This window comes from Phytophthora cinnamomi (assembly GCF_018691715.1).
Source record: "Phytophthora cinnamomi strain GKB4 chromosome Unknown Contig117, whole genome shotgun sequence".
Classification (NCBI taxonomy): Eukaryota; Oomycota; class Peronosporomycetes; order Peronosporales; family Peronosporaceae; genus Phytophthora; species Phytophthora cinnamomi.
Genome location: NW_027151050.1, coordinates 1 through 108,822, shown reverse-complemented (window position 1 = coordinate 108,822; position 108,822 = coordinate 1). Strand labels below are relative to the sequence as shown.

The window sequence follows — 108,822 nt, the reverse complement described above, 5'->3', positions numbered from 1 at the left end:
TTATTTAATACTGAATTACTACTGCTAGCCTAACATGCATGCCTCGCTGTGCTCCTACGCGAGCACAGGGCTCTCTTTGCGTATTTCTGGGGTTTTCCTTGACTATGTGCTACCCTGCGTCTTTTTGTTTTCTTTTCATTTCTTTTCTACTAAATGCATGTTCCATGTTTCTTTTTCATGTTTTCCTACAAAATGCATGTTCACTGTGACGGCTGACCCTCTCGGGTAGCTGCCACAGGAACTTCAAGCCTCTGGCCGCGAGCAAGCAAGCCAGAGCCTTTGCGCCGCATCGCTCTGGCTTGCTTGCTCAGCAGGCCAGAGGTGGGCCTGACACTTGGTAGGACGGACGTTTTGAGTAACTTGAACAGGCATCCCATCGATAAGGTCAATAAACGGAGCCATGCGGCCAAAACGGGTCTCCGGCAATCCCATGAGGTGTTCAATATCTTGACGACTGAGATGAGACAAGGACCCCTTGAAATTAGCTACTATACGTAGAGGATGCTCTCCTGGAGGTAGATGGCGACCTGCCTCTTTGATAAACTCGTTGTTGATAGCAGTGCAAGTAATATTGTTGGGTCAGCATGCGAAGATGGAATTTTCCTCGGACTATATGGACAACGGGTTTCTCCTTACAGTCGGGGTGATACATTTTCTACCCAGTGCTCAGTGGCACCTCGAAATTATGCTCGCTGTAGGTGTTCACGGGCTCGTCGATGAGCCAGACGAAGATATCGGCTGGGTGGCCGTAGTGAGCGGGCGGCGCAGCCGGTGCGGCGGCGGCATCATGAAGGCGCGCTCTCCCTACAGCGACGAGAACAGCATGTCCCTCATGGCCCACGCGTTGTCGAATGTTGAAGTAGTCCTAGATCTCAGGACGACTGCAGGCGCTGTTGATGTTTACCGGTATTATAACACTGCCCTGTATTCCAGAGATGGCTGGTGTTGCACCTATGTTACTCGATGACAACCCTGAAGTAGGAGAATGTTGCACCAATGTTACTTGGTGACATCCGAAAAACAGCAATTCGTCGAACTGCGAATTGTAGTGAGATTTCCTACATGTTAAGGTTTTGGATCGGACATGTTAGAGGAAGGAATAACAGAGGAATATAACAGCGGAGGACAGCGTGAAGGTGCCGAAGGAAGAGGTCTTGGAGGAGGAAGGATGCCCGGAGGTACTTGTGTATTAGCAGTCAAAAGACGGAGTGAGGACTGGTGGTCCCTGGCGGGGGAGATAATCCCCCTTATTCTGCAACTAAATCAGTGGTCTACATTGTACGGGACAGCTCTATGAGCGAATCCCATGTTCTCCTGCAAAGCATCAGCACGTCGGAGATGCTCAACTTTAACAGCCTCCCACATTGAGGAACGTGCGTTGCTTGCTGGGTTGCAGCTTGCATAAGTTTAGGCATAATTATTATGACCTTAGCACTCGGCGTGGACAATTTGTGCCTTCACCGGTGGTGATCTTCTACCCCGTGTGGCTTATTTCGCCTGTAGGGTGATATGCCAAAAGTTGTCGTGCTAAATGTTTGGTCATTTAGTTTGAGCTATGGTGGGCTAATCAGGAAACCTTTCTTATGAAGGAGAAAACCTGTTCACCGATTATGTATGCTCTAAAGTGTTGTACGTATTGCTCGTGATCGCAGATATTTGCTTTGCGACTGTACGTGGCTAGTCAGGAAAACCTTCTTGTGAAGGAGAAACCTGTTCACCGATAGTTTGCATGTACTAGATTTTGTAGGTGTGTTTTGCACGTATTCACATTTTTATTTGTATCTTTGCGGTTTTGAGTGGCTACTCAGGAAAACCCTTTTTTTCTGGTTGGGATAAAACTTGTTCGCCGAGCGTACTTTACTCGAGCTTCTTGCTCGTGGATATTGAATGTTTTGCTCTTAGTTTTGTTTGTGTCTCCTTTCGGAAGTCTCGGTAACTTATTTTACTCCCGATTCTCTCCTTTTACATGAGTTGTTGAGAGGACGTAGCCATCTCAACAGGTAGGCTTATGAGCCTCCCAGTTTCCTCAATCTGGCCAAAGTATTACATTTTCAAGGCTTTGAGCCTCCCAGTCGCTTTAGACTGACAATTGCAACATAATATTGTTGACAATGGGGGGTTCCCACCGGCAAATTTTTAGTAGGCTACTCAAGATTGGCGACTCAATAAATCCAGCGAAATCATGAGTTGTGTTTCCACCGGCATATTTTGAGTAGGTGCGGCCTTTCGTCCATTCCAAAGAGCTGCTTGACGATGGAAGAGCTGGCAAACAGAACGCTAGTAGTTCTGCATAGGTTTCTGTCTCGAGGCTACGCATCATCTAGCGGCGGCGAGGACAGTGACGACACTGATGAAGCAGTGCAGTACGTGCTCAGTGGCAATGCCTGTACCAGTGGATTGTCTCCACCACTGTACGAAGATTGCGCTGCATCCGTGTTTTGGTTGTTGTCAGCGAAGTCCGCAAAATATGTCTGACGAGGAGCACTACTATCCTCTCTCTCAAAGATAGGCGTAGAGGAAACTAAAGCGGAAGGCTCGACAGAGTCATCACCGCCTAAGATGTTCTTCAAAGCATTGAATACGACTATGTCCATGTCGGCATTGCGAGCGTCCGTCTTGTTAGCAGCCTTGATGGTTTTCTTTTGCTCACGTGACAGTTCAAACCAACAAGGCTGGCCGGTTGATCCGACCACACGGTTGTTGTTAAATGCGACTATGAACTTGTACGCAACAGGCAAGTTGTTCTTCTTGTCGATGACTGCTTTCTCACTGCGAGACGTGGTGCCACCACACAGCGTCTTGAATTGCTCGAATACTCGCGTGTTAAGAAGGGCCGTCGACTCCCCCTTCTCTGCTGGGGTATCCAGCTCAACTCGCCATGCCTCGATGAGCTTCAGGATCTCCGTTGTAGTCCAGTTAGGCCCTCGAGCACGAGATTCGCCCTGCTGCTTCTGCTGCTTCTTCTTCGCCATGAGACCTTCTCCCCCGCCCCCTACTCAAGATTTTTTGCAGTAGCAGAAATCCTACTGCAAAAATCCGCACCTTCTGACGGGTTATTGAGTAGGAAAGTAATGAATCAGGTTAGGTTCTCAAAACCGCCTACTCAAGAGTTACCGGTGGGAACCCCCCCAATGTGATTTTATTTTAAAGCTTGTAGATTTTTCCTTACAGCTCAGCGACTTATAGTTCGCTTAGAGTAAATTTCTTTGCCATTTGTAGGAGCATGTAGCTCTAGAAGCATGGACTGCATCAACTTAATATCTTCCGTAACAACACAACTGTCCGCTTTAAATGTGCGGGGATCACATCTTTGGGAGGTATTTTATTTGTCTCTCCCTAGTGTCCTTATCGAGATGTTTCTCGTTTGTGAATAATTATGCTTATAGCATGCACTAGCGGAAGTATGTGTGCGACTGAATCCATTGAGAGATGGTCTATTTAGAACCTGACATTTTGTATATGTCTCATGTTTAGGAGTTTAATCCACCGGCAGAGCCTTTGTGGCATTTAATGTGGTGACTCTCGACAGCGATTTTTTTGCTTCAATGCTTTGGCTGTTCATGGTTCATGCCTTACATGCCATTGAGATCGGCGCTTTTTGCTTTTGGTTTTTGTGTCGTGGGTATTACAATAGTGGAGACATAGGACAGAGGCTTTGTGTGCTTGTCGTTGAGAGCAATGATTATTTGCCCTTTATTGTGATGTACATCGAAGTATTTCATTTCATGTTATCTCTTTTTTTTTCAGTATCTGACATTGACAGAGGCTTTGTGTGCTTGTCGTGTATGTTATTGAAATCGTACGCTATCGACAGAGGCTGTGTGTTGCTTGTCGCTCATTGCAAGGGGGTAGATTTTAGTTTTAGTTCATGGACAGAGGCTTCATGATTTTGATTTTGTATTTGGTTTGCTTGTTGTTCATATTCATGTGATATGTTATTTTGACAGAGGCATTGTGTAGCATGTCATGTAGGCAATTCAATTTATTGACAGAGGCTTCGTGTATATGAGCTTGTCGTTCATTTCCAGGTAGCAGCAGTATAGATGGACAGGGGCATTGAGTAGCATGTCCACTACTATATTCGTGCTGAAGGACTGTGACTTTGCGATGTCGTGCAAGTCTCTCATGGGCGTATTTACATGGAAGCTCTCTAAGGTAGCTTTCGCATGAAAAAGTGGAAGCAGCGGTATAGTATCTCGCTTTAAAGTACTACTACATGAGTACGAAAGGCTTGCCTGCCTTGTCAGGCGGTCTTACAGCTCATAGGGGCTCAGCCTGTGGCCGGCACAGCATGTAGCGCGTTTGGCGCGGAGTCCAGCGAATTTCTACTGGCTCTTATGCATAGCGTGGCAGACGTCCTGCTCAACGCAGCGCAGCAGCACGGTGGCTGGCGCAGTGGGCAACGTGGCCTCACAGCTCGGCAGTAGCCGGCTAGCACGGTATGTGTGTGACTCGTGCGGCGCTGCAGCTCAGTGGCTGGCGCAAGGGGGGCAGCATGGCCAAGTAGAGCAGCATGGCTCATGGGGGCAGCATGTCCTCATAGGGACAGCATGGCCTCGTAGGGGCAGCATGGCCTCGTAGCGGAAGTGGCTTGACACGTGGCAGCCGTCGAGCAGACGTGGTCCGCCGGGCTTGCTTGACACGTGGCAGCTTCGCGCGGGTCCTCTTGTTAGCGTTGGGCGCATGACCTGTTAAGGTTTTGGATCGGACATGTTAGAGGAAGGAATAGCAGAGGAATATAACAGCGGAGGACAGCGTGAAGGTGCCGAAGGAAGAGGTCTTGGAGGAGGAAGGATGCCCGGAGGTACTTGTGTATTAGCAGTCAAAAGACGGAGTGAGGACTGGTGGTCCCTGGCGGGGGAGATAATCCCCTTATTCTGCAACTAAATCAGTGGTCTACATTGTACAGGACAGCTTTTTGAGCGAATCCCATGTTCTCCTGCAAAGCATCAGCACGTCGGAGATGCTCAACTTTAACATGGTACACATACATTACTATCCGGATATAATAACACCGCTATCTAGCCAGGTTCGAGTAGCCCTCTGGCGTTCAGGAATGTTTTGTTTTTCAGATGTCCAACCCGTACGGCGTTCAGGAATGAACTCTCCGTATCATATTCTGAATTTGAATCTTTGCGGTTATGTCTCCGTCTCATATTCTAGTACCATGCTACATGGTACATGCACAGCGTGACAGGCTGTCACTGACAGCGCAATGGGGCGCTGCCCCAGTCCGCTTTCCGCTGGGACTTACATAACGGTATTTGTCGTGATCCAAATCGGCAGCATATGCTGACAAGGAACCAGCACTACAATGAACCGTTCATTGAACGGGTCGCCGCTTGACCGCCTGGTTGACGGCCCACCAGAAGTTCGCCCAGCTGGGGGCTCCATGAACTTGCTGCACGAGTTTACGAGCGCCAGGAGGCTCCGATGATTCCTTCGCTGTGCTGTTCGAACGAAATAGAATGCGTTGGGCTCCGACGACTTCATTTGTCAATTGGCCTTCGACAGCCACAGTCTCCTCAATTTTAAGCGTGACCAGAAACCAAGTCACCATGCGTCTGTATCACGCTCTACTTGTCGCTGGTGTCGCGCTGCTGGCCAGCAACGTTCAGGCTGAGTGCGATAAAATCATGCCTGTCCCTGCGGACCCAAGTGAATTCAAGCCGCCCAGCAGTTGGTCGGCGGGCACCCCGGTGACCCAGGACTCCACCCCGCCCCGGATGTTGGCGCCAGTCACGCTAGCCAGGGCTCCTATCCGTCGGACCACCCCGTGCAGCAGGACTCGACGGCTAACTCGAATGCCTCTGGTTCGAATGTTGGCGCCAGCCAGGCTAACCAGGGATCCTCGGACCACCCCGTCCAGCAAGACTCGACGGCTAACTCGAACGCCTCTGGTTCGGATACTCCTTCCAGCGACGACGATACTCCGCAGGGCAGTGTTGTCCCCGCCACGCCCGCTCCAGAAGTTGACGCCAGCCAGGCTAACCAGGGCTCCGGTTCGGATGCTCCGACCAGCCAGGACCAGGGTGCTGCTACCCCCACGCCGGTCAAGGATGGTGTCGCTACTCCTGATCCGATCTCTCAGTCCCACGATGGCGCCTCGAAGAAGACGGACGTTGCGTCGACGACGACCACCAAGGCCCCACGATCGTCTCGACCCCCACCCCTGCCAGCAACTCCAGTACGCCCGCCACGGTTTCGGGTGCCAACTCGAAGCTGTGCGCCAAGCCGCGCGTGGTCGTCACGGAGGTTGACGTCGGCGCCTCCGTCGAGAACAACGAGGACGAGGCTGCGCTCAAGGTTATCGCCATCGCTGCTCTGCCCTCGGGGGTTCTCGCATCGCCTTCCAGAGCGGTGACAACGTCATCGTGCGTGAGCTCGACGCCAACGACAAGCTCGTGAGCAGCAGCGCCGCCGTGAAGGTGCCGCTGCACGACTTCGGTGACATCTACGCCGACAAGAACGGCTTCGTCCTCGTCGGCACGAGGGACGCCGAGGGCGGCGGCACCCTCAACTGCGGCAACCCGAGCAACCTGTGTGGTACGGCTCCCAACCCGGCTGTGCCTTGCTACGACATGTACATGGTGCGCTACGATGGTTCAAAGGAGTCGTGGGCCACGAAGCTGACGTCGTCCAGCGCGTCGCTGCCACCGTACTCGTCGGGCAAGAGTGGCCCCAACGTCTACATGATCTGGTGGTACGCTCACCACGGCCGCATCGCGTTCGACGGCACCAACTGGGCCGCGTACTTCGGTGCTGCCATCTCGACGTCGGAGGGCGGCTGCATCAACATCCACCAGGGTGACCGCATGAAGGTGGTGAGCCCGTCGGGTGCCATCACGGACAGCAAGGACTCGTTCGACTGGGGCTGCTCGCACTCGGGCTACGAGCGCATCACATACGACGAGCGCTCCAAGAGCTTCGCGACGATCTGTAAGACGGACAGCAACAACCGCCTCATGCCGCCCAACAACTGGGACGCCACGATCTACCCGGTGAACCTGGCTGCCGCCGACCTTGGTGACATCGTGCCGGACTCGGTTGCGTCGAGCAACAAGTACTGGTCGGCGGTGAGCAACGGCGACGGCGACAACGCCAAGGTGCACCTGATCCACTACGACCTCAAGTCGAAGGCCAGCGAGGACATCGTTCTGGGCGGCACCGACGCGAACGAGCGTGCTCCCCACCTTGCCCCCATTGGCAAGGACGGCATGCTCGCTATGTGGGAGGGCAGCTCGTCGGGCGGCGACCTCCAGGAGGGCGGTGACCGCACGATCTACGCCCAGGTGCTTGACCGCGCGACGGGCAAGACGATCAGCGAGAAGATCACGGTGGACAAGTCGGTGGTGGGCAACCGCTACCAGGCTCTGAAGAGCTACCCGGACGGCAGTGTGGCGTACCTGTCGAAGGGTAAGACGGACACGTCGGTGCAGGTCGTGCGCTTCTTCGGATGTTAGAAGGGAAGGACAGTCCTCGCTTGTGGGAAACAAACGTGTGTGTTAGAGTGAAATTAATGGAAGTAGACATGTACTACTACAATTGGTGTGGAAAATGCGTTGGATGATTGTGTCGATCCCGCTAGTGAGCACATTGTGTACGCGAAGAGGTTAAAAAGTTTGTATAGTCCGCGCAGTGCTGGAAACTCGAAGTGAAAAAAACAACAACTATAGTGCATCGAAACGGCCATGCTCGTACCGGTACAGATAACACCACTGTCAGCGGAGGGGAACGTATGCACGGTGAGAGCACTGGTGCCCTATTGTATTAAGTTAACCCCCTGTATCAGACACGATTTGCGAAAATGCTTATCCTGTATTAGACACGTTAAGGAATTTACACGTCGTTTTAGTATGGGCCTATACAAAGCCGAAGTAAAGGGGGGATAGGTGTAGATCCCATCATTCCTGGAGCATTCCACTTGATTTTGTATTTTCAGAAAATAAGTTCGCAAAGGTTTTCTACAAATCAATGTTGTGTATTGTAGATGCGTTCACACACCACTCATTCGAAGATCATTCAGAAATCCCCCCGACAGCGCGCGGATCTCTTGCTGCCGGTCCTATCCGCGTACAACCGCGCACAAGCACCACTTCCAGATGCTACGATGGCATTCCGAGCACGCTGGAAGAAGTTAACGAAGGCCGGCTGGACGTCGAAGAGACCCGCAGGATTGTCCGATGACCACACGTACATGAAGCCTGGTAAAACAAAGAATGACGTCGAAAACGAGGACGTTTTCGTCGGTGCTGAGGCTCTGATGAAATATCTGGACCATTGTGACCGCGGTACGTTTATGTTGCTATCTAAATTCTGTCGCAGTGATGCATCTAATGTACACAAGTGACAATAGTCACTTGTGCATGACAACGGTCACAAGTGACAACTGTCACTTGTGCGTGACAATAGTCACTAGTGGTTCTAACAGACAGATATCTGTTAGAAGATAGCTACTTCCTCACAATGGTGTAAGTTACACCAATGGATACATTGAAGTGGGTCACCACAATGAGTGGTCCACACCTACCTAAAAGATCCTATTGGTAGAAAGCAGCATCTTTCTACCAATTAGAGACGTGCATATTGGCGGGGCTCTGGCAGCCAGCCGCTGTCAACCCCTATCATAGATGATAAACAGTTTTAGCAGATTTAGGAGGAAGATCAATTTACAAACAATACAGTTCTCATTTTACCTTAAACTAGCTACTTGGTGTTTTATTTGATTTACATTATACTTGTGGACTCAAGTATAATTCATTCAAATCATTAATAAACTCTTACGCTTCCTCATACACGTGGCGCGACGTGTAAGCTAAAGTAGTGAGCCAAAGTAGGTCCACTACACCTGGTAGCACTTTGTAGTCCGTCCAACGACCGACTACGTGACGTTCGTACAGGGTGTACGAACGCGGAGCCGAGAACCCCGTGAGCACGGAGGTGCCCATGGAGAGCTCCAATACGCCTGCAACGCATGTTGCACGCGCGGACTGCCCCCACCTGTCAGATCCAGAGTGGGAGGCCCTCCAACGACTGTCAACAGTCATCGGAGAGGCGGCGATGGCTACGATGCTGCGTACGATATCGCCGACAGAGCAACATGGTGTTGCTCTGGGGTTCATCATGATGGAGCAGCGCGATGCTGCTTCCTCAGCGACGGCGTCGTCAGGGACGACACCGCGTGCTCAACCATTAAAGTTGAACGTGAACAATTACGTGGGAAGAGAGGGCGAGCCTCTCCTCCGATGGCTTGTCGAACTCGACACAGCCATAGCGGCTCGACGCATCGTCGACCCGCTGTCGAAGGTCGCGTTCGCCATGTCCTGCCTTGGCGGACGCGCAAGGAGTTGGGCGTATGGACGCCGACTCTCTGATCCAACTTGCTTCAGCACGTACGAAGTGTTCAAAGAGGAGCTCAAACAAGCGTTTGAGCCCCCGCAAAACGAGTTCCGGTCGAGGGCGGAGTTCCTCGACCTACAGCAGGGTAAGCATGACGTCCGTGCTTACGCGCAGCGTGCACGGTACTTGGTCTCGAACATCGTGACCAACCCGATAGACGTGGCGACTAAAGTCGTCACGTTCATGAAAGGACTTAGAGATGGGCCTGTGAAGACCTATCTCTTCCGAGAGTACCCGAGTACTCTCGAAGCTGCGATTACTCTCGCAATACAAGAAGAGTTTAGCCTGCGACAGGCTAAACTGCATGCGAACGTGCCGAGGTCGCAACCGCGCCCGGTAGTCAGCACGGGAGGTCCGGAACCAATGGACCTCTCGAATGCAACGGCTGCTGGTCACCAGCAGCACGGAAGTAATGTGCGATGCTTCCGTTGCGGAGGGATCGGTCACTTTGCCAGAGAGTGCACGGCTCCCGTGCACTACAATGGTGGCCGTCGTGGCGATACCGGGCATCGCCGCGAACAAACAAAAAACGTGAACATCCAGTAGGCGCGGGGCGCCCTACTGGTAATGCAGTTACGCGTGCCGACATTGGGCACGCGACACTGAGGACTGCAGCCCCCAGTGAGATCAGATCTCACTGCAAGAAGCAAGATGACAGGCCGAACCTGGTCACCTTGAAGGTAACGTCGAAGAGAGCGAGTGACTCTTTTCGAGCTTTGGTAGATTCAGGCGCGTCGAACAACTTTGTTCGACTGCGGAGTTTACCTAGTCTTGACTTCGAGGAGGTAAAGATACCTCGAAGTCTTCTGGAAGTTCGATTGGCAACAGGTGCCATCGTGAAGACCGAGAAGCGCGTCGTGAACGTGCGCTTCTCGTACAAACAACGAACATTTGTCGAACACTTTATCGTCCTGGACCTGGACGATAAGTTCGACGTTGTTATGGGCATGCCATGGCTAGCACGGCATGATCCGGTAATTGATTGGAAGAAGCGCACGCTCGTGCGCTTCGGTCGCGACTGCGAAACAGAGAGCGATGGCCCTATTACCGCAGTGCACGCACCAGCAGGTGCGCGCGGCTCACCAGCAGGTGCGCGCGGCTCACCAGCAGGTGCGCGCGGCTCACCAGTCGAGACAGCGCTTAATGCCGCTGTCCCGGAGTGCCCAAGGGGTGCGCGAGGATGCGCACAAGTGGGATCCACGTCGGCAATGCTGCCGACGTCGGAAGGAAAAGATGTGTCGGTTCCGGGAACCAACACTCGCGTTCAAGTACGCATGGGGCAGTCCCTGACCCGAAGAGGTCAGGTCGACGACGACGCGTCAACTCCCGGAGTCGACGCACCCTCGGTCATGAGGGGCTCCGCCAATAACTGGCGTCGAGGTGACAAAGGCGTGTCAACTCCGGGAATTGACGCTGCAAACAGTACGGACGGTTGCAAACGTCCCGTACTGACGCAATTTGCATGCTGTCGTGCAGCCGGGCTGCACGAAGAAACATGCGGTCAAGCCGGGCTTGATACCGCGCGCCCGCGGACAGGGTCCGCCGGCAAACAACCGTCCATGGCCGGGCCTGGACCAGAAGAACCACCGTGCGGAGCCGGGCTCCGCACAACAAGAAGACGGCGCATGCGAAAAACGCTGCGCAAGTCTCGGTCCGGGACCGAGACGCTACAAGAACCGTCTGCCGGGCAAACCGAGGCGGTGACGCCGAGCGTCGAGACGCTACAAGAACTGTCTGCCGGGCAAACCGAGGCGGTGACGCCGGGCGTCGAGACGCTGAACGTCTTGACGCGTACCGATACTGGATTCCAGTATCAGGAAATGGAACTCGCTAATCCTCCGACGAGGGCGTCGGAGTTGACTTCGCTTCCAGTCATGAGCTGGAAGCGCTTCACGCGCGACTTGCACGATGGACGCATCGAGCAAGTCTGCGTTCTTTCGAACAGCGAAAGAACGGAGAGCGAAGAGCTGCGACAGCTCTTCATGGGAAGTACCGCTGAGAGTGAAGACACTCTCAGTGCGAAGACGAAGCGAGAGCGCTTCGAGGAACAAGGTTGGGACTCGCTGAAGTCGAGCCCCTATTACGAATTATTGAGGGAGTACAAAGATGTACTCCCGGAAGAAATTCCTGCGGAGCTTCTGCAGGATAAGGGAATTCAGCACGAGATTGATCTCGTGCGAGCACGAAGTATTGTGTCAGGCGGCAGTGGCCACTGCCGCGAGAGTAAGTAAAAGCGATCGACGACTTCTTTGAAAGTCGTCGCAAAGCTGGACAAGTGCGGGAATCGAAGTCCCCGCACAGTGCTCCGACGTTCTGTGTAAAAAAGCCACAGGGCGGATGGCGCATCGTTCATGCGTAGAACAAGCTGAACGATGCGACGGTACCGGCGCAGACGCCGATACCACGAAAAGATGTCATCATCGATTCGATGGCTGGGATCACCGTTTACAGTGCTCTCGACTTGCGAGATGGATTCTATCATATCCTAATGCGTGAGAGCGACATCCCTCTTACGGCAGTGAGCACACCAAGTGGTATGATCTGGGAGTGGCTAGTAATGCCGCAGGGGCTCAAGAACGCCCTTGCGACCTTCAACAGGTGCGTGACGCACTTGTTGCGCTCGGTGCGCGACTTCGCACCGAGCTACTTCGATGATGTGTTCATCCACAGCCGGGCTGTGGACGGAAAGACCGACGTAGAGATGCACCGGGTGCATCTCCGGAACCTACTTGAGCTTATGCGAAAGCATAAGCTCTGCGCGAACATGAAGAAGTGTATCTTCGGGGCAAGCGAGATACCCGTCCTCAGGTGTCTCGTAGGGAAGAATGGTGTTCGCCCTGACCCGGAAAAGGTCAGAGTGATTAATGAATGGCCAACGCCTTCAAGTGTCAAGGAACTGAGGCAGTTCCTTGGCTTGGCCACGTACTTGTGCAAGTACGTGGAGGATTACGCGGGCAAGATCCGTCCGCTGTCACAACTTCTGAAGAAAGAAGTTGTGTGGAATTGGACACCCGATTGCCAAAAGGCATTCGATACAGTCAAGCGGGGCTTGACTGAGGCACCGATCTTGGCTGTGGCTGACCAAGACCGTCCATTCCACGTCGTATGTAACGCATCCGACTTCGCGATCGGATGTGCGTTGATGCAGCACGATCACGAGGGCCGTGATCGTGTCGTCTACTACCAATCGCGTCAGCTGAAGCCAGCTGAGCGCAACTATCCGGTGCATGACAAGGAACTCCTTGCCATGAAATACGCACTCGCAAAGTTTCGAGTGTATTTGCTTGGAAGTAGACCGTTTGTGGTCTACACCGACCATGCATCACTGTGTACTGCACTGAAGTCGCCACACATATCACAAAGAATGGCGAGATGGCTCTCATTCTTTGCGGAGTATAACTCCGGGTCGAATACAAACCCGGAAGATTGAATGTGGTGGCCGACGCGTTATCACGTCGGCGAGACTACGCGTTATCACGTCGGCCAGACTACGCAGAAGTTGCTGACGTCAATGCCATTGACGTCACGCGATCGAGCAAACCCACATCGTCTCTGTTGGACGACGTGAAGGCCGCGTACGCGCACGACGCGGACGCGAAACTCTTGCTGGCCTATGGCACAACACCTTCTGACAAGGCTCGTCAGAAGCTGCCCAAGCACCTTCGTTGCGCGTGCACACCGCTATCGGGTGCACGACGGATTACTGCTTTACAGTGCAGTCGACGACAACGCGGATCGCGTTGTCGTGCCGAATGACCATGACCTGCGACTCAGGATCATGTACGAGTACCACGATGTCCCGACTGCGAGACATCTCGGACGTGACAAGACATACGTCCTTCTCACGCGTGACTTCTACTGGTACCACCAGTATAAGTGGGTGCGCAAGTACATCCGTGCTTGCGAGGCGTGCCAACGCGTAAAGCCTGCGCCGTTTGCGCAGGCTCCATTGCAATCACTACCGACTCCGTCGGAGTGTTGGAAGTCCATGTCATTGGACTTCATCTTTGGTCTCCCCCCGGACAGCGGAGGGAATACCGGTGTTGGACCGCTTCAGCAAGATGGTACATATTGCAGCGGTGCCGGCAGAAGTGACTGCGAAGCAGACGGCCCGTCTGTTCGTCGACATGGTGTTCAAACACCATGGCATGCCGTCCGACATAGTGTCGGACCGAGACCCACGCTTCACAGCGAACCTGTGGCAAGAAGTGTTTACACTTCTTGGGAGCCAGCTTTCAATGTCGACTGCGGATCATCCGCAGACGGACGGTCAAACCGAGCGCGTGAATCGCGTGCTCGTCGATATTTTGAAGAGCTACGCTCACTCGTTCCAATACTGGAGCGAGTGCTTATCGATGGCAGAGTTTGCCATCAACAACTCAGTGCATGCCTCGACAGGGCATACACCGTTCTTCGTGAATGCCATGCGGCATCCCCGTCTGCCGAGTTTACTCGGAGTGGTGGCTCCCACTTTAAGTGGGGGAGGATCTACGACTGCAATACAGCAGCCGCAGAAAACCGCTGACACTTGCAAAGTGTCAGCTGCAACAATGAACAAACCACATGAGTCTGCGCACTGTAGAATGGACCCATTGGAATTACGTTATTGAGCAGTTTTATGTGCGCAATTTATCAAGGCAGGCTGCAACCATCAGATTCGTTGATAGGACTATTATGAGGATGAAAGCTTGACTTCGACGACGACGATGAAGATATGGAGGGCGAGGAGGACTCGCCCTCAAAGCGCAAAGACTCAGTGTCGAGCGAATCGCTCGACCCTCATGCCAACAACATTCGCCCGCGTGAAGGGGACGAATCGGACGCTTCGAGTTCGAAGCGTTCGCGTACTGAGAGCGATACCCCACTCGCTTCCGCTGGAACTCTCAGTACTCCGCGCGCTGCTGCTGCAGCGCGTGATGTCAAAGCTCAAGGCTCTCCGCGCGCGATCCGTGGATGCCGTCCGCGTCCGAGATCCCGGACCGGTATGGGAACTCGGTACCTCCGAATGAGGTGCCGCTGTACGTGTGCAGCGCCATCAAAGATGACGCCGTGGCTGCCGAGCTGCACTGTGATGGGGAAACGCATCAAAGGCGCGATTACTACATCGGACTCTTTCATGAGCTCCGATGGTTTCAAAGCAAGAATACATCTTCTCGCAGCAAAGTGCCCGAGTGGCAGGCACTTTGTCAAAGTTGGAATGCTTTTGTTGAGAACTTCAACAAGAAGCCGAGTGCTTACCGTGATCGGATTAAGCAAGCGCGTGATCGCTTCGAGACATACTCGATGCGTGGAAAGTTGGAGCAACTCCACGTTGTTGCGGAGGAGGCTCGGGTGCCGTGCGCTGTGCCCGAGGGCTTTCAGTGCGCGAAGTGCTTCCATGGCGCGGTCCGCTTGAGCGACCGCGATCTGAACGGGTACACGTCGTTCCGTGTGCCCGAGAGTCTCAAAGAGCTCCGTGCTAAGTTCTTAGCACGTGAGGGTTCGGGCGCTGGCGATGATCGCAGCGCTCGTATTACTTCCGCTGCACCAGCGCGTACTGCTCCTCGTACGCCCTCACCATTTCCGGAACGTCCTCCAGCAAGACGTTCCGCGGCTCCCATATATCTCGATGGGGAGGAAATCCCCTCCAACGAATACGAAAACGAGCCCCTTGAGGGTTCGTTTTCGGGATACTATGGTCAACAATCCGATCAACAATCCAGCGGGTTGAGCCGCGGGCGTCACGGATCGGCGGTGGCGGGGGTGGGAACACGCCCCGGGTATGATCAGCCCCGGGCTGATCAGTATGCGCCTCTCCACGACCGGGTGACCGCCGTGGAGCGTTTGCAGGGCGCCGAGTTCGCCGCCCTGAAACAGGAGCTGGCGAACCAGAAGGCCCAAGTCGCGGTGGTCTCGCAGACCGCCTCGAATATCCAGGTCGAGCTGGGGACCCAGATGAAGGGGTTGCTCCAGCGCGTCCGCGCGCTGGAGGAGAGGCTGCTCGTCGCCGAGGCCAAGTCCTCCGCTTCTGCCTCGGCTCCTGCCGAGGCTTCGGGTCAGCCGAGCTAGATGGCTCGTGCTGCAGGTATGGCTTCAGCCGTCCGACGTAAAAGGTCGGATGGAGGCGCATGCTAGACGGTATGTCTAGCGTGTAAGCGTTGCCGTGCCGTGCCAACACAGTGAACGGCCCGATGAAGCGCGGAGCAAGCAAGCTTGCTCGCAATCCGAAACTGCATGTTTAGGCAGGTTTTGAGTAGCTAACAAAACCAATGAACTAACTTTGAATTCATTTGTGTTGCATCTGCCCACATTGTCTGCGTTCAGCATCTGTTGATCCACAGAAGCTGCTATTGCGTCTTGGACAAACCGAATTACGACTTGTCTTTTGGTAATGAAGTTGATTGCATCCGAGCTGAAGTCATTCAGCTCGCTCTCCGCTAGAGGCCCGGCCTCTGCGTGGTTCTTCGCGGTGTCTGCGCCCTACGCAGACCCGTGGTCTTTGTCCTTGTTGTTGGAGGAGTCTGCACCCTGCGCGCCAAATCAATAGTACCCCCAAATTTGAAGTACGTTTTTGGCAGTTGCTCAGCCTCCAGAACGAGTTGAGCGCTGCTATTTAGATATGTAGTCCCTACTGTGGGTACTATTAGGGGTGTTGTGCTAACAATCGGGATATCGGACTCCTTAACAGGGCTCCCATACAAAAAACACTTTTGGCTACTGCGACACGAAATAGTACCAGGCACTTTTTTGGTCAACCATACAAACTTCTATATTAAAATAGAGCTGGTTAATAGGTTGTCAGTCCACCCCTCGCCTTAACTACGACAAGGCACCGGCGGGGCGTCGACTCAACTAAGTGTTGCAAGTACTCCTTCTCAATCGACTCCCAGGCTAATAGAATAGCCTTTTCGAGCTCTGCAACTGCGTTGTACTGTCGTCCATGCGCGTAGACACGTGAAGCCATCTTGCCCCAGACGTTCTCGATCGGGTTACAGTCGGGGGATCGCGCGGGCCACTCCATGCGCTTGACGTCCATCTCATCCATGAACTCCTTCGTCTCTCTGGAGACGTGGATCGACGCATTATCCTGTTGAAACAGGAAATCCGTGCCGCGATGCTTGTGGGCAAACAGGAGTGGCCAGAGTTCTGGCGACCGCGCAGCTGGCTCTTCCCCTCGGCGCTGACCCCCCCCCCCCCAGACCATCACACAGCCACCCCCATTCTGGCGCCGGATGTACGACTGGGCCGGACGGCGCAGGTCCCTCCAGTAGTACTTGTAGCCGTCCGGCCCATCCAGATTAAACTTTTTTCGTCTGAAAAAATAGTGTAATCCCATGTGGCTACAGTAAAAACAATTAGCAATATTTCTTGCAAGAAATAAGTCAAAAAGGGTAATTGCCTGGGGTCAGGATGTGCGTCTCAGCCCACAGCATCCTTGCCTGCTTGTGCGCGGCCGTAAGAGGCAATGTCTGGTCCATCTTAGTGTAGACAAGAAAGTCCACGTCGTGCAGCAGCCTCTGCACCGTGCAGACAGAGGCCTTGCAGCCGTACGTCGACTTGACCTCTGCCGCCGTGTGTGCTCCTGTAGCTGCAGCCCTCACCAGCAGCCTGGTTTCCCTCTCGCTGAGAGACGCCTGCCGTCCTGCCTTGCCTGCCTTGGTCGTGTCGGTGTCGGTCTGTGGCCCTCTCTCCTCGGCAACGACCCTCCTCAAGCTGGTCCGTGCGCGGCCGGTTCGGCGCTCAATCTCGTGCAGCGACAGCCCCGCGTCGGCCGGTCCGACGATCCACCAGTGCTCTTCCTTGCTCAAGGCCTTGGCGCGGCCCATTTAATAATGAGAGCGAGGAGGGAGGCCCCGGGCGCGCACGACCGCTGATCACAATGCACTCTGTGCCATCCGTTTACTAGCTACTGACCTTCACAATTTTAATATAGAGGTTTGTATGGTTGACGAAAAAAAGTGCCTGGTACTATTTCGTGTCGCAGTAGCCAAAAGTGTTTTTTGTATGGGAGCCCTGTTAAGGAGTCCGATATCCCGATTGTTAGCACAACACCCCTAATAGTACTCACAGTAGGGACTACATATCTAAATAGCAGCGCTCAACTCGTTCTGGAGGCTGAGCAACTGCCAAAAACGTACTTCAAATTTGGGGGTACTATTGATTTGGCGCTCACTGTACATCTGCATGTTTAAGATACGATAAAGCGGCCAACAGATTGAGATTGGGTGTACAGTAGATTATCCGGGGGTTCGTTCCACGCATCACCTCAACGTCCAACAACGATTTCATAAAGTCACATCACTATACAGTATACAGTATACCTACTGGTACCGACTTCCTTGGCTTGTAGTGGTCAACTGCATATAAGAGCGACCAATGAGATTGCAGTATTTTGAGCCAGCTGTCGCCTCGGCATATAAGTTCCGCTATAGTCATTTAGATACAAAGTTACCGGTTTGGCACAAGTATTGTGATTGTGATTGTGATTGCCACTCGTTCGGCAAGCAGAGATGCCGGAGCGTCCCCACGGACACGGACTCGTCGCAGCTCTCCACCTTCTCGCGCCTGATGAACGGCCGGAGGCGCGCACGGAGGAGCCGTCGCCGTCCGCCAAGGCGCAGCGTTAGGGAGCGAGAGACGCAGGTGGTGTAGAGAGAAAGTCAGACGGAGGGCGCGCTCGCCTCGCCGCAAGAAGCGACGCACGTCCTTCTCAGCAAGCGAGAAGCTTATTGTTGCCCGAGCTGTAGAGAAGTTCAAAGACGTTCGCAAGGTTATTCGTGAGTACTATCCTGACCTTAGCAAGTTTGCTTAGGAGTTTAGATGTAAACTAGTGCCGAAGTGGGTATGAATCAAGATCACACTGCAAAAACGGTATGCTGCCAAGAATAGCAGCAGCAAGAAGAAAGCTTGCCCCACCGGAATCGGCACGAAGCTACCACTGTTGGCAGACTGGAGCTCGTAAAGTAGGTAATGCCATGTTTCGAGTCTAATGCTGACGCTAGAGGCCAAGACAGTACATGTAGTAGCAGGGGGGTATGGTGTGGAGGTTTTGAAGGGTCGTGACGCTGGTTGCACGCCTTCAAAGCCCGACACATAGTGCCCATGAGAGCTAAAACCCGTGCTAGATCGACTCGGACGACGAAATTGGAGACGTCGAGTAGGCAAGATGCTAATAATATTTCAATCGAACCTCATTCGGTATGCATACCGGTAACCGAAAAAGCAAAGGCTTTTTTGCCTGGTACACTGTGCCGGTAAGTGGGGTGTCCACTACAAGCACTTCAACCCTTCTCTGATTGGTCAATTCCCTCCTCAATTTTCACCAATCCTCATTCTCTATTCTCGTTCCATACATTGCTGCCATCACATCCAAGTATTATACTAATGGAGAGCCACTTCGAGCGCGTGCTGGCTGCTGACGCCGATGCCGACGCCGCGCCCAAGCGCGCGGCCGCGTCTCCCCCCGCGGCCCCCGCGGCAAAGCGCTTGCGAGTGAGCGGCGCCGACATCTCGGCGCTCGTGGACGGCGCCGAGGCGCAGGAGGGCGACGCGCTGGACGCCCGCGCGCTCAAGTCCATGGCCAACGCGCTGCAGAAGCGCGTGCGCCGCAACGCGCTGGCGCGCGAGAAGCACGCGGCCGAGCCCAGCAAGTTCCTGGAGTCGGAGCTGGCGCTGGACGCTGAGGTCGCGCGCTGGCGGCAGCTGGCCGCCAAGCCCGAGCTGTTCGCCGCCATGACGGAGCTGCAGGTGCCCCGCGCGCTGCTGGGGTTGCTGGGCCACGCCAACCTGGACGTCCGCCTGGCCGTGCTGGGGCTGCTGGCCGAGCTCACGGACGTGGACGACGCCGCCGAGTCGCTGGAGCCGGCGGCGCAGCTCGCCGCGCACCTGGTGGACGAGAAGCTGCTGCCGCTGCTGGTGGCCAACCTGTACGAGCTGGCCGCGGCCGCGGACGCCAGCGAAGCGGCGGACGAGGAAGCCGCGGGCATCTACCACTCGCTGCAGATCCTGGAGAACCTGGCGGACCTGCGGCCGCCCGTGGGCGCCGAAGTGGCGGAGCACACGGCCGTCCTGCCCTTCCTGCTGCAGCAGCTGGGCCCGCGCAAGGGCTTCAGCCAGAACAAGCTCTACGCGAGCGAGATCCTGTCCATCCTCCTGTAGGCCGGCAAGGAGCCGAGGGACAAGTTCGTGGCCTGGAGGGGGCAGGAGCGCCCCAAGGAGGAGAAGAGGGAGGGCAAGGACAAGGACAAGAAGGTGGATCTGATGGACGACTTGTTACAGGCGCTGGCGCCCTACAGGAAGAGAGACCCCGCCACAGATGAAGAAGAGGAGCTCGTGGGGAATCTGGTGAACGCGCTGTGCAGTGTCCTGCTGGTGCCCGAGGCGCAGAAGCAGTTCCGCAGGCTGGAAGGCCTGGAGCTGCTGCTGCGCTTTGTGAAGGACCGCCAGCGATTCGTGTTTGGAGGGGCATTGCGTGTAATGGACCATGCGCTTATGGGCAATGCGCGGAACTGCGAACGGTTGATTGAGATCGGCGGTCTACGAAGCGTGTTCTCGGTGTTCATGGGTCGTCTTGGCAAGTACAAGTTAGCTAGCGCTACGAAGGCGAGCAAGGCTAGTGACCGCGCAAAGGAAGAGGAGAACGCGGTCAGCTTGGTGACGTCGATGTGTGCGTGGGTGGGAGAAAAGGCTCCGGCTGATGGCTATGACCGGCTGCACGCTAAGTTTGTGGAAAACGAATTGGAAAAAGTTGATAGATTAGTGGATTTGTTTGCGAAGTATCACGAGCGTGTGGGTCACAGCAATACGGACGACGACGAAGACGAAGATGAAGACAGTAGGTATCTGCGCCGCCTTGATGCTGGTTTGTTTGTTCTGGAGAGAATTGCATTTGTGGTTGCACATCTGTGCCGCTTTTCGAAGAAGTTGAAAGCCTACGTGATGATTAAGTTCCACGAGCGGAGTATCGAAAGCAATAGTTTGACCACTATCTTGCGCGAGCAATTAGACCTCTTTAAATCAGAAGAGAAGGATGATGATGAGGTGGATGAAGCTAGACAGTCCCAGAAGGCACAGCTTCGCGCGTTGCTTGAAACACTCCGAGCCGAGGCTGCCCCTTGTGAAGATGCCGATGAATCGAAAAGGGAGAATGGTGACAAGACAGGGAATGCGGAGCCTGAAAGCTCGTCGTGCTAAATCGAAATAGACTGATGAAACTAACCAATGCCTCCATTGGGCTCGCGCGATCTTGCGTGTTGAAATTCCCGATATTGAAGAGCTGAACAAGCCGGTACCGATGAGGAAAGTCCACAATCAAAACGCGTTTGGCCCAAATCAAAATCTCAAAGTGGCCAAGATCGACAATTCAATAGCACACAATAATACTGTAAAAACTGTAATACCGAATTTGAGATTTCCTACAGCAGACATATCTCCTAAAGCACACCCCTCACTAGCCAACCATGTTCAGCGGTGCGTCCAGCTCCTATTATAGATGACAGCACGTAATGCAGTAAAACCCAAAATCACCAACCATTTCACAAAGAGCGAGCAGAATGCCGAGGTCCCCAGAAAAAGCGGCAGATTTACTCGTGGTTCATACAGCGTGACTTGATAGCAAAGCAATGTGGGTCGAGGGAAGCCGCTCACTTTAATGCTCCTTCGATGGGGATGGGAGGTAATTGCTACCGGAGGTTGAGGAACGGCTCGTTCGCTGGACCAACTCGCTACGCAGCGAAGTGAGTGACAGTGCTTGCGACCGTATCGGTTAATCGTTCTTGCGATATCGATACACTGACAACCGACAAGGAAGAAGCCTAACTACTGTACATGAGTACACGTACATCATTGCATTTGCATGTATCAGAGGACTGTTCTTGTGGATTTCACCTGTACAACTCGTGTACAAACAATTTCAAGGTTCCTGGGGTATCATGTAGGAATTCTCAAATTTGGTACTTACTCATGATGCCGCGAGAGGGAAATGTTATAGCCGGCTCAATAAAAAGATCGACCAATTTAATTTGTGATACCCTTAATCCCCTCCCATGTTTCGCAGTGGGGTGGAAGTGCTTGTTTCCAGCCTTTTGGAATCGTTAAACGCACCTTGTTGGGTATCGCGAACGTTGCAGCACTTCTGGTTGCCATTCCTGTTAGGAAGGATCGCGCCGCCTGACGCGGTGCAGGCATTCTGAGTGAAGTTGGCGGTCAAGAAGCCAGAGGGCTCGTATCTCCTACTCTGTGTTCCCGCACACTGTCAGGGACCACCGTGACTGAAGGCAGAGGTCAGTAAAGCTGGCTTGTACGCCCAGACGTCTCTCGACTAGTACTTACGTGGGCACCAGCAGGGCAGCGAGGACAACAAGGACGAGCTGGACCTTCATCGTGAGGGGCGTGTAGGAGTCGCGACTTGAGGCTGGTGAAGTAGTTTTCGAAATGAGCAGCAGTCCCGAGCTCTATTGAGCTATTATAGTATCCCCCGCACATCCCGCAAATCATCCCATATGTCAAGTTGTCAACAGTTGTATGTCCACCGTACAGTAGATGGCTCAACTACATATTATGTAGTATTATGTATTAATAGTTGAACCATCTACTATGTAGTATTATGTAGTTGAGCCATCTAGGAATACAACTGTTGACAACTTGACATATGGGATGATTTCTTGCATATTATGCAACACATCTACAGTGTTGATGAAGCAATCATGCATATGCAGACCAGTACCCGTAGACATGCCGCAGATACGCATACTACTGTACATCGTAAGACTGGGTTTCTTATGTCATCCGGCAACCTGCCGGATCAAGTCCACAGGCCTCGAGTTCGTCCAGCAGCGCTTTTCGCAGACCGACGTATTTTAATAGGGATGATACGCCCACCGACCACCCTTGCCCTTGCAGAGGGAGAGTGACATTAGGCATTCGGGGAACCATGTCTGAGCAGGAACAAGAAGACCCGATCCTTGCTGTGCTCCAAGGCGACGACCTGGAAAAGAGGGAGGAAGACCTACGCGCGTTCCTCGGCACGTTCAAAGCAAAGGAGCTTCGCTCGGCGTGCACTAAGCTGCACCTTGGGGCTCAAAGGTGTGCTTCGGGGCAGGACAACAAGATCGGCTACGTCAATCTTCTTTGGGAGTACTACAAGGCCAAATGTGATGGAGTGCTGGCGGCGCTGGAGGAGCCTAGCGTGATGGCACCCACCGCTCGACGAGACGTAGCGACCAAGCATTGTCGATTCCGCTTGCTTATAGGGAAAGCAATACGCAAACTAGGCGAAGCTGTTATTGCTTCCATAACAGCGATAGCAATCTTGTACGCGTAGGAATGGCTTGAACCGATGACACCGCGGATGTCGTCGATAGAGCCTCCTGCCAGGAATCGAATCGCGAGATGTACCTTGCACTCGAGTGATTTGCCTTGACGCCCCAACCAAGCATGCTGAGGATGACTCAATGCCGGGGCGACATTACCGCACAGACGCTTGTAAGAGGCGGGGCTCATTCGATTCACGCGCTCAAACTCGCCTTCTAGAAGGAGGCGCTCGACCTCGCGGTTCCAGTCCAGGCGTGGCCGAACGTGCTGCTCGTAGGGATCGCGGCACAACGAGGGGGCCAAGAGCACCAGCCTCCAGCGACGGCGAAAGCGGTGTTGCCTCCGCTCCTCCATTGTTCCGCGTGTTTGTCCGTTTTTGAAAATTTACGCTGCTCGGTGAATATCACAATACCGGGCGATGATGTCGCCCATCCCTGTCGAGTCGAAATCGCCTGATCGGAAACGCGCACGCGCAGGACTCTCGCCCAACGCTGGATCTTGCGCGTCTTGGCTAGGATCATACAGTACCTTGTACCTGCTGATTGCATAGATAAAAATCCTACGGAACAACCTCGTGTGCTACACAAGTCTTGGCCAGCACGACAGAAACAGATGAAAGACGATAGTCGATCGTCGATCTACAGATCCCGTCTGGTCAATCCAGCTACGCAATCACGGGGGCCTCAGTCAGTGGTGCGATCGTCTCTACAGTATCCTATTAATAGGGACCCTACATACGTATGCGAACGTAGAACTAGGTAGAGTATTGAATGCTGTACACTGTATTAATACTAAACGCAGGCGATCGTTGCCGACACGAATCGCGATTTGTGATTCACGAACACAAGACCAGCGTGTCACAGCAACGTGGTATCAATGCTCATCGGCTGTCACGTATGGTCACAGCATTTTCTGTGTGAGCCAAACATATACTAGTCATGCATGTAGAGTTCACACGAACACCATCTGTACAGCAAACGCTGGCATTTGCAAACTGTATGGTACTGTGTAGCAAAAACACGGGAAAATCTATGGAGCTCGAGGTTACGGAGCTCGAGGTTACGGAGCTCGAGGTACCAAACATAGTCATTATTATAAATGGGTAGCACAAATTAAGGTCCCATCAAAATTTGGTCCATGAGAATATTGTTGCCTCTGGATCACTGACACTCAATGACTGGGGCGAAGACTGATAGCGCGGCGCAAGCGCGCTGCTCTAAGTGCAAGAAGGTGATCACTACACCGTATTGGCCCCAGCCTCCTCGAATGATTCAAATTATTGTTCAGGTAGCGGCAGTATCTCGAAGTGTGGTTCATGTTCCGAGGTCATTTTGAACAACGAGGAGAGTACTGAACGCCCTCTAGCTAAATACGATGAAGCTTTCGCGCAAATTCGGATGTGTACTACTGATTTAGGCGCTTTCTTTTCGATTTATTTGTAGTCAACGCATGTACACACTGGTCCTTGGAGGCCAGCTTGCTGGTTTACCAGCCTCACGAACTTTAATGAGAATAACGCCGTGCAATGGTGTAGTGGTTTTGCCGCATGCGCTTTTATCTAGCACAGCATTCGCGTTAATAAACACGAATACATGATTGTAAGTACGGGCATCTAATGCAACTACTTTCAGCCGCAATTTCTGCCCAGTTATTCGCAATTAAATTTGAATCAACAACTTCAATTTCATCCCATACCCTCACATTCACTCACACTGACTATACCCCTTCCAGCTCCACCATCATCGTGAGCAACAGTAGCAATGTGCAACCATAGCGAAGTCGTATTAAGTAATTTGGTGTTTGTTGCCGATCTCTATACTGCAATTGACGCTGTGAAATCTCTAAATCAAGCTGCGCTCCGACATTTCCACGATCCTGTTCTCGAACCCCTGCTGCTAGAGCGATGTGATGTAGTCGAAGCTTGGGCTCGTAGAAGGCAAAAAGAACAGTGATATTGTAACTTGAAGTCCGTACTCTCTTGTACTCTAGACTAGCTACTCACTTCATGACCACTCCTCGTTGAATGCAATTGTTAGTTGACGGGTCGCCCCGTAAACTTCGTCCCGTAAGCCGTCCCGTAAGCTGTCCCGTAATACGTACCGCAACAAATATAAATTACGTGCTCCGTAATAAATTACGAAACCAGTAATATATAACGCAGTGCGTTACAAGCGACAACTCGGCGGTATTTTTGTATTAGCATTGAGGTGCTGCATCAGAGTTTGAAACAGGACAATCTATGGAGCTCGAGGTTACGGAGCTCGAGGTACCTTTTTTTTAAAGGTATTTTGTATAGCTCTAGCCTGCTCTACAACCTGCACAATGAAAGTCTCCCACACCATAGCATCGCCTCTAGTTTTAATAACACGACAGGTTCGCGACATCACGAGAGAAAAACATGGTCTCCCAGCCAAGGTGCAGCAACTTTGTTTAATGTCTATAGGCTACGTTTTTATCATGTTGCTGCTAAGAAACAGCAATATGTAGCGGCAACTCTTTTACTGTTTATAGCCTACACAGCATTGACCAAATTTTGGTGGGACCTTAATTTGTGCTACACATGTACATTAATGACTATTTTTGGTACCTTGAGCTCCGTAACCTCGAGCTCCATAGATTTTCCCCCAAAACACTGTGAAGGTAGACACATTCACCCGGAAGGATACGATAACTGGTTTGGTGGTATCTAAAGTCTTATTTGTTTCAATTTCGCTGCGCTTGATACGATGACTGCCTGCAGCGTTCCCCATACGAACGGATCTCAATCGAGTAACTAGCGTTCTCGGACTACGAATTCGTATCTACATAGAAGGTACAAACAGATAAGCATGTGCCAGACACCATTTACAGACTGGAAGTTACAGTAAGTTAATTACCGTAATAATCGGGTCCAGTGCGACAAACGGTTTGAGTGCGACACCGGCAGACGTATGGGTGACAACCCCTCCCCTCCTAAAAAATATTAAGTAAAAAAAGACTTGAAAAAAAATTGTTTAATGTCTATTGATCGTTATCTTCCTCCTCTCCAGTGATGGTCATCTCTGGCAGTGGTTTTAGAGGCCTCAGCACCCTGTACACGAGCATCATCAGCAAAATGTAAAAAAACGAGTATCGAGCATGACTTCCGAGAGACCGCACCTTCAGCTTCGTCTTGTTATTGTTCTTCGGCCTCTTCTTCATTTTCTTTTGTGACTGCGATGGCGCGAGGGAGGTACCGCAACCAACCGTGCGGGACGGACGTCGTCCGAGCGAACTCTTTGAAAAACCTTACGAGGTTTTTTGCTTCACTTGATTGTGACTGGGAAATTGTGTCGCACTGGGCCCGATTATTACGGTAGTGTACCATGTTCTACTGTACCGTTGCGACTACAACAAGCAATCCCATCCTAGATCGCATCCTATATGGGCAAGAACGTCTATGCAGACCAAGAACATGCGTGGTACATATCGATGTACCATCACGCACGTGCAGCAAGAACGATGCATACACATGATCATACAGTATGATGTATCACAGTATTCGGAGTACATATGTACGGTGTTCGTATGTCATATGGAACATATTATCTACTGTGTTTGGAGGTGACATAGTGTGCGAATACATTTTAATATATTGGCACCTTTATAGAGTATGATCACAATAATTACATCATAAACATTTTCGGATTTGTCATAAAAGACATTGGCTTTGCAGTTGAAGTTTTGAAAATGCGCGAAAAACGCGCCCTCTCGTCGCGAAAGCGTTATGTATGATTCTAACTCACCACATCACAAGCCGACAAAAAAACATTATTGAAGTACTTAAACTTAGGGCCCCCACTGTGGGCAAAACCCGCTACAGACTCAGTCTAGCTTCGGGACTGCTGCTCATTTCGAAAACTACTTCACCAGCCTCAAGTCGCGACTCCTACACGCCCCTCACGATGAAGGTCCAGCTCGTCCTTGTTGTCCTCGCTGCCCTGCTGGTGCCCACGTAAGTACTAGTCGAGAGACGTCTGGGCGTACAAGCCAGCTTTACTGACCTCTGCCTTCAGTCACGGTGGTCTCCGACAGTGTGCGGGAACAAAGAATAGGAGATACGAGCCCTCTGGCTTCTTGACCGCCAACTTCACCCAGAATGCCTGCACCGCGTCAGGCGGTGCGATTCTTCCTAACAGGAGGGGCAACCAGAAATGCTGCAGTGTGCCCGATACCAACCACGGCCTGTTTAACGACTCTTGCGGGAAACAACAGGCTGGAGACAAATTTCCGTCCTGCTACCCCACTGCCCAGGCGTGCTAGATGGAGACGTGGAAGAGGATTTACATACCAGTGGACGACTCCTTTTGGGGGTATAGCTTTGAGGTTTTGAGATGTGGGTAAAACGTCTATCACGTAGCGGGTAATGTAATGGATTAAATCACAGCAGACTACGTCCAGCGTTGCTAGGGGGGGGGGGTACCCGCATACGACGAGTATCAATTGGCAGCGGTCGGCAAATGGTGCACTCGGAAAGCCATAATCTCTGTCCACGATCTCTCGACTTGGGCCCTCACGCGCTTACGGGACGAGTAATTAGCACGGCCCTAAATCATCTCCTCTAGGGCTGCCAGCCACAGAGGAAACGTCTGCACGTCTGCTGCACAACCAAAGTACACGTACCGTATCGTTGTAGTCCTAGGCGTCACTTCAATAGCACAAGCTTGCGCAGGCAAATCTTGATTTTACTGAGGGGTGAACATGAATTATTGTCGTCTTCACTATCACTGCTATCCCCACGATAAATGGTGCCAACTTATGCCCCTCCCAGTTGGAACACTTAACCTATACGGTTTTAACACCGCGTATTGATATTGTCTGTTCTCTGGATTTTATCGAGAGTAGTTGGGACGATACAAGTGCGCGTACTAGTCCCTATATAAATATAGATCCCTGAATCTCTTATAAGATGACAAAAGAATAATGTATCGGGACGAACCTGCTAGGTGTTATACATGGGCGGATATTATATTATCCAGTGTGTGTTGCTTGAGTCTTTTACGGGCGACATTCGCGTGACAAGATAATCTGGATGTTGCTTGTAGCGCATTACATGAGGGGGGGGGGGGGGGCAGGCAGTAGATGTAGATATCCGCCCGGCTACATGTACACCTTTTCCAGCCCAAGTTTGTCAACAGTAACTTACATTCAGCAAGAGCAAATTGAATGCGATAAAGAGCAAGGCCAAGTTCGGCAAAAACCTTTCAGCTCTAATAACTGACCTCGAAGGGTCGCCTATCAGATCGTATAGGGATTGCGTTCGTCAATCTTCAACCCGCCAAGGACTTCGCGCGCTTGTTCCGCGCGCTTACTTGGCTCTTGCCGACTTGCTTCGCGCCTACTTGGGAATCGAGTGCTGCCAAAGCTCACGTAGCGCCATGAGAGATGGCTGCATAGCAGGTGGCTCGCGTATACGTCTTGTGCAGCGCGTGCTGCAGCCCTGACCAGCGCTCAGTTTTTATTTTCCCATCTTCCACGCAGCAGTCCAAGGCAAGCTGCCAGCCATCTACAACCACTACTCGCTGAAGGTCAAGATGCGGGTCGTAGAGACCCATCGCTGAGGCGGTATGTGGGAGGCGGTTGCGGAGAAGATCGGCGCGAAGTTCAACACCGCAAGAAGTTGGGTGCGCCGTCTGAACGTTGCCAGGCGTTTGACCGCCACACTCTCCGTTTTTACACCATGGTGATCGACCTACAAGACATGCCCGTGGGAACCTAAGTCGTCGCTAACTGCCACTGTTATCTGCATATTTCTTTTCAAGTTGAACAAATTTAGGCAGTTATGTATTTTCAGCGACAAATATGAACCCGTTCTTGCGCTTTATCGCATAGAATTTACTCTTGCGGAATGTAAGTTACTCTTGGCTACTGTTGGTAAGATGCACTGCATCCTAGTGACCCCGGAATATGATGCATGCATCTTAGTCAACTAGGACTCAATGTATCTCATTGCAAACTCAAAATATTAGAATGAAATAGGCTTAAATGAGGATTTCAAAACGTTACTCGCGCACTACTAGCGCTAGCAACCACACACACACCGAGAACCACCACTAAAATGACGAACTTCTGAAACCCGCTGACGTAAATGTCTGAAAGATGAACTCCGTTGAAGATTGTGTGGACAGACTTGGAAAATCGTTCTCGTCGCCCCAGTGAGCTCCGTTAAACGCACGTCCATTGCTTAGAAAATCCGAGTGGTTCAACGGCGGCGAGTCGTTCAACACAGATAATTCATAGTGAACCCCGAAGAGCTCTTCCATCTCGTGAATACTGACCCTCATTTCGTCGGCCACTGAATCAAGTGGGTTTCGTTGCTCGGATGAGGTTTCGCCTGCACTCTGAAATCAATCACAGTATCAAATTCAACAGGTGATGTCGCCTCTTTTGGTCCGTAGTTTGAGTAAATGAACGCTAACTTGATCACGGTGTCGTTTTTTTCAAACAATTCCGGCGTGCAGAATGTATAAATTTGAAAATACTCCACGATCTCTCCGACGCCGCAGATGAGGTCTGTATAGCAAATATTATTTCTGCTACGGGAGCTAGCAGCGGATATTTGTCGCGGCCTTCCCACATCCACCATTGTGCTGGGTGTGAAAGGTAATACATAGCTCGACTTTCGTCACTCCAATTGAGTTTGTCACTCAAAAATGCCGTCACCTCCAGTTGAAGGTTTCGTTGCTTCTCTGTATAGTACCCCAGTAAAGCAGCGAGGTTTATAATTTCCTTGATCGTATCAAGCTTTTCTGCAGCAATAAAAATACTGGTTGGTTTTGTGTGGTCGAGCAAGACGGACACACTCATGGCAACTTTGTGAATGAACCGCCAACGATATTCTATCCGTTCTTTAAAATGCCTTTGCAGCGAGTTTTCAACTCCAGGAACGGAAGTGTTGTACACTGAATGCCGACCCAACTCCACAAATTGTTGATAAATAACTGAAAGACACAGGTTGTCCCTCTCAAAATTCGCCAAACACTTGTGTATGGGTTCCGGTAATTGAAGGGTCACGCCCCCCTTCGCCCAAAACACCTCGGTAAGCACGAACTTGGACAACCGAGCTACCGTACTACTGTCATACTTGACAAGTAAAGCCTGGTCGGTAAACAAATCTCGGATGCCATTCTCGTTCTCAATGACCAATTGGATACACTCGTACGCCGAGTACCACCGCGTCGCTACCAGGAGCTTCAAACCGCGCTGGGAGCCATCTCGATTTGATTCTTGAATATTTTTGAACCGAGCGCTCGTCGACGTGTGAGATTGAATAAATAACGCGATATCCTTGGCTTCATTTAAAATATTCTGCAGGGTTTCATTCGCCAAAACGTCTTTCATGAGTAAGCTAAGTGTGTGAGCCGCACAGCCAGTAGCCAAAAATCCGGGATGCGTTCCTTCCAAAATTGCCCACGCACTTTTCATGCTAGCCGCGTTGTCAGTGGTGATAGAGACCACTTTTTCCGCTCCTATTTCTTTCTCGATCTCATCAACAACCTCACCAATCATCTGAGCCATGTATGCACCGTCCTTAGTAGCTTCTCCAGTTACACGACAGGTCCGTAACAGCGGTCGTATATCAGGAGCAACGATTATAAAATTAATGAGACTCTCGCGACGTGGATTGGAACAACCATATGAAACGAGAGCAATAAAAGGTATATCTTTCAGCGTCGCAATCACACTCTTTCGCTCTTCCATACAGGCAAAATCGAGGAGGCCTCCTGCTAAGTCGTGTCGGTTCGGCATTATCACCGCAGGACAAATGCAAGCAAACATTTGACGGAATCCGGGGAGCTCAACTACTCAGAATGCCATCGATCATGGCAATAGCCACCTGGAAGCGAAATCTCGTGGTGGTGGCTGACACTGCTTGCTCTGGCGTTGAAATTGTGTTGGGTTCACGTCGATCAATCAGCACCGGGCTAATACCATCGACAGCAGGACGGGAGCGTTATCTTCTATTCAGCATCGCTTCCTTGTATTGACTTCTAATAAAAGCTGGTATGTTGGGACAGCGTGAAGCATGATTTCAGTATCCCTCGTGAGGGTTGCACCCAGGTCAAGGTCGTGCCACAGTGATTGCAGGTCACATTCTTGTACTTGAGCGTATCTGTCCCCTCAACGACGGTGTACTCGTCCCAAATTGATGCGTTTGGCTTCCCTCGTCGTGCCATGAAGCACGACGAGGTTGCCAGGATTAATAGCAGCAGCAGCAGCAGCCCCGCAAGTAGTGAATACGGTTTGGCGGGAAATTTGAAGTATCACACAAAGTTGGAATGGCTACACTTTAGTTTGGGCTACACCACAAGGGCAGGTAATAAGATGCAATAGGATGCAATAAGATGCAGTGCATCTTACCAACAGTACTCTTGACAAACTTGGGCTGGAAAAGGTGTACATGTAATACAAACGCACTACAAGTAGATCCATGTCATTCTCGGTTGGTACAATCCTTCGACTCTATCATCCCTAACCGATGCTGCATTGTTCGATCATAATATGTTCTGTAGTGGGTCTAAGTTGACTCACTACTTTAGCTTACACGTTGCGCTACGTGTAGGAGGAAGCGAAAGAACTTACTAATTACTTGAATTAATTATATTTGAATATACAAATATAATTTAAATCAGATAAGACTCCAAGTGACTTAGATTAGGTAAAATGAGAACTGTATTGTTTGTAAATTGATCTTCCTCCTAAGTCTGCTAAAACTGTTTATCATCTATGAAAGGGATTGACAGCGGCTGGCTGTCAGAGCCTCGCTAATATGCACGTCCCTAATTGGTAGAAAGTAGCATCTTTCTACCAATAGGATCTTTGGGTAGGTGTGGACCACTCATTGTGGTGGCCCACTTCAATGTATCCATTGGTGTGACTTACGCCAAGGTGAGGAAGTATCTAAAACTTTTAACAGATATCCTATCTGTTAAATTCACAAGTGGCTTGTTGCCACTTGTACGTGTAACCCCGTTACCCCTCCCCCCCCTTAAGGTTAGACGCGCGGGGTCCCCGCACGTCAATTTCTGAATTGACCATTCGTCAATTCTCCGCATTTGGAGAAGAAACCCGCGCTCATTCAACGATGAGCGCGCCTCAAGAAAAGAAGACTCCGAAGTCGGTGGAGAGTCATCTCTCCATCGATGACTACTTCGAACGCCAGAAGGCGAAGTATGGCGACGTCGTCGACTTCGACGACGATGATGACGACATAGAGGACGAGGAGGACTCGTCTTCAAAGCGCAAGGACTCAGTGTCGAGCGAATCGCTCGACCCTCATGCTAAGAACATTCGCCCGCGTGAAGGAGACGAATCGGACGCTTCGAGTTCGAAGCGTTCGCGAACTGAGAGTGATACCCCACTCGCTTCCGCTGGAACTCTCAGTTCTCCGCGCGCTGCAGCTGCAGCGCGTGATTCCAAAGCTCAAGGCTCTCCGCGCGCGATCCGTGGATGCCGTCCGCGTCCGAGATCCCGGACCGGTATGGGAACTCGGTACCTCCGAATGAGGTGCCGCTGTACGTGTGCAGCGCCATCAAAGATGACGCCGTGGCTGCCGAGCTGCACTGTGATGGGGAAACGCATCAAAGGCGCGATTACTACATCGGACTCTTTCATGAGCTCCGATGGTTTCAAAGCAAGAATACATCTTCTCGCAGCAAAGTGCCCGAGTGGCAGGCACTTTGTCAAAGTTGGAATGCTTTTGTTGAGAACTTCAACAAGAAGCCGAGTGCTTACCGTGATCGGATTAAGCAAGCGCGTGATCGCTTCGAGACATACTCGAAGCGTGGAAAGTTGGAGCAACTCCACGTTGTTGCGGAGGAGGCTCGGGTGCCGTGCGCTGTGCCCGAGGGCTTTCAGTGCGCGAAGTGCTTCCCAGGCGCGGTCCGCTTGAGCGACCGCGACATGAACGGGTACACGTCGTTTCGTGTGCTCGAGAGTCTCAAAGAGCTCCGTGCTAAGTTCTTAGCACGTGAAGGTTCGGGCGCTGGCGATGATCGCAGCGCTCGTATTACTTCCGCTGCACCAGCGCGTACTGCTCCTCGTACGCCCTCACCATTTCCGGAACGTCCTCCAGCAAGACGTTCCGCGGCTCCCATATATCTCGATGGGGAGGAAATCCCCTCCAACGATTACGAAAACGAGCCCCTTGAGGGTTCGTTTTCGGGATACTATGGTCAACAATCCGATCAACAATCCAGCGGGTTGAGCCGCGGGCGTCACGGATCGGCGGTGGCGGGGGTGGGAACACGCCCCGGGTATGATCGGCCCCGGGCTGATCAGTACACGTCTCTCCACGACCGGGTGACCGCCGTGGAGCGTCTACAGGGCGCCGAGTTCGCCGCCCTGAAGCAGGAGCTGGCGAACCCGAAGGCCCAAGTCGCGGCGGTCTCGCAGACCGCCTCGAATATCCAGATCTAGTTGGAGACCCGGATGAAGGAGTTGCTCCAGCGCGCGGACGCGCTGGAGGAGAGGCTCCTCGTCGCCGAGGCCAAGGCTTCCGCTTCTGCCTCGGCTCCTGCCGAGGCTTCGGGTCAGCCGAGCTAGATGGCTCGTGCTGCAGGTATGGCTTCAGCCGTCCAACGTAAAAGGTCGGATGGAGGCGCATGCTTGACGGTATGTCTAGTGTGTAAGTGTTGCCGTGCCGTGCCAACACAGTGAACTCCCGGATGAAGCGCGGAGCAGGCTTACTTGCTCCGAAATCCGAAACTGTATGTTTAGGTAGGTTTTGAGTAGCTAACAAAACCAATGAACTAACTTTGAATTCATTTGTGTTGCATCTGCCCACATTGTCTGCGTTCAGCATCTGTTGATCCACAGAAGCTGCTATTGCGTCTTGGACAAACCGAATTACGACTTGTCTTTTGGTAATGAAGTTGATTGCATCCGAGCTGAAGTCATTCAGCTCGCTCTCCGCTAGAGGCCCGGCCTCTGCGTGGTTCTTCGCGGTGTCTGCGCCCTGCGCAGACCCGTGGTCTTTGTCCTTGTTGTTGGAGGAGTCTGCGCCCTGCGCAGACCCATGCGTTTTGTTCGTTGTTGCAGTTGACACTGTGCAAGTGTCAGCGGTTTTTTGTGGCTGCTGTATTGCAGTCGTAGATCCTCCCCCCACTTAAGTGGGAGCCATCACTCTGAGTAAACTCGGTAGACGTGGATGCCGCATGGCATTCACGTAGAACGGTGTATGCCCGGTCGAGGCATGCACTGAGTTATTGATGGCAAACTCTGCCATCGATAGGCACTCGCTCCAGTATTGGAACGAGTGAGCGTAGCTCTTCAAGATGTCGACGAGCACGCGATTCACGCGCTCGGTTTGGCCGTCCGTCTGCGGATGGTCCGCAGTCGACATTGTAAGCTGGCTCCCAAGAAGTGTAAACACTTCTTGCCACAGGTTCGCTGTGAAACGCGGGTCTCGGTCCGACACGATGTCGGTCGGCATGCCATGGTGTTTGAACACCATGTCGACGAACAGACGGGTCGTCTGTTTCGCGGTCACCTCTGCCGGCACCGCAGCAATATGTACCATCTTGCTGAAGCGGTCGACGAAGACCACAACACCTGTATTCCCTCCGCTGTCCGGGGGAAGACCAAAGATGAAGTCCAATGACATGGACTTCCAACACTCCAACGGAGTCGGTAGTGATTGCAATGGAGCCTGCGCGAATGGCGCAGGCTTTACGCGTTGGCATACCTCGCAAGCACGGATGTACTTGCGCACCCACTTATACTGGTGGTGCCAGTAGAAGTCGCGCGTGAGAAGGACGTATGTCTTCTCACGTCCGAGATGTCCCGCGGTCGGGGCATCGTGGTACTCGTACATGATCCTGAGTCGCAGGTCATGGTCATTCGGTACGACGACGCGGTCTGTGTTGTCGTCGACAGCATTATAAAGCGGTATGCCGTCGTGCACTCGAAAGCGGTGTGCACGCGCACGAAGGTGCTTGGGCAGCTTCTGACGAGCCTTGTCAGAAGGTGTTGTGCCATAGGCCAGCAAGAGTTTCGTGTCCGCGTCGTGCGCGTACGCGGCCTTCACATCGTCCAGCAGAGACGATGTGGGTTTGCTCGATCGCGTGGCGTCAATGGCATTGACGTCAGCAGCTTCTGCATAATCCGGCCGACGTGATAACGCGTCGGCCATCACATTCAATCTTCCGGGTTTGTATTCGACCCGGAAGTTGTACTCTGCAAAGAATGAGAGCCATCTCGCCATTCTTTGTGATATGTGTGGCGACTTCAGTGCAGTACACAGTGATGCATGGTCGGTGTAGACCACAAACGGTCTACTTCCAAGCAAATACACTCGAAACTTTGCGAGTGCGTATTTCATGGCAAGGAGTTCCTTGTCATGCACCGGATAGTTGCGCTCAGCTGGCTTCAGCTGACGCGATTGGTAGTAGACGACACGATCACGGCCCTCGTGATCGTGCTGCATCAGCGCGCATCCGAACGTGAAATCGGATGTGTCACATACGACGTGGAATGGACGATCTTGGTCAGCCACTGCCAAGATCGGCGCCTCAGTCAAGCCCTGCTTGACCGCATCGAATGCCTTTTGGCAATCGGTTGTCCAATTCCACACAGCTTCTTTCTTAAGAAGTTGTGACAGCGGGCGGATCTTGCCCGCGTAATCCTCCACATACTTGCACAAGTACGTGGCTAAGCCAAGGAACTGCATCAGTTCCTTGACGCTTGAAGGCGTTGGCCATCCATTAATCACTCTGACCTTTTCCGGGTCAGGGCGAACACCATTCTTCCCTACGAGGCACCCGAGGACGGGTATCTCGCTTGCCCCGAAGATACACTTCTTCGGGTTCGCGTAGATCTTATGCTTTCGCATAAGCTCAAGTAGGTTCCGGAGATGCACCCGGTGCATCTCTACGTCGGTCTTCCCGTCCACAGCCCGGTTGTGGATGAACACATCGTCGAAGTAGCTCGGCGCGAAGTCGCGCACCGAGCGCAACAAGTGCGTCACGCACCTGTTGAAAGTCGTAGGGGCGTTCTTGCGTTCCTGCGGCATTACTAGCCACTCCCAGATCATACCACTTGGTGTGCTCACTGCCGTAAGAGGGATGTCGCTCTCACGCATTAGGATATGATAGAATCCATCTCGCAAGTCGAGAGCACTGTAAACGGTGATCCCAGCCATCGAATCGATGATGACATCTTTTCGTGGTATCGGCGTCTGCGCCGGTACCGTCGCATCGTTCAGCTTGTTGTAGGCATGAACGATGCGCCATCCACCCTGTGGCGTTTTGACACAGAACGTGGGAGCACTGTGCGGGGGCTTTGATTTCCGCACTTGTCCAGCTTTGCGACGACTTTCAAAGAAGTCGTCGATCGCCTTCACTTGATCTCGCGGCAGTGGCCACTGCCGCGTAACACAGTACTTCGTGCCCGGCACGAGATCAATCTCGTGCTGAATTCCCTTATCCTGCAGAAGCTCCGCAGGAATCTCTTCCGGGAGTACGTCTTTGTACTCCCTCAACAATTCGTAATAGGGTCTCGACTTCAGCGATTCCCAGCCTTGTTCCTCGAAGCGCTCTCGCTTCGTCTTCGCACTGAGAGTGTCTTCACTCTCAGTGGTACTTCCCATGAAGAGCTACCTCAGCTGTTCGCTCTCGCTCTTCGCTCTTTCGCTGTCCGAAAGAACGCAGACTTGCTCGATGCGTCCATCGTGCAAGTCGCGCGTGAAGCGCTTCCAGCTCATGACTGGAAGCGAAGTCAACTCCGACGGCCTCGTCGGAGGATTAGCGAGTTCCATTTCCTGATACTGGAATCCAGTATCGGTACGCGTCAAGACGTTCAGCGTCTCGACGCCCGGCGTCACCGCCTCGGTTTGCCCGGCAGACCGTTCTCGTGGCGCCTCGGTCCCGGACCGAGACTTGCGCAGCGTTCTCCGCATCCGCCGTCGTCTTGTTGTGCGGAGCCGGGCTCCGCACAGTTGTTCTTCTGGTCCAGGCCCGGCCGTGGACAGTTGTTCGCCTGCGGACGCTGTCCGCGGGCGCGCGGTATCAAGCGGGGGGGGGGGGCGTTCAGCGCCGAGGGGAAGAGCCAGCTGTGCGGTCGCCAGAACTCTGGCCACTATGTCCATACTCTTTCGGAGTATTTACTCCCGTTTGCCCACAAGCATCGCGGCACGGATTTCCTGTTTCAACAGGATAATGCGTCGATCCACGTCTCCAGAGAGACGAAGGGGTTCATGGATGAGATGGACGTCAAGCGCATGGAGTGGCCCGCGCGATCCCCCGACTGTAACCCGATCGAGAACGTCTGGGGCAAGATGGCTTCACGTGTCTACGCGCATGGACGACAGTACAACGCAGTTGCAGAGCTCGAAAAGGCTATTCTATTAGCCTGGGAGTCGATTGAGAAGGAGTACTTGCAACGCTTAGTTGAGTCGACGCCCGCCGGTGCCTTGTCGTAGTTAAGGCGAGGGGTGGGCTGACAACCTATTAACCAGCTCTATTTTAATATAGAAGTTTGTATGTTTGACCAAAAAAGTGCCTGGTACTATTTCGTGTCGCAGAAGCCAAAAGTGGCTTTTTGTATGGGAGCCCTGTTAAGGAGTCCGATATCCGATTGCTAGCACAACACCCCTAATAGTACTCACAGTAGGGACTACATATCTAAATAGCAGCGCTCAACTCGTTCTGGAGGCTGAGCAACTGCCAAAAACGTACTTCAAATTTGGGGGTACTATTGATTTGGCGCTCACTGTACATCTGCATGTTTAAGATACGATAAAGCGGCCAACAGATTGAGATTGGGTGTACAGTAGATTATCCGGGGGTTCGTTCCACGCATCACCTCAACGTCCAACAACGATTTCATAAAGTCACATCACTATACAGTATACAGTATACCTACTGGTACCGACTTCCTTGGCTTGTAGTGGTCAACTGCATATAAGAGCGACCAATGAGATTGCAGTATTTTGAGCCAGCTGTCGCCTCGGCATATAAGTTCCGCTATAGTCATTTAGATACAAAGTTACCGGTTTGGCACAAGTATTGTGATTGTGATTGTGATTGCCACTCGTTCGGCAAGCAGAGATGCCGGAGCGTCCCCACGGACACGGACTCGTCGCAGCTCTCCACCTTCTCGCGCCTGATGAACGGCCGGAGGCGCGCACGGAGTCGTCGCCGTCCGCCAAGGCGCAGCGTTAGGGAGCGAGAGACGCAGGTGGTGTAGAGAGAAAGTCAGACGGAGGGCGCGCTCGCCTCGCCGCAAGAAGCGACGCACGTCCTTCTCAGCAAGCGAGAAGCTTATTGTTGCCCGAGCTGTAGAGAAGTTCAAAGACGTTCGCAAGGTTATTCGTGAGTACTATCCTGACCTTAGCGAGTTTGCTTAGGAGTTTAGATGTAAACTAGTGCCGAAGTGGGTATGAATCAAGATCACACTGCAAAAACGGTATGCTGCCAAGAATAGCAGCAGCAAGAAGAAAGCTTGCCCCACCGGAATCGGCACGAAGCTACCACTGTTGGCAGACTGGAGCTCGTAAAGTAGGTAATGCCATGTTTCGAGTCTAATGCTGACGCTAGAGGCCAAGACAGTACATGTAGTAGCAGGGGGGTATGGTGTGGAGGGTTTTGAAGGGTCGTGACGCTGGTTGCACGCCTTCAAAGCACGACACATAGTGCCCATGAGAGCTAAAACCCGTGCTAGATCGACTCGGACGACGAAATTGGAGACGTCGAGTAGGCAAGATGCTAATAATATTTCAATCGAACCTCATTCGGTATGCATACCGGTAACCGAAAAAGGCAAAACAAAAGCCAGTGGCTTTTGTTTTGGTTTTGTTTGTCCACTGGACACTACAAGCACTTCAACCCTTCTCTGATTGGTCAATTCCCTCCTCAATTTTCACCAATCCTCATTCTCTATTCTCGTTCCATACATTGCTGCCATCACATCCAAGTATTATACTAATGGAGAGCCACTTCGAGCGCGTGCTGGCTGCTGACGCCGATGCCGACGCCGCGCCCAAGCGCGCGGCCGCGTCTCCCCCCGCGGCCCCCGCGGCAAAGCGCTTGCGAGTGAGCGGCGCCGACATCTCGGCGCTCGTGGACGGCGCCGAGGCGCAGGAGGGCGACGCGCTGGACGCCCGCGCGCTCAAGTCCATGGCCAACGCGCTGCAGAAGCGCGTGCGCCGCAACGCGCTGGCGCGCGAGAAGCACGCGGCCGAGCCCAGCAAGTTCCTGGAGTCGGAGCTGGCGCTGGACGCTGAGGTCGCGCGCTGGCGGCAGCTGGCCGCCAAGCCCGAGCTGTTCGCCGCCATGACGGAGCTGCAGGTGCCCCGCGCGCTGCTGGGGTTGCTGGGCCACGCCAACCTGGACGTCCGCCTGGCCGTGCTGGGGCTGCTGGCCGAGCTCACGGACGTGGACGACGCCGCCGAGTCGCTGGAGCCGGCGGCGCAGCTCGCCGCGCACCTGGTGGACGAGAAGCTGCTGCCGCCAGCGAAGCGGCGGACGAGGAGGCCGCGGGCATCTACCACTCACTGCAGATCCTGGAGAACCTGGCGGACCTGCGGCCACCCGTGTGCGCCGAAGTGGCAGAGCACACGGCCGTCCTGCCCTTCCTGCTGCAGCAGCTGGGCCCGCGCAGGGCCTTCAGCCAGAACAAGCTCTACGCGAGCGAGATCCTGTCCATCCTCCTGCAGGCCGGCAAGGAGCCAAGGGACAAGTTCGTGGCCTGGAGGGGGCAGGAGCGCCCCAAGGAGGAGAAGAGGGAGGGCAAGGACAAGGACAAGAAGGTGGATCTGATGGACGACTTGTTACAGGCGCTGGCGCCCTACAGGAAGAGAGACCCCGCCACAGATGAAGAAGAGGAGCTCGTGGGGAATCTGGTGAACGCGCTGTGTAGCGTCCTGCTGGTGCCCGAGGCGCAGAAGCAGTTCCGCAGGCTGGAAGGCCTGGAGCTGCTGCTGCGCTTTGTGAAGGACCGCCAGCGATTCGTGTTTGGAGGGGCGTTGCGTGTAATGGACCATGCGCTTATGGGCAATGCGCGGAACTGCGAACGGTTTGTTGAGATCGGCGGTCTGCGAAGCGTGTTCTCGGTGTTCATGGGTCGTCATGGCAAGTACAAGTTAGCAAGCGCTACGAAGGCGAGCAAGGCTAGTGACCGCGCAAAGGAAGAGGAGAACGCGGTCAGCTTGGTGACGTCGATGTGTGCGTGGGTGGGAGAAAAGGCTCCGGCTGATGGCTATGACCGGCTGCACGCTAAGTTTGTGGAAAACGAATTGGAAAAAGTTGATAGATTAGTGGATTTGTTTGCGAAGTATCACGAGCGTGTGGGTCACAGCAATACGGACGACGACGAAGACGAAGATGAAGACAGTAGGTATCTGCGCCGCCTTGATGCTGGTTTGTTTGTTCTGGAGAGAATTGCATTTGTGGTTGCACATCTGTGCCGCTTTTCGAAGAAGTTGAAAGCCTACGTGATGATTAAGTTCCACGAGCGGAGTATCGAAAGCAATAGTTTGACCACTATCTTGCGCGAGCAATTAGACCTCTTTAAATCAGAAGAGAAGGATGATGATGAGGTGGATGAAGCTAGACAGTCCCAGAAGGCACAGCTTCGCGCGTTGCTTGAAACACTCCGAGCCGAGGCTGCCCCTTGTGAAGATGCCGATGAATCGAAAAGGGAGAATGGTGACAAGACAGGGAATGCGGAGCCTGAAAGCTCGTCGTGCTAAATCGAAATAGACTGATGAAACTAACCAATGCCTCCATTGGGCTCGCGCGATCTTGCGTGTTGAAATTCCCGATATTGAAGAGCTGAACAAGCCGGTACCGATGAGGAAAGTCCACAATCAAAACGCGTTTGGCCCAAATCAAAATCTCAAAGTGGCCAAGATCGACAATTCAATAGCACACAATAATACTGTAAAAACTGTAATACCGAATTTGAGATTTCCTACAGCAGACATATCTCCTAAAGCACACCCCTCACTAGCCAACCATGTTCAGCGGTGCGTCCAGCTCCTATTATAGATGACAGCACGTAATGCAGTAAAACCCAAAATCGCCAACCATTTCACAAAGAGCGAGCAGAATGCCGAGGTCCCCAGAAAAAGCGGCAGATTTACTCGTGGTTCATACAGCGTGACTTGATAGCAAAGCAATGTGGGTCGAGGGAAGCCGCTCACTTTAATGCTCCTTCGATGGGGATGGGAGGTAATTGCTACCGGAGGTTGAGGAACGGCTCGTTCGCTGGACCAACTCGCTACGCAGCGAAGTGAGTGACAGTGCTTGCGACCGTATCGGTTAATCATTCTTGCGATATCGATACACTGACAACCGACAAGGAAGAAGCCTAACTACTGTACATGAGCACACGTACATCAGTGCATTTGCATGTATCAGAGGACTGTTCTTGTAGGTTTCACCTGTACATCTCGCGTAGTACAAACAATTTCAAGGTTCCTGGGGTATCATGTAGGAATTCTCAAATTTGGTACTACTCATGATGCCGCGAGAGGGAAATGTTATAGCCGGCTCAATAAAAGGATCGGCCAATTTAATTTGTGACACCCTTAATCCCCTCCCATGTTTCGCAGTGGGGTGGAAGTGCTTGTTTCCAGCCTTTTGGAATCGTTAAACGCACCTTGTTGGGTATCGCGAACGTTGCAGCACTTCTGGTTGCCATTCCTGTTAGGAAGGATCGCGCCGCCTGACGCGGTGCAGGCATTCTGAGTGAAGTTGGCGGTCAAGAAGCCAGAGGGCTCGTATCTCCTACTCTGTGTTCCCGCACACTGTCAGGGACCACCGTGACTGAAGGCAGAGGTCAGTAAAGCTGGCTTGTACGCCCAGACGTCTCTCGACTAGTACTTACGTGGGCACCAGCAGGGCAGCGAGGACAACAAGGACGAGCTGGACCTTCATCGTGAGGGGCGTGTAGGAGTCGCGACTTGAGGCTGGTGAAGTAGTTTTCGAAATGAGCAGCAGTCCCGAGCTCTATTGAGCTATTATAGTATCCCCCGCACATCCCGCAAATCATCCCATATGTCAAGTTGTCAACAGTTGTATGTCCACCGTACAGTAGATGGCTCAACTACATATGCAACACATCTACAGTGTTGATGAAGCAATCATGCATATGCAGACCAGTACCCGTAGACATGCCGCAGATGGCATCGTAAGACTGGGTTTCTTATGTCATCCGGCAACCTGCCGGATCAAGTCCACAGGCCTCGAGTTCGTCCAGCAGCGCTTTTCGCAGACCGACGTAGGGATGATACGCCCACCGACCGCCCTTGCCCTTGCAGAGGGAGAGTGAAATTAGGCATTCGGGGAACCATGTCTGAGCAGGAACAAGAAGACCCGATCCTTGCTGTGCTCCAAGGCGACGACCTGGAAAAGAGGGAGGAAGACCTACGCGCGTTCCTCGGCACGTTCAAAGCAAAGGAGCTTCGCTCGGCGTGCACTAAGCTGCACCTTGGGGCTCAAAGGTGTGCTTCGGGGCAGGACAACAAGATCGGCTACGTCAATCTTCTTTGGGAGTACTACAAGGCCAAATGTGATGGAGTGCTGGCGGCGCTGGAGGAGCCTAGCGTGATGGCACCCACCGCTCGACGAGACGTAGCGACCAAGCATTGTCGATTCCGCTTGCTTATAGGGAAAGCAATACGCAAACTAGGCGAAGCTGTTATTGCTTCCATAACAGCGATAGCAATCTTGCACGCGTAGGAATGGCTTGAACCGATGACACCGCGGATGTCGTCGATAGAGCCTCCTGCCAGGAATCGAATCGCGAGATGTACCTTGCACTCGAGTGATTTGCCTTGACGCCCCAACCAAGCATGCTCAGGATGACTCATTGCCGGGGCGACATTACCGCACAGACGCTTGTAAGAGGCGGGACTCATTCGATTCACGCGCTCAAACTCGCCTTCTAGAAGGAGGCGCTCGACCTCGCGGTTCCAGTCCAGGCGTGGCCGAACGTGCTGCTCGTAGGGATCGCGGCACAACGAGGGGGCCAAGAGCACCAGCCTCCAGCGACGGCGAAAGCGGTGTTGCCTCCGCTCCTCCATTGTTCCGCGTGTTTGTCCGTTTTTGAAAATTTACGCTGCTCGGTGAATATCACAATACCGGGCGATGATGTCGCCCATCCCTGTCGAGTCGAAATCGCCTGATCGGAAACGCGCACGCGCACGACTCTCGCCCAACGCTGGATCTTGCGCGTCTTGGCTAGGATCATACAGTACCTTGTACCTGCTGGTTGCGTAGAGAAAAATCCTATGGAACAACCCCGTGTGCTGCCCGACAGCCACAAGTCGCGGCCAGCACGACAGAAACAGATGAAAAACGATAGTCGATCGTCGATCTACAGATTCCGTCTGGTCAATCCAGCTACGCAATCACGGGGGCCTCAGTCAATGGTGTGATCGTCTCTACAGTATCCTATTAATAGGGACCCTACATACGTATGCGAACGTAGAACTAGGTAGAGTATTGGATGCTGTACACTGTATTAATACTAAACGCAGGCGATCGTTGCCGACACGAATCGCGATTTGTGATTCACGAACACAAGACCAGCGTGTCACAGCAACGTGGTATCAATGCTCATCGGCTGTCACGTATGGTCACAGCATTTTCTGTGTGAGCCAAACATATACTAGTCATGCATGTAGAGTTCACACGAACACCATCTGTACAGCAAACGCTGGCATTTGCAAACTGTATGGTACTGTGTAGCAAAAACACGGTAAAATCTATGGAGCTCGTGGTTACGGAGCTCGAGGTTACGGAGCTCGAGGTACCAAACATAGTCATTATTATAAATGGGTAGCACAAATTAAGGTCCCATCAAAATTTGGTCCATGAGAATATTGTTGCCTCTGGATCACTGACACTCAATGACTGGGGCGAAGACTGATAGCGCGGCGCAAGCGCGCTGCTCTAAGTGCAAGAAGGTGATCACTACACCGTATTGGCCCCAGCCTCCTCGAATGATTCAAATTATTGTTCAGGTAGCGGCAGTATCTCGAAGTGTGGTTCATGTTCCGAGGTCATTTTGAACAACGAGGAGAGTACTGAACGCCCTCTAGCTAAATACGATGAAGCTTTCGCGCAAATTCGGATGTGTACTACTGATTTAGGCGCTTTCTTTTCGATTTATTTGTAGTCAACGCATGTACACACTGGTCCTTGGAGGCCAGCTTGCTGGTTTACCAGCCTCACGAACTTTAATGAGAATAACGCCGTGCAATGGTGTAGTGGTTTTGCCGCATGCGCTATTATCTAGCACAGCATTCGCGTTAATAAACACGAATACATGATTGTAAGTACGGGCATCTAATGCAACTACTTTCAGCCGCAATTTCTGCCCAGTTATTCGCAATTAAATTTGAATCAACAACTTCAATTTCATCCCATACCCTCACATTCACTCTCACTGATTATACCCCTTCCAGCTCCACCATCATCGTGAGCAACAGTAGCAATGTGCAACCATAGCGAAGTCGTATTAAGTAATTTGGTGTTTGTTGTCGATCTCTATACTGCAATTGACGCTGTGAAATCTCTAAATCAAGCTGCGCTCCGACATTTCCACGATCCTGTTCTCGAACCCCTGCTGCTAGAGCGACAACTCGGCGGTATTTTTGTATTAGCATTGAGGTGCTGCATCAGAGTTTGAAACAGAAAAATCTATGGAGCTCGAGGTTACGGAGCTCGAGGTACCTTATTTTTAAAGGTATTTTGTATAGCTCTAGCCTGCTCTACAACCTGCACAACGAAAGTCTCCCACACCATAGCATCGCCTCTAGTTTTAATAACACGACAGGTTCGCGACATCACGAGAGAAAAACATGGTCTCCCAGCCAAGGTGCAGCAACTTGTTTAATGTCTATAGGCTACGTTTTTATCATATTGCTGCTAAGAAACAGCAATATGTAGCGGCAACTCTTTTACTGTTTATAGCCTACACAGCATTGACCAATTTTGGTGGGACCTTAATTTGTGCAACACATGTACACTAATGACTATTTTTGGTACCTTGAGCTCCGTAACCTCGAGCTCCATAGATTTCCCCAAAAAACACTGTGAAGGTAGACACATTCACCCGGAAGGATACGATAACTGGTTTGGTGGTATCTAAAATCTTACTTGTTTCAAATTCGCTGCGCTTGATACGATGACTGCCTGCAGCGTTCCCCATACGAACGGATCTCAATCGAGTAACTAGCGTTCTCGGACTACGAATTCGTATCTACAAAGAAGGTACAAATAGATAAGCACATGTGCCAGACACCATTTACAGACTGGAAATTACAGTAAGTTAGTTAGTGTACCATGTTCTACTGAACCGTTGCGACTACAACAAGCAATCCCATCCTAGATCGCATCCCATATGGGCAAGAACGTATGCAGACCAAGAACATGCGTGGTACATATCGATGTACATGTACACCATCACGCACGTGCAGCAAGAACGATGCATACACATGATCATACATTATGATGTATCACAGTAATCGGAGTACATGTACGGTGTTCGTATGTCATATGGAACATATTATCTACTGTGTTTGGAGGTGACATAGTGTGTGAATACATTTTTAATGTATTGGCACCTTTATAGAGTATGATCACAATAATTACATCATAAACATTTTCGGATTTGTCATAAAAGACATTGGCTTTGCAGTTGAAGTTTTGAAAATGCGCGAAAAACGCGCCCTCTCGTCGCGAAAGCGTTATGTATGATTCTAACTCACCACATCACAAGCAGACAAAAAACATTATTGAACTACTTAAACTTAGGGCCCCCACTGTGGGCAAAACCCGCTACAGACTCAGTCTAGCCTCGGGACTGCTGCTCATTTCGAAAACTACTTCACCAGCCTCAAGTCGCGACTCCTACACGCCCCTCAAGATGAAGGTCCAGTTCGTCCTTGTTGCCCTCGCCGCCCTGCTGGTGCCCACGTAAGTACTGGTCGACCGACGTCTGGGCGTACACGCCAGCTTTACTGACCTCTGCCTTCAGTTACGGTGGACTCCGACAGTGTGCGGGAACAAAGAGTAACAGATATGAGACCTCTGGCTACTTGACCGCCAACTTCACCCAGAATGCCTGCAAAGCGTCAGGCGGTGCGATTCTTCCTAACAGGAGGGGCAACCAGAAATGCTGCAGTGTGCCCGATACCAACCACGGCCTGTTTAACGACTCTTGCGGGAAACAACAGGCTGGAGACAAATTTCCGTCCTGCTACCCCACTGCCCAGGCGTGCTAGATGGAGACGTGGAAGAGGATTTACATACCAGTGGACGACTCCTTTTGGGGGTATAGCTTTGAGGTTTTGAGATGTGGGTAAAACGTCTATCACGTAGCGGGTAATGTAATGGATTAAATCACAGCAGACTACGTCCAGCTTTGCTAGGGGGGGGGGGGGGTACCCGCATACGACGAGTATCAATTGGCAGCGGTCGGCAAATGGTGCACTCGGAAAGCCATAATCTCTGTCCACGATCTCTCGACTTGGGCCCTCACGCGCTTACGGGACGAGTAATTAGCACGGCCCTAAATCATCTCCTCTAGGGCTGCCAGCCACAGAGGAAACGTCTGCACGTCTGCTGCACAACCAAAGTACACGTACCGTATCGTTGTAGTCCTAGGCGTCACTTCAATAGCACAAGCTTGCGCAGGCAAATCTTGATTTTACTGAGGGGTGAACATGAATTATTGTCGTCTTCACTATCACTGCTATCCCCACGATAAATGGTGCCAACTTATGTTGGAACACTTAACCTATACGGTTTTAACACCGCGTATTGATATTGTCTGTTCTCTGGATTTTATCGAGAGTAGTTGGGACGATACAAGTGCGCGTACTAGTCCCTATATAAATATAGATCCCTGAATCTCTTATAAGATGACAAAAGAATAATGTATCGGGACGAACCTGCTAGGTGTTATACATGGGCGGATATTATATTATCCAGTGTGTGTTGCTTGAGTCTTTTACGGGCGACATTCGCGTGACAAGATAATCTGGATGTTGCTTGTAGCGCATTACATGAGGGGGGGCAGGCAGTAGATGTAGATATCCGCCCGGCTACATGTACACCTTTTCCAGCCCAAGTTTGTCAACAGTAACTTACATTCAGCAAGAGCAAATTGAATGCGATAAAGAGCAAGGCCAAGTTCGGCAAAAACCTTTCAGCTCTAATAACTGACCTCGAAGGGTCGTCTATCAGATCGTATAGGGATTGCGTTCGTCAATCTTCAACCCGCCAAGGACTTCGCGCGCTTGTTCCGCGCGCTTACTTGGCTCTTGCCGACTTGCTTCGCGCCTACTTGGGAATCGAGTGCTGCCAAAGCTCACGTAGCGCCATGAGAGATGGCTGCATAGCAAGTGGCTCGCGTATACGTCTTGTGCAGCGCGTGCTGCAGCCCTGACCAGCGCTCAGTTTTTATTTTCCCATCTTCCACGCAGCAGTCCAAGGCAAGCTGCCAGCCATCTACAACCACTACTCGCTGAAGGTCAAGATGCGGCCGTAGAGACCGATCGCTGAGGCGGTATGTGGGAGGCAGTTGCGGAGGAGCTCGGCGTGAAGTTCAACACCGCAAGAAGTTGGGTGCGCCGTCTGAACGTTGCCAGGCGTTTGACCTCCACACACCCCGTTTTTACACCATAGTGATCGACCTACAAGACATGCCCGTGGGAACCTAAGTCGTCGCTAACTGCCGCTGTTATCTGCATGTTTCTTTTCAAGTTGAACAAATTTAGGCAGTTATGTATTTTCAGCGACAAATATGAACCCGTTTTTGCGCTTTACCGCATTGAATTTACTCTTACGGAATGTAAGTTATTCTTGGCTACTGTTGGTAAGATGCACTGCATCCTAGTGACCCCGGAATATGATGCATGCATCTTAGTCAACTAGGACTCAATGTATCTCATTGCAAACTCAAAATATTTGAATGAAATAGGCTTAAATGAGGATTTCAAAACGTTACTCGCGCACTACTAGCGCTAGCAACCACACTCACAAACCGAGAACCACCACTAAAACGACGAACTTCTGAAAACCGCTGACGTAAATGTCTGAAAGATGAACTCCGTTGAAGATTGTGTGGGCAGACTTGGAAAATCGTTCTCGTCGCCCCAGTGAGCTCCGTCAAACGCACGTCCATTGCTTAGACAATCCGAGTGGTTCAACGGCGGCGAGTCGTTCAACACAGATAATTCATAGTGAACCCCGAAGAGCTCTTCCATCTCGTGAATACTTACCCTCATTTCGTTGGCCACCGAATTAAGTGGGTTTCGTTGCTCGGATGAGGTTTCGCCTGCACTCTGAAATCAATCACAGTGTAACAGACCTCTTATCTTGCCCGGTCGTGGGGCAGATCGTATAGCTACGCTGCGGTGGTCGTTTGTCCGCCGCGGCTTCAACTTAACACCGTCGATGGCCGTCAGGAACCACTTGGTTCCCCCCTGCCGGAGCGTCAGCCTGCGCCGCGTCCGCTCCAATTTTGGTATTTCTCGTTAGTAAATAGACACTAGCCTAAGCCAACAATCTATTCGCAACTCCTCTTACTGTCTTAGCAACTAGACCACCAACTGTCCCCAGATCCCGCACCGAGACGCTTCTGGAACACCCCCGGACCGTACTCGTCCGCCGTTGCTCCCACCCACGTCCGATACCGCCTGAAACCCAATCGGTCGCCCAGCCACACGTCCAGCAACAGTGCTCAGTAGTGACTCAGCCACCACTTCGCGCGCTGCGCTCGTCTCGTTCTCGTCACGCAGTCCTCAGGAGCTCGTCTCCTGTGGTCTACTCGCACTCGTACTCGTCTCGTTCTCGTCTCGTTCTCGTCTCGTTACAGCTCGCTCGCTGTCGTCCAGGTGTCTTCCCGCGGTCTTCGTGCGTCTTCTGGCGCACGCTCGCTCACCACTTGCGTCGCACGGCGCAAATTCCGTTGTGATTGCGTCCTCCGCCGCAAATTGCGTTCTGCTTGCGTCTCCCGTCGCAAATTCGGTTCTGCTTGCGTCTTGCGGCGCAAATTGGATTCTGGCGGCGCTCCGTCGTGCGCCACCATCGTTCCGTGCAGCAGATCTGGCCTCCACGAGGTACTTCAAGGTGCCGTACCCGCCGGATCCAGCGTACACTGACTTCACTTCGGTCGTGCTCACGTCTGCATCCCGTCGTCCACGTCCACGTCTGTCGTCTGCGCATTCACCGCTAAACGCATCTGCTCCACAGTAGCCGGATTGCGCCACCAGTCCATTACACGCCTTCTTCCTCCCCAGGGTCTTCCACGACTCTGACGGACTAGAAAAGCCGATCATACTCTGCTGCGGAAACCCATCGTCGTTCGTCCTGCGTTGAGGCGTGCTGTCCGCTCCTCGCGGGCCGTAACTCGTACTCGAGGACATAATGCCCTGCTCGGTTCCGTCGTCGGCGTCGTCGTATCTCCACCAACCACTCACTTGTTCGCTCCGTTGCGTTCGCGCCGACCGTTGCGCGTTGGCTTCGTTTTCGGCGTCGTCGCGCAGTTGCTGCGTTAACCGGTGCCGCCGCTGCTCGTACAGCCTCCGGTTCCGCCTCGACATGCTCTTCATATTCCAGTTGCTCGGCGATGTCAGTCGTCGCTCGTTTTAGCAACTCTGTAGGATAATAATAGGCCACCAGGAAAGACACGTGTGCGATATGCCTCTCAGGTTCTCCTTCCACGTCCTCATGCTCAACCAGAAAATTGTCGTACCCCGCTGGTTCAATCACCCGTAGCGGTCCAACCCATTGGTGTATGAATTTAGATGTTTTGGGCCCTCTCGGCGGCCGATACATCCAAACCCGGTCGCCCGGTTTCAACGTCCGTTTCTGCTTCGTTTTGCGGTTGTAGTACTTCGCTTGACGTGCTTGCTCACGCACCCTCGCCTTCTCAGCGATCTCATGGCTGCTTCGCATCACAGCTACTAGGCGTCGGTGGTAGGTTGGCATCTCCCCAGCCTCCGCGACGCTCGTCACTCGTAGCAAGTCGTTCGGACTCTTCAACTTGCGGCCCATCATTAATTCATTAGGCGATAGCTTTACGGTGGTGTGCTGACCCGAGTTATAGGCATAAACCGCAAAATCTAACCACACATCCCAGTCTCTCTGCTCGTATTCGTGCATGTAGGTTGCTACGCAGTCCTTCCATGTCCTGTGAAATCGTTCCACTAAGCCGATCATCTGTGGTCTGTATGGCACAGGGTTCATCTGCTGTGCCTGTAGCATGGCGACCAACTTTTTGATCACTTTCCCCGTCAACTCCGGCGCTCCATCCGTCAGCAATTCACGGAACGGGCCGAATCGTAGAACCACTTGGCGTATCAAAAATTCCACCACGTGCTCTGCTTCGTGCTGCTTCACCGCCGCTGCCACTACATACCGCGTTACATATTCCACCGCGGCAATCACATACCGTGGCCCACCTTCTTTCGCTGGCAAGGGCCCAGCAACGTCTAAGGCCCATCTGTCGCCGACATCACCTCCTCTAATGCTTCTTAGTGGAGGCACCACCTCAGTGGTCGTGCCTTCCGACTACCGCATTCTTGACATCCTCGAACCCACTGCTTCACTTTACGCAGTAAGCCCGGCCACCAATACACTCGTGCAATTCGTGCATGGGTATGGGGTGCACGCAGATGCCCCGCCCACACGGAATCGTGTGCTTCTTTGAACACTATAGCCCACAACTCCGGCGGTAATATCACTCGTCGACCGTCCTTCGTATCGATTAGCGTCAATCCATGCCGCATCTCGACCTTCATGCCTCCGTGCTCGCCTGCTTTCACTATTCGTTGTACCATCCGACTCTTGGCTTGCGCCCTCATGATCTCATTATCCGTCAGCTGGAGCGTAGGCTCTCGCTCTCGCTGCCGCACGCGCTCGTCCGCATGCTGCGCGCCTCGTTCCGTCGTGACCTTGTCGGCTAACGCGTCTGCCATCGTCTTGCTGCCGTCTCCACCGCGTATCGACGGTGCTGGTTCCAATCCGCCACCCGCCGTACAAGTCGTCCCGCGCGGCATCGCACTCGTAGTCCTGCTCTGCTCGCGTGTGCTATTCGTCGTGGTGCTCGTCGCAAGGCTCGACTTCTTCTCGCTGCTCGCAGTCGGCGTTCGTCTCGCTGCGTCACCACTCGGTGTCGCCGTCCGGCGTTCGTCATCCCGTGTCGTCTTCGCCCGTCTTCCCGGCCGTATAGCGCTTCTCGCCGTCGACTCTTCGCTCCTCCGCCGCCCATTCGTCGACGTGCCAGTCGTGGCTACTGTCCGCTCGTCGTCATCGTCATCGCCGTGATGCTCAGCCTGCTGGTGCCTGCTCGGCGTCTTCGTCGCCCGAGGTGGTTGCTCACGTCGCCTTGGCGTTGCTTTCATTCTCAATGGCACCGCGGCCTCTGCTCTCGTCGCGACCGCACTCGTCATCGTTCTCATCGGCGTCGTTGAGACTGCGACCTTCGTCTTCGTCGCGTCCGTGTCTCCCGCCATCGTCATTGTCGGGGTTGCGACCTTCGTCATCGTCGCATTCTCCGACGTCATTCTCGTCATCGTTATCGGGTTTGCGACCTTCGTCCTCGTCGCATCCGCGCTCGTCAGCAACATCGTCGTCGGGACCGCGGCCTTCGCCGTGCCCATACTCGTCATCATCATCATCGCAGGGTCCGCGGCGTTCGCCGTGCCGCGCTCGTCATCATCATTGTTGTCGGGTCTGCGGCTTTCGCCGTGTCCGCACTCGTCATCGTCAGCACCGGATCCGCGGCGTTCGCCGTGCCCGCGCTCGTCATCATCATCGTTGCAGGGACCGCGGCCTTCGCCGTGCCCATACTCGTCATCATCATCATCGCAGGGTCCGCGGCGTTCGCCGTGCCCGCGCTCGTCATCATCATCGTTGTCGGGTCTGCGGCTTTCGCCGTGTCCGCACTCGTCATCGTCAGCACCGGATCCACGGCTTTCGCCGTGCCCGCACTCGTCATCATCATCGTTGCAGGGTCCGCGGCGTTAGCCGGGCCCGCACTCATCATCGTCATCATCGTCGGGTCTGTGGCTTTCGCCGTGCCCGTGCTCGTCATCATCGTTGTCGTCGGGATAGCAACCTTCGTTCTCGTTGCATCCGCCGATCTCATTCTCATCTGTGGGCGTTGCTTGGCTTGGCCGTCCTCCTGCCATGCCAATGCTACGTCAAGCCTCACTTCGCGAGACTCTGCAGGGGTCCTGCGTAGCGCCTCTCGTCGCGACATCGCCGCCATCGTTTCGTCCGTCACTAGTCGTCGTCTCGACACCGTCACCGGTCTTCTCGTGGTTCTTGTCGTGGGCCTCTTCACGCTCGGCGCCGCGACCATCGTCTTCGCGGCGCGTCCGTCCGTCGTCGCCATCCTGTCCTCATCCGGTGGCACCGCCCTCGTGCTCGTGGCCAGTCCGTCCACCGCTGCTCCGGACAAGCTCGCCTCACCGGCGCCGTGCTCGTCGTCTACGCAGACCGCCGTCATGATCTTCGTCGTGCTCGACTTATTCGAGCTGTTGTCTACCGTCACCCTAGCGCTCCACGCCGTCGTCAACGGCTCGCCGACGCCATTGCTCAGATTCTCATCGTCCGTCACCAGGGTTTCTCTCGCGTTCTTCGCCATCGACACCGTGTCACACTCGGCCACCACCGCTCGTCCCCGTTGAGTCGCGTAACCAGCCGTCTTTTCTCGGGCCGTCGCATGCTGCTTCGTTCTCGTCGTCGCCAGTAGTAATTCCGGACCGCAAATGACCGCCCGTTTTCTTCAATGAATATATTACCACCCTCGGGTAATATAAACGTTGAATACCAAAAGTAGTCAAAAAGTGGGCAAGACCTCTCGACACCCTCTGGTACAAAGAAGCATTCTATAATTATTCAGACGACACAATACTTCTAAACATTGTTTCAGATCACGCACAAATGACTGCCAGTTTTCAAATATAAAGAACGATCCATCCTGATAGATAAAATATAAAGATATAAATAATCATATATACGATCCAACGATCCAACCATAATTATGTGTGAATATATTATTCCAAGTTCAGGCAGGAAATGTAAAAAGGCACCTAATAAGCCATTTTGTCATATTGAGAGCCATCATCCGGATTATAAATCATTTACAACTGAATATCATATCCCGAAGCATGGTATTGACCCCTGTAGGGAAAGAAAACACCTATCAGCAATGGATAGAGCGTGGCTATTGAAGCACACATAAATTGTAAATATTTTTTTTATCAAGCTAACAAGGCTCTATTTTTTTCAAAAAAATTACTATCAGCTTACAGCTCATTTAGAGCAGTAAGAAGCTTAGGCATTTTAGTACGAACGAAATCATTCTTAAGCCATTCGATATAGTTAGGATCAAGGGCTTGGATCTGTTTGATCGTTTTATTACGGTACTTGCCCCAAGTTAGCAGGACTGATCCATCGTTGCTGAATTTAGACTTGAGGAATTCAGCAATATCAGGATTGGAATCAATAAGAATCTTCTGATTTAGTAGCCAACGACAGTAGCCTGGATCAGAAGCATATACATCTTCAATAACCTTTCCTTTATGCTTACCAAACGTTAATGAACTCATGATTATTATCCAGTCTATCTATATAGATAGGCATCAGGAAATATTTGAAAAAATAATATTTAATTATGGGCATTCATGATCTTAGAAAAAGCAAATCAATCATTAGCATAACTATGAATAACTTCACAGCTAGAGGAGTCTTACACTTACTCGTGTCCCAGATTAGTATCGATATAAAAGTTAAGCAAATCGCTCGTGGGTCAGGTAAGACGCTCCTATTAGTCAAGACTAATGATGATACAATTATGTTAAAGAAAGGCGATTATATAATCGTTCGATCCTACAAACGAGAACTTAATTCGCCTGATATTCGATCACTTCACCTGTGAGTCTATTAAACGTCATCTCGTTCTCGAATCCAACAAGAACCAACATGTTGCAGCCTTGTGTCGAGGCGTTCGTCCCCATTACCTGGATACTCTGAGGAACATCCTTCTCAGTCAAACGTGACACATCGGCTACGAGGACACGGTTAGTCTGCTGCCAGGTTTGGTAGTCAATAAGGCCGTTCGATAACTCCTTTGTTTGGTCACCATTGATCGAGCCGAGCTTAGAAAACTCATTAATGAAATCTTGGAAATCATAGTCATAGCTGATATCAAACACTTGCTGACTACCAATACGTACATTGAAATTACGAATCGACGAACCAGGCTGGACGGTCCAAGGAGCGCTATCGAAGCAACTTTGGAATTGCTGAATGGTAGAGGCATTGAAGTTGCCTGAAGAGGTCTCCGCGAATGGAAGTAGAGCAACTACCTTAGCGTTTTTCAGGCTTGCCGACAGCTGTAGGTCAAACGCAGTATTTAGCTGAGTAGAAGATACACCAGTGCCAGCTCGCTGGTAAAACCACTGCGCGTAGTAGTCCATATATCTGATAGTCTTGTTAGGCTTACTGATGATAGCTTGGGGTTCTCAAGATCAAGGAACAGAACATAGAGACGGGTAGTCGTGAATGGGAAGTATGTAGAATCAATCGTAGGCTCCAGCGAGTTTGTAAATGCACCCCACGCAACCGAGATTTGGCCTGCGGTCGTAGCATTAAACACACCTGAGTTCGGAGCAGAGCCAGCAGCAGATGCTACCGTAATAGGACAGCTCTGACCCGAAACAAGTGTAGTTGATGATAGAGTCATTGACTTAGTCGCACCAAGTGTGATGACGGACGCACCCTGATTCACTCGGAAACGAAGCTTGATCTGGGGGTTAGCCATGAGGTCCAACTCCTTGAAAATCGGGTGAAGATCGACGAGTTTGATCTTAAGCATATAGTTCCACGTTCCTGCAACAGCACCTGCAGCAGTTGAACCAGGTACAAAAGCACCACGTCCAAACTGGTTAGCGATCGTATTAGCAGCACCCGATGCGATAGTAGCCCATCCATTCGTGTTCTGACCACCAGCTACTGGAGGGTTGCTTAGAAGACGCTTGACGAATCCATCATTTACAGGGTACGAAGCAGCGCCGGTAGAAGACGTCCCAAGAGCTGGAGTAATATCCGCAGCAGTAGCGCTGTAGCCATCACCATAGAGACTACTGGCACCAGATGTGAATAACAACGAGCCCGAGCTATCGGTGAAAAGGAAATCACCAGCACCATGCTTATTTACATAGTCGAGCGAAGTCTCCGCCTGAGCTCGTAGGTTGTTAGCAAATAGCTTGTACTCACGACAGACTTGCCATTGAGCTCGAGACATATCATCGATAATATTCCAAATACCACACTTAAGACCAACAGATAGACAGTTGGCTACAGTTGCAAGTGTAGTATTTGCGTTGGGGTTCTTCATGCTTTCTTTGTACGGGATTACAACGCAGGCATCGCGATGGCATGCGAAACCCTCCGCGCCATTGCGCTGGGCAGTAGCATCGATTGTGATACCGCCATTCGCGTATGAACCCTGATTTAGATCGATTACATACGGAACGCGCTTGCGTGAACTGACCTTGACGGCCGGGTCGCTCTTCAGCGAAGACTGATATAGAAATTGATCGGCGAGTTGAGTTTCCGACATACTTGTTGAGAGCACTTATATAGCTCTCGATATAGGATCTACGAAAAATAATTAAATGAACTTAGTCAAACCAGTCTCCTCTGATCACGATTTAATATCTTTAGCGAAGCAGCTGGATATCCATCTTGATCACATCTATGAGTCGAATGAGATCAAATCGGCTCTCCCAAGGAAAGGATCATTTCTGATTCTACTACGCAAGCCAAACCAGCATATTGGGCATTGGACAGCGGTTCATGATCATGAATACTACGACTCAATGGGAGAAGGCCCACCAACAAGCCATAGTATCAGCAAATATAACGAAATTCAAACCCAATCCGCTCATGGAGAATATTGCGGCATATGGTGTATTCTTTGGTTATATGCAAAGCAGCATAATCACATGGATATCTTCAAACGATTTTATAATTTAAATATCGTTGTGCTTTAAAAATCTGAGTTAAATATACTACGATCATGTACCGTGAACTTATCATCTCAAGCGGTGTCCCCGCACATAAGCTACGTAAAACTGTCGAATCTGGCAAGCTATCGCTTACAGCAGCCGAGCTGGCTGGAACAGGTGCCAAATTACACTTGCACCCTGAATCTCATGAGAAGGCGTTAAAAGTCAAAAAGGGCGGTCGCGGCGTCCGGCTTCACATCACGAATCACGAAATTAAGAAACGCTACAAGAAAGCTCAAGGAGGCTCTATCATGAGTAAGATTTGGTCGGAAATCAAGTCTGGTGTCAAATTCGCCAAAGCCTTGGGACTACTAAGCAAGGCTACTGATGCTGCTACTCCAGCTCTCGCTACCGCGGTAGGACAGCCAGAACTCGCCGTTCCAGCTCGTGCGGGTATCAAAGCTCTAACCGGCGTCGGGGTTGATGGTTATAGCAGCGAAGAAGGAAGGTGGTCGAATTAGTTTCTCTGATGTGAAACATCATTCGGGCAATGCCCTCCGATATGCTAAGACAAAGGTGGTCATTTCCGACGTCATCGATGAGGGTGAGCGTTTCCTCCACTCTATGGCAACCCAGCCTGATCATCGCGAGCTCACCAACAGCGTTCGTAATAGCGTCAGACGTCGATATGGAGTAGGCGTTGCGACTAAGCGGAAATCTAAATTTGCTAAGGGCTCTCCAGAAGCTAAGGCTCATATGGCTAAGCTTCGTTCTATGCGTAAAAGCAAGTCCGGAGGCTCTTTCACTATGTGATCGTACTAAGAAGAAAAAAAACTTATTTTTTTAGCTTCGTTTCTAACGCAGTAGAAGCATGATATTAACGCTATTATCACGAAATTTCACCTGTTGATTGTTCTGGTTCCATATCGAGAGGGTAATGCTCGCCCGAGGGCCGTCATGCGTCTGGCACCAAGTTTCATGCGATGGGAAGTACTGAATCTGCTGACCTATACCAGCATTTCCTTTATCAAAACAGGCCATCGTATCTCCCGAAATCACGAAGTCATTCCTGATAAGATCACACCGAACTATGTAGCTCGTAGAACGGCTGATAGCTGGAATTATATTGCTCAGAAGACTCGTAGAAGTCGTCTGAGATCCATTTGGATATGTTCCTGTTGTAAAGCCAAGAATCGAACCAAAATTGGCATTATTGATGATCAAACGCGGAACTCGTGTCGTCGTTGGGAGACCAGTTCCCGTTGTCGAATACAGACCCGTTGCTGGTCGCGTGTATCCAGTTGGAAGCGATGTGGGCGTAGCTGAGCAATCAAGCTGGCACGCATAATAGGTTGAATTCTCTTCGATCTGAATGTAGAAAACATTGTTTCCATTACTATCAATCAGATACGCCCCAGCTGCGACCAGCGCCGTTTGTATATTTCGGTTGATATCGGAGTACAAGTAGTATCCGTCTTGGAGATTGACACTAATAGTAGAAGTGGTAGCAGCAGTAGGCACTTCAATCGTGAAACTGGTGTTAGCGAACTGCCCTGAATCGATGTTGAAGTCGGAGTTGTACAGTGAAATCGATTGAATCGAAGCCTCGACATCTTGGAAATTACAAGCTGAGCCTGGAAATTGATATCGCCAGGTATTATTCAAGCCGTTTTGGACTAAGTTAGTATTATCAATCTTGACGAAACTACTCATATTTGTTATATAATCCGACTAATAGGTTTCGCCAATTTTAATCAATTGATCAAAGTTGTACCTGATTTGACCCTTTACAGAGTCAATGAACAACATCTGACCCTTACCACGCCCGATAGCACGATTGTAGTAGTGCATTATGCCATCCTCCGTCAGTCCAGGAATATTGAAGTCTGTGATCAAAAGCTTAAGATCGCGACGAGAGTTAGCTCTCAGGATCGCTACGTACTCAGTATTGAGTCGAATCATCTTATCAGTACCAAACCAGCTGTGGCTCAGAAATATCGTACTCAACTTATGATGGCGACCTCTCGTGAAATAATGACTGAAAACGTTCTTCTGTAGGCTCTTATCGTTTGAATAATCATCGATGATGACAAGTTCGGGTTTGCTGCCTGGAGTGTGTCTGATGGCATCGACTTGCGGAGGAGTCTCATGAAACGTGATGAATCCTTCCAATTTGTCCTTGAGATAGTCGTACAGCTCTTGATGAGGATTCCTCGCGATGATGTGAAGATGACTGAAAACATGAGGTGAATGCTTTAGAATATGAAAAACCAGGTTGTTCTTGCCTGAGAACGATGGGCCAAGGATAACCATTCTAAATAGCTTTTTGATACCAAGCTCTTTGATATCATCTACCGACTCAGCCTTGTATTTCTTAGGTAGAGAACCTCCGTAGTCAGGAATAAGCGGGATTAGAGACTTTGTCTCGTGGCTCGCGCCACTTGACTTCAGTCTAATAGAGCTCATGATTAAGAAAATCGTTCGACGTATATAAGAGAGGCTAAAAATGACAGGATTTAGTTATCCGCCACCATTATTCATTTCTAATTTCTATAACCCAGCATTCTACCTCTCGCTTGATCAGACGGGATACTTGACATATGCATACGCCCAAACACTATATCTCGGTATTAATGATTATCGACTGAGCTATATTACGGGCATAACAGCTGGAACAGCAGCTCCTGGAGTAGCTCTTGTCGTTGCTCCAGATGGATCACTCAGCGGATTAGGAGCACTAAGTTGCTCAAGTCTAACTGTTAACGGTGCAGCAGTGTCATCGGCGCCAAGCTACGTAATCGGTATTACACCTGGCACTGCAGCTTTATCGAAATCACTGGTACTTGATGCATCGGGCAATATCACTGGTATCAATTCGCTATCATCTGCAAACCTTACTGGAACCATCCAAACCGCAGCCCAGCCTAATATCACGTCGTTAGGTACTCTAACGGGTCTTACGGTAAGTGGAAATATCAGTGGTACTCTGAGTACATCATCTCAGCCTAATATCACTTCCGTTGGTACGCTAACCGGTCTTACGGTGAGTGGAAACATTAATGGGACTTTAAATACATCGGCTCAACCTAATATCACTTCCGTTGGTGCGCTAACTGGTCTTACGGTGAGTGGAAATATCAGTGGTACTCTGAGTACATCATCTCAGCCTAATATTACATCGCTTCGTACTTTAACTGGTCTTACCGTGAGTGGCAATATCAGTGGTACTTTTAGCACGGCATCTCAACCTAATATCACATCCGTTGGTACGCTAGCATCTCTATCACTTTCAGGTGGAATATCAGCTGCTACTACTATTAGCGCTTCTGGAGTAGTTTCATTGACTAATACAACTTTATCTACATCAGCTTCAACTGGAGCCCTAGTCATATCTGGCGGACTTGGAATCGCCAAGAATATAACCATCGGAGGTACTCCGGCAGCATATTATCCGTCATGGGGACTTAACTGCATTCAACACAACTCATTGGCAACGACCTATAACATCAATTCGTCAGGCACCGTCGCTTGTGCTGTTGTAACGAGCTTTGCTCAGCCAACTATTGGAGGTTTTAGTGGTACGATCGTAACCAATGCAGCAACAGTCTATATCGATGGACCACCATTAGTGGGAACTAGCATGACGATTACTAATGCATACAGCTTATGGATTAATGCTGGGAAAGTACTACTTGGAGATACAACAGCTTCGAGTAGCACCACTACTGGAGCTCTAGTTATTTCTGGTGGTCTTGGAATAAGCGGATCATTCAATTTATCGGGATCCATTGCTGGAGCAACCACTATTGCAGCATCTGGCATTGTAACCTTATCGAATACAACTTTTTCAACAAGTCCTAATTTTGGTTGTTTAGTAGCTAGCGGTGGTATTGGGGCTAGAAACCTCTTCGTCGGGCTTTCGACAACTCTAGCTTCTTGGACTATCCAAGGTCCTCAATTAGCCACGCTAGGGCAAACCTATACCAATTCAAGCACTGCTGCTTCTGGCACAGCTGCATCTGCTGTAATGAATAGTTTTGCTGCTTGCACCATCGCTGCAAGTAATACTGGCGTTACTGTTACTAGAGCAGCCAGTGTATATATAGCCGATGCTCCATCGGCCGGAACCAACGTCAGTCCAACCAACAAACATGCTCTCTGGATCAATTCGGGCAGTACTTATATGAGTGGAGCTATTGCTGCTACGAGTCAAGCTACATGTACGCTCGTGGTCGGAGGCGGTGTTGGCGGCGATATTTGGTGTAATCTAACTCAAGCTGTATCAGGCGTAATAATCAATCCTACTCAAACGGCGACTCAATCCGCATTTGCTACGACTGTGTCCGATGGATTACAATGGCTAGATGGTAGTTTCACAATTGTTCAAGACTGGTATGGCAGCAACGCAACACCAGTACGATGAGTTATCGAAATTAATAACGGTAGCAAGAGTACTTCAACCAATTCTTTGTATATAGGCACCTTTACAAACAATGATTTTAGATTAGGAACCAATGATCAAACTAATATTACTATTCAAGCAACTACTGGTAGGGTAGGTATTGGTAGTACTTCGCCTCTATATGGATTGTACGTGGGAATAACCGTTTCAACCACTATAGACGCTGGAGCAACTGGTGTAGCGTACTTCAAGCAATCTGGAGGTCCTGTCTCGACAGTTGGTCCTATAAGCTCTGTTCCAATAGCTATCGCTTGTGCTGGTTCAATGCTTAGCTCTACTGCTTATTATACATATAGTGATCGACGTCTAAAGCATTGTTTTGAACCGGTGGAGGACTCTGTGTGCGATGGTCTACTGAAAATTGAGCCTTGTATGTTTAAATACAAAAACGACTCGGAGGACACTCCTATGCACCTCGGATACTGTGCTCAGGAAATGCTGAAAGCAGGCCTCTACCATTGTATCAACTACGTTTCAAATCCAGATTTGAACGTCAAGGATGAAACAGTTGATCTGGAAGGTCTTCAGATGACTGTTGACTATGGCAAGGTCTCCTGTCTCCTTCGTAAGCTGGTTTTGAGACAGCAGACTGAGTTGGAGATTCTCAAAGCGGATCGAGACGATGTGTATGCACGTCTTGATGAGTTAATAGAGCTGACTAAGAGCCTTAAGGGAGAGACCAACGAAGTTGGTTGATCGAGCCCTTTCAGGGCTCTCTCCGCACTTGGCGGAGTCGCGAGGCGAGGGTGTCCGTATGAGAGACCAACGAAGTTGGTCGATCGAGCCCTTTCAGGGCTCTCTCCCCTGAGGGATCTTCGATCCTCTCCCCCACCATCGTGAAGTCGATCCGGGCGGGGCGTTAGCCCGCGCCAAAAACAAAGTTGCTTCAATGACTTCATAGTGCAAAGGTCTTGACCGATCGCTTCTTTTTTTATAGGCCCATACGCCTGATCCGCTAGTATCACTGTGCTTCTCCCACTGTTCGCCATAGGCGTCAGTTTGTTTTGAGACAGTCTTTTTCGAGTATGGGTTAGAATCAGTCGCCCACACTGTCGGACGATTACGCGATGGAACCTCCTTAACGAGGAGATCCTTCATGATGGATTTGAGCTCTGTTAGATTATGATCAGCATTTAGATTATAGAGCCCTCCGCTCTTGGAAATATTTCGTGGGTCGAGTACTAACATAGCTATAGTAGTCGCGTGATAATCGATTTGAATTCAGAATCAGAAATCAATCGATTGCTGTACATATCCACACATACTACCTTGAGTTGCTTTAGAATCGATGGATTTGTATTGCCAAGCATCAGTTCTCCCTTGAGCTTATCGTATTCCATCCGAAGCGACTCGAGCGGGTCCTCAAGATGCTGATCAAAGTTGTATTGAAGATGGGTCATCTCAAGTATCTCTTTGAATAGCTTCTTATCATCAATAGATAGATGATCATACTTCTCCTGACTGATATCGTTTCTAAATACCAGATCCTTTATCATGGTCTGTAGAGAATCACTGATCTCACGCATCGGACCAATCTTTCTGCGATTTGGCTGAACGATGGTCAGCGTCCTCTTGTCAAGATCTGGCAATCTGATAAATTTAGAACCAAGCTTGCGATAAACATATGCTGATGGAGTCGCTTTGCCTTGAATGTCATTCAGGTTGTAAGTCCTACCTTTACGCTCAACACCTTCCAATGGCACGACACCTGCCCCGTATAGTCCGCGACCTTTCAGCCCATTTGCCCGTTCAACCTTAGCAAGTGCTGAAGCTGACATTAACGTATCATTATCGCCCATTTGATCATTTTCTCGCTGCTGCTGAAGCTTGGATTAGTAAGCACGAAATTTGATTGAATATGCTGTTTTGGTAGCTTTTACCGCTGCCCTTAACGCTCTTACTGCGTCTTTATAAGCCTTTGATTCCGACTTCTTAGAATCGTGTATATTCTTCTCCAAGCGGCTTTGAGCTTCTCCATATTCTTGAAAAGCATATTCTGCGTCATCGTGTAGCTCTCGAAGGGTCTCATCGCCATAAGCTTCATATCCAAGTGGTGTTTTGATATCAGCAGCGTTGCTGAAGATGGCTTCTCGTAGCAACTTTAGATTATCATTGAGGTTTTTTCTATATTTCGATTTCCGGTATCATCAACATATTTCCCACAGTCTTCTAGCTCAGTTAGTAAGGATTGGAATGTGTCCATCCATCGGATATTTCTCATCAAATGCGACATTGCGTCGCCTTGCACAGGCTTGTGCTGAGCGTTTCTAAAATATAGGGGTTTGTTATAAGTTGGCTCACCTAGGTAGTAAGTCGGGTGGATCTTCGAACCTTTATCCGAATTAACAATCGGACGTAATCTTACTATTATCTTCACTTGAGTATCAGCAAGCTTCCTGTAATAATCCGTGAGCATGGTTTTAGCTTCAAGTTCTGGGATAGCAAGCTCTTTGTCCATGTATTCATCTTTACCGGTTTTAACACTGGGTCGTTCGTCGATGAGATCATCTGCTAATTCATAAGGTTTAGCAAATTTCTCGTTAGCCATCTCAGTATTTGATACTAAGCTAAGTCCTTTCTCCTTGACAATGGTCAAGAATCGTTCGAGCGTAGTAGACCAATTTACATTTTTTTGCACAGCGGGGTGATGCTTGTTAGAATCTATACCAAACACGAAGATCCTAAAATGGCTGTCAATCCATAGATATCCACCCAAATAAACCTTACCATCTCTAAGAATAGGAGTTATGCGTTTTTGTAGGTTGTTAGCCTCTAACATAGCTTTATTCTCAATGATAAACCATGTCAGCTTGTATTTAGCCTCATCATCATCGAGTTTTGTCGAAGTCGATTTATTTAAATATTTTAATGTAAGCCGTGGATCTTTTAGCGCTTTATCGATATCTTCAATATCATCTTCGCCCCTTTTCTTTCTATCTGATCGCGGTTGGGGAGGCCGACGTTGTTGACCGATCGAACGCTCTTCGAGCGTTCTCTTATCTTCAGCGCGTACGGCACCAAGTTCATCAATCGAATTGCTTTCACCATCGTAGAGAATATCTCGTATTTTAGCCTCGGTAGCGACCCAATCGATTGAGCCATAACTTTTAAATTTTTTGCCACTCTTTACCGATCGAAGAGATCCATTTTCCCGAATGACACGTTTTCTATCGTCTTTACCATCCTTCTTAACTGGGTTGATTCCAATGGTCGCCCAGTTTGGATTAGCTTTGTAGAATGCTTTAATCCAATTTCTTGATGCAACTTGATCTTCATGATCTCGAATGACCGCGGTTTCTGAGGTCTCGATCCATGCATCAGCGGTATCAGGTTTATCTATCCATCACATTTGGTTTAGCTGTAGACCCCATATGTGCTACAGATGGTTTAGCAACTGCTTCAGCGTCAGCCATGTCTGGTCGGGCAGTAGTTTCAGCATCAACCATAATAGGCACTTTCAGTGGATCAGTATTGATTCCAACCGATGATAACTCCGGTATTTTCTGGGAGGATTTTAGTGAATCATCTTTATTTTCAGTTGCTACTGAAGGCTTTATTAAATCACCATCTCCAGCTTGATCATTCGAGTCCTGAGTGGACAGCTTGTCAAGTGAGATGGTTTTGCCTGCGTCCGATGCCCATGATGCTTCCGCGTACATCTGTAGAGCTGCATATTTCTGTCTGACACGGAGCTTCGTCCGCTCGAGTAGACCAATACGCTTTTGCTCGCGTTGAGCAAGGGATGTAAATGATGGAAACATGTCGAATGCTATTAGATTGAAAATCGAAGGGTCGCAGACCTGAAATTGAAATCTCTAAGCTCTGCTCTATATGTGGCAACCGATATTATTTATAAAATCGCTTCTTATATTCGATAGTTTCAGGTACCAAAGTCGCATTGTGAATTTATGAACAATTGTGTTGCGCTTCTCGAGTAGGCTTATATAAGCTTCTTGACATTCATCGATTGGTAGCCCAAATATGTCCTCGACTTCGACTTTATAAATGGGATCGCAGCATAGATAGCGGTATGAGCGTGTTGAGTCTAACTGCTGAAGTCGATACTTGATGTAGTCAAGGCGGTGGATATCACTGAGCATCGTATTCATTTTATTGAGTTTCTCTGCGTAGAAACGCATCCTTTGATGCATTTTCTTAAGTTCCTTCTTATACATTTGGATCTTGTAATCTTTCGAGTGTTGAGTACAGAATCCACAAGCGAGAGGCTCTCTTGAGCATGGTTTATTGGAAAGGGTGATCGCGATGCAAGGCATGTTGAACTTATGTATACATATAATATAGTTAAGAAAATTATGGATATTGAGTATATTGACTACGATCCGCTATCCGCTTACATATAGGATAATAGCAAGGTCGTTGAAGAGGCTGAGGAGCTTAGTAAGCATAAGTATAAGAAAAAAAATAGATCAGAGGATTATTGAGATGCCTAAGCCGATACCAGCATGCTTGCCTGATCTAGCTACGATTACCTTGTGAAAAGAGCCTTAACGGAGAGACCAATGAAGTTGGTCGATCGAGCCCTTTCAGGGCTCCTCTCTCAGCACCTTGGGTCTAGCTTCGATTGCCTTGTGAAATAAGTTTGTTCCAATTTACTTCTTCGATTCTTATTGATCAATCTCAAGGATTGGCTTAGACTCCCAGGTAGGTTCATCATATCCCTACCACTTGACTAAGTACTTGCTTGCCAGATGGCATTTTTTATGCTTCAATGCTCAGCTTCATAGATCTGTCCATTGAATGGTGCGTCAGTAGGTTTTGAATTGAATGGAAGTTTGATATCGCTGGGACTCTTATAGAGGGTATGTCCATTTTTGGATCGAATCTGAACGCGATATCCATCGACAACGATCTCTATAATAGACAGTACAAGTTCTAACGAGCGTTTTCCTTATCAAATACACCTTTAAATAGACGATAGAGTACTGTAGATTTGATTAGTAGATTTCCTTCCACCTTTTCAATTAACTCACGATTATGATCAAGATCTTTTTCTATGGTTGAGTCTTTGGCTTGATTTGGGGTCATTTTGATAGAACTATGCCAAGTGTTATTATATCCACTTACAACGTCGCTAAGTAGTTTCTCAGTGATAGGCTGATTAATTTTAAGTAATCGCATCTTCAACGTTCGATTGAAACGTTCAATCTTACCCATTTTAGCGTGATCGCCAGCATCGTTATTGTAGTGTGTGATCTTTCGCTCTTTGAGGAATGCCTGAAGCTTACGATTGAGGAACTCCTTACCATTATCCGACGTTAACACATGAACCCTCTCTTCCTTAACAAATTGCTTGATTCCACCTAATACTGCGATAGCTCCTTTGTTTTTGAGCATCTTCGCGAAACCCAGTCGAGAGTTGATATTGATAGCTCCTAATATTGGAATCTTGTGCCAAAACGCAATATCCATTTGCCATGAATTCGGGTCGTGAGAGGTGATTCTAAAGTTGTCGTAGGTATCCTTCTGCGATACATGTCTTTGGATGTCGAGCTTGTCCTTATACCACTCCTCAACATCTTTTAAGCGGATAGATGAATCTCTTTCCCAGCTTTCCTAAATAAGGCTTTTGCCGATATGAAACCAGTGGCTGGATCATAGTATAATCCCTCAAGTAGATCATCCATAGCTTTATATTATATGATTAAAAAATGGCAAATGTTTCCCCTTAGATATTTAAAGGAACGGTAGAAATACCATCCGTCAGTACTTGTCGCTTGTCGTAGTAGTAAGAAAGGGCTGTCTTTGTCTGAGAGTAGGTAATGATTGAATTAGTCTCTTTGCGAATGCGGAATCCAGTGTTATTTCCCTCGAAAGTGAATTGTCCCTTGACAACGGCTTCAAAGTTGTCAGAGCACAGAACATTAGCATTCTTCGATTTTGCACACCCTTAGCTGATAGCTTGATCTTCTCCTTACCAGTCTTATCATCGATTTGTCCACTCAGGTAGCAGATGTAGTTTTGGACGATAGACTGACCATAGCATTGCAACGAAATTCCTCCTTGAAAAGACCTGGCGTTCTTCGATCGAAAGCAGCATTCTCCTTGGTATCGTCTCTTGGGAACCATTCATACTTATGTTTGTTGAAATGGTCAAGAAGCTCAGGCTTGATGAGATTTGGGAAAGGATTATCATTACTAAAGGCAATATATCCACTATCGGTATCCATCTCCTGATACTGGAAGTAAAATCTATCGATGTAAAAGTCAATGCAATCGTAGTAAAATTGTAGCATACGTAGCTTAGCTAACTGATATATGGCAATAGAAATATGGATAGGATTGGTAAGCTTGATTCGTCGTTTATGCTTAACTAACTCAACAGTCCCATTGGAAAACTCCGTTCTTGATAGGTGTGTGAAATGCTCGATAGACTGCTTAATTTGCTTCTCATCATTCAAGAATTTAATTTCCTTGTGGTTGCTCATATCCATGCCAGAGCGACCGAAAGCGGCATTACCGACAAGCTTCATCATATCAGCAATCATAGCTTTGCTATCATCAACATCACCTTCTCGCCGTGCAGCAGACACCTGCTCCATGAATGACTTGAAAAGTCGATGACTGTGAGCCTTGATGAAGCTATACGTCTTAGTAATAACTAATCCATGCTCCAGATACCACTTGAGAAGAGGTGTATAGATGAGGATTTGCTTGCCAAAGTAGCTCCCAATAAGCTTGCGCCCTGCTTTAACCATGTTCTTACATCGAGTCTGATTGTAGTCAAACATATGCTGACCAATGACTTCAGCTGTCGGCTCGATCTCAATATTTTGAAAATGGGGTCATCTCACTAAAATAGTCTTTTTTAAGTGGTCTGGAGTTTCTATATCGCATTCAAGAAAACCAAAAATCTTATCGTCTTTGATATCGTCAATGATCGTTTCGTAGGCGTCAATAGTAGTCAATCGTCCGCAAGGCATCTCATTGCCTAGACACCACAGGTATAGAGCGTTAGCGTCGTATCCAATAACCTTCGTACACTTTTTTACCACCAGGACCACGAAGTTTCGTCTCATTACGCTTTGCATAGCGATTGAAGATGATTGATGGTCCGCCGGCGATATTGGCCTTCATTTTGTAATAGATGTCTGACTCTTCCTTATCGATAGAGAATACCAATCGATTGGCATTGTAATCGAGTAGCTTCTTGTATCTGAAAGCCCTAATATCCATGTCCTTGCGTGCGACGTTGCATTCAATGCAAGTAATCATGACATTGCCATCGATATGCCCGAGCTTATTATTGATACGATCGACTGAAACAATCTCTTCATTTAGCTTGCAATAGCATAGGGCACAGAGATACCTCTGCTTCTTCATTAGCTTAGCGATGTGATCTTTCGTCATATCGAATTCACGTTTAGCTTCCTTGTCTTGAGCGATATAGCCTTGGAAACGCTTCGCAGGGAAGACGAATGATTCAGCCGGCTTCTTAGGCGGAAATTTGAGCTCACTCATTGTAGTCTGATACATGACCTTTTCGCTCAAGCCTGGCAGAGAGACACCATCACAGAACATATCCAAATCGAAACGCTTGAATAACTCACGATGCTTTTCGATTGCCATCACGAATGGGGCAACGTCGAGGTTGTTATACCAGATGAGAAGGTCCTTGATGGTCTTCATTCCATAATGCCTCCAAACGAACTGTAGGCGGGCATAGCCCTTATCCTTGATATTGATCTTTCGCAATGCTGTAGAAAGCTGATTTAGGTGGAAGCTCAGTCTCATTGAGAACATCATAACTGGTGATGTATTCGTATGGGAAAACACCTTTAGTCATACCACACACACAACGAATGCTATCAACACATTTACAGCCACCGAGATAAGTTGTGAGATACTTATCAAGAGATGTTCCTGCTGGAACATAGTTGATGATATCGAGAAACTTATAATCGTCAGTCGATATGGCCATGTAGCCACCATTTTGATGACCTTATCGATACGGCCTAAGACTTCAAACAAATCGGTTTTGATCATATTGATATCATAGCTCCCACTGTTGAAACCGAGAACTGGAACTTTCTTAAGAATACCCAATAGATGCTTAGCTTTCTTATTGATGAAGCAGTCGCAGGAACAATCAACGAATTCGGCCAAATTCGAAAACATTCCGGGTTTGATCCAACGGTGCAGATCCTTACTAAAGAATGTGTCGGTAAGTTCTTCGCCTGGAATCATAGTCATGCCAAGCGAATCCATTAGAGTGATAATCAGTTTCTCATACTTGCTGACGTTGTAAGCAAATATTTTGTCCCTAACCACTTTGATGTAGCACATCATATCAATAACAAGCTGCTTCGGGTCAGAATTGACAAAGCACTTAACCTCCCGTGTCAAGCTGTCGCAAACGCTTGCTGAAACAGGAACGTGTTCATTGAAGAATTGAGTTTTAGCTTCCTTATCGAAGTCTTGAGGTGCTAAAATGGCTTCAAGATCGAATACGATGAAATGATCAATGTAATGATCTACATTCTTCACGTTATAAGACTTCAGAATCGATTTAATGGTGTTAGCGTTAGGTTGATAGATCTTAGGAGCCTTAACAAATGATCCGATATTGATCTTATCACACTTACACTTGCTGTGCTCCCTCAATCTGATGCAGTTATTAAACGTCATCTTACAATCGGGACAAACATATCGAGACTGGACCTTGTCTGGGCTTGTAATATAGTGTGCGTGATTAGCGTGAGATAAGATATTGATCGTATCTTCGAACTTACCGTCAGTAGGGCGAAAGTTCTCAACAGCTCCTGTCTCTTCATCGTATGTATACACATTAATGTTGAGATTGAAGCACTTCTCAAGGTTATCAAACTCAAGGAGGTCGATAGGCTTAAAGTTGTTATAGAGACTGAGAGAGTATTCAAAACCCTTGAACTCACAGTATTTCTTGAAGGCAGCTTTGATCTGAGTCTGAATTTTTCTTGAGTCCTTCTTATCCGAGAAATGATATGCAAGGCAATGGAATACGCACTTGTTGTTAGTCTTCGTGAAATTAACGATATATTTATGTTTCTTAATGAATTCAGGTACGAGAGCATCGCTGTCTCCAAGAGCATGATCGCGGTAATCGATTTGAATCAGAAAGCCCGAGATAGATTTGAGCTTGACACCTGACTTCAGATATTTAAGTCCGTCGGCCAGCTCACGGGTTCTAATATCCGAAACAATTTTTCGAGCATCAGCACGGCTATTGACGGTGAATGGCCTGTCATACACCGCCGTGTTAGCAATGTTTGGATAGAAGTAAAATTCTTCATCATTGACTGGGTCATAAAGCGTATAACCCAGTGCGATGTTGATCTTATAGATTTAGAAGCACGTTTTCGAGTTTATCATAGAATTCACTCGTTGGGATGTATTCATAGAAGTGTCTCTCGCCATATTTCTCCTTCTTGAAAATGTATTGCGTGTCGAGTTTGTAGTCGGGTGAAAGTTGTTTCGTGAGCTCATTGATTGAGACATTGTATTGCTTGGCAATGAGCTTCATATTCTTGGGTAGGCTTGGTTTTCCAATGAAAACCATTCTACCAGTGCGTCCACGCACCTTCAAACGGTAAGAGGTTCCCCATTTGATGGGCTTAATATCGAGTCGGCGTAGTCCTTCGAGTTCGTATCCAAACATAGCTATATATGGGTGGCTATATTTCGTCGCGTAAAAATGTCTTTATATTAGTTTGATCTTCGCTTAAGATAGACCTTTATATCTGATTGATGACAAAAAATGAAACTAATTAATTCGATTCCTTGGTTTCGTTTGCTGTTTGCGCTTCCTTGAGTGCTCTACGCCTTTCACGACGTCGAGCATTGATTTTGTCTTTGTTAGCAGTATCATATTCCTTCTGCTTGGCTACGCGAGCTTCCTTATTCTTTAGATATGAGCGCCTCATATTCTCTTTGAGGCGATCCTTGTTAGCTTGGTAGAATTCCGGAGTATAAGTCATTCTATCTATGATTATCTATATATTATTGAATACTTTATATCAGGTTCGATGAAAAAAAATATTTACAATTTATGTGTGCTTCAATAGCCACGCTCTATCCATTGCTGATAGGTGTCTTCTTTCCCTAAAGGGGTCAATACCATGCTTCGGGATATGATATTCAGTTGTAAATGATTTATAATCCGGATGATGACTCTCAATATGACAAAATGGCTTATTAGGTGCCTTTTTACATTTCCTGCCTGAACTTGGAATAATATATTCACACATAATTATGGTTGGATCGTTGGATCGTATATATGATTATTTATATCTTTATATTTTATCTATCAGGATGGATCGTTCTTTATATTTGAAAAACTGGCAGTCATTTGTGCATTAGCTGAAACAATATTTAGAAGTATTGTAGCGTCTGAAAAATTAGAGAATGCTCCTTTGCATCAGAAGGTATCGAGAGGTATTGCCCATTTTTTGACTACTTTTGGTATTCGACGGTTATATTACCTGTAGGTGGTAATATATTCGTTGAAAAAAAAACGGGCGGTCATTTGTGGTCCGGAATTACTACTGGTCAGGTTTCCGGCCAAATATCCGTTCGTGTGGAGTGACACTGCTTCCAGCCTTTGGTATGCGATTGCGAATGAAGGCTGCATGCTTCAAGGCATCTTCCCACAACCAGTGGTGAAGACCCGAGTCCGCTAAACATGACGGACGCCATCTCAGTGAGCGTACGAATAGCTCTCTCCGCAACTCCGTTCTGGAACGATGAATATCTCGTCGTGTGCTCATGAAGTATTCCCGTTTGTTGGATCAGCTTGCGGACGTCCTTATTCAGGAACTCTGTCCCTCCATCAGTCCGCAGCACTTTTATGGAGGAGGCCTACACCTCGGCGTGGCGCTCGATTAGAGCGAGGAACTGCTTGATAGCTTGGGCAGCTTCAGACTTGCGCTTCAGACCGTAAGCGCTCACATAGTCTCTCCAAACGACCACCATAATGTATCGCTTTCCATTTCGAGATTTCGACACAGGGCCACTAAGATCGGCGTGACACACTCCGTAAGCAACTTCATCGCTACTGGACCTGCGAGAGGGAGCAGGCATTTTGGTCGACTTCATCAGAGCGCAAATTGTGCAGATGTGAGGTTTGGTTCCTCGAGCGACCTTCAGTCCCTTCACTGCTCCACTGGACACCATCTGCTGCAAAGTACCGTAGTTCATGTGTCCGAGTCGTCTATGCCAGCTCTCCAAGTCCTCTCCGAGCACTGCAGCGGAGGTGGCGCTTGGCGGAGCGTACCCAGCGTCTTCCTCGGTGATCACCGAGTACACCCCATTTAGTAGGCGGGCCACGCAACCAACTCGACGGCGATTACCGTCGTACACAGTGCAGCTGGACTCGGAAAATTCAACGCCGAGACCAGCTTTTACAAGCGTGGACACCGACGGCAGTGTGCTCTCGAATCCAGGCACATAGTAAACGTTATCCACAACAAAGTCTCGTCGAATGGGGTTACCACGACCATGGTCCACTACGGCGTGAACGTTCAGTCTTCCTTTGGCCTTGGCCACTACCGTTCTTCCATCCGCGACCTTGACCGCCATCGTTTGGTGGCTGTTGGTGATGGTCAAGGCGTCCAGTCGGCCCGTCAGGTGGTGGGATGTGCCCGAATCTAATAGTATAGAGCTCCACCTGACGCCAACACTTCACTCGCTCCCACTGGATTCGTCGTCAAAGGACTGGGCTGCTGCTTGTTTTGCTTCGCCCTTCGCTTTCGTGGCTTCAGCATCGCCGGATAGGTATCGGCGATGGTAGGCAGCTGTGTGTCCGGCTTGGCCGCACACGTAGCAGGTGAACGAGGACTTGTTGCTTCCAACGTTGGTTGCTGTCTTCTTCTTCTTCTTCTTGCGCTCGACAACAGCTGTTTTGGCATCAGCGGCGCGTTTCTTCGGGTTCTTTTTGTCCTTTGCCGGCGTCTGGTGCAACTTCTTGCTTGCGGTTTTCGTAAACTCGCTCTTTGCCGTGGGTGCTGCATGGGGCGCAGCCTTCGCCTTCTTGCGTTCCGGGAGGCGTCCGTCCGTCTCCGCCTTGCGCGCCAACACGGTTACTGCGACGTTCAACTGTTCTTCAGGCTTTTCTTCTTCCAAGCTGACCTTCGTATCTAGGAAGTCAGTGAATTTGGGATATGCGTTGCGCACGAACGCGATTAGGGCGTGGCGCGCATTCGCGGGAACAGCCTTTCCACCCTCCAACGCATCTGCCATCTGGAGGAGCCGGTCTGCATACTCGCGGTACGTCTCGTTCCAGCCCTTCCGCTCCTTCTTGATGCGCTCAGCGATGCCCACTCCGAGCAATACAGGCCTGAATTCGTAGGTCAGCGCATTCGCTCCGTCCGAGTAAGACGCCGCAGGGTTGGCGGCACGCCAGTCGCGATACCAACGACGCGTCATACCCGTGAGGTGCATCTTGAACACAGCTTTGTTCACGTCTTCGCTCTACACTTGGCCGGCGAGAGCTTGGGCATCGTCCATCTGCTCGTCGAGCTCCTCACAGAACTCACGAGCCTTGGCGTCGAAGCTTCCAGAAGCTACAGTGCCATCAAATCGTTCGACCTTGATGTTACGTAGGTCAACCTTGTCAGAACGCATTCCGGGTTCGGCGGCGGGGTTTGCACCGGCTCGCCGTCTGATTCGGCGTCACCATTCGGTTCTTGTTCGGGCTGTGGATGCGAGCATTGATTTCCGCCGTCACTGCGGTTCGCTCCAAATGCAGCAGTCAAAGCGGTGAGCGCAGGGCCTACGCTGGCAATCTGGGCCATGATTGCGGGGTCGAGCGCTGCGGCGATCGCTGGGGCTTCATCATGCACAGCGGGCTGCGCAGGGTTAGCTTGCGCTGCGGGCGGGGTTGGGTTGGCTTGCAAGGCATCGTTCGCGGCCGCTGCCGCTCTTCCACGAGTGCTCATTACCATGAGCGAGTGCGGCTGTTAACCTGTTACGCGATGCTTCTCTGTGAGGCGGATAAATCAAAAAGTGTATTGGTTTAGATATTCTGTTTGCCTCCTTTCTGGTTCATGTATACGCATACGACGTCGTTCTTCAAGGTCCACTGGCCAACGCTCGCTGGCCACGCCTCCACTGTCACCGCGTCCAGGACAGTGGGGCAGGCTTGCGTGCCGCTTGTACCAGTATCACGCCGCCGATTTCCACAGGATTCGTCGCTTCCACGAAGGGTCACCGACACCAGTGGGCAAGTGCCATTGTGTGGCTTGACAACCCTGCTCTCGAGACGCCGTGTCGACTTCAGACCCGGATGGGGGATATCGTATTCTGAAGAACGCCAGCGTGCGGTCGCTGGTCGTGCGATCCACCCTTCACTGACTACATCAACAGCAGTAGTGTCATGCTCGCAAACGGATTGGACTACTACTACGATGGCAGCTCGGTAACTACGACCACAGTGAGGAGCACAGGAGAGCTTCAGGATCTCATTATGTGGGAACAAATGACCGACGAGGCACGCAATGCTCTGAGCAGAACAGATTTCGGGGAAAAGGCCAAGGTCCCTTTCATCGATGCGAACTTCAACGCAAGCCTCGAGGCGGCTCGCCCGTTCCTTTAACTTTGACTACACCAAAAGGAAGAATAGCTACAAGTGTGTCTACGTAGCTATCCCGACATCGCACGACGCGGAAAGTAGCCGCAAAATCAAAGCGAAAAATAAGACAAATCGTCAAAGTATCGCGTCAATACATGTAGTAGCGTCACCTAACAGAATACTTTACTGCAACGTCACGGACAGAGTGCTGTAGAAATCTTCTGCAATCAAGCCAGCTCGTTAGATCCTGTAATCATATCTTTGATGTTGCGTTAGTGAGTGTTCATGTTTTGATTCTGGGAGACTTTCAAAGAGGCTGGATAGGTACCGGTACTGTAGCTTCATGCCTGAGGATTTGTGTTGTGACCTATCCGTCATCAATATGAGTTAACCCAACTTTAAGCAATGACATAATGCTATCATAGTTAGTGATTCAGACGAGCCATTCGCCGCCGCTACGCGGCGGTAGGTTTAGGTTGAGTCGCAATTGGGTGGACCCGCCCGCCTCCGCTGCGCTCCGGCGGGCTGGGCCAAAGCCAAGCAAAACCTGTACCGCAACCCACGGGTTCATTGCAACGCTCGTAAATAGTTCCCGTCCTATATAATTTGTTAGCAATTTCTGAAAAGCAAAACACGTAGACGGACTAACTATTCATTTATCTAATCAGCTACAATCCCGTGTCTATGATATATAGTAGGTGTCTAGGAGTACAGTAAAGTGCCTCGATAAGGTATATTTAGCATTAAAGGTTTATCTCGACAACGAATGTACTGACTTATTGTGATGGAAGCTAGGTGAAATACATCTTACTAAAACAGTGCATCCGAGCGGTAGTGGGTATAATCGGATTATAAATTGCTGTGTGTTCTTTATTGAGGCACTTTACTGTATCGTTAAGAGTTCAGGCCAAATAACACAACTAAACTATTAAGAAAAACTTAAAACTAAATGTGACGTCTTCATGCCAGCTTTGGAAATAGCACCAAAATATAGTTGGTGTCTACCACAAAGGTTGGGATAATAGTTTGGTGCGTCACTCTAATTTAAGTACACAACAGAGGTTATGTAACCCCAAAATAACCACTATAACCAAAATGACGGCTCTATTTATTTTTAGCTGAGCCTGCCCGTTTCTTCGGGCGCCGCCGCGGCACCTTGCGATTGCGGCAGCGCTTGCGTCGCTACCGGTCCGCGCGCGGAGGAAGAGGCGGCGGCGGCAGCGGAGGGCCCATCGTGACGGCCACCACAGCCGCGCTGTGTTCGCGCGGGTCTACTGCTGGCTCTGGTGGCGCTAGACCCGATCGGTGCCAGTAGGCCACGGCGTCAGGGCCGCTGGCGCACGCAATGCAGCGGCGAGCACCCGCCCCGACGTGCCCTGCTACGAAGGCGTCCCGTGCGAGGAGCGCCTCGCAGCAGGCACACTGCCGCAGCTGCAGTCCCAAGCCGTCCACCGTAATGGGTGGCGGCACAACATGGGCACTGCATGTGTTGCAGTGGAAGGGCTGCATCAGAAATGGAGAGAGAACTAACGAAAACAAATAATTAATATTAGCCAACCACATTCCGTCCATTCAGAGCCGCCTTCGCTGCGCTTGGCCGCCAAAAGTTGTGTTGGCCAATCAACCGTACGGGTTTGCATTACAGGAATGCGTTACGGACGGACATCAGGTTGCTCGTTTTAATGGTTTAGGATTAGTCGATCACCACCGCTTCGCGGCGGTGAGTGTGTGGTTAGTCACAGATGGTTACGCTCGCTGTTCCAGCTCGCTCCACTATTTGCCATAGCCCCCTCTGCTTCGCTCCGGCGGGTGTACAGTTCGTTGCAACCCGTTACGCTCGCTGTTCCAGCTCGATCCACTACTTGCCATACCGTTCGTTGCAACCCGTTACGCTCGCTATTCCAGCTCGCTTCACTACTTGCGATACCGTTCGTCCTAGCCCGTTACGCTCGCTGTACCAGCTCGCTTCACTACTACGCGATCGCGCTCGATGCTTGGAGGTCGGGCGTGTGTGAAGGTCCACCGTGCGTGAAGGTCCTGTGGGAGACGCTTGAAGGTCCGGGGTCACCCCTATCCAGCGCACGTCTTGTATTTCGCGCGCTGTGTCGCGCAATGTGTGTGGCACCCCGAATAGCAATATATTCTAACAAAGAGCATTTCGGCCAATCACAGTGCGGTAAGAATATATTATGTATTTATCCAGTCAATGCTTACGCCCAGAAGGTCGTCCCCTATTGACTTTAGGGCGCATGTACAGGTTGCTTTGTCGCGCACGCAGCGCACCGTCGTCGCTGTGCGGCGCTCGCGTCCTGTGGGGCTCGCAGCGGCGCCCGACGTCCGCGCGCTTCCTCGCTCCGCCGCGCGCGGAATTCAAAAAAGGAAATGTGAAAGCTGAGGCAAATCAATCGGCCAATCACAGGACGAATAAAAATCACGCATGGCTATGCGTTGCAATATCGAGCAAAGATAAGGCAGTCCAGAAGATGGTGAGATGCCATAGGGCAGGTTACCAATGCGCTAGACGATGCTCTACGGTAGGCTGATGCCCCAAGGGAGGAATACGACGGACAGGAGACAGACAGACTGGAGACTCGGTTAGTTGGGGACTAGCCGAGCGCCGCCGCTTCGCGGCGGTGGTTTTGGGTTTGGTCACAGTAGGGAGGAATACCGTTGATAGTCACCGAATGCAACACCTCCGGCTCAAAAAAGTTGCCTTCGTTGTCGTCATCCACTGAGTCCACCGATAGATACTCGCGGGCCTCCCCGGAGAGTCGTTCAGAGACAGCTTGGTTGATGCGGTGCACCACGGCGTTGGTAGTCGTCAAGATGGTCCTGTTGGCGAAGTACTCGTCCGTAGCAACCTCGGGATCGTTGATGTCGGCGTACATCTTATCAATAATGTTCTTCAAACCCCGTGGAACAGCTCCAGGTGCGATTTCTTCGTCTTCAATGTCGTCTCCTTCTTCGTAGATGTTGTCGATCAGCATATCGCGCGGAATCTTCACAAAGTCCCTGCCCAGGGACCTGTTGACCTCGTGTCTACCCTCTCCCACTTGTAGGAGAAACTCCGAGAAAGCTGCGAGCTCTGCGGCGGTGCTTTCGTTACTTGCCGATTGTACACGCATGTTTTCCGTGAGATGCAGCTGCCGGAAGTGTCGCCATAGCGTAGATGACTTCAGACACGCATCGATGGTCTCTGCAGGTGTGCCGCGCACTACCACCGGTAAAATCTGGCGGAAGTCACCCGAAAGTACAAATACTTTTCCTCCAAAAGGCTCCTGGTCGTTACCCATGATGTCACGCAAAGACCTGTCGACCGCTTCGAAGGCGTGCCTGTGAGTCATCGGAGCTTCGTCCCAGATAACCAAACTGGCCCGCTCGATCAACATCTTGAGGCGCGATTGTTTATAAATCGCACACGTCGACTTGTTGTTCAGCTTGAGAGGTATCTTGAACGTTGAATGCGCTGTGCGCCCACCCATGAGCAACAGTGAAGCAATTCCACTCGAAGCCACAGCAATCGCGATCTTCCCGGACAGTCGCACCTTCGCCAGGATATGCCGCAGCAGAGTTGACTTTCCTGTGCCTCCCGGGCCATCAATAAAGAACAGCTTGTTGCCTTGAACTGGTACTTCGGCCGCCTGGATGATTTCGTCGTAAATAGCTCGTTGGCCGTCGTTCAGCTGGCTTTCTTGGTCCACAAAGGCTTGAAGGGTAGAGTGTTGGTACCCCTCCAGTTCGCGTCGAATGAGGTTGTTCCGCAGCAGCGAATCCAGCACCAGCCGCGGGTATTCATCCAGCTGAGGGAGGTCAAAGTCCGCCACTACGTAGCCATTGATCTGGAGCAGGTCGTTAAGGTCCTTGAGTGTGTGGAACCTGATCATGTCTTCCTTCTCCTGTCCTTCCAAGCCCCGGTATGTGTACGCGAAGTCTTCAGAAAGAACCTCGTAGAATCGATTCCACAGAACGCGAACCTCCGAAACTTGAGAATAAACAATGATAGTCGCGAAGAGCTGGCGGAGTTGGTACGGCATCTTGAAGGCAGCGGCTTCTTCCATACACGCTATCCATTCTGCGTCGTCTTCAAGGTAGCCCAGTGTGAGTGCGGCCTGGCGGTACGACGCATACGTAACACCATCCACTGTCCGAAGCTTGGCAAAAGACTGTGGTCCCTTGCGGTGACATAGCAGTACACGCATGTAGAACCGCTCCATGTCCCGAGGGGTCACATGAACCATCCGCCCAAGCGCCGCCTGGTATTGTTTGCGACGAACCCATTTCTTTGCCTTGTCATCCCATCGGAACAGCTTCGGAATGTCTTGGTACACAATGGTCTTTGCTACTTGGTTCTCCGGGGCCTCGCTTGCACACAGTTCGACGAAACGGGTCAACATCGTGTGCCGACCGCGAGTGAGAACTCGATCCGGGTTGTCGCTGGAACGGAAGGTCACGAATTGCTCGTTCTCCAGGTGGATAGTCAGCTGTACGATGGAGTGCGTCTTGCCTTGAACGGAGAAGTCAAGAAGCCGCATACATGCCTCTATCGGAGATATATACCTTGCGTTCAGGTACCGAAGAATCTCGTTGGGATCCATCCTTGCACCGTTCGACTCCCCGCCCACCGTTTCCACAGTGATTACAGCCTTGTCGGACCCCTTGTAGACGTACTTGTACAGATATTTGACCGCCGTGAGGGCCTTACAAACCTCCACGTTGATATGGCAGTTGTACTTCTGCGAAAGGTAGGGATTGTACGGGACCACCCACTGGTTAATGGTGGCGTTGTCGTACTCCCTTCCCTTGAACTTGAGTACTCCTGGAGACCGGCGGCGACGTCTGCAGACAGGAAACCCGTTCACGTTTCCTTGTGTAACCTCTACCAACGGCTTCGAGTATCCCTTCGTGCACTTTCCGTCCTTCATGCAGGGGCTGGAGGGGTTGGCCGCGCCACATGGACCATGCATCATGCACGTGAGGATGGTCTCGTACAGCTGGGGGTTGATCTCGGCGTCCGGGAGCTCCGAAGAGCACAACTTGTCGATGATTTGTCTTGTACGCGGCTTGTCTTCGTCTGCGAGAATGATAAGAATGTGTGCGTGTGGGAGGCCCCGCTTCTGGAACTCCACTACGTAGATCCTCGCCAGAACACGTCCCAGTACGCCTTCATCCAAGTCTTTCAGCATCGCCGCCAATTTCTGCTGCCAAACACGCGCTACGATGTCCGGGCGGTCTTGCGCGCTTTGGTTTGGCTCCGGTATCTTCTCCTGGATCTCCTCCCACGTAGGGTTGCACGTCATAGTAACGAAGACGTCCGTTTTCCCGTACTCCCGCACGATAGCCATGGAATCTTGGTAAGACTTGTACATGGCCCGCGGACTCCCCGAATGCGTAGCTGGTAGAACAATGCGCTTGCCGATTTGGTCCAGGAAGTGTTCCGAGCGACGCTGCGGTTCATCGGGGTGTTGTAGCGCCCCAGTTTCGCGGTTGTACTCCGTCAGCAGAGCTTCGCCCTCGCGCAGAACCGCCGTGTTTTCACTTAGAAGCGCGTCTTGAACCCCGCAGTACTGATCGGCCCGTAGTTCAGCTTGATGGGATGCCACCCAACGCAGTTGCTCTTGCTCGCACTTGGCTCGTTGATCTACGCAGTACTGCTGGAATAATCGTCCACCTTGGTGCAGTACCGACTCGTCACCGACTTTCTGGAATAACCGGTAGGCTACGTGCTCGCGGAGGGACATTTCGCGCTTCTTTCTGCGCACCACGTTGTTTGCATACACGTCTGTGTAGGTCCAACCCAGTTCTCCATGCGGAAGAAGTAGTGGGTACTGCAACGGGTCATACACGGAGTGTGTCTCGAAAAGGCGCAGCAGCGAGTGATCTTTTGCACACAGAAGGATGTCGCGCGGGCTGTCCAAGTTGCCGTCCTCGGTAAGAGTCGCCCCAACTTCCGAGACCGTGGGGAGGTTGTGAGTTCGCGGGTTCGACCTCTTTTCGTGTAGCCGGAACACCATATCAACCACCTCCTTTCTCGCCGCCTGGTCGGCGCGCAGCTTCTCCGCGAAGTTGAGAAATTGTTGCGCGAACGGATTGGACTCCTCCATCATTTGCTCGATCTCCAGCAGCGTTCCGGGATGGAGATCAGCGAAGATACCTCGGCGTCGCTCCGCTCGCTGTTGCATGTCTGGATCGACGATGTAGATCTGGGCAAACTTGGGAGGCATGGGCTCGTTTGTGAACGTATCGATACGCGGAAGTAGAGATCCCAGGTAGTGCCCCATGGCTCCTTGAATACGATACGTGTATACACCACGTTGTCCAGCAACGCTCTCGTCTTGGTTCACGTCCCTGAAGTTGGAGCGGTTGCTACAGGAAGCCCCAATCGACGTGAAGGCAAACACTTGGTTGTAGGCACGAATGCGGCGACGAAAATCGGCATCCGTATACAACTGGTGCAGTCGCGGAGGCGCGGCTCGTAGTGGAGGTAGCTGCACCGCTCCCTCTAAACAGCAGCCTTTCTTGGACTCCGCAGGCCATTTCCACGCGTTGCAATGAGGGCAGACTGTAGTCGGAGGCAGTCTGTGGCGCCCATTGACGATGTTGTCGCCGCTGAGCATAGAGACTCTGAAATCCTCTTGGTTTGCGAGTGCATGACCTCTGCGAAGGGTGCTGCGTCGTATACGCTCCTGTTGTCGCCGCTCCTCTCTCACCTCCTCCTCTTGAGCGTCTCGAACCGTGGCTTGATACTCCCGAAGAGCCACTCGCTCTTCTTCCGCTTCTTCTTGCGTCAGATTAGCCCGACGTTCTTCCTGGCGAACGCGTTCGCGTTCCTGGCGTTCTTCACGTTCATCTGGCGTTTCTTGCTGGCGTTGTTGGGCGTGTTGTAGACGATCGGTCTCCTGCATGATCTCCCGTTGTTGCTCGGTTTGGTTAGCTCTTCTGCCGGCCTGTAGTAAACGGCTTTGCTCGCGCGCTGTGCTTCGTTCGGCCTCTGTTAGTAGAGCCCTACGTGTCCTTTGGCGTTCTGCATCTCTACGTCTTTGACGCTCGCGTTGGGATCCCGTCATGTTCGCCCTTCTAATTCGGGCTCTCTCTCTGTCTCGCGCGCGGCGTCGTTCTGTTTGAGACGCCGTCATTGCTGCCCGCCGCCTACGTGCTGCCTCCGCCGATGTAATGGCAGGCGCTTGCTCAATTGTAGTGGCAATCGCCGCTGCAACTGCAGGAACAACAGGCGACACTACCGGGACCACGGGCTGTTCTCTGCAGACTAGTGGAAGCCCCGCAGACGTGTTTCCGACCGCGACGTAATTCCCGACTGCCGTGACCGCTGCGGCTGTGTCTGTCGCGTTAAACGCTTGAAATTCCTTGTTTAAGTTGTGCCGTTTTGCCCTCCGACGCGCTTGGCGGAGCGTTTTAGCGGCAGGCTCCTCTGGGGAAGCGGGAGTTGCGTTGACGCGCTCGTCGTCCCGCATGGCCTGCTCGATCTCTTCGCGCGTCTTTTTCCTTTTCGTTCGACCCATTTTGGCCTGCGTACACGCAACAGAGTCACATGACGCGTTAGACATAAAGTCTAAGAACACCGTCGCCATTTCCAGGGTCCTATACACGCGCCCCGCCGCGGACACAGAAGCGCAAATAGGTGCGTCCACCTAATGCGCCGGTCCCATACACGACCACTGGCCCGGAGATGAGGCAGGTCACCCGGCTTCGCCGAGATCTGCCCCATTTACCCCGGATTGGTATGAGATTTCCCACGCCGCTGGCGGGCGGACGTGGGCACCTCAGGGTCGCGGCTCCCAAGAGCGGTCGCTGCGGCAAAGGCACGCGAAATCCTACGTCGGCGGCGGGTGCCAGCTGCAGTCTTTCTTATCATCTTAAAATGGGTATTGCTACCCACTTTAGAGAAAGTAACGGTCAGTATAGTGGAGAGCTGCAGTACCCAAATGCCATTCTCCAAGGTAATTAAACCCGGGATGCAAGCAAGAGAGCAATGTTGCAGATTCGGGACGGCCTGCCTGGCATCTGTGCGCCAACGGGGGAGTCTCGACTACATGGCCGTGTCGTGGAACCCACTGCAACTCCCCCGTGGCCCCACCGGAGTAGGCACCAGGCCGCCCTTAATCCCACACTATAATACCTCGACTGCCCTGAAGGTACCAGTTATCCCAACAGGCGGAACTCCCGAAACCGACACTTCTATTATAGTTAGGAAACTATGTAGCTAAGCGTACCTTAGTCCCTGTGCGGCGCTCGCGTCCTGTGGGGCTCGCAGCGGCGCCCGACGTCCGCGCGCTGCGTCGCTTCGCCGCGCCCGAATTCGAATTCAAAAACGTAAAATTTAGCGCGGAGGCAATTTCAGCCAATCATAGGGCGTTATAAATATAACGCAAAAAAATAAGCCAGACCGGAAGATGGTGGGATGCCATAGGGCAGGTTACTAATGCGTTAATGCAGGGCGGTAGGACGATGCTCTACGGTAGGCTAAGGCCCGAAGACAGAGAACGGACGGACTGACGGACAAACACACCGGAGACTCTGTTAGTTGTAGGGGACTAGCCGATCGCCGCCGCTTCGCGGCGGTGTGTGTGATTAGTCGCAGCCAGTTACACTATTTGCCATAGCCCCCCCTCTGCTTTGCTCCGGTTAGTGTACCGTTCGTCCCAACCCGTTACGTTCGCTATACCAGCTCGCTCCACTACTTGACCTACCGCTCGTCCTAACCCGTTACGCTCGCCGTTCCACCTCGCTCCACTACTGAACATAGCGTCCGTCTCAACCCGTTCCGCTCGCTGTTCCAGGTCGCTTCACTACTTGGCCTACTGTTCGTCCCAACCCGTTACGATCGCTGTGCCAGCTCGCTCCACTACTTGGCCTACCGTACATCGCAACCCGTTACGCTCGCTGTTCCAGCTCGCTCCACTACTTGCCATACCGTTCGGCACAACCCGTTACGCTCGCTACTTCCTGTTTGTCGCAACCCGTTACGCTCGCTGTTCCAGCTCGCTCCACTACTACGCGATCGCGCTCGGTGCTTGAATGTCCAGCATGCTTGAAGGTTCGGCGTGCTTGAAGGTTCGGCGTGCTTGAAGGTCCAGCGTGCTTGAAGGTCCTGCGTGCTTAAAGTTCCTGCAAGTCGCGTTTGAAGGTCCGGGTTCACCCCTGTCCAGCGCACGTCTTGTATTTCGCACGCTGTATCGCGAAATGTGTGTGGCACCCCGAATAGCAATATATTCTAACAGAGAGGGTTTCGGCCAATCACAGAGCAGTAATAATATATTATGTATTTATCCAGTCAACGCTCAGGCCCAGAAGGTCGTCGTCTATTCACTTTATTGACTTTAGGGCGCATATACGGGTTGCTATATCGCGCATGCAGCGCACTGTCGTCGCTGTGCGGCGCTGGCGTCCTGTGGGGCTCGCAGCGGCGCCCGACGTCCGCGCGCTTCCTCGCTCCGCCGCGCGCGGAATTCAAAAAAGGAAATGTGAAAGCTGAGGCAAATCAATCGGCCAATCACAGGACGAATAAAAATAACGCATGGCTATGCGTTGTAATTTCGAGCAAAGATAAGGCAGTCCGGAAGATGGTGAGATGCCATAGGGCAGGCTACTAATGCGCTAATGCAGGGCGGTAGGATGATGCTCTACGGCAGGCTAAGGCCCGAAGACAGAGAACGGACGGACTGACGGACACCAGACAAACAGACTGGAGACTCTGTCAGTGGTAGGGGACTAGCCGATCGCCGCCGCTTCGCGGCGGTGTGTGTGTGGTTAGTCATAGGCGGTTATGCTCGCTGTTCCAGCTCGCTCCACTATTTGTCATAGCCCCCTCCGCTTCGCTCCGGTGGGTGTAGAGTTCGGCGCAACCCGTTACGCTCGCTCTTCCAGCTCGCACCACTATTTGCCATACCGTTCGTCGCAACCCATTACGCTCGCTGTTCCAGCTCGCTTCACTACTTGCCATACCGTTCGTTGCAACCCGTTACGCTCGCTGTTCCGGCTCGCTCCACTACTGAACATACCGTTCGTTGCAACCCGTTCCGCTCGCTGTGCCAGCTCGCTCCACTACTATACATACCTTTCGTCCCAACCCGTTACGCTCGCTGTTCCAGATCGCTCCACTATTTGCCATACCGCTCGCCCATTACGCTCGCTGTTCCAGCTCGCTTCACTACTTGCCATACCGTTCGTCCTAACCCGTTACGCTCGCGGTGCCAGCTCACTGCACTACTACGCGATCGCGTTCGGTGCTTAAAGGTCCGGCGTACTTAAAGGTCCGACGTGGTTGAAGGTTCTGTGGAAGGTGCCTGAAGGTCCGGGTTTACCCCTGTCCAGCGCACGTCTTGTATTTCGCGCGCTGTATCGCGAAATGTATGTAGCACCCCGAATAGCAATATATTCTAACGGAGAGAGTTTTGCCCAATCACATAGCAGTAATAATATATTATGTATTTATCCAGTCAACGCTTAGGTCCAGAAATTCGTCGTCTATTAACTTTAGGGTGTATGAATAGGTTGCTGTGTCGCACACCGTCGCTGTGCGGCGCTCGCGTCCTGTGGGGCTCGCAGCGGCGCCCGACGTCCGCGCGCTGCGTCGCTTCGCCGCGCCCGAATTCGAATTCAAAAACGTAAAATTTAGCGCGGAGGCAATTTCAGCCAATCATAGGGCGTTATAAATATAACGCAAAAAAATAAGCCAGACCGGAAGATGGTGGGATGCCATAGGGCAGGTTACTAATGCGTTAATGCAGGGCGGTAGGACGATGCTCTACGGTAGGCTAAGGCCCGAAGACAGAGAACGGACGGACTGACGGACAAACACACCGGAGACTCTGTTAGTTGTAGGGGACTAGCCGATCGCCGCCGCTTCGCGGCGGTGTGTGTGTGATTAGTCGCAGCCAGTTACACTATTTGCCATAGCCCCCCTCTGCTTTGCTCCGGTTAGTGTACCGTTCGTCCCAACCCGTTACGTTCGCTATACCAGCTCGCTCCACTACTTGACCTACCGCTCGTCCTAACCCGTTACGCTCGCCGTTCCACCTCGCTCCACTACTGAACATAGCGTCCGTCTCAACCCGTTCCGCTCGCTGTTCCAGGTCGCTTCACTACTTGGCCTACTGTTCGTCCCAACCCGTTACGATCGCTGTGCCAGCTCGCTCCACTACTTGGCCTACCGTACATCGCAACCCGTTACGCTCGCTGTTCCAGCTCGCTCCACTACTTGCCATACCGTTCGGCACAACCCGTTACGCTCGCTACTTCCTGTTTGTCGCAACCCGTTACGACTACGCGATCGCGCTCGGTGCTTGAATGTCCAGCATGCTTGAAGGTTCGGCGTGCTTGAAGGTTCGGCGTGCTTGAAGGTCCAGCGTGCTTGAAGGTCCTGCGTGCTTAAAGTTCCTGCAAGTCGCGTTTGAAGGTCCGGGTTCACCCCTGTCCAGCGCACGTCTTGTATTTCGCACGCTGTATCGCGAAATGTGTGTGGCACCCCGAATAGCAATATATTCTAACAGGGAGGGTTTCGGCCAATCACATAGCAGTAATAATATATTATGTATTTATCCAGTCAACGCTCAGGCCCAGAAGGTCGTCGTCTATTAACTTTATTGACTTTAGGGCGCATATACGGGTTGCTATATCGCGCATGCAGCGCACTGTCGTCGCTGTGCGGCGCTGGCGTCCTGTGGGGCTCGCAGCGGCGCCCGACGTCCGCGCGCTTCCTCGCTCCGCCGCGCGCGGAATTCAAAAAAGGAAATGTGAAAGCTGAGGCAAATCAATCGGCCAATCACAGGACGAGTAAAAATAACGCATGGCTATGCGTTGTAATTTCGAGCAAAGATAAGGCAGTCCGGAAGATGGTGAGATGCCATAGGGCAGGCTACTAATGCGCTAATGCAGGGTGGTAGGATGATGCTATACGGCAGGCTGATGCCCCAAGGGCGGAATACGACGGACACCAAACAAACAGACTGGAGACTCTGTCAGTGGTAGGGGACTAGCCGATCGCCGCCGCTTCGCGGCGGTGTGTGTGTGGTTAGTCATAGGCGGTTATGCTCGCTGTTCCAGCTCGCTCCACTATTTGTCATAGCCCCCTCCGCTTCGCTCCGGTGGGTGTAGAGTTCGGCGCAACCCGTTACGCTCGCTCTTCCAGCTCGCACCACTATTTGCCATACCGTTCGTCGCAACCCATTACGCTCGCTGTTCCAGCTCGCTTCACTACTTGCCATACCGTTCGTTGCAACCCGTTACGCTCGCTGTTCCGGCTCGCTCCACTACTGAACATACCGTTCGTTGCAACCCGTTCCGCTCGCTGTGCCAGCTCGCTCCACTACTATACATACCTTTCGTCCCAACCCGTTACGCTCGCTCTTCCAGATCGCTCCACTATTTGCCATACCGTTCGTCGCAGCCCATTACGCTCGCTGTTCCAGCTCGCTTCACTACTTGCCATACCGTTCGTCCTAACCCGTTACGCTCGCTGTGCCAGCTCGCTGCACTACTACGCGATCGCGTTCGGTGCTTAAAGGTCCGGCGTACTTAAAGGTCCGACGTGGTTGAAGGTCCTGTGGGAGGTGCTTGAAGGTCCGGGTTTACCCCTGTCCAGCGCACGTCTTGTATTTCGCGCGCTGTATCGCGAAATGTATGTAGCACCCCGAATAGCAATATATTCTAACGGAGAGAGTTTTGCCCAATCACATAGCAGTAATAATATATTATACATTTATCCAGTCAACGCTTAGGTCCAGAAATTCGTCGTCTATTAACTTTAGGGTGTATGAATAGGTTGCTGTGTCGCACACCGTCGCTGTGCGGCGCTCGCGTCCTGTGGGGCTCGCAGCGGCGCCCGACGTCCGCGCGCTGCGTCGCTTCGCCGCGCCCGAATTCGAATTCAAAAACGTAAAATTTAGCGCGGAGGCAATTTCAGCCAATCATAGGGCGTTATAAATATAACGCAAAAAAATAAGCCAGACCGGAAGATGGTGGGATGCCATAGGGCAGGTTACTAATGCGTTAATGCAGGGCGGTAGGACGATGCTCTACGGTAGGCTAAGGCCCGAAGACAGAGAACGGACGGACTGACGGACAAACACACCGGAGACTCTGTTAGTTGTAGGGGACTGTTGATCGCCGCCGCTTCGCGGCGGTGTGTGTGATTAGTCGCAGCCAGTTACACTATTTGCCATAGCCCCCCTCTGCTTTGCTCCGGTTAGTGTACCGTTCGTCCCAACCCGTTACGTTCGCTATACCAGCTCGCTCCACTACTTGACCTACCGCTCGTCCTAACCCGTTACGCTCGCCGTTCCACCTCGCTCCACTACTGAACATAGCGTCCGTCTCAACCCGTTCCGCTCGCTGTTCCAGGTCGCTTCACTACTTGGCCTACTGTTCGTCCCAACCCGTTACGATCGCTGTGCCAGCTCGCTCCACTACTTGGCCTACCGTACATCGCAACCCGTTACGCTCGCTGTTCCAGCTCGCTCCACTACTTGCCATACCGTTCGGTACAACCCGTTACGCTCGCTACTTCCTGTTGGTCGCAACCCGTTACGCTCGCTGTTCCAGCTCGCTCCACTACTACGCGATCGCGCTCGGTGCTTGAAGGTCCGGTGTACTTGAAGGTTCGGCGTACTTGAAGGTCCTGCAAGTCGCGTTTGAAGGTCCTGACTCACCCCTGTCCAGCGCACGTCTTGTATTTCGCGCGCTGTATCGCGAAATGTGTGTGGCACCCCGAATAGCAATATATTCTAACAGAGAGGGTTTCGGCCAATCACAGAGCAGTAATAATATATTATGTATTTATCCAGTCAACGCTCAGGCTCAGAAGGTCGACGTCTATTCACTTTATTGACTTTAGGGCGCATATACGGGTTGCTATATCGCGCACGCAGCGCACCGTCGTCGCTGTGCGGCGCTCGCGTCCTGTGGGGCTCGCAGCGGCGCCCGACGTCCGAGCGCTTCCTCGCTCCGCCGCGCGCGGAATTCAAAAAAGGAAATGTGAAAGCTGAGGCAAATCAATCGGCCAATCACAGGACGAATAAAAATAACGCATGGCTATGCGTTGTAATTTCGAGCAAAGATAAGGCAGTCCGGAAGATGGTGAGATGCCATAGGGCAGGCTACTAATGCGCTAATGCAGGGCGGTAGGATGATGCTCTACGGCAGGCTAAGGCCCGAAGACAGAGAACGGACGGACTGACGGACACCAGACAAACAGACTGGAGACTCTGTTAGTTGTAGGGGACTAGCCGATCGCCGCCGCTTCGCGGCGGTGGGTGTGGGTTTGGCCACAGTAGTGTGGACCGCCCGCCTCCGCTTCGCTCCGGCGGGCTGGTTGGTTGGCTTATACAACGCTTGACGTTGGGGTATGGGTATGCCCGCCTCCGCTTCGCTCCGGCGGGCGATGGTTTCGTCAAAGGAATGCATTGCTAAAGTGAAACGCACTTCCAAAACAGACATGAAATTATGTACTTATGAAGTGTGTACTGCTGATCGCCTACTCCGCCTAAGCATCTTCGAATATCTGCCTGTACACAATGTTGTCAGTGTATGCACCGTCGTCTTCCTCCAGCTCCGGCTACTCGATCAAAGCCTTGAACTTGGACCTGGATGTAACTCTCGACAGCGCCACGTAGAGCTGTCCGTGGGAGAAGCAGGGTGTCGCCAGATACAAACCTAGGTTCTGGACGGTTTGGCCTTGGGCTTTGTTGATGGTCATGGCGAACGCTGGTACAACTGGAAACTGCTTGCGTCGCAAGCGGAAGGGGAACTCGCGCGCGTCCCCATCGCTGACGAAGACGATCCTTGGAATTAGAACGTTTTGGCCTAGGCGCTCGCCAGTCATGATGGTAGCATGAATAACGTGAGGCTTGAGCTGGACAACCCGTAGTCGTGTTCCGTTGCAGAGGCCCAAGTCGGGGTTCAGGTTTCTCATCATCATAATTGGGGCGCCTTCCTTCAATGTAAGCTTGTGTGGAGGAATACCGTTGATAGTCACCGAATGCAACACCTCCGGCTCGAAGAAGTTTCCTTCGTTGTCGTCATCCACTGAATCCACCGATAGATACTCGCGGGCCTCCCCGGAGAGTCGTTCAGAGACAGCTTGGTTGATGCGGTGCACCACGGCGTTGGTAGTCGTCAAGATGGTCCTGTTGGCGAAGTACTCGTCCGTAGCAACCTCGGGATCGTTGATGTCGGCGTACATCTTATCAATAATGTTCTTCAAACCCCGTGGAACAGCTCCAGGTGCGATTTCTTCGTCTTCAATGTCGTCTCCTTCTTCGTAGATGTTGTCGATCAGCATATCGCGCGGAATCTTCACAAAGTCCCTGCCCAGGGACCTGTTGACCTCGTGTCTACCCTCTCCCACTTGTAGGAGAAACTCCGAGAAAGCTGCGAGCTCTGCGGCGGTGCTTTCGTTACTTGCCGATTGTACACGCATGTTTTCCGTGAGATGCAGCTGCCGGAAGTGTCGCCATAGCGTAGATGACTTCAGACACGCATCGATGGTCTCTGCAGGTGTGCCGCGCACTACCACCGGTAAAATCTGGCGGAAGTCACCCGAAAGTACAAATACTTTTCCTCCAAAAGGCTCCTGGTCGTTACCCATGATGTCACGCAAAGACCTGTCGACCGCTTCGAAGGCGTGCCTGTGAGTCATCGGAGCTTCGTCCCAGATAACCAAACTGGCCCGCTCGATCAACATCTTGAGGCGCGATTGTTTATAAATCGCACACGTCGACTTGTTGTTCAGCTTGAGAGGTATCTTGAACGTTGAATGCGCTGTGCGCCCACCCATGAGCAACAGTGAAGGAATTCCACTCGAAGCCACAGCAATCGCGATCTTCCCGGACAGTCGCACCTTCGCCAGGATATGCCGCAGCAGAGTTGACTTTCCTGTGCCTCCCGGGCCATCAATAAAGAACAGCTTGTTGCCTTGAACTGGTACTTCGGCCGCCTGGATGATTTCGTCGTAAATAGCTCGTTGGCCGTCGTTCAGCTGGCTTTCTTGGTCCACAAAGGCTTGAAGGGTAGAGTGTTGGTACCCTCCAGTTCGCGTCGAATGAGGTTGTTCCGCAGCAGCGAATCCAGCACCAGCCGCGGGTATTCATCCAGCTGAGGGAGGTCAAAGTCCGCCACTACGTAGCCATTGATCTGGAGCAGGTCGTTAAGGTCCTTGAGTGTGTGGAACCTGATCATGTCTTCCTTCTCCTGTCCTTCCAAGCCCCGGTATGTGTACGCGAAGTCTTCAGAAAGAACCTCGTAGAATCGATTCCACAGAACGCGAACCTCCGAAACTTGAGAATAAACAATGATAGTCGCGAAGAGCTGGCGGAGTTGGTACGGCATTTTGAAGGCAGAGGCTTCTTCCATACACGCAATCCATTCTGCGTCGTCTTCAAGGTAGCCCAGTTTGAGTGCGGCTTGGCGGTACGACGCATACGTAACACCATCCACTGTCCGAAGCTTGGCAAAAGACTGTGGTCCCTTGCGGTGACATAGCAGTACACGCATGTAGAACCGCTCCATGTCCCGAGGGGTCACATGAACCATCCGCCCAAGCGCCGCCTGGTATTGTTTGCGACGAACCCATTTCTTTGCCTTGTCATCCCATCGGAACAGCTTCGGAATGTCTTGGTACACAATGGTCTTTGCTACTTGGTTCTCCGGGGCCTCGCTTGCACACAGTTCGACGAAACGGGTCAACATCGTGTGCCGACCGCGAGTGAGAACTCGATCCGGGTTGTCGCTGGAACGGAAGGTCACGAATTGCTCGTTCTCCAGGTGGATAGTCAGCTGTACGATGGAGTGCGTCTTGCCTTGAACGGAGAAGTCAAGAAGCCGCATACATGCCTCTATCGGAGATATATACCTTGCGTTCAGGTACCGAAGAATCTCGTTGGGATCCATCCTTGCACCGTTCGACTCCCCGCCCACCGTTTCCACAGTGATTACAGCCTTGTCGGACCCCTTGTAGACGTACTTGTACAGGTATTTGACCGCCGTGAGGGCCGTACAAACCTCCACGTTGATATGGCAGTTGTACTTCTGCGAAAGGTAGGGATTGTACGGGACCACCCACTGGTTAATGGTGGCGTTGTCGTACTCCCTTCCCTTGAACTTGAGTACTCCTGGAGACCGGCGGCGACGTCTGCAAACAGGAAAGCCGTTCACGTTTCCTTGGGTAACCTCTACCAACGGCTTCGGGTATCCCTTCGTACACTTTCCGTCCTTCATGCAGGGGCTGGAGGGGTTGGCCGCGCCACATGGACCATGCATCATGCACGTGAGGATGGTCTCGTACAGCTGGGGGTTGATCTCGGCGTCCGGGAGCTCCGAAGAGCACAACTTGTCGATGATTTGTCTTGTACGCGGCTTGTCTTCGTCTGCGAGAATAATCAGAATGTGTGCGTGTGGGAGGCCCCGCTTCTGGAACTCCACCACGTAGATTCTCGCCAGAACACGTCCCAGTACGCCTTCATCCAAGTCTTTCAGCATCGCCGCGAGTTTCTGCTGCCAAACGCGTGCTACGATGTCCGGGCGGTCTTGCGCGCTTTGGTTTGGCTCCGGTATCTTCTCCTGGATCTCCTCCCACGTAGGGTTGCACGTCATAGTAACGAAGACGTCCGGTTTACCGTACTCCCGCACGATAGCCATGGAATCTTGGTAAGACTTGTACATGGCCCGCGGACTCCCCGAATGCGTAGCTGGTAGAACAATGCGCTTGCCGATTTGGTCCAGGAAGTGTTCCGAGCGACGCTGCGGTTCATCGGGGTGTTGTAGCGCCCCAGCTTCGCGGTTGTACTCCGTCAGCAGAGCTTCGCCCTCGCGCAGAACCGCCGTGTTTTCACTTAGAAGCGCGTCTTGAACCCCGCAGTACTGATCGGCCCGTAGTTCAGCTTGATGGGATGCCACCCAACGCAGTTGCTCTTGCTCGCACTTGGCTTGTTGATCTACGCAGTACTGCTGGAATAATCGTCCACCTTGGTGCAGTACCGACTCGTCACCGACTTTCTGGAATAACCGGTAGGCTACGTGCTCGCGGAGGGACATTTCACGCTTCTTTCTGCGCACCACGTTGTTCGCATACACGTCTGTGTAGGTCCAACCCAGTTCCCCATGCGGGAGAAGTAGGGGGTACTGCAGCGGGTCATACACGGAGTGGGTCTCGAATAGGCGCAGCAGCGAGTGATCTTTAGTACGCAGAAGGATGTCGCGCGGACTGTCCAAGTTGCCATCCTCGATAAGAGTCGCCCCAACTTCTGAGACCGTGAGTAGGTTGTGGGTTCGTGGGTTCGACCTCTTTTCGTGTAGCCGAAACACCATATCAACCACCTCCTTTCCCGCAGCCTGGTCGGCGCGCAGCTTCTCCGCGAAGTTGAGGAATTGTTGCGCGAACGGATTGGACTCCTCCATCATCTGCTCGATCTCCAGCAGCGTCCCGGCGTGGAGGTCAGCGAAAATACCTCGGCGTCGCTCCGCACGTTGTTGCATGTCTGGATCGACGATGTAGATCTCGGCAAACTTGGGGGCATGGGCTCGTTTGTGAACGTATCGATACGCGGAAGTAGAGAGCCCAAGTAGTGCCCCATGGCTCCTTGAATACGATACGTGTATACGCCTAATTGTCCAGCAACGCTCTCATCTTGGTTCACGTCCCTGAAGTTGGAGCGGTTGCTACAGGAAGCCCCAATCGACGTGAAGGCAAACACTTGGTTGTAGGCACGGATGCGGCGCCGAAACTCGGCGTCCGTGTACAACTGGTGCAGTCGCGAAGGCGCAGCTCGTAGTGGAGGTAGTTGCATCGCTCCCTCCAAACAGCAGCCTTTCTTGGACTCTGCAGGCCATTTCCACGCGTTGCAATGAGGGCAAACCGTAGTCGGAGGCAGACTGTGGCGCCCATTGACGATATTGGAACCGCTGAGCATAGAGACTCTGAAATCCTCTTGGTTTGCGAGTGCATGACCTCTGCGAAGGGTGCTGCGTCGTATACGCTCCTGTTGTCGCCGCTTCTCTCTCTCCTCGTCCTCTTGAGCGTCTCGAACCGTGGCTTGATACTCCCGAAGAGCCACTCGCTCTGCTTCCGCTTCTTCTTGCGTCAGATTAGCCCGACGTTCTTCCTGGCGAACGCGTTCGCGTTCCTGGCGTTCTTCACGTTCATCTGGCGTTTCTTGCTGGCGTTGTTGGGCATGTTGTAGACGATCGGTCTCCTGCATGATCTCCCGTTGTTGCTCGGTTTGGTTAGCTCTTCTACCGGCCTGTAGTAAACGGCTTTGCTCGCGCGCTGTGCTTCGTTCGGCCTCTGTTAGTAGAGCCCTACGTGTCCGTTGGCGTTCTGCATCTCTACGTCTTTGACGCTCGCGTTGGGATCCCGTCATGTTCGCCCTTCTAATTCGGGCTCTCTCTCTGTCTCGCGCGCGGCGTCGTTCTGTCTGAGACGCCGTCATTGCAGCGCGCCTCCTACGCGCTGCCTCCGCCGGGGTCGAGCCAGGAATTTGCTCCGTTGTGCTGACATCAGTTGCTACAACTCTAGAATCAACAGGCGCCGCTGCCTGGACCGGAGGTTCTTCTCTGCGGATTGGTGGAGGCTCAACAGACGTGTTTCCGGCCGCAACGTGACTCTCGACAGCCGTGACAGTAGCGGTCGTGTCTGTCACGATAAGCGATTGAAATTCCTTGTTTAAGTTGTATCGTTTAGCCCTCCGACGCGCTTGGCGGCGCTTTTTAGCGGCAGGCTCCTCTGGAGCAGCCGGGGTTGCGTTGATACGCTCGTTGTCCCGCATGGCCTGCTCGATCTCCTCGCGCGTCCTTTTCCTTTTCGTTCGACCCATTTTGGCCTGCGTACACGCAACAGAGTCACATGACGCGTTAGACATAAAGTCTAAGAACACCGTCGCCATTTCCAGGGTCCTATACACGCGCCCCGCCGCGGACACAGAAGCGCAAATAGGTGCGTCCACCTAAAGCGCCGGTCCCATACACGACCACGGGCCCGGAGATGAGGCAGGTCAACCGGCTTCGCCGAGATCTGCCCCATTTACCCCGGATTGGTATGAGATTTCCCACGCCGCTGGCGGGCGGACGTGGGCACCTCAGGGTCGCGGCTCCCAAGAGCGGTCGCTGCGGCAAGGGCACGCGAAATCCTACGTCGGTGGCGGGTGCCAGCTGCAGTCGTTCTTATCATCTTAAAATGGGTATTGCTACCCACTTTAGAGAAAGTAACGGTCAGTATAGTGGAGAGCTGCAGTACCCAAATGCCATTCTCCAAGGTAATTAAACCCGGGATGCAAGCAAGAGAGCAATGTTGCAGATTCGGGACGGCCTGCCTGGCATCTGTGCGCCAACGGGGGAGTCTCGACTACATGGCCGTGTCGTGGAACCCACTGCAACTCCCCCGTGGCCCCACCGGAGTAGGCACCAGGCCGCCCTTAATCCCACACTATAATACCTCGACTGCCCTGAAGGTACCAGTTATCCCAACAGGCGGAACTCCCGAAACCGACACTTCTATTACAGTTAGGAAACTATGTAGCTAAGCGTACCTTAGTCCCTGTCCGGCGCTCGCGTCCTGTGGGGCTCGCTGCAGCGCCCGACGTCCGAGCGCTTCCTCGCTCCGCGGCCCGCGAAATTCAAAAAAGGAAATGTGAGCGCTGAGGCAAAATCGGCCAATCACAGCGCGTTATAATTATCACGCATGGCTATGCGTTGTAATTTCGGGCAAAGATAAGCCAGTCGGGAAGATGGTGAGATGCCATAGGGCAGGTTACTAATGCGCTAATGCAGGGCGGTAGGACGATGCGCTACGGCCCCAAGGGCGGAATTCGACGAACTTACAGACAAACTTACAGGATACTCTGTTAGTTGTAGTAGATTAAGATTATCAAGTGTACCTGCAAACGTCTTGTGGCTACATCGCACAATCAGGGGTTGGTAGTAATATCGATTTCGCCCCTAAAGTATCGTTAATAATGCGGGTGACGATTTAATTTAATAACTGTATTAATATTACTAATTGTGGTGCGTGGAAAATGTAACATTGCAGTTACTAACAGTCAAATCAAACTACTAAAACGCCCTAACCACACATTCCGCTCGCACTTCCTCATCCTCTCAATCGCTACGTCGTTGTGATGAAGCATTAGCTGGCGCTGGGCTCGCGCATTGCTTGTGCGTGTGCGGGGAGGGCTCAATATAAACGAACCTGTCGAAAATACTCTTGAAAAGCTGTTACCACTCCGTTTCAGAATACTTGTCCTCTTTTGCTTAAGTGCTTCGGGATTCGTCAATATTTGCCTAAAACGACTACGATTGGTCTTAATAGAACGCAGGAGCTCTGACGGTTTGAATGGTGGGTAGACCTTCACAGAGCTCTCAAAATTGACAGCGTGATGGCCTCAAAGGAGCTTTTGCACCTGAATCGTCCACAGATGTCGCCCAGCCTTCCCCTCGTACCCCAAATGTCAGCTATGAATGTCAAACGAATCAGGAGAGAGCTTACAGTGATGGAGCGTCGACAGGCAATCAGCTCTGTCCTCGTGCGTTCAAACGGAGGCAAACCGCGTCGAAAAGTGGTGCATGATGTAGCCAGCATCTTTGGCGTTCACAAGAGGATGATTGCGAGGCTGTGGAAGCGCGCCAAGGCGAATGCAGAGCTTTTTGGGGTGTACGAGGCGCCGTCTTTGAAGCACCGATGTGGCAGGAACGGATGCATACTGGGAGTTGCCGGATGAGATGCTTAACAGTATTTTCCTGAGTTTGCAGTGCGCAATGGAGTCATGCATTCGCGAAGGAGGGGAGAACACATACAAGGTCGCTCACATGGCAAAAGCGAGGCTTCGCCGGGAGGGAAGACTTCCTTTATGCATCCCCTGCTCTGACCATACAGTCTCGGTTATACGAACAGTAACACAACTGGCCATAGTTAAACCAAGTATATTTGGCGACAAGTTGAGGGGTGACAAGTATTCTGAAACGGAGTGGTAGGAGCAACGGGCGTCTCGAGCTCGGGAGGATTTGTAATGGCCAATATCGACTGGAATCCCAACATCGGATTATGACTTGCTGGTGCTTGGGTAAGGTTGTCAGATTCCGTGAGAGTAGCTTCATACACCTCCGTAACGTGATTCGACACAGATATCCCTTGACTGCTCGCTGGGGAGGGCTCACCGTCCGGTTGATCGTTATTCCTGAAGGTTAGAACGCACCCAAGACTGCAAAATTTACGCATAGAGGTGACCGCGCTAGATGCTAGCAAACTATGGACCCTAGTAGATCTAGTCGTACCGTTTGGAAAGGTCAGCCTCACCGCAGAGTTCATTGCTGCAGACATGATAATAGGATGACTGCAGATGCAACACGGCCCGATATTGTCACTGCCATCGGCCTTGGAGCACCTCATCGGACCCGGTAGCGATCTTCAGGGAAGAAAACCCAAAATGAGCGGGAGAATACGACAGAGCAGCTCGGCAACCACTCGTTTGCCACCCATTGCGCGCGTCCTTTGAAGATATTGACCATGAACTTCATCTTAGAATTTAGTAGAATTTCTAGTAGATTTTTAGTACTAAAATCGCGTTATTTTGTCCTACTAAGTCGATGTTAGTACTAACAACTATACTTTGTAATAATACTATTCATATTATTACTATATTAGTAGTAGTGTATAGTACAATGATTTTACTACCAATTCCTGTTCGTGAGCATTCTTCGATTTCGCCCAGACTAACAGTGGTTGCATTGGAAGGTAATACGAAATCGTATGCGCACAGACGCAGACAAAACGCAAAAGTTTTCATACAGAAAGGAAGTCAAACGCCAACGAATTCAAGAGAATCTCCGCGTTCAAGCACTGCCGAAAAAAGAGCAGGAACTAATTCACGAAAAACTGTTTTTGCGTTGTTACCTGTGCTAGATCTCTCTCGTCCATTGCAACCGAAACAACAACCACTACTCTCTTACCTGCCTCACACTCCAACGCTGTGACGCCTCTCTCTTCATCATTCCCCGACGTGGTGCACTTCTTACTTCGAGTGCGACGTCTACGCAAGGAGTTTCTTCCGCTTGCCTTGGTCGTCCTTGCCGCGCTGCACAGCAGTAATGCGGTCACCTAAGCTGAGCGCGATACCCTGAGTCTTACTGCGGATGCGGATGTAGCCGGCAATACGCCCGCTGTCCTGCTTCTCGACGCTGAGGTTCACTAGCGCATCTTCACCAAATACACTCTTGGCGTACAGGTTAGCAGCCAAAAAGTTCGTGTCTCCACCCAGCGAAGCTGTAGGGGTCATACAACGCATGTTCGTCTTGTCTACCACGTGCTGCAAGAACTCGAACACGTTTGAGAGCTCTGTGTGCACAGCCACCTTGTTCTCCCACTCGAACTCGGCCCACATAGCACGGAAAGCTGCGTCTGTGCACGTGGCTGGCTTGATATAGTCCATGATGTCCAGGTGGATATCGTTCAAGTTCACGTATGTCTTCTCGGCTCCTGATGCCGAATCGTACACAATAGTACCAAAGATGTGGCCCGTTTCAGTGGAGCTAACCTTGATATTAGCACGAATCGTGCGCTGGTCAAGTGGTCCAATAGTTTGCGGTTGAGGGCGCTCCACGAGCTTGAGATCACCAATCGTCGAGAGGTCCACCGTCAAGTTGGTGAGTGTCTGAGGAATACGGTTAACCACCAAAATCTCCAGCACAATATCATAGTCGTGAACCGTGACATACGCCTCAGCGTACACAGGGTCAGCGAAACCGGTCAGTTGGTGCACGTGGCGCATCGCACCAGCATACTCGTTGTCGGAGCCATCGCCCTGTTGACCAAGAGCGCGGTTGATATCGGCGCCATCGTCGATGTCGATATCCGTCGATCCCAGAGCCTTCTTGCCACGAAGCTGCCTGAAATTAATAAGATCGTCCGCCTGTGTCACTGGCTCACCTCCAGCACCGCCAGCAGCAGCACGGGCAGCTTCAGCCTCTTGCGTCTTTTTGGGTATCCAAGAGGTGGCGGTATGCAGAACGGCACTCTTCTGTGATGATCGTGTGCGTGGCCTGCGCGCTCGCTGGGTCAAGCAAGACACGCACGCCCATAAGAATGCGGCGGGCCGAGTCCTGGTCAATCTCGTGCTTGCTCGCCTTAGATTGTCCGTAAGCAACAATAGCGCACATGCACCGTGTAGAATCCACAACCAGCTTCTTGACAGCAGCGTTACGCGCCGTAGCGCTGGCGACGTCACCATTCGACACACGGAGGCACAATTTAGTCAGCGTCGACGCCACGGCGGCACCGAGGAAGAAGTCACCGTTCAGCAGCAGGCGGCGCAAACCCGGCACGTTTCTCCTCTTCTGCCGCACCAGCTTTGCAGCAGGAGCAGCATACGACGTCTCGGTAGCGTACGTGCCGTCCGCCAGCACAACACTCTTAGTGACAGGCTTAGAATAGGCAGCACCTGCAGTAGCGGGGTCTTCTGCACCTTCTGGGTTCTCCGTGGGCGCCTTGAGCATCGCCTCAGTGGCTAGCGGAAGGCTACCAATTGCAGTGAAGATGGTACTAGCCGCTTCGAAGATGGATGTGTCACTCTCCGTGCCGTCCTCAGGCGGAAGAGTGGCGTATTCACCCAGGATCCAGAGACCAACACGGTACACCTTCGCCAGCGAAATGTCGGTGAATGAGATCATCAGCTTCTGCAGGATGCTCGCGCAGCTCCGGGTAGCTCTCGCACATTGCGCGCACGAAGAGCACGACATCCATAGCTCCATCCGGTTGGTTGAGGAACTCCATCAGCAGGTGCACCACAGCGTTGGCAACTTCCGGGAACTTGACGGCGCACGCGTGGATAGCCTTAATGAGCAGGTGACGATACTCTCCAGCCTTCTCGCGGGTCTTGTCCTGCGTCTTGACCACTTCGCGCTTCAAGTGGGTCACCACCTCGTCGATGTTGCGGACTGAGACGAGGTCCATGGCGATCTCCAGCACCTTCTTGCAGATGTCGAGGTTGGGCGAACTGAGCGCGCGCATGATGTCCATCAAGATCTCCTGCAGCACCTTAGTGTGGTGCTTCTTGAGATCTGCGAGGCGGTCCAGTACGATGAGCTTGACGTTGTTGTCGCTCTGCGAGTTGAGCAGGCCGCAGTACGTCTTGTCGCGGCGCGCACGGCCGTGGGGCCGCCGAGAGCGTCACGAGCGTCCACGCGGCCTCGTAGCTCACGGCGGGGACGACGAGTTGAGCAGCTGGAAGACGCAGCGCACGAAGCGCGCCTTCTGCGCCGGGTCCTGGCGACAGACCTTGCGCGTCATCTCGAGGATCACGAGCGAGAAGCCGTCGCCGAACTTGGGCACCTGGTCCATGGCGTTCATGAGGAAGGTGACGGCCCGGTCCTGCGCGCAGTCGTTGAGCATGAGGAAGGCGTTGCGTCTGGCGCCGGCGTCGCTCTCGTTGAGGATGAAGCGCTCGATGAGCTCGGGCGCGTCCGGGATGAGCACGTCCCCGAAGGTCTTGTACATGGTGTAGACGGTCATGACGGCGTTCTTGCGCACGTACGAGTGGCGGTGCTCCAGGTTGCTCTTGACGGCGTCCTTGAGCGGCTCCAGGATGTCCTTGTCCTTGATCTTGCACAGGAAGCGCAGCATGCAGCCGCGGATGTACTCGTTCGGGTGGTTCAGGTCGTTCAGCAGCGCGTTGCACACCAGGATCATCTCGGGTAGCAGCTTGGCGGCGCCTTGGCGCGCCGGGCTCGCCCGCGGGCGGCTGCTCGTACTTGGGCGCGATCTCCCAGTAGACCATGAGCAGCTTCTTGAGCGTGTGGTCGCTCTGCGTGGAGCAGAAGCGGATGATGTGCATCAGCACCTTGGGCAGCTTCGCCCTGCAGCAGCGCCAGGATGGCGCTCTTCACGGCGCGGATCTTGAGCTCCACCTTGGGCGACTCAAGGCCCTTGAGGATCTCGTCCTGCGACGGGGGGAGCGCCTTCTCCCCCGTCACCTGCTGCAGCAGCACCGTGCAGTAGCGCTCGTTGGTCACGCCCGCCATGGTGAGACTCTTCCGCTCCGGGATCCTTCCTACGCGGCGGCGCTCAGTCGGTATTATGAGGGGGGAACGACGCGGCGGCAAAGTGGCGGCCTGCGGTTGGCTGAAATGCCAGGATTGAAGTGGCAGGATATCGTCCAATCCCGAGGCAGCACATGCAGGAGTGATGGTCAGTCGGCAACCGAGTGCGCACTCGAGGAAGCAAGATGCGCCCAACGGTGGGCGTCGTGTACTCGGCGGGCAGCGCGCTGTCGAGAGAGGAGGCGCAGCTGGCGCGCTACGTGGCACTGTGCGTGGCTGCGAGCGGCCGCAGCGCCAAGACGTGGCTCGTGGGGGTCCCTAGCAGCGACAAGATCCAAGAGACGAAGGAGGAGACGGATGTGCTGGCGCTGCGCTGCGACGGCGCGCTGCTGGACGGCGCGAAGCTGGGGACGGCGCTGTTCGAGGAGACCCGCGACGTGAAGAAGCTGGACGCGTGCGACCTGTGGCTGCTCGTGGTGGAGGCGGACGCGACGCTGCGGGTGGCCGAGCTGCTACGCAAGAAACTGGGCAAGCAGCCGCAGGAGGACGCACAGCCCAAGCGCGTGGTGCTGAGTCTGCAGACGACGATGCGGAGGCTCGCACAGCTCAACTCGGCGTACGTTTGCATTGGCTGTGAAGGCGTTTGGCGGTGGATGGAGCGGTGATGAAGAGGATGTTGCGTTGTGTGCGGCAGACTGCCGGACGCCATTGTGCTGCACGGAGGAGCGGCGTTCCAGGTCGTGAAGGACGAGAAGGGGGTGCTGCGCCCGCTGTCCAGTGGGTGTTTCTTCGTGGAGAGACTCTCGTGGGTAGATGGTTGGTGTTGGTTGGGGAGTTGATGGAGCGAAGAGATGCTGAGCCGTTTGAGTTTTATTGTTTTGGTGTGGTGTAGGAAGGAGAAGGCCTCGGCTCTTTACGCGTTGGATGTGCTGGAAGGAACGGGCATTCAGGTTCTCAGTCGACGCAATATTCAAGGTAGGGAAGGTGTTGTCTGTGGCGAGGACAATTGGCTTAGCTGGCGAGGCTGAATTTACGTTTTGTTGTTGTTGTTTTGTGGTGTTGCAGCGCTGAAATGGGGCTGTACGATGCTGCGCAGTTTCTACTACATCAACGCGCTGACGGGGCGGAGCGTCCTGGATGGGCTACGTGATCGAAAAACGCGTTTCTTGTTTCTACAGGCGCTGGTGGAGATGGATGAACTGTTCAGCGTTGTCGTGCAAAGTGTTGCTGCGGCGAGTAATAAGTCTGGGCGCGCGGGTGGTGACTCCAAACCGGACACTAGCGCTGCCACACTGTTTCCTGTGCGGTCTCTTATGGTGCTACTCCCCCTTCCTGACTGGATCTTTAGCGCGTTTGTTCTCCGAGTATTCGACCTCGGTTTGGGCGCTCCCTCTAGCAAAGATACAGCTGTCGTCACGGTACGCCGCCGCTTCTTGTTGTTGCTTGTTAGACCGAGTCAAACTAACCAACACTCGGTATGTAGTCCGACTTACAGGCTACGCCACCACTACAGACAAACTTTGAAACCGAGTTCCGTGACATTTTTGAGTTGGCATCGGGACGCAACATGGCTCTGCCAGCTTTGGAAATGTTGCAGAAGACGCTATTGTCTGCCAGGAAGCAACAGCTTCAAGAGCTAAAGGATGGTGTCAGTGCCAGAACGCCGCTGCGCATTGATAGTGGCGTGTTGCTGGCAGGGTGAAACTATCACCTAACTGTACTGCAGCCTCTCGCACCTTCTTCTTGAAAGTGTTTGTTACCTTCGCGCTTACATTGCTGCTGGGGCTCTACCTCTTTGTCTGGTAAGCTAAATTGTACGTGACCTTTTTCCAGTTGTGGAAAAAAAAATCAACCATATCATTGCCTCGGACAATTATGCCTGCAAGGGTTCCGGATATGTCTTCTAGACTTCTTCGATCTGTGCCAACCTTTGGGCCTTTGCTTCTGCTCGAGCCTTGGCTTCTTCTTGTCGTTTTCGCTGCTCTTCCGCGTACTTGATAACTGCCAACTTGTGGACCAACACTTTGCGTGTGCTTGTGAAAACGGTATTAGGTAGGCCACGATGCGCGTCCAAAACGAGATGGGCGGCAGCTTTCCACCTGTGAAGGCCCATGGACTTCACGATTACTCGACTTGCTGTCGACGTACTGTGACTTTGCCCAGAAGTGTTCGCCGAGTGCGCAAGCACGTACGTTTTGCTGCAGTTGCATTAACGGGTAAAATGCCACCTGAAATTCGGTGGATCCTTTCACCAAGTCCTCAACATCGACGAGCGTGTTTGCCTCGTCAATCTGAAGTTGTCCTGAAGGGGCTTTGTTCAGCTGTCTTGAAGAGTTCCGGTTTAACTGTCGCGAGGATTCCTGGTTTTGTTGTTTACGGTCCCGGGCTGCAAGCTTTTCACGAGCAATGTTGACGTTTTGGCGAAGTAGAAGCTGCTATCGTTCTTGAGACCCTCGCAGAAAGCACGGAGTTCACGACTGTCCATCACTCCAGAATCATCGACGTCAAACTGTTTGAACGCGTAATGCAGCAACTCGCTCTTGGACCACGTTGCGATGGTCGCCACACTAAGAACGAAATCATCGAAGCGCAACCTCTTGATATCGCGAGCAAGGCCCACCTCCTCAAAAGCCCTTCGTGAGTTGCCGTGGCTGCTCATGTAGCATTGTGAAGAATTCCCCGATTGTAATTTCTCCGGTTCCAAGCTGTTCTTCGTGCTTAAATGCACGATGCAGAGCTATCACATGGCGCTTTTGAAGTGCTAGTGAAATACAGAGCATCTCAGCTCGTTTTGTTTCCAGGAGCATTCCGTAATGTCCACTCGCAAACCCACCCGCATCGGTAACCACTGAAGCTGTAGCCCCCAGAGACGTTGCATCGCCTATGGCGATGGTGGAGCTACTAGTGATTAACCGCGGCTTCACCTCAATTTTTCGTGGTGGTGTCTTTGGCTGAATTTCAATTTGGACCTCTACCCCGTAGTCGGCATCGCTAACACTTGCAGTCTCCTTGGTGACGTTTGGTGAGTCTTTCTTTCCTTGGGTGTTTTACTATTGCTGCTCGTAGAGGTGTCTCTTTGGGTGTTTTCTTCGGAGCTCCGGACCCGCGCTCTGAGGTTACTACACGTTCTCTTGACTTTGTCATTGCTTGCGGGTGTTGGGCCACCATTCATCTCAATGCGATCAGGCGATTTCGACCTGCGAATCCAAAATGCACATTGCCGACAGAGAGATGAAAGTGAATGAACCCTGCAGCCAGCCAGAGGCTAACGCTGGAATAGTTGGAGCCAAAATATCTAACTATATTTGCTGCAGCGCAGTTCGCAGTTTGCTTTCTCGGGATGTTGTGAAGTGACTACCATCTGCATCCACGTTCAGAAACATGAGTACGAAGTTCTTACAAAAGATCAATGGTCAGCAGCGACAATCTCTTAGCACCACGAAGATAGTGGTCAGATCCTCGAAAACCTTGGCCATATCAGCATCCCCAGCAGAAAATGCACCTGCACGAAAGGACTCACACGTTTCAGTGCTGTACGGCCGATTGCTTGAAACCACAGAGGCAGAGAAAATATGTAAGCGTCTGGGAATGACACGTGACAATGTCCGTGATTTACGGCGGAAGTTTGACGAAGAGGACGGGACAAACAGTGACACTGTGACGATACGGGGCTTTTTTCACCTTATCAACGATGATAAAGCATATGAGAGAACTCGTCTGTTAACCAAAGAGTTGCTTCGCCTCGGGAACATCACAACTTCGGTGGCGCGGATTACGTTCGATCAATTCCTGTGCATAGTTTGCACTTTTGCAGCGTTTTCAGAAGTTCAGCTTTGGCGTTTCTACTTCGATGCATTCTTTTCTGAAGGGATTGACTCTGTGAGCGCTCGCCGCCTTAATGAGATTTTACAGGCTGCAGGCGGCTCTTATATGCACAACGTCGAGGTGGCTGCCCGAAACTTTACCGCTAATGCGGCATCACTGAGTATGCCGTCGTGCTTCGCATTCGACGAATTCCTGGAGCTTGTGCATCGCAACCCGTTATATTCTTTCCGTTGGTGCAAATCCAGCACAACGTCCGCAAGCGAACACTCGGCAAAAAGTACTGGGAGGAAAGTTCGCGAGCAAAATCTCGTGCAGCCGTAGCACATCTTCATCTTCACCACGGACGCCTTCCTCCCATGGGTTTCAAAACTGGATTATAAGCGTGCTGCTCAGAGGAAATACCGTAGTGGCACAAGCCCGAGCATTAGCGCGACGGCAGTATCTTGATGAAGTTCGAGCAAAAGTTTGACGAAAAAACTCTGAACCGTACTCACAATTTCACCCGCCCATATATCTATGACTTGGCGGAATCACGATTTTCTTCTTGAATGCCCTTAATGTCTGAGCCTGAGCCTCTGCTTCTGCGCGAGCCTTCGATTGCTCTTATGATCTTGTGTTCTTCTGCAAACTTGAGCACTGCTAACTTGTAAACCACCAACTGCGCGTTCGCACGCGAAAACGGCATCAAATACGCTTTATAATGCGCTTCAAGATGGAAAAGGAAGGCAGTTTACCGCTGTGAACGCGCATATAGTGTACAATCACTTCTACTTCCTGACGGCGCTGAGCAACCCCAGCCCAAAAGCCTTCTCAAGGGAGCGCATGCGTTTTGCTGCAGTTGCAGCAACAGGTAAAACAATCTGGAATTCTGTCGTCCCCTTGGCCAAGTCTTGAAGATCTACAACGGTGTTGGCATCAAGGTCGAGTTGTCCTGGAACCCCTGGTCAAATGATTTTGTTCACGTGCTGCAATTTTCACGAGCCGTGTTGACGTTCTTAAAGGCTGATATTACTATCGTTTTTCAATCCTTCGCAAAACGCGCGAGTTCTCGGCCATCCATCACCCCAGATTCGTCCACATCGAATCGTTTGAACGCGTAATGCAGCAATTCAGTTTTGGACCACGTCGCATTGGTGCTACGCAAAGCACAAAATCGTCGAAGCGCAACCTCTTGATATTTCGAGCAAGACCCACTTCTTCGAACAACCCTGTCGTGAGTTGCCGTGGTTGCTCGTGAATCATCGAGAAAAAACTCGCCGGTAGTTATTTCTCCATCCCTAACGGTCTCTTCACGCCTAAATGCACGTAGCATTCTCCCACGTGTCGCTTTTCGAGCGCCAACGATAGACACAGCTCTCAGCCCGCTTTGTTTCCAATAGCGCTCCGTATTGCCCACTTGCAAATCCTCCTGTTTCATCGACTACCGGAGCAGTGGCCTCAGTATCATCCGCTACATCACCAACAGCTATCGTAGAGCTACCAGTGTCAATTAGAGTGGTAAACGATCGCTGCTTAACCTGAACTTTTCGTTGCGAGGGTTCTTTTCGAAAACGGGATGAACTTCGACAGATGCATCGCTGACACGGCGTTCTTCGCCGTTCTTGGGAGTTTTCTTCTTGGTTGTCTTTGTATTGCCGGCAGTTGAGGGATATGCCATCCTTGCGTGCCTTCTTCTTTTTCTTCTTTCGAGTTTCCGGGATGTCTGTTGTAGCTTCTTCGCTTCCTCTGGGTTTTTTCGAGTTAATCGACACGGACGCGGTTTTGCTGCTTGCGCTGTCAGGCTTGACTTCTTCATGAATATTAGCCAACTTCGCACCAGCCATAACGATTAATGGGATCGGTTGATTTCGATGGGTAGTGGCAAAATACGCTTTACATCCACGATTACTGGGAAGTGAGGGCAGCATCTAGGCACTGACGCGTTATCGAGCTGCAAATATCGAACAGATCTCCTAAATTTATGCAAGGGGTGCTTTAACGGAACGAATTCATCCCAACGCACCTCGCACCCCCACCCAGCAAGGAGGTTTACCTTCATTCGGGCTTTGCGTTTATCGAACGTTCAAGTATTCTCGCAACCATGAGTGATATCGTGGGTCAAAGTCCAGCGTCGATCACTCAAGCCGACGAAGATAGTGGTTGGCTCTGTGGCGGCCCAAGCACCAGCAGCAGAATCGAGGAGAGCGTCTTACGTATCAGCAGTCTATGGTCGGCTACTTGAGGGCAAAGAAACCGAGGATATGTGCAAAAGGTTGGGATGACCCGTGAAGACGTACGTACGCTACGGCGCAAGTTTGACGATGAGGACGGTTCGCATAGTACCGTGACAGTGCGTGGCTTTTCCATTTGATTAATGACGACAAGGCTTTCGAGAGGTCTCATCTGGTGACTAAGGAGCTACTGCCTAGCAGGCATCACGACTTCAGTGACCCGAATTACTTTTGATCAATTTCTCCGAGTTGTATGTACGTTTGCGGCGTTCTCGAGGTTCAGCTTTGGCGGTTTTTCTACGACGCATTTTCGCTGGAGGAATTGACACCGTGAATGCTCGTCGTCTCAATGAGATATTGCAGGCAGCGGGGGGATCGTATGCACACAACATTGAAGTGGCAGCTCGCCACTTTAATAACGCAATATCTCCGTTAACAGGGTTGCCTTCAACTCTGAGCTTCGAGGACTTCCAGGAGCTCGTACGCCACAATATTGTGGTTTTCTTCCGCTCATTCAAATGCAACGCACCATCCGCGCTACCGAACGCTTGGTGAAAATACTGGGAGAGGAAGATGCAAGAGCAACAACTTCTGCCGCTTCTCGCGTACCTCCACCGCGAGCATCGGACAGCTACCACGAATGAGTTGGAAGAGTTGGCTCATGGGCTTGATGCTGGTGGATACAACGCCATGCCATGGCCGGGCGCGAATTTTAGCGAAACGCCAGTATCTAGATGAGTCTCGCGTTAAAGTTTAACCCTCCCTCGACTTCTCCAGTGTCCAGACGTCGTTGGGCAAGTTCAGCGCGTAAAGTTCGCCAGCACGTTTGCGGATATTGAATATCTCACGAGAGAAAATGCAATACAGTTCTGGAACGAGGCTGGTACGGCACCGTGATGGTGCCATGCTTAACTTACTGGTTCCTGGACGCGGAGCTTATTGGCTGTGATACGGGCTAATACGACTCACCGAGTGTAGATTCACGCACATTTTTCTGCATGTTCAAGGATCGGGTAGAAGGCCACAGGAAAGCTTTTCGCGAATTTCATGAATTCACCGAGGTCTACTAGCCCGTCGTCAGGCATATTAAGAGCGACCATCTTTGCCTTGAAACATGTTAATGGCTGCAGTAACATTGGCTGAGGAAGTGGAACTCGTTTGCTTTCGAAGCTCCAAACGCCATCTTGGTAACCTCACGTTCATCAAGCGCACCGGATTGATCAGCATCGCGAGGTCGACTTGGAACTGATACAGTTCTGGCTTTGTGAGCGCTGCAAAGTTCACGACGCACAATAAATACTGGTCGAAGGACATGGAACTTTTGCGACCAGGCACGTCAGCAAACTTGAAAATACCTAGCGTTAGGGTCGTCGTTCCTCATTGATCATGAAAAGAACTCGGCCTGGGTGATCTCTGCCGCTGCCGCAGATTAGAAACACAGTCATCCAGCTGATCTTCCCTAGCCAATCTGGTAGCATAGAGAAATTGCAAGACTTACGAATGATACATGTCGTTATCGTCGTACTTCCGCTTCATTTTTCGGATATCGCTTGTTGTAAGGCCGAGGCCCGAACACAGTTCCTCACCGTCGTGTCCGAACAAAGATGCCGTACAGACCTTTGGCGTCTTCTCCGGATCGCCTGCTTTGTTATCTTTGCCTCTGTTCAGGATTCGTAGCTGCTGCAGTTTGCACCTCCGATTTGCGTTTCTTCCCAGCACTACCGCTGCGTTTTGAGCGGCAGCCGACGCCGATTCCTGATCACTGAACGTTGTCTGCCTTGACGCAGCAGCGGTTATCTCTTCGGGCTGGTCTTGACTACTGGAGCGCTACTTCTCTTTGACGGGGAACGAGTTGATTCGGACTCTTTCCTCCGGCGATGCTACTTCGCTTTGCAGGTGTGTGGTCTGGAGTGCACCAGCGTCAGAGAGTTTTTTGTGTTTTGTCGTGAGCCCGGTAAGGGTGATTCGGTGTAACTTTGCTGCCGCGAGGTTGGGTGCTTGCATCCTTCGTGACTTGGGGAGGAGTTTTCGCGGTTCAATGCATCGCTAAAGTCGTTCGGACGTCAAATCTTCTTCTTCGAATCCGCTTTTCGCCCTGATGCGCCATTCAAGCACGTACATTGTGACAGCGGATCCAGGGGGCAACAACGGTTGACCTGGCGCTTGAGCAACAGCAGCAGGTGACGACCATGTATCGTTCTCGACAAGGGTGCGAGACTGGAATACTCCCAACAAACTTCAACGTCGTTCCAGAATTAAATGGCTGCACAAACTTCACCGCCACGTGTCTTCAAAAATTAAAAAAGAAATCCAAATGTAAAAAATCAAAATATTCTCTAATTCCAAAAGCAAAACTTCTGTCATTCCAGAATTTACCCGATCCAGGTCAGATGCGCGCCGTCCCGGCCACCCGAGCGCCAATGCAGCCGTGTACGCCGCCTTCTCCTTCCTCTCACCTTTCCACCGCGCTCTTCCTACACGCCGGTGTCTTTCCGCCTCTAGAATCCCCTCTCCCAGGCTAATATTCCACCATTTCCGCCAATGTGTCAATCCTCCAGACCCGACGCCATGCAGCGCCCCACTACGCCAACGAGGGGCGATCCGGGCGTCGTCCAGTGAAGGCTGTAGCCAGCAAAGCGTTGCGTAGTCGCCCAAGAGTGCGCGTGGGGCTCGTGCTGTGGGCTGGGCCTCTTTCTTCATGCTCCTGGCGCCGGGCTGCGCACGGTGACGCCGGAGTGATGAAGGCATCACGATAACATGGTCGTGGAGGCCGCCAACATGCCAGGAGTACCATGAGGCCTACGCCAAGTCTCACGGAGGCCCGTGCCTAGCTGACGAGGCCAAAGTCTGGTTCTGGCGCTTGCCTGGGAGCCGTACAAGACGTTGGGGACTCAGGCGCCAGCCAGTGCCGACAAGTGGGCGGCCGAGGTGGCGCGGAACCTGGAACGCGAAAGCGTGAGGACAAGATGAAGAAGGCTCGAGCCTTTGTGGTGGGCTCTGTGTCCGACTCGGCTGGCCGATGTGCGGGCTCTGAGCGCCTTTG

General features: G+C 51.5%; 12 protein-coding genes across 12 annotated transcripts; 8 read left to right on the top strand and 4 right to left on the bottom strand.

The window, feature by feature from the left end:
• Window positions 1–2,309: 2,309 nt before the first annotated feature.
• Window positions 2,310–2,972, bottom strand: IUM83_10350 (Erythroid differentiation-related factor 1; the record flags this gene model as incomplete). The annotated part of the gene is made up of 1 exon (XM_067934845.1): window positions 2,310–2,972. The coding sequence occupies one exon, from the start codon at window positions 2,970–2,972 to the stop codon at window positions 2,310–2,312; it is 663 nt and encodes a 220-aa protein (XP_067781387.1).
• A 2,708-nt stretch (window positions 2,973–5,680) lies between these two features.
• IUM83_10349 (GPI-anchored protein) lies at window positions 5,681–7,463 on the top strand (the record flags this gene model as incomplete). The annotated part of the gene is made up of 3 exons (XM_067934844.1): window positions 5,681–6,062; window positions 6,146–6,306; window positions 6,357–7,463. 3 exons carry the CDS (start codon window positions 5,681–5,683, stop codon window positions 7,461–7,463), a joined length of 1,650 nt encoding a protein of 549 aa, XP_067781479.1.
• Window positions 7,464–16,165: 8,702 nt separating this feature from the next.
• On the bottom strand, window positions 16,166–17,204 carry IUM83_10348 (putative retroelement; the record flags this gene model as incomplete). Its single annotated transcript, XM_067934843.1, has 2 exons — window positions 16,166–16,691; window positions 16,807–17,204. 2 exons carry the CDS (start codon window positions 17,202–17,204, stop codon window positions 16,166–16,168), a joined length of 924 nt encoding a protein of 307 aa, XP_067781478.1.
• Window positions 17,205–18,762: 1,558 nt separating this feature from the next.
• Window positions 18,763–20,571, top strand: IUM83_10347 (beta-catenin-like protein; the record flags this gene model as incomplete). Its single annotated transcript, XM_067934842.1, has 2 exons — window positions 18,763–19,520; window positions 19,575–20,571. 2 exons carry the CDS (start codon window positions 18,763–18,765, stop codon window positions 20,569–20,571), a joined length of 1,755 nt encoding a protein of 584 aa, XP_067781473.1.
• Window positions 20,572–22,309: 1,738 nt separating this feature from the next.
• On the top strand, window positions 22,310–22,699 carry IUM83_10346 (uncharacterized protein; the record flags this gene model as incomplete). The annotated part of the gene is made up of 1 exon (XM_067934841.1): window positions 22,310–22,699. One exon carries the CDS (start codon window positions 22,310–22,312, stop codon window positions 22,697–22,699), a length of 390 nt encoding a protein of 129 aa, XP_067781472.1.
• Window positions 22,700–26,612: 3,913 nt separating this feature from the next.
• Window positions 26,613–26,970, top strand: IUM83_10345 (small cysteine-rich secretory protein SCR99; the record flags this gene model as incomplete). Its single annotated transcript, XM_067934840.1, has 2 exons — window positions 26,613–26,662; window positions 26,724–26,970. The coding sequence occupies 2 exons, from the start codon at window positions 26,613–26,615 to the stop codon at window positions 26,968–26,970; spliced, it is 297 nt and encodes a 98-aa protein (XP_067781471.1).
• An 11,660-nt stretch (window positions 26,971–38,630) lies between these two features.
• IUM83_10344 (beta-catenin-like protein) lies at window positions 38,631–40,396 on the top strand (the record flags this gene model as incomplete). Its single annotated transcript, XM_067934839.1, has 2 exons — window positions 38,631–39,134; window positions 39,206–40,396. 2 exons carry the CDS (start codon window positions 38,631–38,633, stop codon window positions 40,394–40,396), a joined length of 1,695 nt encoding a protein of 564 aa, XP_067781470.1.
• A 1,603-nt stretch (window positions 40,397–41,999) lies between these two features.
• IUM83_10343 (uncharacterized protein) lies at window positions 42,000–42,389 on the top strand (the record flags this gene model as incomplete). Its single annotated transcript, XM_067934838.1, has 1 exon — window positions 42,000–42,389. The coding sequence occupies one exon, from the start codon at window positions 42,000–42,002 to the stop codon at window positions 42,387–42,389; it is 390 nt and encodes a 129-aa protein (XP_067781477.1).
• A 3,193-nt stretch (window positions 42,390–45,582) lies between these two features.
• IUM83_10342 (small cysteine-rich secretory protein SCR99) lies at window positions 45,583–45,940 on the top strand (the record flags this gene model as incomplete). Its single annotated transcript, XM_067934837.1, has 2 exons — window positions 45,583–45,632; window positions 45,694–45,940. The coding sequence occupies 2 exons, from the start codon at window positions 45,583–45,585 to the stop codon at window positions 45,938–45,940; spliced, it is 297 nt and encodes a 98-aa protein (XP_067781476.1).
• A 50,800-nt stretch (window positions 45,941–96,740) lies between these two features.
• IUM83_10341 (Coatomer subunit beta) lies at window positions 96,741–98,824 on the bottom strand (the record flags this gene model as incomplete). Its single annotated transcript, XM_067934836.1, has 4 exons — window positions 96,741–97,682; window positions 97,783–98,147; window positions 98,286–98,343; window positions 98,432–98,824. 4 exons carry the CDS (start codon window positions 98,822–98,824, stop codon window positions 96,741–96,743), a joined length of 1,758 nt encoding a protein of 585 aa, XP_067781475.1.
• Window positions 98,825–98,902: 78 nt separating this feature from the next.
• IUM83_10340 (Coatomer subunit beta) lies at window positions 98,903–99,726 on the bottom strand (the record flags this gene model as incomplete). The annotated part of the gene is made up of 2 exons (XM_067934835.1): window positions 98,903–99,406; window positions 99,457–99,726. 2 exons carry the CDS (start codon window positions 99,724–99,726, stop codon window positions 98,903–98,905), a joined length of 774 nt encoding a protein of 257 aa, XP_067781474.1.
• Window positions 99,727–99,929: 203 nt separating this feature from the next.
• Window positions 99,930–101,446, top strand: IUM83_10339 (NAD(P)-binding domain; the record flags this gene model as incomplete). The annotated part of the gene is made up of 5 exons (XM_067934834.1): window positions 99,930–100,360; window positions 100,439–100,549; window positions 100,637–100,719; window positions 100,810–101,162; window positions 101,228–101,446. The coding sequence occupies 5 exons, from the start codon at window positions 99,930–99,932 to the stop codon at window positions 101,444–101,446; spliced, it is 1,197 nt and encodes a 398-aa protein (XP_067781369.1).
• Between the last annotated feature and the right edge of the window lie 7,376 nt (window positions 101,447–108,822).